The sequence below is a fragment of the Serinus canaria genome, chromosome 12 (genome assembly GCF_022539315.1).
Source record: "Serinus canaria isolate serCan28SL12 chromosome 12, serCan2020, whole genome shotgun sequence".
In the NCBI taxonomy this organism is placed as follows: Eukaryota; Metazoa; Chordata; class Aves; order Passeriformes; family Fringillidae; genus Serinus; species Serinus canaria.
The window spans coordinates 8,410,104-8,544,750 of NC_066326.1; the positions used below are offsets into that span (position 1 = coordinate 8,410,104).

General features: G+C 39.8%; 2 protein-coding genes across 2 annotated transcripts in view; both read left to right on the forward strand.

Annotated features, from left to right (window-relative positions):
- The first annotated feature begins 43,595 nt into the window (after positions 1 to 43,595).
- CFAP20DC (CFAP20 domain containing) lies at positions 43,596 to 108,083 on the forward strand. The gene is made up of 18 exons (XM_009091296.4): positions 43,596 to 43,668; positions 44,599 to 44,812; positions 45,367 to 45,454; positions 47,639 to 47,728; positions 48,196 to 48,289; positions 50,242 to 50,314; positions 59,359 to 59,473; positions 61,307 to 61,463; positions 65,042 to 65,200; positions 68,861 to 68,997; positions 70,157 to 70,331; positions 70,860 to 71,006; positions 76,064 to 76,395; positions 78,125 to 78,535; positions 83,426 to 83,632; positions 89,700 to 89,761; positions 102,611 to 102,702; positions 107,971 to 108,083. Exons 3-18 carry the CDS (start codon positions 45,419 to 45,421, stop codon positions 108,081 to 108,083), a joined length of 2,400 nt encoding a protein of 799 aa, XP_009089544.4. The 5' UTR covers positions 43,596 to 43,668; positions 44,599 to 44,812; positions 45,367 to 45,418.
- A 20,578-nt stretch (positions 108,084 to 128,661) lies between these two features.
- FAM3D (FAM3 metabolism regulating signaling molecule D) overlaps positions 128,662 to 134,647 on the forward strand; it is a 6,157-nt gene continuing 171 nt past the window's right edge. The window contains exons 1-10 of the mRNA XM_018915198.3: positions 128,662 to 128,888; positions 129,577 to 129,639; positions 130,386 to 130,493; positions 131,074 to 131,094; positions 131,569 to 131,692; positions 131,941 to 131,999; positions 132,381 to 132,431; positions 133,434 to 133,518; positions 133,661 to 133,787; positions 133,964 to 134,647. The exon at positions 133,964 to 134,647 is cut by the window's right edge and continues 171 nt beyond it. Coding sequence (XP_018770743.1) covers positions 129,627 to 129,639; positions 130,386 to 130,493; positions 131,074 to 131,094; positions 131,569 to 131,692; positions 131,941 to 131,999; positions 132,381 to 132,431; positions 133,434 to 133,518; positions 133,661 to 133,787; positions 133,964 to 134,053 — 678 coding nt within the window. The 5' untranslated portion in view covers positions 128,662 to 128,888; positions 129,577 to 129,626 and the 3' untranslated portion in view covers positions 134,054 to 134,647. The remainder of the gene's footprint in view (positions 128,889 to 129,576; positions 129,640 to 130,385; positions 130,494 to 131,073; positions 131,095 to 131,568; positions 131,693 to 131,940; positions 132,000 to 132,380; positions 132,432 to 133,433; positions 133,519 to 133,660; positions 133,788 to 133,963) is intronic.

The following is a 134,647-nucleotide window of genomic DNA, read 5'->3' on the forward strand; positions in this document are numbered from 1 at the left end:
GCACAAGGTACACCCCAGTGCTGGCTGATGCCTCTGCCTTTACCCACCAAACTCCCCCAGAACAGCCAGAGCTGGTGAGAGCAGCATCTTCAATGTTAAAAGGAGAGAGAAAAACAGATGTGTTTCCCCAACTGCAAAAATTCTCTGCCATCACCTTCTTTCCACATCTCAGTTGTTAGCAGGGAATCTGCACTGCAAGCAACTGTACAGGCTTCCCTATGATGTCAAAGACAGAATGTCTCCATGGACAGCACCTGCAGCACTAAAACACCCAGAGAGATGCTTTAGCAGAGATGACCTGAAGAAATGAAACTGCTCCCCATTCTTGTACTGAAAATTTGATCCAAGGAAATAAGAAAAACTTGCCAGGAAGCAAAACTTCTTGCCTTTGTATTTGTATATTTCGATCTACCATAAAGGAAAGCTGTGATTAAATTCCCAGTGGGTTATGAGTGCAGATGAACCAGTTCACATTGTAAGACTCAACCAGTCTTGATTGAAGTAAACTTTCAGTAGCTATAACAATGAAAAACACCTGCCAAGGACTTAGTACAAATCAGTGGTTAAAATTCTATCATTTTCAAACACTTTTCACCCTAAACTTATCCTATTCTTCTACTTTTCCATGAAAGTATGTATGAAAACAGCATGGATGCATCCAGAGGTACACATTGAAGCAGTCAAATTCAATTTTAGGCCTCTCTTTCTTACATATTAATAAGTAGTCAATCCAATGGAAGTCATTCCAAATAAACATTTATGACAATTTTATTTTTTAAAAGATCATATATATATAAAAGATACTTCTTTTTTTATCCTGAAGCACCAAAATTCACAAGTCTGGACATTTAATTATAAATATATTCCACACTACACACAGAGGGATAAATTTTGAAATATATCTGCATAGACAACATATATGTATTTTCAACACAATATTTCAAGTGCATTCTAATCAATGATTTACCATAAATAGAAGACAGACTGTTCTCCATTCATGATGTAGACAGCTGTGGTGAACATTATAAAATACTGACTCAGTGCACATTTGTTTTGTTTTGACTGCACTGAAATCTATCTAGTAGTGAATATCCCCACTGCAAAGAGAGCCTGACACTGAATTAGGAGCCATTTAAGTCTGAAAAATTAGTCTTTATCAGACCTGTGCACAGAACTAAGTTTCACATAATGAAGGCAACACGATTCAACTGCGCAAGGCTGTGTTTTAAATAAAATGGACAGAAGGCAACATGCCCAAAACCTACAGTGTTCTGCTGCTACATGAAATGAAAAGATATTTAGCCAAATAATCTGCTGGCATATGCCCATGCACTTGGAGTCAAAGCAGTCATAGTAGTACAGAATCTGCTAACAATTATCCATATTCTCACGGAGAAATGCATTGACATGAATCCACACACACACAAGCTTATTCCTCATGCAGATTTCCAGATCACTCATCTTGTGGGTACAAAAAGATACATGCTCATATTTTATACAGTACATTTGAAGTCTGAGCTACAAAAAGATTTCTGCATGTAAATGTGTGGGTACATTTCCTCCGAGTGGAGAGGGACGTCAGGAGAATCTGATCTCACAGCCAGATCTGCAGCAACCACCCCCGAGATAACCCCAGAGGCAGCTCCACAGCCAGCTGTTCTGAGTTCACTAGGAATTCAGGCAGTAAGCCAGAGCCAAGCCCAGATGCTGCTATTGGGAACTTTCCAAAGCTTTACATCTGGATCTTGCTTCTGCCAAATGCCCCATCTGCCTGCAAGGTGATAAATTCCACCTCTCGGAGGACAAGAAGCAAGAGAACACAGCAGGGAAGGAGAGCACCAACAGCATCAAACCAATACAAAGGATAGTTAACATTTGGTTGGAATTTAATAAAATAGTTTCTCAATATTCTCCTGCTCCACATTCCTACATCAGCTTTCCACAGAATGCCTGAAGTCCTGCTTTTCCATCATTTTCAGCTACTGGAACATTTCATATCCAGGAGACCTAAAGTAGCAAGGCATATGCCAAATGTGCAAGGGCAATACAAATGGTTTGTGGGGGAATTTTTTTCTTCCCCAAGATACCAAGAGATGGCTCAGATTAGTCTGAAGAGTGCAAGGATTTAAAACACTCCAAACACAGAAGCATCAATATGAGTCTGCCCAGAGGCAGGACTGTCCTTGGGAAGGGTTGTCGGTTTTAAAAAGACTGATCAGGCGACATAATTAGTACTAGGAGAGTTAAAAATGTATCCCTTTATGCTCATGAACAGCAGGGAGGAAGAGAAAACTGCACAGGAAAAAAATATACTCCTACTAGTGGGGCAACATATCTTATTTTTGCAACTAAGGACAGTATCAGAACAGTCAAAAAAAGAAGAATTCAGTCCAAGAGAAGTAACAAAGAATATTCTGTATCCAGAACTGTAAAGCAAGCAGAGATGAAGAAAAGAAAAAAAAAAAAAAAAGACAACAAACACTGTGGAAGTGGTTTCATGTGCTTTAGGGTTTCTATTGCACCCCTTTTTGATACTTTCTCTTTTAAAACCAGCAGTAGCTCAAATCCCTCTGAATATAACAGAGCTCTTCTCTCACACCAAACTGCAGAAAGCTCAGCTTGGGGTGGGACCCTCAGTGAAAAGAACTTCTCTGAAAAAAAATCCATAGCATTCTACAGCTCAAAGCCTTTGTAACATCACCATTCTTAACAGCACTGGCTTGTACACTGCCCTAGAAAAGTGCAATTTTTCAATAGGGTAAGCATTTGAGGAAAGCCTACATGGCATCCACACTAAAAACAGATTTAAGGGCCAAGCTAGAAAGCTACAGAGCTGTAGCACAGGCAAAGATCCTAAACTCAGTGATCAGGCAAAGAACAGAAGATTATTCAGGCAGGCTGCATAGCCTGGTCCAGGAAGATGTTTAAAGGGGAATTTATGTTCAGCAAAACTTTTGTGAGCACAGCAATGAAAAGCTCTTGGAACTCGAGCTAGAAATACAAGGTACTGGAAATAAAAGGTCCAGGAAAGCTTTTTAGACCATACTGTATAATGCTAGTATATAAAGATTAATAAGTACAGCAATGGTGGCACAATTCATAGACAGGAAACAAGCTCAGTGCTACACCTAAGTTCAGTGATTAGCAATAGATGGGTTCAACTTGGAAAGAGGGAGAAGTGAATTGTGTTGCAATCTGGTTTGTACAGGACCCAATTAATAAATACCTAACAGCACTGTGGAAGAAGCAACTAAGCTTACTTCTTACTCACAGCTGGGCAAAGTCTTTATCAGTCCTGGAAAAACAACAGGAAAAAACTTCTACATTTTAAAGACAAAAAGGTAATTTGCAAGCCAATACACATAGCAAAATTTCAACATTAAATATAACAGAATATATGCTTAGAGGCCTATCAAGCTGGTAACCTTGCACAAAGTATCATGTAAACACAATAAATATCATCCCCCACTTCAAAGGCCTTATAAATTAGAAAGTACATGATGCAGTGGGTTTGACATTTCAAGAAGATAAAAACCTAATAGCAAACATGCTAAAGAATCCACAAGGAAAGCAGTCCAGAGAAAAAAACAAACAAAAATTGGAAATTGAACAAGGGTCTAGCAGTGAGAAACCACAGAATCAGCCAAGACTGACAATAAGCAACCCAAAGAAACCTCCTCAGAAGGTCTTACAAAAAAGAGGTACAAAAGGTTCTAAGGACAAGAGCTAGAAGGTACAAGAAGATCCAGGCATGCATACACATACAAAGGTGTATACTGACATATATAAACAGACAAAGGGATGAGACCTTCCTGAAACTGAAGCGGAGGTGGGAGCTCTCAGAGGCTGTAGCTGAGGACAGCAAAGGGAACAGAAGAATAGAACTGGACTTTCAGCACCAAACTGTGGCTGTTTTCATTGCTTTTTATTATTTAGTACAGCTACATTCCCTCAAGTCCTTTTGTTTTGAGGAACTAATATAGGAGATTTGGGGTCCTTCTAGGTCTAGAGTGACCTGCACTATTTTCCAGTGTTGAAAACCAAAGATTTATGTACATTAGTGAAAAGTCAGAATCTTTTATGACAAGGCAAGAACACAGCATGTTGCCAAAAGAGCAGAACCTCTCACTGGCAGGAGTGGAACACATTTCTGCAAAGGACTGGGCACATTTTGATTTAACAGAAGAGCAATACTGCATTTCTGTCTATCAGCCAGTGCAAGATTAATGCCTTCTGATGTGAGACTACTGCACACCAGAGAGAGCTGACTGACAGAAGCATTAACTAATGTTTGTAACATGATGGTTTTACAATCACTGCCCTCATATCTTTTTAACTAAAGGGCTCCTATAAAGCAGGAGGTGACACCACAAGTCACTTTAATAAATCTCTGGAAGCTAAATTCAAAATCTAGCTGTTTGTGCATAGAGAAATACATATGTGTGCAAGTGCACATATATGTCCACTCCATGATATTTCTTTTAAGATTAGTACCAATAATTACTGGTACAGAATTTCACAAGCTGAGAAGAATTGTTCCTTTTTAAAGGAAAAAAATCCCAGCATTGTTGAATTAGGGGATTTCCAAATTTTAGGGAGAATATTTTTGGCCCTAAAGGTACTCCTCTGAGAACCCTATTTTATTTATGGCTTTTTCTAACAGGGCACATTAAGATGGCACAAAAATCCTATATCATTGCCAACCAAACAGTCAAGTGGATTTACAGCAAACTTCAATGTGGCTTACAAGGGGGAAACCCAAATTCCAGCTTTGACTTGACTGCAAAACTGATATTGAGCAATTTTAAAGCTAAAGATGAAAGAAAAAATGCTTGTAGACTCAGGCTTCATTCTAAGAAAAAGCAAAATGAAGACCAAAATTAGTATTCTGAAGCCTGTGGTTAACTCTGCTGAGCTGGAGTCCTCATTTGTCCATTGCTGGTTTGCGAAATTTAAGACACGTCCACAGCTTCAGTAGGACAAAAATCAAAACTGTTTCTACTTTTCCTCATCACTAATGCAGATTAATTCATTAAGAACTAAGCAAAGACCATCAATCAAGCTTCCAGGTAATCAATAATAAAGTCCTATAGGTTCAGACTGACCCATCTCCATTTTCATTGGGAAACAATTAGCAGGTTGAGTGTTATTAGAGTGTATTGGACCAGTTCCAACAGAGATGTAATGAACAGAATTAAACTGATTTCATTAACACCTGCATATTGAAATACATACAGAACAGGCTTGGTGAGAAACCAACAAGAAATATGAAATGTGGTCCCAACATGAATCTTCTCTTCAAACTGCTCTCCAGAAAAAGACAACCCAGCTCTATTGAATAAGTCTCTATGTTTCAGACAGATTATTTTTTTTTTTTAGTTAGTTTCTCATTCCCATCCAGTTGTCCTCTTATTTTGCTTGCACATGAATAATAAAGCAGGGTTAAAAAAATAAGAATACAGAAGGATCATTTGACAGCAATGCATTCATTCTTCTTTAACTCCAAACACTGACAACTCCAGCAGCTACCTCATATCTCCAAGTTCCAGCAGACTACTGGAAGGATTGATAACCAGCCTGCAAATAATTTCTATGTCTCTGAACACATTAAATACAGATTGTTTCTCTTCTGTACTAAAGAATCTTGGTATCATCATCCTGGTTCTCCTTAAGACTTTTCTACTGCTGCTTTTGTGTTTTGCTTAGGGTAGGGAGAAAAAAATCAAAAGATCTCTGTTAATCCTTTTTTGGCAGGTACAGTTTAGAAGTGGCAACAGAGCAGGTAACGAGTTTGACCTTGTGGGAGTGGTGGGGCCTCAGGGTACCCTGCTCTCGTGCTCTCTTCCTTTCTTTGGGACCCTGCAAGCAATGGGCAGAGGCTTATGAGGAGATGAAAAGATTCCTTTTCTGTTGCTGTTGAAATTAACTGATCAGACTGCCATCTGTAGGGTCCTGCTCTTCCTTTTCTTGTATTCTCCCTGCTGTGGGAATGAAACTGCAAAGAGAACAAAAGTGCCACTCAATTCAGCTAAAAGGAGTTCTCTGAAATGGCAAGCTGTTAATGTACATACTAAAGATCATCTCCCATTGTGCTTGTCAACCAGTTTGCTCATCATTTAAGCTAACACTATCTCTGTGCTTTATCTTGAAAGTCCATGAGTTGCCATGACAAGTCTGGAAAAAAAATCTTAAACGTTTCTTCAGATAATTGATGACATGTTAAGCTTGGGTTAATAAAGGCTAAGTATCAATTCCTGTCCGTTTCAGCAAGGTAGGGATATTTCAGAAAAGAGCTCTGCAGACTTCACACAAAATCCTGCTACAAAAGAGCTGAGGAAGTCTCCAGAAGTTTGCATCAGGGATATTCTCACTGTGGAGCAATGCCTGGGATTACAGTAGAAGATAAATCTAAGGACAACATTCCTAAATAACTCATTTTGGTAGTAGGATCAAAACCCAAATGATACATCCACTGCAGAACAGTTGTATGAAGAAGACAAACATAACATGTGAAGCCTGTCAATGTTCTGCATAGGGGTCATCATTTTTAGGTGCAGCTCCTGAAAGGACAGAGATCTGACCTTGTGTTAGGCTTTGCAGGCAAAACTCAGCACATTATCAGCCTTCACTGTTAACTGTTTGCATTGGGAGGCTTTTGGTTAAGTCAGTAGTGACTCAAGGATATTCTTATAATGGAGAAGTAGTTTCAGGATGGAATAAGTGTGATTTTTCTGAAGGAAAAGGGCTGGGGGCAAGAAGAAACAAGAGCTAAAAGCAGCTGATGAGCTAAATCTCCATGGGAAAAAATATTACTACCATTTTTAATTTTTTCTTTAAATCTAAAGATCACCACTAGAAATTAATGCTTGCCATGCAAAGGTGCAATGCAGCATAATTTTGGTGAAGACTATGGTTAGATCAATATTCCTTTAGCTTGTAAAAAGGTGTCATGACCTAAAAAGCTCTAAAATACCTGCTGTCAATAAAGCAAAGTACATTTGCAAACTCTCAGGTTACATTACCTAGTACCTGATGCAAAAATGTTTATAAGAGCACTCTACAATCTTTGGGAATGTCTGCTATCTTTATGTTAAATTTGGGAGCTGAGCTACAGTACTTGAACACAATGTACATTGTTTGTGCAAGCAGCTTTCAAGCTGAGGGAATTTTAGGACACTGAAAATTCTTTGTGTTTCCTATTCATTTGTGCACACACTGAATTATCTGGAAACCAGATACTTTGAAAGTGCTGGGACTCCTTTGTAACTAAGGCAGAAATTTTCTAGTAAGACTTTCTAGCTTTTTAGAGAACACCTTACTTTAAATTATCTCTTCTCTCTTTCATCAAGATCATTAATTGCATGTGTATTTGCAGTGCTATCTGAGACAGGTGTCACATATCTTTGCCCAACTCATTTGATTAATTGCCTCCAAAGCCTGCCTCTGGCTAAGGGGCATGCCACCTTTTACTACAATCCCTGCCAGTCACCAGCAATTTATTTGTCACATGTACATACACAGCCCTAGCTGAGAACAGTAAGAACTCATGTTACCATGCCCCTCTCATTCAATTAATTGCTTCAGTGGCAAGCCCCTGGCCAGGACAAATCTGGGTAACTGTAGTGTTAAATCACTCATACAAACATCTTCCACATATATATTAAATCCATTTGTTGGATTTACCACTTGCCCATTTTCTGTCACCATTTACCCCAGCCCTTGCCACTCATTTGAAGGTTAAATATCACATGCACAATCTCAGCTCCAGCTGTTGATCTTGACTCTGCCTGCCCTTTGCTCCATGTTCTGGAGTTAGAACGCACAGGTGAGATGCTGTTTCTCCCAAATCCAAATATATATTATTAGGTAGAAAGTGTCAGCATTAAGAAGGCAGGTGGTGAACAATTCACACCATGTCACATTTGTATTTTGTGGAATTTTCCTATATCCCTTGTTGTTTCACATTGCCCAGAGAGCTGAAGTTTATACCAGGTGTGCAATGACCAGGAACTTACACACCCTGAGGAGGATATAACAGTCAGAATGGGGAATTCCACAATGCCCAGCTCAATAAACAGCACATGTCATTCAGGCCAACAAAAGGATTAGTTCAGGGTACACACATCCACAGATTTGGATGGAGAGGATTCACATTTTAACTGCAGTTGGGAGCAAAGCCTGTACAGTGTGAATCAGGCACAGGCATGAGGGAAAGGAGGGAATACACTGCTGCAAGGTCCCAAACACAGAAAATACCAGATGAGATCCCTTCAGCACAGCCCAAACTTCACAAAAATCAGTGGAGGATATGCAACTGTCATTACCTACAGCAATACTCCATCTCAGTCTGGCACTCACAGCTGATTTTACAAAGTCAGAATTACAACTGGTACACATTACTTCTAATTTCATTGAAATAATGATGAATCATTAAACTCTCCCTCCCTCAAAAGTTACCCAGTAATGAAAAAGCATCATGAAAACAGGATTATAAATGTGTCTGATAAAGAATGCAGCCTGATTTCTAGTCATTTTATCATGGTTTAAAACCCCAGCCAGCAGCCAAACACCACACAGCCACTCACTCCCCCAACAGTAGAATTGGGAGAGAAATGGAAGGGTAAAAGCCAGAAAACACATGGGTTGAGAGAAAGACAGTTTAAAAGGGAGAGCCAAAACCATGCACAAAGCAAAGCAAAACAAGGAATGAATTCCCTGCTTCCCATGGGCAGGCAGGAGTTCATCCATCTCCAGGAGAGCAGGGCCCCATCACGTGTATCAGTGACTTGGAAAGACAAACACCAGCACTCCAAACATCTCCTCTTCCTCCTTCTTCCCCCCACTCTATACAGTGAGCAGGAATATCCTGCTATACATCTATATATGGGGTCTGGAATATTCCTTTGGTCAGCTGGGGTCGCGTGTCCTGGCTGTGCCTCCTCCTGACCTCTCATACTCCCCATTTCCTTGCCAGCATGGCAGTATGGAAAGGAGAAAAGGCCTCAGAGCTCTGTGTAAGCCCTGCTCAGCAGGAACAAAAGCACCTCTGTTATCATCATCGCTGTGTTCAGCACAAATCCAAAACACAGCCCCACAGTCACTGGGAAGAAAAATAACCCTACCCCAGCCATCACCAGCATAATATCATTTAACTTCAAGCTCTACAATAAAAGTGAGTCAAAACCATCTGAAGCATTAGAGAAAGTAATTTATGATGGCAGAAAGTAAAAATTCAGAAAAGAAACAATACTGGGAAAATCTTGCTGTTCTGGCATGGGTGAGCTGGTTCTGACAAACAGGCACCTGCTGCTGATAAACCCTTCATATGCAACAGTCACACTCTGCATCTGATCAGTCATGAAAGCACAAATTCTACCCTCAGACTGAATCAGAAAGAAGCTACATGACAAGCAGTTATCCTCCAGGTTCACAAAATTACACAAAAGGTCACATCTACCCTGGCCATTCTTCATTTAAGTGTCACCCACACAGCCATGTGCTCACAGGAGATTTATACACCAGTTAAGCAACTGCTGTTCATTCTGGATGCAGGACCATGCTCAGACCAGCCACTGCAGTACAGCTGTATGCATTGGGAAGGATAGTATGATTTCTCTGGATATTGTCCACGTTTATGGAGCCTCATTTATTGATCTAGCAAAGGTTTCTGATACAGCTGACCGCACATTTTTGTAACAGCAATTTAAGCGTGACACAGATTTTACTGTGGCTGGGTTTAGCAGCAATGTAATTGGTCACTGGGTATTATGGGGGAGCTGGCACTGCAACAGCTCTGCTGTGTCCCTGCAACCAAGGAAGGACATGCCATTCCCCCAGACTGTTGGCCCAGCACCTTCTCCAAGTATGGCACGTTCACTCTCCACAACCTACAGGAGTCCACTGAAAAGTCTGTCACAAACACTCAGTTTTCTTCTTCAGTGGAACCTGTCCACATCTGGCAGCCTGGACAGACCAAGAGACAGAAATTTTAAATACCCTCTCCACTCCTCAGAAGAGCAACATCAAAACTCAGAATCTCCCAACATCACCTTCCAGGCTTTCCCCAGATTCTTCAACTTAGCATCACTTTCTCTAACCCTCATGCTAGCAGATGTCTAATTCTTGGGCTTGCAGAAGGATGTGTAAAATCCCTTACAAGCTGCAGTAAGTGATTTCCCTTCAGCTGACAGCAGTTTAATATGTATGCTGTTCTCCAAAAAGTACAAATGCAAAGATAAATAGTTAATTTTGTGAAAATAAGTGCTTCCTGCTTTACTTACTGTGCTTCTCATGTACCTCAGAAAGCACAGGAGAATCTCAGCTACAGGAAGCCTGCATGGTGGGACATGAGTTAGGAGGAAACAGGGCAGTTCTGGTCTCAGAGGTCTGGCAGGATGAAGGCAGAGGGGAGAAGCCATCACAGGACCAGTACAACTCCAGCATGCAGAGAGCAATAAAGTCACCATTGCTGGCATCATAAAATACCAGAAGTCTAAAGAACAGGGTTTGAACCCACTACTCAGCCTGGAAATGGAAGGGAAAAGCAGGAGAAAATCTAGGAATGTCCCTGGGCAGACCTTTAGCCACAAGGCACAGAAAGAAACAGCAGCCCTTTATTTTCTTCAGTACTCAGCTCAAATTTCGAAAAATTATTGCTCTTTAATTTCAGGGGCAGATCATCTCGCAGAGCTAACCAAGAATTTGTTTTCCTCCCAGTTGAGCAGATGCACTTGAGCTCTCTAGGTTTCTGCACCTCCAGCCCTAAAGCATCAGAGCACCCATGTGTCCTGAGTGCTGCCGGCACAGGGGGGAGGCACATCCTTGCTTTTCTGCCTGTGACACATCTGCTTTTTCCAAAGCTAGACACTTCAGTCTGACTAAAAGCAGTGGCTAACAGTGCAGGCATCTGTGAGGGGTAATTATCTCTGTTCTACAAAATTTACTTAATATTTAAGATGATAGTGTGTCCTCATGTCACCTTTAGCCCCGTGATAACAGTATTTTAAATACACATAGCTGATTCCTCTTGATTTCTTGATGTTCAGCAGGAAATATCACATAATCTCTAAACTGAGCAATTAATTCACTTTTTCTTACAGAATATAAAATAAATTAAACTTTGAATGATATATAGCACCTAAGATTATGGATCATATTGCCTTTCTCAAAATTCCTTAGCAAGCAATGAATTGTCCAAAGAGCCAATCCTTGGAGGGAGGAAGGCAGAAAACATTCCTCCACAAAGCCAAGGAAACAGGGAGATGGTCTCCCTTATCCCAGTGAATCCTGGCATGCACAGCAAGGTCCTTGATAGAACTTCAGACACGTGCAATATTTAAGTGTTACAATATGAGCACACACAGCCAGGAGCTCTCACAGCCTCCCAGGTGCTGTTTGCCCTATGGAAATAGCTGCTTAAATCACCTCACACCCTGAAGGAAACTGTAGTGTTTCCACTCTCTAGTATCCTTTCTTTCTATTTCAGCTCATCTCAGGTGCTATTTCCATACCTTATGTGAACAGCAAAGCTGATCTCTCTTTGACATTCTGATTAAAGGTACTGGAGAGCATTCCCTGTACACTCACACACAAAATGGCTTAGGTCCCATTCCAAATTATATGCACTTACTGAAATGGGTTTCAAAAACGGATAGAACTTGAGATCACACATTTATATTAATTTTAATGTTCTCAAGATTAGTCAGAATTTTTTAAGCAAATCATTCATTTACTTGAATCTCTGTTTCACATTAGAGAGGATAGTTGTACTGAGATTTTAAATCAATTTTGGAGTCCTTTTCTACTGAGGATTAAGCTTGATGATTAAAGGGACTTCATGTTAATTTCAATAAAATTTTGCTTCCCCTTTCATTTACTATTTCATCAATTCAGTAAGAGAATTTTGCAGTCCCAGAGCTCATCTCTTGAGGTGTAACACAACAGTTTCTTGGTAGGCTGTTCTTTCTCCCTTTTCCATCTACTATGACAGAGTCTAACAATGGTCTCTCTTCCCTTTGACACTGACCTGCTGCAAGACTCCTAATGTTCTCCTCACACCCCACTGTTCTCACTAAATGTATTTTGACAAAAGATCAAAAAGGTGAATGACCAGCAGATCCCTGTGCCTGCTCTGGGTTACCCCCACAGGTTGTAGAGAGAACAAATACAAATCAGTCTGTGTGCAAAAAGCCAAGAATAAGTCACAGGCAGCACTGCTGGTGCCCTTAGAGAGCTTCCCTCCCAATTATGAAAATCCCAGAAACTGCTGAACAACATGAGACCAGCAAACCAACAGAACATTTCAGCCCCATCTATAGTCTTATGGAAGCCCTGAAAGCCCCAGCCTTAAAACCATGCAAGAAAAGGCAGAAAAAGGCTCCAGGTTCATCAGACCCATTCTCTTTCCCATGTCAGGAACATGTCTAGTTGTTCCTCTGAAGAATTTCCCTGTTCAACATCTCTGCCCCCTCTGTCCAGGTCTGCCCAGCTGAAATAGACCCACACTGGCATCACCAGGAGTTCCCCTGGGAAAGAACAGTCCTCCAGCACACATACCCCAGCACTCCACCCCAGGGTTTATGGGCTCAAATGGAACCTCTGTTTCATATTCTTGTGCAATGAATCTCAAAAAAAACCAAAACAAGCAGTGATTGCTTTTGACAGAATAGGGAACTTTTCTCTGCATTGTGGTAATAGTAATTTCCCACCAATTTTCTTAAAAATTAGATTTTTCTAATTGTAAGATAAATATTCACAACCATACAAAATTTCATTTTATTTTCCTCACTAAAAAGAAATAATCCTTTCAACAAACGCTGATGGATTTTTAAATTCCAAAGTCCTTGTCACCACAAGTTCCTTTTTTCCCAAGTACACCTACCAAGTCCATAAAATATTGTCCAATTCTAAACCTGATATCAGCTTTGCAGACAAAGTACTCAAGGTCAAAGCAGATGTCAAATAGCTCAACAAATGGTGAGGCTAGGAAACACACTCTCAGCTGCATGACCACCTCCACAGCACCCTGCTCCTGTGCCATCTTATCCCTCTCAGCTCTGTACTTGTATTAAGAAAAGCTACATAACTGACACCCACCTACATACTGTCCATGGCTATTTTTAACACTTCAAATCTGTTGCAAGTCTCTCCCTTATCCCTTTTTAAAGTAAACCTATCAAAGAAGTAAGTCCTTCTCTCTACAGAACATGGATATTTTTTCCTCTCAGGAGACAGGATAAATTTAAGACCCAACACCTAATGACTGAACAGAGATGGAAGAAGGAAATTTTCAGCAGTGAAAAGGGAAGAATTTCAACTTTTTACTTAGAGAAGAAGGAAAAGCATACAATTTCCTTCTTCCCTAAGTGTTCCCAATAAGAGTATGCCTAAAAAAGAGATTTGAAATAATTTTTAAGGGGTTTTATTCTCCACTGACCCCTGTGCATTTGGACTCATAACAGCACTACAGAAAATTGCAGTGGATTCCAGTCAGTCATTCATTCCTCACCACACACCTTTCAAATTCACCAAACAGGAGGGGTTTGCTCTTCCTGCTTCCAATGGAAATTACCAAGCAACATCTCCAATGCTTTTGCTCATAGGTTGAGGACCAGTTTTGTCATTGTAAATAGTTTCTTTAGGTCTACTACTCAGATCATGGCTCTCTTAACAAATGTTTGTGCTAACCTTTGTCCCAAAGTGTGGTTTTACTGCTATCTCAAACAAGAGCACCTGGGCCTGAGTCTTGTTATTCCTCAGGCTTTGTCCAAGACCTTCTCACCTCTCATTCCTCCTGTCAAGGGAGCAGCTCCCTCCAAGGCACTGGCACAGGCTGCCCATAGAAGCTGTGAATATCCCAGCCCTGGAGTGTTTATGGCCAGGCTGGATGGGGCTTTGAGCAAGCTTGTCTAGTGGAAGATCTGCCCTGCCCGTGGCTTGGAACTAAAAGATCTTTAAGGCATCCCTCAACTCAAACCATTCTGTGATTCCTCATCCTCACTCACAGCAAACAGGCAGAAGCTCCCAAGCATGAACAACCTCAGTGCACCCCGACAAAATTCTTCTCCTTAAAATCAAATCTGGAGTGTGCTGTGCTAATCTGCTACTTAGACCTACTCTCCAATTCCCTCTCAGGCTAAAAAAGGGTACAGAAGCTGTGCTGCCCTGTCCTTTAGATAAGCAATGATTCTTGTATTGCTTTCAGCAGCTTGATTAACACAGCTACTGCTCAGTACAGACTCCAGACCTCCTTTTGGGAGACATTTAGGCAAAAGGTTTGATTGAGAAAGTCACAAGAATCAGCCTGGGTTTAACACACCAGTGTCACTATTAAATGCACAGAAGCTTATGGCTTCCTTGCAGCTGTGAATGCAGAGCTGTTAGAGACCATCTTTGTTATATCAAATATATAGAAATCCTTTGTGTTCATCAAGGGTTTTGAGCTGAGCCCAGGCTGCAGCCAACAGTATCTATTTCATGGTACAGAGCTCTCAAGATGCCTCTGAAGCTTTTATCAGATACTTCAGCACACAGGTATTGAGCACAGGTGACAAAATACAAGAGTGCTTCCACCTCTGTCTGCACTCCAGGATGGGAGAAAACAGGTTCTCTGTTCTGTGCCACTGCTGCCATCCAGAGCCAGGATGAATGGCTGGTTTTTTGGGAGTCTGACTCCAGCAGTAGGATAGCTGCTAGAATTTCTTGCTGCAGCATTGCTACGTTTTATTTGCTGCATTTGCAATGCCATCCTTCTTCCCCTTTAAACAAATTGACTGTTAGAGCACATCACAGAGTGAAAACAGCTCTGAGAGTGCTGGCACTTTGAATGTTCTGCTGGAGTATGGGAAATTTGTATCTTTTGATGGAACAAAGTCAGTGGCTTTACTTTGCTGTCACATTTTGTTAAGCATGTGTCCAGTTTCATTTACATGGCTGTTAACATCCCTTTCTCCTTGCTTAGAAACACTGAGGCCAATAACACAGAGCTCACACTGGAAATGGAAATACAAGAATGCATCTCTCTATTTATACACTCACAGCTGTAATGTCAGAGCCAGGGGCAGCAAGAAGAAAAATACCTGTGCATCTTACCTATGACAGCCAGGTAAATCTCAGATTCCTGAATTTGATGCCAAAAATATGCATGTTTAGTTTTCTAATTAAACAAAACTGTATTTGCCATATGCTGAGAGCTTTTTTTTTTTGTGTGTGTTGTTCTTCAGACTGTTGTAGGAATGTGGAAAAGGGGAGACATACATCCTGCATCTTACTGCTAGATGCTTTTACATGAGCCTGTCCACTGCATTATGTTCTCTTCTACTTTCCCAATTAAGACAGCTTCACAGCAAGCTCTTTGGCATAACATTTTCTGCCAGCTAATGCCAGAAGTACACAGTATGTTACAGTTCTACATGTTGGATTGAGTTCCCAAAGGTGTCAGAGCTATACTTGTGACAAGAGTGGACACTGCTCTTGGCATTGGTAAAGCTGTGCATGTGGCAGAGGAGGTCACCAAACAAACCAGCCCATTCAGGCTAACCCTGCACCAGGCAGATAAGGGAGAGGCAGGGGCATGTGTAGATTTAAACACAACAGAAAGGTCTTTCTATACATGATGTGATGCATCAAACAGCCTGGTAACATGCAAGGGGTGCTGGAGTCCACATACCAGGTGTTGTCATGGAGGTCACTCAAACCCAGCAGCACCTGACATCAATCACCCAGGACACTCCTTGGGAGCAGGAGCTCATTTCAGCTACAGACTCTCAACAGCACTGTCCTGCATCAGCATGCCATTAAAAGGACCAGGAGCATTTAAAGACACATTAATTATTAATAAGGTGGGTAGAATTCAGCCTATAATGGCTTCAGCAAAGTGAAGTGGTTCTCAGCAGCATGGGAGCTGATCTATCAAACTGCTGAATGCAGTGAAGGCATTCACTCACTCCACAAAATGACTGCCTGTCTCAGTCACTTCAGACTCATTTGACTGTGTTCTTGGTAGAATCAAATATTTCTAAATTTGGAAGTTTAACAGGGAATCTCGCTTTGTCTGAAACTTGAGAACATTGCCATCTTCTAGACAAGTTACTACAAGCACTGCAATTCAAATTTTTTTTTCTTCTTATATTTCAGTACTAATAATTGCAAAAAATGCATCACGCCAATTTAACAACAGACAAACCTAGTTTTGGTATAATTTCCAAGGGCTTTGCCTCATGTCACACTTAGTGAAACAAATCTTCTGCTCTGAAGATGAATATTTAATTTGATTTTTTAAACCATGTTGTGCCCTGTGTTCTACATAAGAAAAAGGCAGGGTATGTGCCTGTGCCTTAATCAAAACCATCACCATTTCATTAAGACCCACATTCACTTTCAGAAGAAAGGTGTTAGGCTGGGATTCAGCAGGTGGCACTGTTACACATAATTTAACACTTTTACAGGCTAGACATACTTTTTGATATGGAGATGGATTATGCCTTCGTTAGGTTTTCCAGAGAAGTTCCTTTCTGGGGAGCAGGAAAAAAAAAGGACAGGTCTTCCAAAGTGTAGGAGGCTCTCTCTCCACTTTAATCTCTCTCACAGAAGTCAGCAGTTGAAACAGAAGTCAAGGTGTACACTGGAAATGCTGGGAGACATGATGCATTTAAATTTGACACCATTTTTCTTCAAGAACCAGTTGAAGATTTAAATAAATTTCACATCACTTTGAAGAGGGCCATCATCCATATGACTCTGCTCTTAAGGGAGTCAACTTACAAAAATTCCTGAGGTGCAAATGCGAATGCTCACAATATTTAGTGGCAGTTATATTAAAAAAAAAATAGTATCTAATACTTTTTCTTACACTGAATGTTACTTTATTTTACTCAAATTGGTCCTCCCCTCTGTGTGAGCACCAGCAGATCTACTGGGGTTACCAGGGGAAGAAATCTGGGTACAATACTTCAACTTCACTTTCTTTTCCTGTTGTTTTTTTCTGGGTTAAGTGCAGCCCAGGTCCTTGGCCTGGTGCCCTCTATCACAACTATTCCCACCACTAGAAGGTCCCAGATGAGAGGCACTGACTTGTAGTTCCACACCAAGGAAGAGTTAAACATAGAGAAGCCTTCTAGCAGCTAGGAAAACAAATTTGCTGCTGTTTTGGCATATCCATCACTCTCCAGTCTACTCCTTAAGATCACCAACCACCTCCCAGCAATGTGCACTGCAGTTATGAATTGGTCTTGATGGCACAAAGCTTTTCTCTAGGATCTAGACTGGTTTTCCTAGATGTCCCTCACTCACCCACTTCCACTGTCACTCATGACAGAATTAGTTACTGGCCTGCTCCCTCTCCACTTCCCACAACACAGCAGGGTCCACCTCTGACTGTCCATCAACTCTTCACAATAAGTTTTGAAATGAGATTTCAGTTTCAAAGAATTTATTCTTTATCACCTTTGGTAGTATTGCATGGAATGAGATTTTCAATTGCTGCCTTTTCCTGCACAGCCAGTGATGGTATCCAGCACCTTTGAATCAGACCTGGTGGTGTGTTATTTGTTTTGTCTGGGGTTTTTTTCTATCTACTTGCATGGAATTCACCAAACATGAAACAAAGTACTTTTTTCTTGGTGATTTGTTGAGAGGTTTTTGTTTGTTGGAGTTTTTTTAAAACATATCATTTAAACCGATTTGTGCCAACATCAAAAGCTTTGAACTTTTATCTAGGAGGTTGAGCTGAGCAAATAACAGATATTGCTGCCTGAGCTTTTGGGAAAAAGCAAGGATGTGGAAGCATCAGGAAAGATTTATGAGAGAGGAGTTCAGTCTCTTTTGAGGCAAATCTGTACTGAGATTACAACAGCTTTTAAAACAGATGTTTGAGCCAGGAAACCACAGGTGGGGAAAGTCAGATGGCATCTTCTAAGAAAGACTAAAGGACTCTGGAGAGAAGATCTATAAGAGGCAGACTAGTGTCCATTACCAACTCTGAAGCAAGCAGCCTTACTGGCAGATGACATGCAGGAAAATACATGGGGAAGACATAAAAAAAGGAAAGGAAATTATCAGATCATTCCACTCTACTTTTGAGCATGCTTATTTCTTTGTCAAGACTGTGGTCAAACACTGAGACAGGTGTCCAAGAAAGATGGTTGATGCCCCAAGGCTGTCAGTGCTTAAGGAGAATTTGGACAATAGCCTTAGGAAACACACTTTAACTTTTGGTCAGACAAGTTATCCCTTGAGTGGGAATGATTCAGATAATTTGTTCCTAGACACTGGACAAGGAGACTGTACTTGCTGCTGCTTTGAATTAGCATTTGCCTTTGAACTCATGTCCATTTGTAAAGTTAAGGCCTTGGCACCAAGAAGAGCATCAATGCTGTACAAAAGCTGCCTATTTGGGAATGAATTTTTCAGTGACCTTCACAGGACATGGCCGATTTCCATGCCTGCAAGTTATTCTGATAGGAAACTAATATATGCAATTTGAAGACAATGCATAAGCTGAGGAAACCAGCAGAGAAAAAAACTCAGAGACCAGTATCAGATAGGCTCAAAGAGACTTTTAATATGGCAGGACACGCTGGGCTATTCTCTCTGTAAAACAATACCATCTGCCTTCCCCCTTTAAAAATTAAAATTCAAACAGAAGCATAATTCTGACTGTTTCAGCCTTTATCAAACTCAACTGTTCAGCACAGCATTAAATAGTATGAAATAAGGACTCTTGGAGGACTGTGCATACTGCATGAAAGCATTCATTAAGTCTAAGTTATGGTTACTTCTGCTGTCAAGTCAACAATGCACAATCAGTGGTGGCTAAAATTTTAGGCTGGAATGTTAGACTAACAAATAGCTTTTGAGTCATATAAATTCTGTTTCCTGCTAATGAGGACAAATTATATGTCACCACAGAATTAATTTCTTTCTTCGCACTAAACAAAATAACAGGAAGAAACTTCTTGCAGATACAACTTTGTAAAAACTTGTGATTTTTGCCAGAAGCAGCACTTCTGTTTTCTGCATAAGTGCATACAAAGATGAGGCAAAGGGAAAAACATTTGGGTCAGACTTTTAAGAAAAAGAACAGAAAAGAAATTGAAAACTACACCTATACACGATTCTGCAAGTGCCCCATGCTGTCAAAAATATTTGGATTCACATGAAAATGAAGCATCTCTGAAGCTCAGGCTGTAATGAATCCCAACACAAACTTTATGACCAGGACCATCATGAGTTAGGATGGCAACCTACAGCATCACAGACCACCAACCTGAGCTACTAGATTTTATTGAACACTCTTCCTAAAGTTCACAGGCTGCTCCTTGCTGGCTTGCCAAATGCCAACTCAGACTCATTCAAATCAGCACTACAAAACAAAACAACATCCCCATCTCATTTCTCTCTGACTGTATCACCACCATTGCCTATAAACCACTTGGCATAAAGCACAAAACCTTGTCAGAGACCTATTGAATGGTTTGGATCAAAAGGGATCAAGATCATTTATCTAGAAAACATTAGGCATAGGGTATTTAGAGCAGGATTTGGGAATAACACCACTGGCCACACCATCATGGATTGCATTAAGAGCATATAACCCCTCATGGAGGACAAAGCTTATGCCTCAGGCTCAAAACAGGAATCACAGAAGCATTCTACAGTTACTGTACTTCCTCAGGATCACTAAAACAAAAAATTACATGTTTTGCAGTCCAGACCATGCAGCTGAATCAAGATAAAATGGTTCATAGCTCTATAGAGCTCTATTCATCCAGTGAGCAAAGAGCCCCAGAAAGCAAGTACTGTATAGAAGCTACAAGGTGCACAAACTGAACTGGTATCAAAGAAAAGGACTCGTTCTTCCATATAAACCTGGTAAAGCCTGCTACAGATGGTTCAGAAGAAAACACAAATAAGAGTCTAAACCTATCTTAACCTTGCGTTGGACTGGAACAGAGGGGAAAGCTTGCACAAAGCAGCCCAACAGCAATAGCTTCAAATTTCATCCCAAGACACAAAAAAACCCCATCTCCTCCTCCAGACCCCCCCAAACACCTGGAGGCATTTATTTGTTTGGTATCTGCTCCTCAGCCCAGGAGCTCCTGGGAAATGCAATTCAAGGCAGTTTAATGACAAAACCTGTGCATTTGAAGGAATTACAGACTGAGTTCACAGAATTGTGTATTTGTATGCAAGAGAAATCAGTAACCTTTTGATTATAGAAGACTAAAGCAAGTGTTTTCAGGTGAAAAGACCTAAATCTTTGGGTCAGTGCAAGAGGTTAAATTTCTTCTAGAAAGCCACACTAACAGCATTTCAGTTAAGAGAACTGGGATAGACTTATCCTAGGAAAACATTCCATGAACACTGATGTACTCATTGTTATATTTGATAGGAAGTTCTAAAGGCTTAAATATTTTGTATGAAGTCTGCTAAGATTTTTAACTAAAAGGGATCTTTTTAACCAATTTTTCCATTTCTCCAGGAGTAAGACTGACAGTCACAATTGATCCCTGTTTTCCCAGTACCTCACAAGGATGTCATCCCTTTCTTTTTAAACCAAATCCTTTCTAGCATTTCAGAAGACAGAAATAAAATCATCTGCTCTCAGTTTTAGCTATAATAGTTCTGAATAATTTATATGTAGGAAGAGAAGGAGAAGAGATGTACTGCATATGACTGATCATATTAGTGTAGAACAGCCTGATAAACTGTTTTCCAGAGGAATGTCAGTCTAGTTGCATCTTTATAAATAATACACTGAAAACTGAACAAGAAGCCACTTCCAAAGTGTAAATATTTCTCATTAAATGGTTGCATGTAAGAGTAGCTTCCCCTATCTTATTGCATACATTGTTTTGCTTATAAAGGCAGATAATTATTTGACTATCACAATTCCAGTTAGATTAGGAGAAGGTGCACTGAGGTATGGGCCTGAGAAGCAGGAATTCAGGTCTCATATATCCATTAACTGTTCTTTCAGAGGCAGTGATGGATGGAGGATCTTGCTGAAAGGCAAAAGGCAAGTTCTGTTCCCACTTCTGCCAAGTGATCCCAGACAAGACATTTGTCCTATTACAATACTATGGTCTTTGCAATATAGCAACAGACTTCAGTGACTTCTTTCTTTTAAGGTCTACAAGACATTAAAATCTGCAAAGTCTAATGAGATCAAAAATAAAAGGAACCATGGCACTTGTTCTAACGTGAAAGAATCAGTGAATTGCCCAAATAATTAGCTATAATTACACACTCCAGTTAGCAAAACACACAAACTCTCACTAACAAAACCCCCAACTCTCAGTCCAGTTGGTGTACTTCCATGTGCATTTGTAGGCTGGCATCCACATTAGAACTAGAATTTTCCAGTATATGCCAAATAAAGTCCTTACTAGGAGGTGAGTAGGTCCCTGGGTATGGGAATAGTCCTTTGCTCTTCCAGCACAGCCATACAGAATTAATGAAATGGAACATTCAGAATTTAATAGGCTCAGCAGATGATGCAAATTTCACCCTTTGTCTCTCCACAGTATTCCCTGATTGTATCATTAGCAGAACAGCTCCCACCAGGAAAGAAGAAAAAGTGGGTGTGAGTGAGGAAGACTTTATGTACTATACATACATAGAAAAGTACACAGAAAAAAAGCTGATGTGAAAAAAAAAGTTAGTCAAATGACTGAACCAAGACAAGGAGAACACAAGCAGAACCCCTTCATAGGTTGCTGTGTGCCCCGCTGCTCTGTAAAAGGATCATTATGATGGTGATTGCTGTGTAGATGGTGGGAACATATTTACATACTTTAAAATCCCTTTCTACCATTGGGTCAGGCTCCTGAGAGAGGAAATGGCACAAGAGCCACTTGACCAATTCTGTGGAAGGTTAAAGCATTGCCTTTTAAATTCAGACCAAAGTGACTGCTCTTCCTTTTCTGACTGTCTATTCTGAAGCTGCTTGCTGAGAAGTGACAGCTTCCTCACCTCATCCTGGGCCCTATTGGCAAAGTGGATCCTGGCAGGGAAAAAAGAGGTGTTCTGCTCCTGTTTGGAGAAGGCTGCTGTGTGCTGGTAACCCAGTACAACCAACAAAGCAGTTGTGTCAGTATCACAGCTTAGCCAGTCCCTCCTTACCACACTGACCATGGAAAAGAGGGCAACATTCTGCTTTCTCGTGGAATAGAGGAAAACAAGCTAAACTTTATAAATCACCGGTAAAAGTGTTTCTCAATTTGATATTCAACTTTTGGGAGACATTTTATATCCAAGGAGGTATTTTCTAATAATCTCTGATACTTCTTGTTTTCCTGGCATCCTAGACAGTGCTATGAGGAAACAGGTAATTGATTGAGGCCTCAAGATTTAATGTATTCACTGAACCTTGGTCTACTAACAGCTCATATTCATCTCAATAACAATTGAATCAGCAGGTCACACCATGCCACCAGGATAATTACGGACAGAATGTATGGTATTTTTAAAATCCACTATTTTTTGTGTAGCTTTAGTTTACATCAAGCATGAATGACAAGGAAGGTCCAAAAGGTTAAAGCAAATGCTTAGCACAAGAATCAGACAGCTGTGATATTCTGTGATATTCAGAACCAAACCTGCTATGTTTAGGGAGGTAAAACACAGCTATTTTCATTTGGAAGATTGTTTTTTCAAAGGTTTTGGGTTTGGTTTTTTTTCCCAAATAATATTTGGCCCTATTCACATCTGAATTTAAAGGCACTTCATTACAATTTATAGTGAAACCCAGAGTGCAAATATGCATTTAAAAGTATTTATAAAAGCAATCACTTCTACAGTCCACAATTTCCACACTTAAATTTGGATCTCATTTCTTCACATTTTGTTAGTTACACAGTAATTTCTGCTTATCCAAGAATGCACTGCTCAGATGTAATATCACGCTTTCAGCAAGGCCCTGCTTTTTACCCAATTTTTCACAGCTAAATTCAGTAGAGTAAAAGAAGGTCAATAAGCAACTGTCTCAAGAGTCTTAATATATAATCCAATTATTTTATGCATTTTTTTAACTTGACAACGTGAAGGGTTGATAAATTGAGAGTTAGGCAGACACACTGGGAACAGATGTTGGAAGCAAACTCTTCTGGCTCCCTGGTCTCTGGGTCCTGGCCATCAGCCAGATTATGAGACTCCTGCTCATCCATACCAAGAACACTTCATTTAGAAAGCACTTACATCCACCAACTGCTTCTCGAGGCTAATGACTCTCCAGGCTAATGTCAGAGTTGGTACCTACACAATTGTGCTGAATTGTGACCAGCACCAGCTTTGCAGCAGCTCCTGTGGAGCTGCAGGTAAGTGCTGACATTTCCATTGTGAGTGTTGGGAGCATACAGATGGGAGAGATGGTGTTACCAGGGCATTAGGAGCAGACAGAGACTTCTAATATTTCCAAGTACTCTTAGGTATCTTGGAAAAAGAATTTATCCCTGAAACAATGTTTAACAAAGCAGACTTCAGTGTAGGCAGGCAAAACAGAGCTTAGCAATGAGCAGGATGACCAGAAGTATATCCTTCAAGAATGTGAATGCTGCCAACAAAGAAGCTGGTAATTCCTCTTGGAATGACCAAGGAATGTGTTACTGGTGTAGGAAGGCAGAATAAGTGGGACAGTATGGGAGGGGTTTGGAGATAGACTCAAAGACAGAAGTCACTTGTAATTGCCTCAGATTAGATGACAGCAATGGCTGTTTCCATTTGAGAACTGTGCACATTCCCATGCCAGTGGAATAAGGGCTCTATAATAAGATGGGATCTGTGGTGCTCTGATTGCCATAAAAAGTAAATAAGCCTACTACAAATAATATCTCATAAATAATTATTATATACATAAAAATAGAGCAGCAAGGTTAATAACTGGGCAATTGGAAGTCTTTCAAATTACTGAAAGAAATTATCACATTTAATTAAAAAATACATTTAATACTGCTAAATTATTTTCAGATAGGGAAATTTCATGCCATTATGCTGCAGCTTGCTGTTTGAAGGATTCAGGATGCAAATGTGGTTAACTTGGTAGCAATAGCCTGGCCCAGTTAATCACTGCCAAAGTAACTGAAGTGTTATTGAAATTACCATCATAACACTTAGGACCCACAGTCAGGCATTACAAGTCCTGTATATTAAAAAGACAGAACAGAAAGAAGTACCTGCTGTGAGCAGCTTACAGACTGCTTTGTCATGTGAGACAACAGAAGAAAGGACACAAACAAGCAGGAGAAAACACACACTGGCAATGCATAAAGCTCACAGCACAATGCCCTGCAGAGACCCCCCAGGTTTGTTGCTACGTTCACACCAGAAAATAGCAATCTGTAAATGAGGTCCTACTGCTTGAGCACCTGCAATAGTCTGCACTCGTGCAGGCTGAGCTGTGTTTTGGTCAGTAGAAGCCAAGGCTCCAGCAGAAGGGAACAGTTCCCATTCCCTGTAGGAAGAGAGGACCTCACTCACAAAGTGAAATTCATCTGAACTGCTGCCAGCAGTTCAAATTCAGCCCCCCTTCCTTTGATACAAGTGCTGCAATTGCTAGAACATGCCCTTGGCTTCCACCAGTAAATGAGTTAAACCATCACAGTTTGTTGCCATAATTTCTTTTTCTATGATATTTTAAACAGTTTCAATCCTAAAGGTTGTCCATTCCATCCTTATATTATAATTTTGTGATGTCTGCTCTAAAATTGTCATGCGATGGATCACTGCAGTGTGTGCTGGCGATTAAAGATAAACAAACTCCCTGTGTGGTTCAAAAGTTCAGCTCCAATTTGAAGGCTCTGGAATAGAAAGCGATAAAAGAGGAGAGAAAATGAAGGAGAAAATATAGGATAAAAAATGCAGCTGAGAAGAGGGAGTAGAAAGTTGAAAATAAGCATAGAAGCAATTTAATTACTATATACAGCACACTTGTCAAATGCTACATTTCTCTGCTTTTACACCTGATCTACAGAGAAAAGCTGTTTGCTGCTCCTTCAGAGGCAGTTTGGTTTTGCTTTATTGATTCAGCAGATACCATTGAATCCTCTGCTCTTGACCTCTGCCAAATGTAGCCCAGAGAATTTCACCAGTGGATTACTGCATGAAGCTCAATAACATCTTGTTGAACTGGGGCACAGCTTTTAGGAAGACATCTGTTCCTGACTGGATCCATAGGTGAGTTGTTTCAATTATTAATTTCCCTTGCTTTAAAAAAAAAAAGACTTTATTTCCCATTTGAATTTGCCAACCTTTGTTCTAACAGTCACAGGTTTGTACCCTGATGACAGCTCATCCATCAGCTCAGCATTAGACAATTCATATGTGCCAACAATACTGTCTTTGGAAGGACTTTCCTTTAGAGGGAGCAAGAAAAACAACCTTTAATAAAAACTCCTCAGCAAGAAAAACAGCCTTTAATAAAATCTCCTCTGTAACTAAAGAGTGGATCAGAAACTCCAGGGAGAAACGATACAGGGATCAATCAGTAACGTCTCTAGAAGCGAGAGTGACAAGCTTGGATGCTACAGCCTGAAAGCCTGCTGCTGATGCAAAACTAGAACACCCTCTCAATGATTTTTTAATGACTCAGTGGTTAGCATTGAACTCTGCAAATCATCTCCAAAATGGAATGAAATTTTGGTGCCCAAAATTTGTCTATCTTTATCACCCAGGCAGAGGCACTGTAGCAAAAAGTTACCATAGTTACATCTTCACAACAGCAAAAGGAGGTTTCAAAGTTGAGCACTGCTGCTGCTTTTAACTCCTCTCCAATATTTGTTGCTACTCACAATACCCAAATATCACAACATCAACACCAGCTGCCCAAAGCAGAGAAGTGCCAGGACCAGAGAAGGGTCCTGGTAGCACTGTTCCCTGTAGCACCAGTGAATAAAACTCAGCTGGCTGAGGAAATCAGCTCTGTGCTCCTGGTATAGGGTTGACCACCAAAGGCAAAGGGCTTGGCTAAGGAACATGATAATTCCAAGGCTGGCTTTGCAGAACATTTTAGTTTTGATGGACATGCACAGTCTTCAGTGACCCAAATGACTGTTTAATGTATATGCACCTTCTGCCAAATTCCAAAGAGGGAAGAGAACAGAGAACTAGCCAGAAAATAACTAAAGTCATAATTTTTATAAGTAGTATTAAGTATTCAGGCACACAGTAATACTGGCCAGATAGAGATTTGTATTAAAGCAGCAAAATCTTGCCTATATCCTCTAGTATCTCTCCATCTAGATTTTTCCAGTTATCTGTTAGTAGGTGTTCTATGCACTTTCCTAAAACCCAAAAATCCATGCACCCATCCATTTACTCACTTGCAAGCTCCACATTATTTTTCTCTTTCTATTACTGTATATAGACACACAGATATGCAAGCATAGCTATGTCCAGTATGCATCTGTGTAGGGGCTAGTTTAATTGTAGTCAACACAGCACTTACATTTCACCACAAAAGAATTATTTCTTGCATTATGTATCTCACTCACATTCCTTTATCTTCTCTCCATTTGAGTTATTTCAAGTCCTTTTTTTCTGGCTACCATTGTTTTTTGTTATATGGGTTGATGTGTGAGGCAAACCAAAGGACTGGAATTGTATCACCACCTGACCCAATGTCAACCAACATTTCCTACATATTCCCCAATTCTGACATTCTCAATCTGAGAGATGTAAATGCACTCATGAGATGGAACAACACTCTGACCTTGCACAGAGAGCAGACATAGAAGAACTGATTTTCAGCCAAAACAGTTTGCTTTTTGCTCTGTGTATCAGGCATGAAATTAAAAATCATCACAGCCATGTCTTAGTAACTAAGTTTAAGTTTTCTTGCATGCATCTACAACTTTGCCTATGAGAGACCAGCAGGTAGATCACTGAGCACTGGATGGGTTTGAATCAATATACGCTTCTGACTGACACGTGCTCAACCACTGTGAAGGAAACTTCCCTGCCTGTCAGTCCTGGAGCCACTCTGACAGCCACATCCACACCACCTGAGCTGGGACTGAGGCCCCTTAAGAGCTACAAACCCTACAGTCACATAATCAGACAGAGTTGAGCAGAAGGTTTCCCTTTCTGCTCAACCCAAGATTTCCCATAGCAGAGCCTCAGATATATCTCAATCTTTAAAATAATTTAATCATGCTGCAACAGCAAAATAACACCTCGAGCTCAAGCTGGGTGCCTCCAAGGAGGGATCCTGAACAAAGGAAGCCATGCATTTTATACTCTTACACTCTAAGCACACAAAAGTCTGGGGTGACCAGCTCCTGTCATGTCTTTGAGTGTCCAGTCACAGTTGAAGCCTCTTGCCTGGGGTTCCTGTCACCCAGAGCTCAACCTGCAGCTGCACACTGAGCTACCTGCATGGGATGTATTCCTCAACACCACACAGTACAAAACTACTCCACAAAGAGCCTCCTGGATGCTGTACCAAAGCAGCTAAGCAGCTATCCAGGTTAGTGTGGAAAAACAAAATGGGAAAGTCTAATGTCAAAAACTGTGACTAGCCAATTATTGCTCTCTCCTGTAGAAATCCTCTCCAGAAGGTTTGGTAGACCACACAGGACATGTGCTGGATTGCAAGCAGACTGTCCCTGTGAGGGACACCAAAGCAGGATGAATGGCCATCATACAGCAATTCAGCTTTTGCTCAGAGCACTCACCCTGTTGTTCAGGCTCACAAAAGTAGTTGCATTGCTATGAATTCAATTGTCATTAGCAATCACAAAAATTATTATTATGAAAAAAGAAATGCTAGAACGGCCTGTCCTGCTGCAATGCCTCCTGATTACAGCCACCAAAAGGCATGTGAAGTTCCCTAGAAGGCCATCCCAGTAAATAAACTGGAGAAAAGGCAGCAAGATTTTGCGTCTCTGCATTGTAACCACAATTGTAATTAGAGAAAGACAGGAAAAGTTTCAGTGCAGTAAGATTTTCTTGGCTGCCTGAGAACAGTTGCCTGGTGGAATAAGCACAGAAGTCTGGGTGGCAGGAATATCTTTATGCCTTTCTGAAAGTCTTGAGCCAGAACCATTTGCCTCCCCACAGCAGCTAAGAACGTCATCTTGTGTTACTGTCCTTTAGTTCCAGCTCTACACCCCTTTATTTCAGCCCCATCTATCCCTATTTTCTATGGCTGGTACTTTAATAAGAATTAAACCTACTCATACTTTTCTGATGTTAACTTTCATTTCAGTTTCTGCAGAACAGGTGTCATGAGGAATTAGTACTATTGCATTTAGCAATTCAATTAATGAAAGTATATTAAAATTACAGTGGTAATGAGTAAAAAACCATTCAAACAGTTAGCAGTGTCAGAACTCCCAAATTTCAGTAAAAATATGCAACCCTAATGAATGTAATGTTAACTCTCAAGCCTGAGAATAAAATTTGAACTACTTGCCATCCAATCACATCTCTACTCTTGGCCTTACCAGTTATTAATAATTTCTCTGCTGGTGATGAGGGCTATTTTGCAATTTTATTTCATCAATTTCTAGTAGAGCAAAGAGGACATGTAGTTTGGTTCCATTTTTCATCTCTAAAGACATGCATAAATTTGAGTTTCTGACATTTAAATAAATCATTTTCTCCTATAGAAATGACAATAAACAAAAGTCAAACTCATTGATCTTCATTCCACATTCGCCACACTGAATCATAGAATTGGCATCCAGAACCTGAGTGTATATTAGATATTTTTTAGCATTATAATTGTAGAGGAAAGCCTGAATTTTGACAGCAAAAAAGCATATGTCACTGCTGCCTGTCAGCATATGTAGACAGCTTGAATAAAGCTCTAGAGGTGTCAGCTGCTCTCCTCTTCTTCTCCCTGACAGCCAGGTAGACCCCACCACTCTGCAGCTGTAGCATATGTCAATTAGCCAACATCCAAATGCAAGATTTTTCTTATGAGATTTGCCCTGCCCCAGCAAGAAGTGACATGACTTCCTGCCAGACCCACTTGTACTCACTTCAGCTTTCCATCTTTCAGAGAGAAAGGCTTGGAACAACTCAAGGATGAGCTGAGAGGCAATGGAGCAGGCAGGAGGACTGCTGATAAAACCATCTGCAAATGATCACATGTAAGAAAAGGGAGATTCTACACTGGATTGCTCAAAGAGCAGAATTATAGGAGAAGAATCATGAAGTTCTTCTGCAAGCCATTACAGGCAACTCAAACTGCAAAAATAATGACTGACAAAAACAATCCTTTACACATTTAATGTCACCTATTAGTCTGAAATATAGGACTGTAGATGTGCAGGCTTTGGTGACAAAAAGAGTGAGAATGACAAACATACCCTGCTAAGAGTACAATTTAAGGGAGTAAAACGTTCTGGAATTACTAATATCTAATGTAGGATTGAATGTTGAATAAAGTGATTCAATTTTGCCAGAGACCTTCACTGAATATAGCAGTCACACCTGAATGGATTACAGGAGCTGATTAATTTATGTATTCACTTTGAGATTTTAAAAAAATAGATTAAAAATACTTCGAATAAAAATGTAAAATTACATCCCATTACAAAGCCCTAGCAGTGATAAATGAAAGTGTTGGAAAGTGTATTTCTAAATATTTCTCCACACCCTCACACTCTTTGGACTACATAGGGCAAAAATATCTATTTTCTATCTATTTAACTTAGAAATCAATAGAAAAAACGTGGCCAGGATTTTAAAAAATAATTCTAATTAAAGCTCAGCATTTCTAGAGTACAGAAAATGTTTCACATACAATCAGCTATATTCATTTCAGTAGGAAATTTCCCAGTGATACTTATGTAAGCAAGACTGGATCCTGAATGGTAGAGAACATTTGCATTCTTCATTTTAGTAATTGTTCAAAGTTCTGTTTGACTAAGTGGCCACAAAGAGCCACGAGAATGTGGTGACCTAAGAGCCAGTGCCAGGGAGGCCTGGCACAGGCACAGATGACTGCCATTCCTGTCACACACTGCCAGCAAAGCTGCCAGCTGTGTCAGGCTCCCTCCTCTTCCCCTCAAAAGCTATAAAATCTTCTTAAATACTCAAGAAGTATTGGCTAGTAAGCCAAGGCAGCTGAATAAATGGGAGCTGGAACCAGATTTTTAGCTACATAAAACAGCTGTCATGAGTCAAAGTCAAGATGAGTTGAGGCAAGACTCCCCCAGAGGGACAGAGCTTTGTGAAGGGAAAGAAGAAGCACCCACAGGGATCTGCATGGGCACTGTGTGCAACATTCCTGAGCCTGGGGGCACTCATTAATGCATGTGTCATTTAGCAGTCTAAAATGTGAACAAAGCTTTGCCCACCATCAGAGGCACTGTCCTTTCACAGGGCTTATGTTCTGCAAATACTGTGGACCCTCAGTGAGATTTCCAGGACACTATTTTCCTCAAAACTGTTCATAACTTCACCTAGGTATCACCCAGCAATTAGTTTTCTTAAGCAGCTTTATAATGACAGTGCCATGACCTTACTCCAATGAAATTAATTCTATAGCCCTTTTTAACTTAATCCAACAAAAACCTACTCATCTCAACATAGACTCATGAATCATTTTAATATATACATTCATACTAGTACAATTAGTGTTATTAATATAAATGAAATGAGAACCCTAACATTATTTTACACAGAGTAGTGATAGAATTATTAATGCCAGTGAGTTTTAGGACAGTATTGAATATTAAATATGATGTAGGTCATAGGTGTTTTTAAAGTACATGATCAGAGAAAATTTGTTCACTTTAAAAAATGTAAGTTCTTTTTGTTTCATTCATATAAGTGATTTTTTATCTACACAAGTTAAACACATACATAGAGAATGATTTTCACAATATCCCAATGTTAAACCCCTCCAGTGAAAATGAAAATCCTTAAGAGCAGACATAAGTTTCATTTCCTTAACCTACTTCTGTCCCTGCATGTCTTCAGCCAGGCACTACCTTTTCTGATGGGGACTAGTGTAAATTTTTCTTACTGTGAGAGACCTCCAGCAGAACATCAGTGTCATGAGAAACATGAAATTATGAGAAGAAAGACCTGCTGTGTCCTGTATTTATTACTTACTCAATTAACAGAATGTTGAATTATTTTCCAGCTGTATCCCTCTTGTCTGAAGAAGCTTCACTCAACTTTTCCAGGGTCTCCAAACCACATGTCTACAAAGACAAACTATTTTTATCTGGGTTTTTTTTCCTTACATTTAAGGAACAACCATACCTTCTTCACCTGTCTTCCAATCACCGTTCTTCATGTAGACCCTTCCTTCTCCAGAACACCAGCTGAGAGCCACCTCCTACTTTAACAGCAACAAGAGCAGTAGATCACCAGCAATGAGGAGAGATGGACCTTGTCTATAGAAGAGGGTATTACCAAATAATAGCCTCATATTTATCTTTATATTTAAACAAGCACAAGTGCAAATAATTTTCAAAAAAAGTGGAAAATCATCATTTATTCTAAACAAAAATTGTAGAAGTATGAAATCATCAACTTCATACAGCTTGAGAAGTTCAGAATATTCTGCCTGGCAAAAAATCTGAAACTAGGCACTAAATGTTATTAAAATCTATTTTCATTTCATGTTAATTCCCAAAATAATGATGGATTTATTTTAATGGGTATCCAGATAAATTATCACACTAGAAGATTTACTGCATTTTCTGTGTAAGATAAATGCTGAAGTCTCCATTTAAACCAAGTGCAGACCCTAACTATAGAATCACCACCAGAGCTTCTGGAAATCCATATGGACATCTTTTCTGGTGTGGAAAGACACACACTATTACACTAAAATCAGCAGGGCCAAGAGTGTGTTTCTGCATTTGAAACAGCTTTCTGCACAAAGTGTGACATCTTTGTAAGAGATGTGCATAGAACAGACCCTTATCCTAAAGATTTTGCTGAGAGAACTGAAGTTTAAGGAGTATGATTTCATTAAACCAAAAAGCAAGTGCAAATATCTAATAAGTGATATACCAGAGGTGCATGAACAGAATGAAGGTTGCCTTGTCAAGTGTTGCAGAAAATTATATCTATGTTTATACTAGGGACAGACACCTCAGGAAAAAAAAAAAGAAAAAAAAAAGGAGCATTTGATTTCATGAGTAGAAAACATTCATCTGACAGATTAATTATTTTTGAAGCAACAGCAGCAATGAACTGATTAATACATGGAGCTCTCTATCTCCATGCTCGTATAACCATCACATTAAATAAATTCCATTTCCCTGAAAAGATTCTGACTTACTGAAAGGTCTTTATGCACTTATAAATGTGTCAACAAGCGACAAGGAGGTAATAGTTTCCAGGAGGTGCTACTGCAATGTATATTTGATAATGAAATTTGCTGGGTAAATTAGCCAAAGAAAAAGTATAAAGGTCTAATGGGCTTAGTCTATCATTCAATGAAGCACACACTGCTGGCTGTAGCAAAGATATGATGGATGCTCTCTGCCATGGAGTATCACAACCAGCTAGGACAGAGATTAATTTATCTGTTTGCAAGGGAAATATTTTTACAAATAAATTTGGCTATGAGAACAAAGTCTTTTCTTTGACAAACCAACCCCCATGACCATAGTTACCAGTTTACCAAAAAAAAAAAAAAAAAAAAATCTATCTTTTGTCTAGATCATTGCAACTTGCCCACTCCAGGAATCCTTTAGTGGATATCCACTGAGGGTCACTGATCACTTACATCATAAGGTATCACTGCTGTTCTGATCCCTAAACAGATTGTTCAAGTTAGAAAGTGATAAACAGCAAATAAGCAGGTCCATTCTGAACATTTGGATGCTTCCAATTTGTACTTAAATTATTATTTTTAATTTGCAATATAAGGTGAAGATTCAGAGACTTCAGGGAGCTGTTCAGAGAGCACACACTAGGAATTGTATGCCCCAAAAAATTAATATAAATCAAACTCAAAGCTTGTACCCTACCAAAATGACTTAAAATCACTCTTGTTAATAGTTGATTAGCCATACCAGCTAAACAGGGCAACGAGTGCTACTTATTACACTGGAGAGAAGAGCTGCCTGAAAGCAGAAATCAAAATCTCAAAGCTTTAAAAATGCAGAGCATTGGGGAAGCCATTTGACCAGTATTCAGTCATATACTCAGATTATATGATAAGTGACTTATAAGAAAGGATTCAAGTGTCAGAAATGTGTCATGTGCAATCATGGAATGCAATTCAATATATATATCACTTTTGTCACTTCAGTTCATTGTTTAAGAAAAGGAAAAACCTAGTGGGATGGAGTAAAATGGCAATGGTATATTTATGCAAATGTATCCTTCTCATAAAGCTTCTCATCAAACAAGATGAATTACAGTTCATCCTCAACTTGAGACAAATTATAAAATATCAGAATATTTCACAGTTATGCAAGTATTATCACCTGGAAGAACCCAATCTAAAGGGATGATGTGATGCAGCAGGGAGCTCTGGGACAGGATTTCCTTAAGTAAATACATCGCATATTTCTGCAGAGAAAAAATTTACATTGCAGAGTTCTATATTAATATAGAATCATGAAAAAAATTGTAAAACTATACTGGTATGTTAATGGACTAGGTCTTCAATATAGGAGCCAGATTTATTTTTCTTCTTATGAAATGCAACAAGTCCTTTCACATTCTTTCTGAAGTGAAAAGAATTAATGTTCATTTCTGGAAGCGTGAGAAATTATGTTTTATCTGTAAATATAATATCTTTACAGATTCTAGTGTGAAATTAATACATCACTACTACATAAAATGTGTAATTCATGTACTGATAGCCAGTCAGATGTAGCAGCCATGAAAACAGAGGCTTATGTAAATCATCAGCATACATCTGCAAAACAAGTGTTGGCAACAATCCTCTAAAAGTGGACAATGGGGGGGTTTAGGTACCAAATTTTCACTGCCTGTTACCTTTGCAATTTAAGATGCAAAAATGTAAATTAAACTTAGAAAACAAGACATGTTTCTTGGTTTGTGTTTGTGTATTTGTTTATTTAAAATAATTATGTATAAATAGGAAAAGAATTAGTTGTTTTAGACTCTAGAAGACAAACACCAATACACAATGAATATAAGTGGGGCATGAGCTCTAGGAGAATAGTAGGGGAATATATTGAAATAAGGATGTAGCTTGTAAGTGTTGCTGAGAGCAGGATTTGGGGAGCACAGTCAGCAAATCAGGAGCTAGTGACACAATGCAGGCAGACCTTCACAAACTCTCTTTTACTTTGAGTCCTTCTCTGTTGTGGACCAGAGTGTGAAGGATCCTCCCCAGAAGGCCACAGATCTCTGATAAAGTCACTGTGAGCAGATTGCAGGGGACACCAAGGAACACATAACGTGTACCACAAAAGTTAATAAAAGAAACCTGTAAAGTTGTGCATTAGCTCATCAGTAATTTAAACAATGAAAAGGTAGTATCCTGAATATAAATTTATATACCAACAAACAAAAAAATATCCCAAGGAAGCCAGAATCTGTACAACATATTTACTGAGAAAAAGAACTGACTGGATTTGAGAGTGTGCATAAAAGGTACGCAGTGTCTGATGTAGGGGATATCACAGCCACGGAGTGAAAATGAGGGAACAAAATGCCATGCATCTGCCATGGCTGCAGTGCCAGAGTACAGGGATCACAGCAGGAAACCCAGTACAAAATGCCTCATTTCTGTAGCTCTTTACAGGGACCTCTTTCACGTTTCAAGTCAGTGCCAATGCCCCCCACACAATCAAAATATGGCCTGAAAGACAGTTGACTTTGTTGCCTGAACCTCAGAGTATTGCCCCAAAGCATTCCGACTCATCCTTATGGGAAAATGCTGGCAGGATTTGCAGGACCTTGCAGAGAAGCCACAGGAGACAGAGGCCTCATTCTCCTCTCAATCACCCAAGGCTATACAAAAAGATCTCTCTCCCCACTGAGCCTGAGCCTGCCTTGCTCGCCAGCTGCCATTCATTGTTCTAATGGCTTCAAGCAGCTCTAAAGCCCATTAGCCACTCACTGGCAAGAAACTGAACATTTCCAAAGCATCCCAAGTGTGCTTCAGCCCTAAGCTGTCAGCACAGCCTCTACAGACACTGGCAGAGAAACGAGGGGAGGAGAGCTTTCACCAGAAGTGTAGCAGAAGCTGGTAGAAGATTCAGGGTACTTGTGGCAGAAAAGAGGGACATTAAGACACCTCCATATGGAGACACAAATGAGGGTCTGGCTCTATGTACAAGACTAAAACATGAAAAGAATCTTTTAAAAGGATACAAGAGCAAAGAAACATTTTGTACTGGCTAGTCCCATTCTCCCTGCTGTGATCTCCACACATTGGCATGCTGGCCTTGACAGATGCAAAGCATTTTTTTGTTCCTTCCCTCTCATTTTGCAGTGGTGGCACAACTACAAGAAGCACAGTCAATCCATTAATCAATTGCTCTCAAATATCCAACTCCTCCTCAGTCCAAACAGATGTCCCACAAACTTGTCACTGCATGTCTCAGGGTGCCTTTGTCAAAAAAGTTCTTTAGTTTGTTTTACTTATATTAAATAAAGAATTAGCAGAAGAAGCTATGTGTAAGGTTTGAGGAACCAAGCAGAACTTGGTATCATAGAATCATAGAATGGTTTGGGTTGGAAGGGACCTTAAAAATCTTCTTCCAACTCCCCTGCCATGGGGAGACACCCTTCCACCAGGTCAGGTTGCTCAGGTCTCCATCCAGCCTGGTCTTGAACACTTCCAGGGATGAGGTATCCACAACTTCTCTGGGTAACCTGATCCAGTTTCTCATCACCTTCTAAGTAAAGAACTTCTTCCTAACATATTATCTAAATCTCCCCTCTGTTAACTTAATTTTTCTTTGCCCCTACAATTCTCATGGGAATACTGTTCCAGAATTTTACTTCATCAACAACTAAAAACGTCCTTCTAGTTTCCAAATTTAATTGTATTTATGATTGCTTTATGCTCATTTGTCCTTTTGCCAACACTGCTCTTTAGCTTCAGCACTTTTGCTTCCTCAGTCATTTCCCATACACAAGCTTGCAACTTACTCATCTCCAAATGCATGACCTTGCACCACACAGCAGTGAATTTCATCTGATTTTCACTACTCCAGGCCTTAAGTTCATCCACTTCTTCCTAGCTGACAGACTGCTCCTGTTGAGAGTTCTTTCATCTGTATATTTCACATGTACACATCTTCTTTTTGGGAAAATTATGTGAACAAAAATACCAAAAAATTAGTCAGAAGACCAGTCCTTAAAAATTGTACAGTAACCTAATCCTTCAATTAAAATTTTCTAGTGTTTCCTGTAGCTCTCAAACCCTCACATGATTCTTTACTTGCTTTGCAACTTTTTTTCTGATGAGCATTATCCCTAATCTCCCTAGGAAATGCCAGATCACATATACACCTACAGTCCAGCTAGAAAAGCCCAATTGCATTTTCCTATATAGAAAATGAATTATCTTATCAACGAGGTCCCTATAGATTTATCCTCAATGTATTCCATCAAATCAGTGCTGAGCAGTGGCCAAAAGGACAAGTTACTGAAAGAACATTTGCAAAAGTGCCAGGTGCTGTATATTTTATCCAGCACAGTTCACCTTCATTTCTCATAACCCAAACCTCTATTAATGGCTAATGTGACACCAGCGCCAATGTTTGCCCCTGTGCAGCTGAACCAAATTCCATCATGCCTGGGACCTGAGTATCCCTATTTATCTCAGCAGCCATCCCAGGGCACAGAACCTCCCCAGTCTCCCCTGTCTTTAGATTCATGTTGTACCAAGGTGCAGTGTAGTCTACAGTAGCCTGAGGTAGAAAGTTACACCTCTAGCAGTAAGCTCCAAAAAGAACAGAAAGTTTGGTCAGGGAAGGGACAAGACAAAAACGTGATCTCTTCTCCCAGATTCATTACATTCATGAAAAACTGAGCCAATGAACACAGTTTCACATCATCATGATGGCACTGGTATGCAGGACTCCTGAATTATGCCAGTTTGATTTGCATCCCAAACTTCTCCAGAAGAGGAGGGTAACATGACAGAAATTTAAGAGATTGAAAAACTTTTTCTATTTTAGCAATTCCCTAAAGCCTATTATTCCACACTTACTTTGCATCTTTATTCATAAGATCTAATGATGAAAGCATTCAAACTATATTAGCAGAGTTCTGTGAAAGCTCAGATCATCAGTGCACACAAAAGCATGGTGTGCTTCCACACACATGTATTGCTTTTAGCAATACATCCTGGTAAGAAGTAAATAAATGTACCACTCCACAAACTATCCTCTGTGAGGATGGCTGCTACTCCACAGGCAACCCCAACCCCCAGAACTTGGTTCATTAATTTAAAATGAAATTCAAATGAATTCAAATTTTATCCTTTAAGAGTTAAAGTCATACAGAATTCATGCTTTGGAAGGAGCAATGTATTTATGTCACATTGCCTACTACCCAGTCTTTGCAGTAGTACCAAGCAAGAATATAAATGTATAAATGGAATATCATATTCATTTTAGTAGGTTTAAAATTGTTTGTGCTCCCCTCATGACAGAAGAATTTGTCAGCTCCCTCTAAGAAATATACAGAAACATTTGTTTTAAGTTGTTTAAAATGAACCTACCACAAAATTATCTCTCCTCCTTTTCCATCTGCTTACAATAGAAAATAAAATCTGGCTGTATCTGAAAGAGAAACACAGCTTTAACCTCCACCAGCCTTGGAGGTTTTGAGAACCAGCTACTCAGCCAAAACACAGTAAGTATTGATTTACATTTCAGATCAAAGATATGAACAAAAGACCAAAGACAGTTAACTTTTAGAACCCACTGTATTACATAGAAATGTAAGGCATTAGGTCAAGTACTCCAAATCTTCCTCTTTAAATTGGTGACATTTTTTACTCTTACTTCATATGGAATATCCTGAGACATTAAGCTCCTGAAAGGTTGATGAGAATCCACAGCAGGATGCAGAACAGATGTTATTGATGCTGCCATTAGTGAAAGGTGGGAAGAAATGAAGTCACTACTCATTTGCTTTGGCAGCAGCCAGGCTGACAGGCACTCCCTGGCTGTCCACTCAGCACAGCTCCTGTTGGACACACCACAGCACAGACTTTCTTTTCTGGCTGCTGAGCTGAAAAAACACAGAAAAGAATTTGGACATCTGGGAATTCTGCACTGCAGGAAGAGTTTTAAGAAAGCAGAAGCTGGTCACAATACAAGATAAATGGCCAGGGATGCAGAAATGTGAAAATATTATAGAAGGAAAAAGGAAAAAAAAGTGGGATTGGGTTCTTAGGGGAGTTACAAGAGACAGAGGAAGTTGAGATTTTTAGACAGGAGGAACTCAGGACACAAATCTGCATGACATCTGTCTTTGTGAAGATTTTTTTTCAGAGAACAATTTTGTAAGAGCCAAAATTAAGAATGCTGCATGGAATCCAGTGACTCAGTCCAAAGAAATTCACTGAAAACTGCAGATGCTCTTTATTTCTCAAAATTTGTATTTGTATGTTTATTTATATTCCAAATGTGCAAATAATTTTATTTGAAAGTGCTTTTATTTCTAAAAAACCCATTATTTTATAAATTAATTTAAAAGATAACACAACAGAGGCATTTATATAAAGTGCGTACTATGAGAAACCTTAAACCCTAATGATGTGAACAATAATTGTATGAAAAAGCAGTATCAAAACACTAAACAAAAATCTGACAAGTTGGATGAGCAACATCAAACTATATATTGACTTTTTTTTTTTCCTTGTCAGTAAAAATAAAATCAAAGGTGGAGAGAAAGGAAAATAAGCCCCACAGTTATCAGAACAAATAAAGGCTGTGTTTATCCCATCTCAGCACAAAAGAACACAGGAAATGTCAGAATAGAAGATTCCATTTTGACCCATTGCAACCAATATCCTTCTCTCTAATATTTTATGCTATTTCAAAGGAAATACTCCATGGCATTCTCGTTCTCTGTACAAACTATGTGATGGAGACATGAAGAAATTCCTCTGAGTCCAGACAGCCATCCATTTTAACACTGGATCCTGATGCTTCTCCTGAAATTCCAATTTGTTTTCTTGTCTAGGCAAGTTACTAAAACTTTTTAGGTACTATCTGCCTTAAGATGGTCCCAATAATAGTAAATTACAATGGTTACATTTTTTTGTATATACACACTACAATCAATGGGATAAAGACCACTGGTCCATTTCAGAGGCAAAACACTGTGCAGCACTGGACTGGTGTGGAAATGGTTTCATTCTGAGAACAGCTTGAAGATTGTTTCATTCCATACTGAGAGCACTCTCCTCCAATTCACAATAGATAATGTGCTGAGTGAATAATAGAGAAAAGTAATGTACATTGATTTCTTAAGAAATCATTGGCACCTTAATTGTGTTATAAAAATCAATAGTTTATCATGTAATGGATTTACTGGACAGAGAAGAGTGGCTATGCTATTTAAAGTTCCCACCAGTCATCCAGAGGCTGTTTTTCTTTAATCCTATTCAAAAATTCTCTGAATCAAAGAAGCATGACCGAACTACAAAAGGCATTACACAAAATATCCTTCTACACTGCAAAGCTGAAATTAAACAACCAATAGATTGGCATAGTTTGGGGTGTGTGAATACTAACTCCTGTAAAGCAGTAGCAGGTGCAAAGAGAACCTGCAAATGTTTTGTACTCCAACATAACTTGCCAAACCTAAACACAGGTTGCTTCAATACTAAGGCAAACCATGGCAGATTTTCACTTTTCCTGTGTGCTTTCCTTGTTATTACATAGTTTTAATGAACTATCCTGAGGGAAAGTAGAGGATTAGCACATATACTGCACAAAGCTCATAGATCTTGCAGTTACAGAAATTCACCACCTTTCTTCAGATGATACCACATTTTTTTAATCTGAAACAGATACCAGTTGCCTCAAAATAAACCAAACAAAACACAAAAGAGGAATAAATAAAAAATCTTTTTAACCCTATGCTAATTGTCTTTCTACATTCATGAATGCTGGCTAACTAGTTGGGCATCCTCATTAAATACATCTTCAGGATTCAAGATTTTAATTGCCTGCTCTGAACTGAGATGTGGCCAACTGGTCACAATGGGTGGATTCCTATAAAGCCAGACAAGACATAAGCAGCCAATTTCAAGTATTACTGTCTGAGGACTCAATGCTTTCTGGAGTGGCACAACACATTTATTTTACAGAAAGACTACAACTTTTTCCATCTTTTGTCAACAGAATTAGTCTGGTGATGGAGAGTTGTCTTTGCTCTTAACTCACCACTGTCCAGTGTGGTGTAAAGAACACAGAGATGCAGAGGGAATGTCTCTACAACTTTGCCATCCCTGTTGCAGCTGTGTCTATCCCTTTCAGTCCTCTTGACCATGACCCTTCTGGAGTCTCCTCCTGTGTTTGAGCATCAGGACTCCACATCAGTGAGAGGAAACCTCGTGAAAGTCTAATCTTGGAAGTAGACACCACAGAAATTGGCCCAACTGTGTTTTGTCATAACTATCTACAACCCTCAAATGAGGATTCTTACAGAATGTCCATAATTAAATATTTGTGGGGCTTTGGAAAATAGGTTGTGAACTGATTCTCAATTTTAACATGCTTACCCAAGAAGAGTCTTCTGCAAACTGCTGTTTTCTGAATCAAAGGTGTTACTCCACCTTAAGCAAGGCCTTAAGATGATGGAGAGATTATATGCATCTCCCAAAGAATTTATTTTCTTCTAGAAGATCAAACAAGGCAGTCATGCTAATTAATGAATTTAACTTCTTTATTTATTTGAACAGTAATTCTATCAAAAGACCAAGGTACAAATAAAAATGAGAAAAAATACAGAGCTCTTGTACATGGGTGAAGAAAGAGGGAGCATTCTGCTGGAAATTGTTCAGAGAGCCACAAACTGTAGTGGATACAATGGTGACTAGGCAGTTAAATTACCCAGCATGATGTAATCTTGGCAAACATACTCCTGGGAAGGTGACTGGCTGAGCAGGAATGTTCAGAGGAAATGCAGAGTGGCCTGGCACTGGGGCAAGCACACCTTGGCTCCATGGCAGCTGTCACCAAGTGAAGGCTAAGCAGGCAGCAACTCACAACATATCTCCCTTCCCTGCACATCAAGAATGGAATGAAGGAACTACAAAAAAATTTCATAGGATGCCTGGGTGTCTTCTTTTTAGCTTAAATAGCATTTATAATATATAGATCTCAAGACAAAACATAGCATTTTACAAAATACAGTATGAGCTAGAAAGATAAGAGATCTCCAGACTACATGAACTGACAGTCTTAAAAGGCACAAATCAAACCAATTCAGAAGAATACTGTACTGAACAGACTGGCAAATGGTCATTAGAGCTGAAATGGAGCTTTACACAGAGGGAAGGGAGACTGCTCCAAGTGTGAGCAATGATATGTAATAAGGCTAAGTCAGGAAAGGATGAAGGAAAATACAGAACCATTCCTATTCATATAAACCCAAGCTATCTCAGTGGGGGTCCTTTAAAAATTGCTGGGTTTAATATCACACATCAGATATCTAATGCACATTGAATACTCTCCTAAATTAAATCAATTCATTTCCCAGCATGATGCTCCCAACTTCTCAGTATTTTAATTTAAGACAGGAGACCTAACCACACCTTATGCTTGGGTTATTTACGAGAAGAAGGGATGTTCATGTGTTCCATTTTCCTAGTCCAAGACACAATAGAAATCTCTTCACTGAAATATGTTCTAACATGTAAGGGGTGAAGACAAATGTATTTGAGTTCTCACAGTTTTTCCCGAATTATTACCCAGGCACTTGCTGAACACTCTGCCTTTCCAGGGCTTTGGTAGGTGTACACTGCACGGAGGCTTCAAATATTTAGCCAAAAAAAAGTGCATAACCAAGCAGCTCAGGTACCAACTGCAGCCAACCTACAGGTGCAATCTCACAGAATTAATCACAACAAACACCTTGATTATCTCATCACTATTTTTACAATGTTTCTCACATCACCATAATTCCAAAACAGACTATGGATGGACCAAATTTAATGACACAAGATTCCTTGCCAGTCTTACATTACCTGCAATTTTTGGGTCCAAAGATATGAGGTTTTTTTCTGTAAAACTGGAAAAAAATCAGGGAAAAGAAATTTCCTTCACAGTATGCCTAAGACCAGTTTCCAGTGGCAGCTGGCAAAGGGTACTTGGGCAGCCCAGTTTTGTCCCCAGCAGGCAGGTAGCTCTTTACACCTTACATTCATGGCTTACACAGATGGCTGCTTCATACAACATTTTGAATTTAGGTTCTTCAGCCCAAATCTCAGTTTTTAATCAGAATTTCTAAACTACTCAGGCCTTAGCATAAGGCCTGTCAGAAAGGGTGCAGGGTTTTTAGATACAGTACTATGTGTGATTAATTTCAAAATGACTTCAGGTTCAACCGTATGTTATGAACTATGTAGTGTCTGTTGGCTACAGAACTCCACAATGGTTTTTTAACCTTTCTTTCCCTATAATCATTTCTCTTCTGTCCTTGTTCTATTAACTGTTTTAATTTAATAACCAGTAGCTCTGCTTTAGTATTATTGTTTTCCTTATCTCCAATACCTAAGAACTCTAATCTGTGTAATCCAGAGCATGATAAAACAACATTGGATTTCTTTGAAAATCCTAAGGTAAAATGAGAAAACTAAATACATCCTAAAAGTGATTTAATTCATTCCCTTCCTTGGCAAAATCAGGATGGCACCTTTAAGATGAAAAGTGAGGAAGGTGAGCAAAGCAATGGTGAGCTGAGCACAGCAGGTCCCATCAATGGCTCAGCCCTTCCAGTTCATGTATTTCATTATGCCCTGATGGGTTACAAGGTTCTTAATCATTGCTCTTCATAGAAACATTAAGACACACTTTGAGGAAGAAAACGGTATTCCAGTACTTTTCTGTGAAAAGGCTACAAAGTTTCATGAAGAAGTCCTGTGATCAAAAAAGCAGTCAGCTCAAGGGAAGATCTTCTTTGACTAATGTCTCATTATAAAACCCCAGATCAAATTGGTTCCCCATAACCTTGTTCCCAGAGGTTTTTGAAGCCATCGGGAGGTGTTTGCTTGTACTTGCCAGCGATGTTAAACTAATGGGGCTGTCCTTCTCCCTTCCCTCTCACAGGGAAAATGCCAGACCTCCGAGACCACTGTAATTCCTTAAAAACCAAAGACTTTGATGTGGCTGCTGTAGCTCACACGTCATCCCTATCAAAAAAACAAAACAAAACAAAACAAAACAAAAGAGAAAAAAAAAATTTAGACTGCAGCCTTAAAGGGGAAAGGGCAAATATGTTTCATGAGCTGACATGTCAACGACGTTTGCACTTGAGGCACCTGCACGGGCCCTGGGTGACACGGCGTCATCTCCCACACGCTTGGGGGCACCAGTGAGGGGCCAGCACAGGCTCTGCGACAGCCTCGGCCATTTGTGAGTGACTTGGTGCGGGGCCGGGGACCACGGCACCGCAGCCCCCACGGGCCACCAGCACCCTGCACCCCGAGCGGCCGCCACCGCCGCTGCCCCCGAGCCGGTACCGGCCCTCAGGGGCCGCCCCGCCCTCGCCGCCATCTTCAACGGCCCCGCCGTCCTCACCCAGGTGAGACCCGGCGGGCACGGACCTGCCCGATCCCCGATCCCCGTCCTGATCCCGGCCCCGAACCCCATCCTGATCCCAACCAACCCCGGCTCCGGCGGAGGGGCGGGGGAGCCGCGGCCGTGCCGCTGTCGCTGCGCAGCGAAGGGGGAGCCGCAGGTGGTCGCGGGTCTTGTGTCAAAGCGTTTTGCAGTCCCATTTTTATAAAGCGAAAGGCTCTGTTTTAAGTTGGTTTTCCTCTTAATTCTGCACAATTCTGCATAAAAGCTTGTTTTCCCCACTATTCTGCATAAAAGCTTCTCCCGTTGGAGAGCCAGCAGTCTCGCAATAGCTTATTAATGGTCTTTCTGCTCATTTATTATGGTAACTTGTATTTTGAGAAAATATATAGTGGTGTTACAAACTCAGCTTTAAATATTTAATATGTGGAATTCATTTGTCTGGGAGATACTAAAACCCTTCATCAGTGATGAACTGCTCTCCCTGGCGTGTCCCAGCCACCATAAATCAGCTCTGGCTTTGGGCCCGTGATGGTGAGTTATATGTATGAACAGTCTCGGGTCTAAGCCTGTGTGCCCTGCCAGAAATAGTGTACTCGTGTCATTTTTCAATGCAAATTACTAGTATGTGCAAATTCACTTTATTTTGCTTCACAGATATGACTTTAGAATAAAAAATCTCAAATAAACCTTGCTTTTCCAACACTGGGATATGGATCAGAAGCTTGTATCCTTATACTTATGTAAATAGTGCCTTTTAAGATAAGGGACTAACCATGACTATGGTTAGGTCTGTTTTAGGTCTGTGTGAGTCTGTCCATCCCTGTCTCTCCTGGATTTAGAGCAGTGCTTAGTACAATTTAGATTAAGAGAGCATGAAGGTCTGTTTGCATTTGCTGTTTGTGAAATGCTCTTTTTGTTTGTTACTTTCAAGGACCAATTGCTGAAATTGGGACTACATAAACACCAAATATTATTGAAATATACCTGAGAAGCTGTCACAGGATGGAGATATTTTTGCAGAGTCCTGAGAGGCTTGGTGAATGGAAGGAATAAGGGGCCCTTTGGATACTGCTACTTTATTGTTGATGTAAGAAGCATGGTGAAACCAGTGATTAAAGTCACTGCACAAACCAAGACATCACAAGGTAAATTCGGATAGGAATCTATTCAAAGATAAATATCTTTCATTGTTGCTTAACTCCATAAATTACTTTCTTGATTATTTGTCATTGAATGATATGTTAGAGATTTCTGTTGCAGCTGTTTCATGTGTCTACTTTTCTATATGGAATGTTAAGCTCCTCTTTAATGGATTCTAATGTTTTCCAGCAGGCACTTGAGAACAAAGAACAATAAAAACATATGTGTTAAAGATGATTTTTCAGCATTTTTAAAGAATGAGAAGGTCTTCATTGATTAAAAAGAAGGACTGACATAAAATTACTAGTTCTACTTGGAATATAAGAAAAGGCAGCCCTGAGTACTTGATGCAGAAAGAGAATGTTTTCCAAGATGGTGTCAATATGAATATTATTTTGGTGCTAATTCTTTTGCAGTAGCATTCTGATGCAGTTGATTCACATTTCTACTCAGAAAAGTACTTTATAATAGTAGTCACATATTTTAAAATATGGCTGGAGTGTCATTATAGGATTTTTTCATGTCAAATCCTACATAAAGTTGTTTGTTTGTTTTTCAGCATAGCTTGCAAGTGTCTTTACTGATTGAGAAGCTAAAATTATTTTCTGCCTATGAAAGCTGGAAAAATGTTCAGGAACCACTATCAGGTAAAACAGAAATAATTCTAATTTTTACCCATTTTCATTTCATCTCTGAGAGAGGTCGATTAAAATAGCTTATCCTGAGATGCAAAAAGTCCAGCTGCAGGTGTGTTTTGGAGTGTTTCATAATTCAGTATTTTTGGAGAAGTGTTATGAAGTAGTGGGTAGCTGTCAGGTTTAGAATGGGCACAACATGAGTTTGCCAATGGCTTTTGTTCTTTACCCTTGTGGCCAGGGAAGGCACATTTGCTTCCATGCAATCACGGAAGGAGTCCCAGCTCCTAAGGTGTAGTCAGAAAAGGGGGGATGGTTTATTCCCTAGGTCCAGCACAAGCATGTGACAAGAGCAATTGCATTATTTGGAGCTTCATTATCCCTTTTACTCCTTCCTGACCTCTCTTTCCACCACACTTTGCCCTCCCTTTCTCTGCACCAGTTCCATCCTAACAGAACAGCCCATCCCAACTACATTTTCCCCACTGGTCCCAGGTGTTCTACTTCTGTACCCAAAATTGATATTTCTGATGCTGTTCCCTAGGCTGTCTCAGCTGTTCATGGAATTTCTGATGCCTAGCTGCCACTGGCTTTGCAGGATGTGCTCCCAAAGATGCTCCATACTCCCCTCCAGTTGATTGTGGAGTTTGGCAATTCTTGCCTAACTTCACTGGGGCCCCTCATGAGGCCTAACAATCCTTCACAGCACCAAGGAACTTTTGTCAGCAAAAGTTGCATCACTGTTTGTTTGACATTTTCTCATGTCATGTCTGGTATTTTTCCATGTCCTGTTCAGTTTAACCTCAAATCAGGGCCAACTCAAGGGCTGTGCAATTAACAAAATGTATTTGTAAAGATGGAAGGAAAAGCCACTTGTTTAAGATTTGCTGCAAGCACATACAGCTTGGCAGTTAAAAATCTTTTAAACTTTTTTGAGAGCTTGATCCTGTAGTCCTTAAATGAATCAGATAACTTGGAAATTGATAGTATAACGTATTAAAAAAATTGATCCATTGTAATTTTAAAAAATATTTTGAGTGCAGTTTATGGACTGCCATTTTGAATTTCCTTCGAATTTACTAAATCCAGTCACTGGATCAACCATGTGGCTGGAGCTGCCAGGTGTGTGTGGGCAGAGGAAAATACCTAATTCATATACAGTGCAGAGTTGATGTTCTCTGAAAAACTAATCTGAGGAGCATTTCTTTTGCTTGCCCCTCTTGCTCATTCTGACTTGCAGGCAATTGCTTGGGCAGCTGAGCATAAAGAGAATTGGGGAGTGCAGGCAACTAGAAAAGAGAAGGGAATGGCAGAGTTGTAATGATTGATTAGGTCAACCATGCTGCTGAAAAATGCTTAGCAAACTGTAGGCTCAGTGCATCAGGTGTCACAAAAAATGTGACATCAAATGGCAAAAATCTAGAAGGAAGTAATTCCCTAAGCAGAGGTGATGAAGCTAATCTCTCCAAGAGCCTGTGTTTGGATTCCTTGATGTGCAGTAGGGCACATGCTCTGTGTCAGGAGTTTTCCACCTGACAGGGACATCTATAATAATCTTTTTCCAGTAGTAATTCTCTGTTCCCTCATGAAGGCTGTAGCCCTTACCCTTTTCATGGTGATACTGCTTGGAACAGATCCACACCCAGGCTGCTTAAGTTGGCCCAGGTTGAAATTTGGTAACTAGTAGAAAAGTTACTGCAAAATATGTAAGGAGAGCCATTTACATATGTAGACAAATGGTGTAAACTTAATTTCCTTTGGAAATCAGACAAAACATCGAATCTGCAACACCTTTTATTTTTTAGCAGCATGTTTTAAAACTAATTTCATTTGGCAAATTGAAGAAATAAATCTTATCCAAGTATAAATTAGTCATCTCTTGCATGGTTTTTGAATGTCTACAATACTTTTGCTTTTTAGAGAATGACATAATAAATAAAATAATTTCAAAATACTCCATGGTATTCCTTCAATTTTATCTTCTAATCCTCTAGTAAAGCCAAATATTGACTACATGAATTGATATGTTATAGTAGTCTAGAAGTTGCTGTTGATATTCTGCTGTCTGACTGATCAGTAATACTCACTGTGGTAACAACATGATACAGAGGGATTCCTAAGTTCTCATCTTGACCCTTGATAATTTAGTGCTGAGCATTTGACTGGCTAATGTATCCTCAAACTATTTTATCATAGGGGGGCCGGTTTGTTGAAATATTCAGTGCTCAAGGCAAGAACCCAGGAGCAAAATGGAAGATTTTTGGCAACCCATCAGCTATATCAAAAGTAAGTTTTAAAAAAATCTATAAAACCTAGAGTATAAACCAGAAAAATGTGAATGAAGCTTAAAATTAGAAGGTAATGAGGGCTTTGACCTGACAGTGAAGTTGTCACTTGCAGTTCTATCATTTTGGCAGACTAAATGACTACTTAAATTACTTCTATATGCCTGCTTGCAGACTGAGTTGGTCACAGTGTAATTTTACAGTTTAAATATTTAGAAAGTAATTTTGGCACTCTGGTAACCAGTGAATTGAGCTTTGCTCACTGAATCGTGAATCGTGTTTGTCAGCAATATTTGTTCATAAAACACACAAGTAAAGGACATATTTGTGTGGATTATATTTTTGCCATCAAATGTGAGCCAGTCATACTTGCAGTGCCATCTGCATTTTCTGATATGTTACTAGCATGGTTGGTTGACAGGAGGAGAATTCTATCAGGATGCTTATGTTTGTTGTTCCTTTCTGTAGGAATATGACAAAGAACTAAAAGGCTTTGTTTTTGTACTTGAAGGAAACAGTCTAACCAACAAAATGAAGCTACCAAGGGAAACCAAACAAACTTGTGAGTATCAAGGAATTAAATGTCTGTGATGCTGTTCTGATTATTTCATCAATCTTATATTGGAATGCTAAACATTATTCTCCCTTAGTTCAGACATAATTCAGCATGGAAAAGTTTTTTAACTTTTTAGCAAGTCAATTACAAATAAGTAAAACTTACAGAAATGCCATATTAGAGTAGGTGCTGTAGGGAAGATCTGACATGTTCTGGTGCTGCCAAGGTCACTTTGTACCTGATCCTGCTACAGACCAATGTCTGCTAAATAACCTCTGATTCCATTCAGCACTTAAAAAAGTCAGTAATTCTACTGGCATTAATGAATGTAAACTAGGTTCTTGTCCTCTTTCTTAGTTTACTTTTTAAAGAATTTTTGGTTTTGTATCAAATAAGTGCTAGCAGTACAAGAAATTTATACCCAAATTTCCTCTGTGTTTATGTAATCAGTGTTTAAGGTACTGTGGAGTGTTTTCCCAGGATGTCTGTTGCACCACAATAATCCAGAATCCAAGCAGTCTGCAGTACAGACTTCTGCAATGCAGAAGTCATCATATGTTTTAAACTCCATGACAGGGTGCTGTACCTTATAAGGCTTGTAGGAGTGAATTGAGCTGGCTTAGAATTAACTGCTTGCTTTTGAAGAAAAATTGAGATAGTGATTTTAAACAAATGGAATGGGAATCTTCCAGTGTACTTCTAATGTAGGGTATTCAGTAAGACATATTTTTTTTTCCAATAAACACAAAAAAAAAAATTTCTTTGTGCTTGTGGCTCTGTAAGGCCTTTAAGTTTAGTCTGATTTTCATAAAAGAAATTGGCTGTTATCTTTATTAAAATAAATATTAATGCAATGTATATTTTTGAGAAACCAAACTAATTTATTTTCAATGGTACAGTAAGCTAATATATCAAACAGTAAACAATTAAAATGAAAACAGTTGCTAACTGTTGCAGAATAGTAAAATGAGTATTAAGAAGTTATTGTGTAGGTAATCACTGCTAAAAATAGTTTGGTTTTAAATTTACTTTAGTTAATGCTGCAATACTGCAGTCAGGTTTCCATCTGTTACCATTCTGTTTCCTTCTGTCTTGGTCTCTTCCTCTCTTGAGGTGTATGTACCTCAAGTATTTCATTAATCAAGTATATGGTCTCCCAGTTGCACTGGAACTTTGTATTCTCTTCCAAAATAAAAGCTACTATATATGCAAATCTAATTTGAAGTTTTAAGGTGTCATTTGGCCCTCAAAAGAAGAAAGTTCTGATGTGTCGTTCTTTAGAGGAGGAGCCAGTGTTGCTGTTCAGGCTTGTGAAGTCAATGAAAAGCAGCCTGACGGGATATCTAAGAAAAGCCTGAAAGTCCCTGATGGGATATCTAAGAAAACAACATATGGTTCAATTCAAACAGCTTTGTACTGTTTTCCCTTGATAGGGAGCTACCTGATTTTTTTTTTGTTTGCTCCTTCAGTCAAACTCCTTTGTTATTATTCTAAAAATCAGAAGCCTCCACTGAGAGGCATTGTCATGATCTGAATTGCATTCTTACCCAAGAGTTTTGTTGGAGTTGCTTAGCAAGGTGTACATTGTCACCAACATGAGTGCAAGTTTAACATCACTATAAGATAGTCTTGATAGGACAGTATTAGTTCATTTTATAATTCTTATGGGATATTTATTGTCTTCATGCTCTTGGAGAACAAAAATTGTAACCTAAAAACCAGGTTTCTTTTGCTTTCATGAGAATTCCACCAAAATCACAGATGGGACTTTTAAAACAATACTTTTATTGCAGTTTGAATTGGATTTCTTGAGGTTTTTCTCGTGTTCATATGTTGTGTGAACCTTGGGAAATAGTGTTGTAGGAGCATAGCATATGGTACAAAATCGAAATGCTGGATAGTCAAACGTGCATCTGCATGCACACAGCACTTTTTTTCTTTTTTTCTCCTGTTTCTAGTGGGACTGGTGCAGCAATATCTGACACTTCAGATTTTTGTGCCATTGGGAAAAGACTTCTCCACTGAGTTACTGTAAGATGCATAAAATTTCTTTGAATACATAAAGTGAATCCTTGATTGAGGTCATTAATTGTGGTGGCAGATTTTGCATTAAAGCATGGTGACTTGTCAAGTCAATAAAAAGTAATTAAGCTAATGAGATCATTATTTCTTAGATGTTTTAAATACTGACATTCATTTGAAGGCAGAACAAACTCCAAAAAATCCTGAATGAAGATGATGAAAAATCCAAAGAAATGGACACAGATTTGTTAAATATATGAAAATACTGGTGCATGAGGACTGCCTGAAAATTCATGAGAGATTTATCCATAAGTCATAAGAGAGGGCCCTCTGGTCTAAGGCAAAAAGAAATACATATTCTAATAACTGGAGGAGAAAAACACAACCAAACAAATGCTAAAAAGCTAGAAAAACAAATGGAGTGCTCAACTGATATAATTTGTTCCACAGTGTGAAGAAAGAGAGATGCAGCAGAAACAGACATTTTATTAGTTAGGTGTGAAATGATTTAATAGAGTTTTAAACTTGGGCAGTTGTCAGGCTTTGGACAGCATTTCTCCCTCAGTGGCACCATCTGTTTATACTATATATAAACAGCACAGCTCACTCAGCTTTGTAGCCCAGAGAGTATCTGAGATTGGACAAAGAAAAAAAATATTAGGCCATTAGAAGCCCTGCAAGCAAAGATGAGTTGAATGATACCAATTAAATTAGCAATTAAATTGTGTAAAATGAAAGAAGGATTTTATTTTTGTTTGACTTTCTGTAAGTTTGCATTTAAAGGGACAAAGGGACAAAACAAATAGGATATGTCATGCAGCACACAGAGACCAAACACCAAGTATCAACTCAAAACCAGGATTTGTTTCTGATGTTCATTCTGTAGCGGGGGCAGAGATTTAATGACAGGTGCAGGAATTCAGATTTTTTTGTAATGTCATCTTCAGCTTGATTCTTTTGGGTATTTGCCACCCTCTTAACAAGAACCTCTTTTCTTCTTCTACTAATTTTATTTTTCTCGTTGCTTGCTATTTTTGATAAAAACATTTTCTATCACCTGTCCCGCCCTTATTTCCCTTTTCTCTTTCCAGCTTATATTTAAACTTTACATTTTTCTCATCTTTTCTTTCTACTTCCTGTTCCCATCTTTACTATGTCCCTCTTATAAAAGCAATTATATGTTCTTATTATATTCTTAGGTACTTTGATAGATTTAAATACATGTATTTTGTATTTGCTATATATATATTTTATGTAACATATACTATATTGCTATATAATGCATATAATATAAACTATATTAACTATATTTTCTCTGAAGATCCAGTTACTTTGAATGAAGGTGTTCATGTCTTAAAAGTACAATATCAGTTGTTCCCCACTAAGTGCAACTGTATGAAAAAGTTAATAAAAGTTCTTTAAAAATATTTTAATACTGAGTTTTGTATTTGAAATCAATTTACTTGTACCCATAAAGTCCTTCAAGACTTGCAGAACAGACAATGCAATATTTTATCCCAGAATACTTAAGATAATCCAGTAAATAATAAAGACAAGTCCTTCTTGCCATGTGACTGCTGTTCAGTTCCCTTCTTTTCAGATATTTTGAAAGAAATCTCATGCTTGTTTGCAGACAGAGTGTAGATGGTGTTGTTGCTTCCTGAAGTTTAATGTTCGAAGATGGTTTCTTACACAACCTGACTACTTAGTGCTGAATCTTTGAGCAGCTTCAAGTGAAAATTGATAGCATGCCAAGCTATGAAATTTACTTTATGTAAAAATCATTGACAAGTTTTGTAATAGCTGGGCATGAGGCTTTATGTTGCATTTCTTGCTCTCTCATTCTGCAGAGAGATGAAAATAGGAATTTAGTTTGAGCCTCATCTTCTTTTGCATTCTGTTCAGTGACTGATTCAGTCAGCAAACAAGAATTTCTTCAAGACCATCCATCACTGCTGGCATCAGCAGAGCTAAACTTTCTAACTTGCTGCTGTCAACCAATCATTCGAGATTCCTGCCAAAAATACTGAAATGTGCAAACCATATATTGGCTGGTTTATCTTTTCTTCAGAGGAAACCTTAATAGAATTTTAGATACTTTTTAATGTGGCATGATTAGATGAATACCACCACATTAACAGTCAATGTATTGATCTGTAAAAATGGGTAAAATAGATTGTGGATGAAAAATTTGATGAAGCATAATAAAATCACAACTAAAGTAGAGAGCATGTAATTTATGCAGCTTCTTTGGAGCAAATAATAGCAAAGCTATTAGTAATGCTGAACATAGCTGTCTGCTGCAAATGCAGTAGCCAGTTGTTAAATCTTCAGTGTTATGGATTTTGCTACTTTTCTCAAAAAGCAAAGGTAATTCAATGTTTGAAAAAATATTTGCATGTAAAAGAAAACAGCATCTGGCTTGTGTTGTCATTTTTGCTTTAATTCCCAGTACATGGACATGTGGGTGTTAGTATTTCTGCTTGGCATTTTGACAAGCACTCAAACATTTATTCTTAAAGAACTGTAATGCCAGTCATGGTCATACTTTGTTTCTGATATGGTTTTTCTCAGTGTTTGGTATCACATGAAATTAGCACATCCTTGTAATGGGAAGTTTTACAGCAAAGAGTAGAGCAGTTGATGTGAGGAAACAGACCTTGAATTTGTACCATAGCATTAGGAAAAAAAAAAACAAACCCAAAAAAAACAAAAACAAAACAAAAAGAGCAGACTGAGCTGGTGTAAGAACAAGGATGAGATGCTCAATTCCTGGTTATGTACTGAAACATTTTGTGGTCTTGTATGAGTCCCTGTTTATTGTTCAATCTTTTTTTCCCCAGTTCAGGCATGGTACTTACTCATCCATTGCTACAGCTCTGAAGTCACACTGCCTCTCTCACTGATGCCCAATTCATGCTGCTTCAAACTTGTTTAAATCTTAGCATGGTAAATAGCTGTAAAACACATGTGGCACAACTTGTAGCTGGGGAGGTCTGAATTCTTTTAAGAGCTCCCCTCAGCTCTGCCATGAAAACCTGCAGAGCAGCATGGCCATTGTCAGTGAGAGCTGCTGCTGCCCCCCAGCCCAGACGTGCTGCCCGGTGTTAATGTGCCGTGGGGCCCTGCTGTGCTGCCACTTCCTAGAATCACTCAGCACCTCATGGACCATCTTTCCAGCCAGAATGTGCTGAGGATTCACATGATTGCTCATTCACTCCAATGGTACCTATGTCTCTTAATTTCTTAATTCTTCCTGGTGTTCCAACCTCAGCCTTTTAACCTTTGCTCAGCTGGCAAAGCCCTTACCAACAGGTTGGCTCAGTTACTGTCCCACTGTTCATAGTCAAACTAGCTTTGCTTGCCACTAGCCTTAGCCAGCTCCAGAAGACATCAGCTATTATATTCTGAATCAATGCAGACTCTGTGAGAGTCTCAAACTCTGGAACATACCTGATAAGTTTTCTGTTGAAGCTAGTTATGTATAAATGAATCTGTAGGGGAAAATGGGTTAAAATCTCTTTATTCCTGAAGTAGTTGTGCTTGCTGATAAGAAATCTTATTGCAAACCCTCTGTACAGTGGAATATATATTTTGGTACCATATTTCCTGTTTTCAAAGAGTTGTTTCTATAAATATAAGCTTATTACTTTGAGATTTTTAATAACCACAGTATAATAGGTTTTACAAGCATAGCTAATTTATTCATAGATACCATAACAGTTTGAATTTATGTGAATTAGATGCTATCATAATCAGTCATCATTTTAGCTTTGCTGACAGAGATATCCTAAATTACTCATGTTAACCCAAACACCCAGCATGTTTTCAGATACAGAACAATATGAATCTTGGTTAGTCTTGCAAAACTTGGACCAAACTCTTAAAATTCAAAGCAGGACATAGATGCTAGTTCTATCATGTACATCTAAAATTATTGGAAGATTTTAGACAGAGAATGAAGGTAAACTTTATTCAATGGATTTGTCTGAGAGATTATTTGAAATTCTGGTATTTAGTAGCATGAGACATGTTCCTTGATTTTTTTGTGAAACAGGAGTGAAATACAGAAATATTCTTAGAAGTATTAGGGTGTGTTAAATTTCATCATTTACAAAGGAGATTTTAACTCATATATTTGAAAGTAAAAAAATTTTAATACCTCTCCCAGTCATCACATCTTCTAGAACTTTAGATGGAAGCATTAATAAGAACTAAAATGCTATTTATTTATATTTTGGTTGGGAGAGGTCAGGATTCACCATTTCTTCATAACTGCTCATATTTTGAAAGATTGTCATTCTAACAACCAGATTTGATGATTCTTTGCCACTTGTGTTACTCCCTCCTTATGGATACTGGTTAAGGGCACTTTGTGGGTTTTTTGCTCTCCAGAAAAAAAAACCACTATCAACAGGAAATTCCAGTATACAGTACAACTTGTTCTCTTGATCTGGGTGACATAGCAGTCTTCCAGATCTCTTGTTTTGTAGAGATTTGATGATTTTCAACGTAACTACTTCTGTTTTTATGAGGGCAGGATACATTGCTCTGGATTGCAGATCATCAGGCAGCCACTTCAGTAATGTAGTATCTTCTACAAGACCAACTTACAAGTAGCATATAAAATAAAATGTATGTGAAGTACAGGGTGCCTGTGAATAAGCAAATTTGAGAATCTGAAAGCAAATCAGATGACAATTGGTATTACTTTGTTTTCTGTCTTTAAAATGGAGTTGATGATGATAATGATGCCACCATGTAATGTTTAGGAAGCATGTGCCTTTTATGGAGGAAATGGCACTACAATTGTAAAGTACTGATGTACTAATAGTGAAGCATTAGCAGAGAATTCTCTCTGGATTTTGACCAGGATACAAAGAGATCTCTGTTAGTGTTAAATTGCATGGGAGCTTAGCAACATCAGTGAAATGCCTGCTTTCATGTTTGGTAAACTTCCAGGTTACATCATTTATAAAGAGAAAAACACTTTCATATGAAGACCAAGTGATTCTGACAAATGAAGCATCCCTTCAACAGTTCAGTATTGTTTTTTCCTGAGTTCATTTTTAGCCTTGAATTGAACATTAACAAATGGTTATAAATTATTATCCATACAGAAGCAAAGTGAATAGGCAATCTGAGCAGATGAGTCTAGCTGTGCTCTTGGGTAGTTGCTACCATTCACTTGCAATCTCACTAGAGTTACCATTGTGAGGCAAATAGTCAATCAAATTTGAAGATGTAAAATAAAATTGAAAATTGAATTGGAAGGTAATTTTACTTTCAAATGGCTTGCAAATGTAGATGTTAAGTGTGAAATGAATGAAGTTAATGACCATAGCTGGAAGACTTATGCACCTGCTGATCACAGGAATATTATTATAAATGAGGTTGATTTTCTTGTTGACCACCTCATTTTTCTCAACATGGTCTCATTACTTTGCTATCACATCTGACCCTTAGATATAAATACTCAAGCACAGACATAATAAAAATACATTAACTCCTGTATAGATTTTTTTAATTCATCTTTGAAAAATCAAGATGTGTGCTGCAGATGTTTCTTGCTATTGTAGGTTTAGCATAAGTTCTGCTTTTGGATAGCAGGAGAAAAAGTTGTGTGTCACCAAAAGTATGTGTGTCACCAAAAGTACTCTGGAGTAATTTTGTAACTGAGGGATCTAATGTTCTAGCTCCCATTGTCTGAATTATTTCAGAAAAGAGTTTCTCCAGATATTTCCTTATTTTTATTTTCCAATAAGCAATGTAATTGAAAAGTCTGAAAGTTCACTAACTCTTAAATAATTATCTTCCTTCTCCAGGGAAATAAATTATTTTATATAATTTTAAGGCCATCTTCTTTTTTTTTTTTTAATTTACCTGTTTGAATGTTTCACCTACTTTTGCCTGTGGAATATAAGTATTTTTATTATTTTAAATGTATTTACAGAAATATATTACACTTCTTACTTCTTTAGGAGTGATTATATGTGTGCATCTCAGGTTTGCCCCTTCCTTATGGCACATCTATTGTCATAAAAAGTCCTACTTTAGACTTAAATGACAGAGTCTGATATAAATGTGTGCCTTTTGATCTAAATAAATGTGTTCAGTGTTACATTCTGGAATGTAACTGAATTGTAAATTTACCAATGGCCCTTCTATAACCAAGGTTCTTTTTTTTTTTTTTTTCATGAGGGAGAGAGATAAACCTACTCATCAAAGAAATAAATAATAAATTTTAAACATATTGAATTGATAGTATAGAGTGAACTTAGGTTTTATTGCCAGTTGTTTGGAGATATGCATGACTTAATTCTAGGCTCCTACTGCTCTGTTATAGCTTCATTTAAAGCAACATTCTCTGTTGAGAATTATGCAGTTTGAGGTTCAGCAGGGATAGTATTTTTGTTTCTCACTACTCAGGTTATTGCAACTGCCTGATTTCTCATCACAATTGCTCAGCTCTAAATGCAACCAGGAAATCCAGGGAGCTTCAAGAGACCATTGCTCCACTGCTTTGGATTTATTTGGTGCACTGAATTTTAGCACTTCTGAACACCCAAGATTTAGAGTGAAGAGTTTCTGGAAACTAGATTCAGAGGTTTTTCACCAAAGGCTATATGGGAAGTAAAGTGATGGCTGGAACTATGCCTTAACCAAAGGATTAGCTGTGTGGCCCATTTGTTGGTGATCTTCATAGAATTATTTCACATCTTGCTGATATTTCTTCAAAAGTAAGATCAAGCCCAGGTACCAGCACCATAAGACACTTGGAGGTGTTCTGATGAAATCACTTTTCAAGGACTTGGTATAATTTGTCCATTCATAAAAATATGTGCAGCTGATTCTGGGATCTCTCATGTCAAACAATACCATACAATAAGTGAGGATATAATCATTTTTCTTGGCACAGTAGTGGAATTTCTGCTTTTCAAGTGTGTGATTTATAAAAGGAACTGCCAGTCTTTAAAAATGAAGCAGATAGTAGAGTCTTCCACTTTGTTTTCATTTGCCCACCCATGTAAGGAGGATGAATAGATTAAAGGTCAGGTTATGTGCAAGGGAGAGGAAAGAATCAGCAAGTTCTGGAAAGCTGGTGAACAGTTTGCTTTGGGTGATGGTCTTAGTGACCATGGGAGAACAAGAAGGTGCTTTGTTACATTTCTTGCTCTCCCATTCTGCAGAGAGATGGAAATCTCTCTGGCAGAACCTTTTGATCTTTACATACTTGCAGTATATTTTGTACTATCCTTGCTTAAATTCTCAAATTTGCAAAAATAACTAAAGAAATAACTAAAGTATGTAATTTGCCCCAGAGTTAATGTCCTCCTAAGTGGACCTAAGGAAACCTATGAATGTTTTATGATGTTATTCTGCAAATTTATAATTTCATTATTTAAGCTACGGGTAGTCCTTAGCTAATGAAAAAGTGTTTTCAGTAATAAATAAATGAAAAAAATCTACAGGACAGTCTTACTATTTTGAAGTAGAGCCCAGCATTTGAATGATTATGAGTAATTACTTTTAGCAACTGTAAGCAGTGACAAAAAGTTGCTTTTTATATTTGTCATCTTCTCAGAGGGGCTGCTAATTACAGAGAAATACTCATCTGTTAGAAATAGGCTTGTTCAAAATAACAGGTAAATTAATCATTGTTTCCCCATACATTAAGCATATTCTCCCAGATTGTAGCCTTTGAAGTAATATCTGTGCTCTGGAGTGTTAAGGGAGGACTGTTGGGGACTGTCAAGGTTGTGCTGCTGTTGTGGTTTCACCCCAGAAAGCAGCTGAGCCCCAGTGGCCCCTCTCCCTCCTGGGGAAGAGAATACACAAGGCTAAAAGTGCAAAACCTTGTGCACTGAGATAAAGACAGTTTAATGGGGGGAGCAAAAGCTGCACATGCAACCAAAATCTAAACAAGGCATTAGTTCCTCTCCGTGGGCCTGAAGATGTTCAGCCATCTCCAGGAGCTCAGGCCTGCATGGGAAAACAATGTAGCTCTGAGCTTCCCTCATTCCTTCTCCTTCCCCACAGTTCTTTCTGCTGAGCATGGCACTGTGTTGTCTGAAACATCCCCTGGGTCAGGAGGCATCTCCTGTCCTGACTGTGTCCCCTCCCAGCTCCTCATACATCCCCAGTCTCTTAGCTGGTGAGATGAGGTCAGGAGCAGAAAAGGCCTTGGCTCTCTGTAAGCAGTGCCCAGGAGCAATGAAAACATCCCTGAGTTACCAGCACTGCTTCCAGCACCAACCCAAAGCACAGAACTCTCCAAGCTGCCCTGAAGAACTTTAACTGGGTCCCAGCCAAAACCTGGACAGCTGCTAACAAGACTTGAAGGAAACAGAACATAAAAATTACCCTCTTTATCCATTTAAAGGAAACCTTTTTTCTTTTTTCTTTTTCCTTTTTTTTTTTTTTTTTTTTTTTTTTTTTTTTTTTTTGTGACCATGGCTGTAGTCTGCATTTATTAGAAATGTTGAAATTCAGTGTCCTGGGTATCACTGTGAGATGACCTGAATAGTGAGCAATAAGCTTCTGCATTATAATTCACCTCTGAAGATAAGCCCTCATGAAGTAAAACAGACAATGTATTGTGTTTACCTTTAAGCTGAAAAAAATCTGTATGCAGTGACAGAGGCATTTTTAGGAAAAGAAAGCAAATAATGTTTTTCTACTTAGCAGGCCCCAAGATAAGACAAGCTTAAGGGGCCAAATACTTGTGATTATTAAAGGCTACTGGTTCTTAGTTCATACAAATTGAATTCTTTCATATTCTGAAGGGCTGTGGAAATCTAGCAAAGAGTGTAGACTGTTGAAATGAAATTAGCATGTAAAGTGATTTTATATATGCAGGGATATAGCCACAAAGTTTGAATTGGAGAAAGAAATCTCATTACCCATCTTGTAAAAGAATTTTTTAATTCCATATTTGTTGTCACTGACATAAAGGTTCTGCACACGAACAGGTTTTTTGTGATTTCCCAAAGATACTGGATTATTGAATTGACAAAGATCTGTTCCATTCTCTCCTGACTTTTCTTTTATAGGATAACTGATTTTGACAATATTAAAAGAAGATTGTATTTGTCAACGGTCCACAAGGAGTTGTCTGTAACCCCTCTGCATGCCAAAATTCCTCTGTTTATGATCAAGCGCAAAATAGTAGGTACCGTGGGAATGTCCCCTGGACTGAGGTTGAAAATCTGAAATATTTTCTGTGTATTATGAACTTTTAAATTATTCCTTGCTTAGAACTCACCTTCTACTGATTGAAGATACTTGTGTATGTCCCCTTTAGCAGATGGCAGCAGAACCACTTGGTGCTGCACCTCTTCTATCCTTCTTCTTGTATTAGGAATTCTTTCCCATTTTACAAAATTTCTGCTGTTTGTGATGTTTCTTTACCTCTCCTGTTAATCCAGCCTCTATAAAATTCTCTGTGTCCCTGATACTTCTTCATGATAGTGCTGCTCACATGCCCCTTCTCCTGAAGTGACCTTTGATGACATTCCCTGGAGGTAGACTGCAGCTGATGGCTGCTTTCACATTCTTCAGGTTCTTCCAAATTCTGGCATATATAGAACAATCTATGTGTCAAACTGATGAGAACATAAAAAAAACAATTTTCTTCTCCTCGTTCCACTCTCCCAGCCACAACATATGGTAATAGCTGACAGGAGACAAAGCCTGATGGTTACTGTATGACCATGTAAGGATTGGAGTCTCAAAAACTGCTTTAGAAAATAAACTTAATATTAGATTTCAAATATTTTAAAATATATGTTTGCATGACGAGGACTAGATAACAGTATACTAAGCAGTTGTGAATTTAAGGCTAGACATGAGAGAGAATATTTTACAAAAAAAACCTCTGAATTTATAATTTTTTTGAGATAGGTTAAGTGAAAGCAACAGTGGTAACTTAAAATTGAGAAGTTTTCTGCTTTGTGGGAAGAAGCATTTGGATTTTTTTAATAAATATGTATCAGATCATACCCCTGAAGATGCTATTAATTCAAAATCCAGTGGAATTAAATTATTTTTCTTCAGTGTAATTTCAGTTAGTTGGTGTCAGACTAGTGCAGGTATTTCAGGATTAACGTGTGCATTAATGTACACCAAGTTAAATTCAAGCAGAAGATTAACTTCAGTTATGAATTTTAATTTAGATAATAAAGCAGGAATCAGATATGTCTAGATGCTCTGATCATTTATAATGACAAAATATTTTAATAACCTTAATGCTTGACCAACCTTAAAGGGTAGATCTACAGTATTAGTGTATCTGAATACATATCTGTCTCCCTTAAATGCTTATCTGCCTTTTTATCATTGCTTTTGCTTAAAGGAGGGAGCATTCTGCTTTCAGTGATTGAATAGATCTTTTACATGGCTCTGATAGTTCAACCTACTGTATACACAAGCTGATTGTTGTTATCAGCATGAGGGGTTGTGAATCAGGATGTGTAATAAGTTGTTTGTTCCATCAGCAGAACAGTTTGCATTTTCACATGCTGGCTTTCTGTATTGTATTCCTACAAATTATTCTATGTTTCAACCTCATCACTAGAAGTATCAGTTATAATTAAATACTGAATTTTTCAGTCCATTGCTTGGTGCCTTCAAAGCAAGTATTACTTTCCTTCCAAAATTTCACATTTAAGACCAGAACAGTAATGTATGCACCTGAATTTTTTTTCAAAAATATCTGCTATTTGTGGATTAGAAGCTAATATTTCTACCTTGACTTTATAACATAATGATTGTACTTTAGGCATGTACAATCATTACGTTTTTACTTTTATTTTCCCTTAAAGTTTCAATCATTGATCAGCTAAATTTTACAGATGAGTAATTGTATAAAATGTATTACTGTTCTGCAAATGAAATGAAAATTGCTGCATTTCTACTCAAGGCCATCTGGTTTATTTGTATAGAAGGTGTGTTAGCCTCAGCTTATGGGTTTTACTAAAGAATATTGTTTCTCTTTTCTAGTGGTGCAATATGTGTATTGACTTGGTAACATTTACCTATGAAATATTCAGAGGAGCTCTCTTCCAGTCCTTGGATGGAATTACTATTTCAGCCAACTGTAAGCTAAGAAAGATCTTCACTTTAAAATTCAAGCCTCAAGTTACAGCTGAGCAAGATGGTGTGTTTTAATTCCTGTCTAGTCTTAATCGTAACTGTTCATGTTATAAAATCAAAAGTTTCTTATTCATCAGATAGGCAATTTGAAGGATTACATGATTTCATAAAAATTAAAGTGGTAGTACAGCATATTAAGTCTGCTAGTGTTGGACTTAAGGCAACTAATTAAATATGTGTGTACTCCTGTGTTTAAAACACTGAATTCCTTAGAAGTATTTTACTGAAAAAATTCTGGCAAGATGTATCGAGTAGAGAGCTTGTTTTAATGAGAGTATCTTAGGCTGATAGAAATCTGATTTTTGCCAGGAACAAAGTATCTGAGAGGAAAGAGAAGTACTGAAAACAGCAACATTTGCTGTTTGCTTTCTTAATTTTGGATGTTAGCAGCTGATGAAAAATTTCTTTCTGAAATAATGCAGACAAAATTGTAAAAAACCATTATATGAAACAGAGCTATGAAACTATAACAAACACCTCATATCATGTCCAGTTGTCCTAATGTGGCCTTGTTTATTGGGAAAGTAATATTGGTGATGAGCTGAAAAAGGCCAGATTTTGTTTGTAATAGATCAGGATATTGGTCAAGTTTACCAGTCTCCAGACTCAGATCATAATCCTGAATCATCATTTTCCAAGGAGAGAACTTCATTCCTCACTGGTATTTGCAGTAATACAGGAGAAATTTCAAAAGCACAGCTGGCACTTTCTTATTTTAAAGGCACCCCTCGGAACAACTCAGTTTCTATTTCATTCAAATTTTCATTTTGTGGCTTTTAAGAAGCATACCTGAAAAATGTTTCTGGTTTCAGAAGGAGAGGTAGTTAACAGTATTGTAAGTGTAGCAAAATGTATCTTCCATTTGGAAACAACCAATAGGGCTGAGTAGGCAAACCTTGTGATCACTCCTCTGATTTTTTGTAGGTAAGACTGGAAAAAATATTAATTAAAAATGTCTACAGAGAGAATATGGTGAATTCTCAGCAGGAAACTGCAGTTCAAGCTCTCACAGGCATTCATTTAATTTAATTCCACTGATGCATTGTTTTTTCCCTTCCATTCTAAACAGCTTTTGAAATGTGCTTAAATATTCTAAATGAGTTCCAAAATTCTAAAATGCAGCTAACATAATGATTCAACAGCTTTAATAAACTATAAGCATACTAAAATATTACACTTTTAATTACTTCATTATCAATTCTATGATTATTACACAGCTGGTGGGCATTAGTACTTTATGCTTTTGAATTTCCTTATCTAGGCAAGAATATAGAAATAGAAATAGAATATAGGAATAGAATCAGAATCATGGAATTGGTTTGGTTGGAAAAGACTTTTAAGGTCTTTTGAGTCCAACTGTTAAGCCAGCACTGCCAAGGCCACCACTAAGCCATGTCCCTAAGAACCCCACCCACATGGCTTTTAAATACCACCAGGAATGGTGACTGCAGCACCCTGGGCAGACTGTTCCAGGGCTTGACAACCCTTTGATGAAGAAAGTGTTCTCATTATCCAATCTAAACATCTTCTGGCACAACTTGGGGCTCTTTCCTCTCGTGTTGCTGCTTGTTGCCTGGGAAAAGACACCAACACCTACCTCCCTACAAGGTCTCCCTTCAGCCTCCTTTTCTCCAGGCTGAACAACCCCTGTTCCCTCAGCTACTCCTCTAAACTTGTTCTCTAGACCCATTTAAATTTTCATTACAGCTGAAGGTTTGGCTGAATTAAAATGATTCTATACTTCATGCCCAATTAAAGAATAACAATAGGAAGAATATTTTTTATTATTAATTAAGTTTCAGATAACAATTACTCTTTAATAAAGCTTTTTCCCCTCTCAGAATGACTGGACCAGTTAGTTGAACCCCACTGAATGCAGTGACATTGCAACTTGTATTGAGATTTGTTGTGCTTTAACCTTGGCCAGCACCTAAGCAGCACACAGCCACCCCCCTCAATGGGATGGGGGAAAGAAGAAGGGTAAAAGTAGGAAAATGTATGGATTGAGATAAGAACAACTTAATAATGCTAAATTGTTACTACAAGGGGGAAAAAAATGATAAATAAACCCCAAGAAGGACAATTGGTTTTTATTTGCATAATTTGTTTCCCACCAGCAGCTCCCCCCAGTCAGCTTTCCCTCCAGTTGATGTGCTGAGCACACTGCCATGTGGTCTGGAATATCCCTTGGGTCAGCTGTCCTGGCTGTGTCCCCTCCCAGCTTCTTGTGCCCCCCTGCCATCTGCTCCCTGACAGGGCAGCTTGGGGAGCTGAACAACAGCTCACACACCAGTGTGTCATCAGCTCTGCTCACATGGCAGATCCAACACACAGCCCTCTACCAGCTCCTGGGATGAAAATTAAATCTTTCCCAGCAGAAACCAGGACAAGGGTTGAGTTCTTTGCTTCAAACTCCTCGGTGTGGTGGAAGAACTGATTTCAAGGTGCAATGAGTGTGTTACTCTTTTCAAGTAGCAAGTATACAGTATGTTTTGAATTTTTGAAATTGTAGTAAATGCAAAGGGGACAACCACATATACGAAGAAATTATTTCTGTATGAGATCATTGAGGTAGAAGAGGAAATGCTTCATCTTTTCTGCCTCATGACACTGAAGCACACAAGCTTAAACTGTACCTAGTTTCTTGTTTCCATAGTGATGCAGAACTTATGTATGGGATTTTATCACTAAGTATTGCCCAACAGTAATAAATAATGTACTGACTTGGCAAAAAAAAAAAAAAAATTGGAAAAATATGTCCTGCACTGAAATAGAGCATGGGACATTTGATTTTTTTAAATTTGAATCTCAATACTTGATCCCTTATTCATGTTTGGGTTTCAGGTTGTGTTTTCCTCTTCTTTTCCTAGGAAAATAGGATAATTAATTTGCTTATTATATTCAAGTCTTCTAAAATTTGCAATGAATTTGTGTTGTACCATCAGGAATGGTTCTGACATGGATTCCTTTCTTTGCAGAGAGCAGCTCTCATAAACTCAGTCTGTATTGGTTATCAAAGGGAAAGCAGAGATAATCAGCTCACATTCTGCTAGTGCCTGGTGTCACAAGAATACATAGGTTGACAGCTTTTTAGTTTATCATGAAAGCATAATGGAGTCCAAAGTTTGGAATTAAACCTTGTTAAAATCTTTATTTGCATATGTGGGACTTCTTTGCTACTTCAGTCCCACAGATATGAATACCATATTTAGCTGTTCATTTTATCTGAAAATCACTGCATCAGTGTTACAATTAAAGCTGAGTTGTAATAAAAATTAATAAAATATATTTCATGATTGTTTTGTTTGCTCTCTTGACAAATCAAAGTTGATTCTCTATGGCTACTCCAGCCATTAGTGTATATTTATTTAACTGTATTCTAAACTTTTCGACTAAAAGTATACACAATATAATTTTTAAATTTGCAATAAAAAGTGACCAATTGCAGCAAATTTAAAAATTACCATAATCTATTTAGTTTTTATAGCCATATGAACTAAAGTACATGTAATCTACCAAATAATATGAGTCCCATTGAATTCTACAGTGTCATGAAGTAAAGCCCATGTTTTCTGATTCTAGGTGCATCCATTGTTACACCTGGGCCATATGAGGCCTCAGATGATATTCCTCCGACCTGCCAGCTCAATTCTGATGTCCCACAAGTTACACAAATGCTGGATCTAAATGCAATTCACAAGCCAAAAGTAAAATGTAGGGAAAAGGCAGTGCAAGAAACAGGTATTCTGTTGTATTAAAATACTGTGAGTACAATCCATACAGTGTGTGTGCAAACAATTGATTGTTTTGTAAATGTGCCTGTTAAGAGTGCCACTGTCTGAAAATGAAACATGACACTCCTGCACACCTGTAGTGCCTCAAGCACATGGACACATGTGTGTTCTGTAGTTTGAGATCTGTGGGGAGCCTGAACAGTTCTAATTCAAGCATGAGATTTATAATAATATTTGAGATGTCATATGAATGTACATTGAAGTATTTTGCAGTGAAGTTGTTGCACTTCTTTTTACAGTGTGTTCACATCAATGAAACTTAGCTGGCAATATGAGCATGCAGTGTTTCAGCTTCTACTCTGAAGAGGGAAATCTAGTCTTATTGGTGTCTTGTCTTATTTGAATGTTTCTTTAAGCTACAAAATAATAAACCATATAATTTAGACTTTGGCAGCATTGCATTGAAGAGATTTATTAAAGAAGCTGGGCAGTGGTGTGCTACAATACAAGCTATTGACTTGGATAAAAGCTAAGAGAAAGCAAAGAAAGAATTAAATTTAAAATTATTGTTACAGCTGAAGGCTAACAGCAGGAGACCTAAAAGGTTTTTGTTCTAGTCTCTGTATTGTTTATCATAGTTATGAATAATCTCAACAGAGAAGCAAATAACAGGGGAGCAAATTCTTGTTATGATACAGATACTGGTTTAATAAAGAGTGGGACTTCAGGAAGTTTTAAGTTTGTTAGATTGGAAATCCCATATTTAATTTTTCCTGAAAAACAAAGCAGGTAACGTGCAGGAAATATCACAGTTTTCAAAACAAGGTTTATTGGTTTTATGTCGTGTGGCCACTGTGTTGAAAAATTGTGGTCTAGGCACCACTGTATGGGGTAAACATTGAACATGACATCACATAAAATCTAGCTTTGCTAAATGCAGAGGATTCTACATTGGGGAGGAATGATAACTACAGTTAAGCTTTAAAGGATCAAAATTAAATGAATCAAGGCTGGCAGGTTATCATCACCAGAGATACAGCTCTGTAGAACTTCCAGATTTTAATATGTTTTAAAAAACTAAGTAGCAGGAAATTCAAATTCATAGGAAATTAAAAAGGTATCAAACCTTTAAATCATTTTTGCACTATTATCTGAAATACTTTATACATTATCAGCTAAACCATCTCAGAAAATACTTTACAGACCAAGAAGTGATTCCGGGAGAAGCAGCATGAATGATAATCTCTCACATAAGATATGCTGAAAACATTAAAAATTTACATAAGGGCATTTAAAAAGTAACCGGGGATACAAAGAATGTTCAATAAAAGCTGTTTTTCTTATCTCATGGCAGAAAAACAAGACATCATTTGATGTGAGGATGCAGTTGAAAATTATAAACTCATAAAAGAAAATTCCATGTTACACAGAATATGATTAAAATGTGGAATCTACTGCTAAAAGAAGCTGGTAAAGAAATTGGTATGATTCCAAAATCAGTTGCCAATTTATATAGGCAACAGTAATGTTGTATTTAGCAGCAGTAAAAATGTGAAGAGAAAATTCAGTTTTGTACTTCCAAGTTTTTCCAGCCTTACACTAAGAACTTTGTTGAAGGCAGATGATTTCAAAAGTCCATACTGAATTATCTTGTGTTATTTCTGAAGTGTTGGGTTTGGCCTTTGGAACTGAATGTTAGAGGGATTATTGGCCTGTTCTAGACCAGCATTTCCTGTGTTTTTATGTTTAAGTTGGCATGTCTGCTTGAGTAAGATCTGTAAGCCAAGAGTCAGTAGAAACTGAATTGTAGATACAAATGCCAAGATGTGAAATTGCTTAAATAGACTTGGGTCGGACAATTGAGAGCTTTTTAGTAAAGCTGCAGTTTTGCTTTAAAACTGTGTATTGCCTCCTACCTGCAGTAAAGTCAACAGCAGAATTTCACCAGGGCAAATGTATTTACAGTCCTTATTGTCTTGATCAAAGTACTGATTATCTCTTTAAAACAATTTTGTAAAGAGATAGATCATCATTAAAAACAGCAGTATAGAGAAACATGGATTATTTATGTTCATTATTGGAAATCTGGAGTTGTAAAATTATTCCTAAGTGGTGGTGGTCTTCAATCCCACCTTATAAACATAGCATGTGTCCTTCCAGACATGTCTTAAATTTCAGATGTTGGTCTGCTTGAAATTGGAAGCTTTGGTATGTTTAGATACATTTTAATTGGAAAATCTTCCTTTAATCCACTAAACTTTTTGTTTATTTGATAATCAAAAGCCCACATTATTTTTAGTATCATCCACTTTGAATTACACATATTATTTCATTATGTCATCAACACACTGTTATGTGTAGATGTAGGTAATTAATTGCAGTCAATTAATGTGGTCATTAAGAGAGATTTTAATGCAAATCAGCTTTCCTAATTGGAGCTAACAACATCCCAAGGTAGCCAGTAAAAAAGAAATTGATGGTAAACCATGACAGGTCATCTGATCTTGTGAAATGGCAGCTGTTAACAGCAACCAAATGTCACATCAGGAAAAGAGTCAGGTAATGGCAGTAAGGAACTTCTTCTGTGCTTATTAGTACAGTAAATGCTGATATTGGTGGCTAATGTATGATCTGTGTTTCATTTCCTTGATGACACTGTAAATAAAGCTGATCTTGAAATAAGATTATGAAAAATGCTCAGGGGAATCAGCAGAATATTTTGTTTCTCCTTTATTGCTTTATGAAGGTGTCAAACCTCTAAAGTGAGACAGCAATTTAATACAAGTTGTAGCAAGAAAATATCTTTGGACATTGTAAATATTAAATATAAATTAATGTGAATATACCATTTTTATCAGCTCTGGAAAGGAGAATTCAGTGAAAATATTGGAGAATTATAAAAGCAAAATAGATAGTACATGCAGCTCTACAACCCCAGTGGTAAAATTAATGTGTAACCATTTTATTGTCTTTCCTTTTTTAATTTTTTGGAGAACATTCACCTGCATTCCATGTTTACTTCTTGTCTTGAAGACTGGTTGGCAATTTCCATGCTTTAAAAGACTTATAAAAAGAAATCTACAGTTTAAGCAGGAAAAAAAAGAAATTAGTAATAAATATTTTAGCAGCAATCAAGTGCATTTGCAATATTAGGGCTCAGCCCTGGTAATACAGTAGATTCAGTAATTTCAAAAAACAGGGTACATGTAAATAGTTCTCTGAGCTGTGACTGATACCTTGACAGTCTTGCCTTCGTTTTTTTGTATTATTATTTATTTATTCTGTTATTTATTAATTAGAGTTCTTTTTTCTTCCTGTCAGAAGTTAGGTTTTCATTGAAGATCTAAAGAAATCCTGCAAACCTTTTTTTTTTGTTTATAAATAACCCACTTTTAAATAAATCTTTAAAGCAAGAGGATTAGAATTATGTCTCTATAATAGACCAAAAGTTTCTTGCTGATATGTTGACACACTTTTATAAAATGTGCATTTGCTATTCCTATATTCCTAGGGAGTACACTTTAAGGGGACCTAACTCTTATATATGTTTAGTATTCGTAATTCTTTTCTTTTAGTTGATTCTAAAAAAAAAAAAAAAAAGCTACTTTTTGTTGTTTGTAAGTACTGTAATTTTTTTTTTTTTTAACTCCTAATTTTCTTAACTTAGGTATCTTGGATAATAGAGGCCAAGGCAACACATGCAATGGTAAAACTCAGGATGTGTCACATATTGCATTTGGGTCAAAGATCCTTGGGCCACCTCCATCCTTAAACAGAAGAACCAACGCAAAGGTACCTGGAAAGGTAAGAAGGGCTGAATTCCAACAACACCATTGGCCCTTTTGCAAAGGAAGATATTGATAAGCAGAAGAGTTAAACTAAAGGTTTATTTCAGAGGCTGCCTCCAGAGAACTGTGATAGGTCTCAGTGCCAGAGATCCTGTAACACCCAGAGGAGAGCAAGGAAAATGCATGGGTGGCTCCAGCACAGGGCAGGGGTTTATGGAGCCCACAGGAGAGAAGGCCAAGGGGAAATGTAGTTGCTCTTTTCAATGAATGCAGGGCTGGAGAGAGGCCAGGCCTCTTCTAAGAGGTGCCCTGAAAGGCCAAGGGCAGCAGGCCCTAATTGCAGAGAGGCTCTCACTAAATACAACAAAGTGGTTCAGAACTGCAACTGAGCCACAAGAGAGTGGAGAATTTCAAAACTTAAATTAAACAGGCTGATTCAGCATCAGATATAAAGATGCCTCTTTCTACTGAAATTACTCTTATCATTCTTTTCTGATTTTTTTTTCCTAGACTGCTGAAATTTGTGTGTGTGTGTGTGTGTGTGTGTGTGTGTGTGTGTGTATGTGTGTGTGTGTGTAAATATTTTGCCTTATGATGAGAGCTATAATGCAGAGCAGAAATTACATTTCAGGATGCTCTGATAGTCAGCCTTACAGTAGCTCATGTGATGCTGTCAATTCCAATGCCAGGGAAAACACCTGATCCCAGTCTGCCAGCAACAAATATGCAGGTTTTTGGAATCTGATCAGGACTACAGTTTCCAGTTTAACACTGAGAATAAGGGATCCAGCCAACTCTTGTGTGGGAAGTCACTTGAAAGTCAAGTTGTAAAATGATATTCCTTTCTTCAAAGAAGAAAAGACTCCTGAGGTTTAGAATAACTACAAGTTTTAGTCTTTTTATTCTCATAGTGAATTCTAATATTTTTCCCTTTTCTTTGCATTGTTCCATTCACTCAGTGGAAAAAAAACCTCTGCTTGCTGCTTGACTGTAAAGATTGAAGATACCACACTGAGTAGAGCCTACCATGAGGTTTTGTGAAAAGATAGTGTTTAAAAAAAATATTTGGAAATATGTATTTGGGAAAAATTATCATTCATAATCTGTATTTTACCTTTGAGCATTTTGAAAGCTGTTATATTTTTGTCTTTCATCAAGAAATAATGTCTTTCAAGGTAACAAAGGCCTTGGGTAGCAAAACATCATGCCAACTTCAAAATTCAGGAATGCCAACTGAAACTGTACCAGAAAATGAGAGGTTGGAGCTACCACTCTGGCCATGCAATGATCCTTTAGATCAAGGAGGCAAAAGAAGTACTCTCCAAACAACTGCAAATGAATATCAGAATGGTAAGAGCATAAAGCAAAGAATATATAGACTTCTCAAACTGCCAAATTTTTGCATGATTGTGCCTTTGAATCTAGGACTTAATTCTTTGTTTTTCTAATCCTTTATCTACCGAATTAATTAGTGAAGATATATTCATTAAATCATGAATTATTCTCCTGTATGAGGGTGAATAAATGCTCATTCTCTCTGCAGCTATTTGTATTGTGAGTGACTGAGCCAGGGATCATCACCTGCTGGCAGTACCCACAATTTATACACATGCTCCTCTTTCCTCATGCTGTGAAAACAACTGAGCTGCTGCAGTGGTTCTTGATTGTTTTGCAGACTTTTGCAAGCCTGTTTTGTATAATTACTATGGTTTGCCCTTCTTCCATACTTTGTGGTAAATTTTTCCTTCCTTGTGGCTGCCCTGTTCCTGCTGCCCTGTAAGATTCCCATGCTGTTTAGATGTTTGCATCCCAGTACAATACCCCATATGTACATCAAATGAGTCTTCACAGGTATTTCATTTCTGCATTGCTTTTCAGACCCTGAAATTGAGACTGAGAAAACATCTGTAAGTGGAGAAGCAGATTTTCAGCTCACCTCACCACAAGTACCATCACCAGACAAGGACAGTCATATAAGATTATCTCTAACAAATGCAACCAAACCCACATGGGAGATAACCAATGGTATGGTACTCATTTTATGTTATTTTACATTTCAGTTCTATGTGGTCTGAAAGACTGTTGCAAATTTCAAAGGACCCAAAAGCAGTTCATATAAAAAATAAACATCTGTGTTGTGGGGGATTATGGAAATCATGCACCCTGCAACAGAATTGCTTTAGAGCATTGATAAAGATTTGCAGGATTAAGCAGAGTACCAGAGCAGTGAATGAATACCAAAAGAAGAATTCCATGCTCTCATGATTAAAGGAAAAGAACTAAAAATAATTTATTCTTTAAATCCCTAATAAATTTAACACTGAAGATTCCAAATATGAAAAGTACATGAAATTTTACTTGTCCTAGATAAGCTTTTAGAATATTAACTACAGTACCTATGTAATACTGGGAGGGGGGAAAGGAGGGGGAAGGGGTTCTTTTGTTTATAGAGTTCAGTGGTGAACTTTTGCACCTCTCTGCCAAAAAAAGTGGATTTTTTTTGTCGTACATTGTCAATCAACTTCCTTTGCATGAGTCTGGGAATTGCATTCTTGGGGCAAAAGTATCCCTTGTCTCTATGAAACAGTAATGTTACTTTTTAATAGAAGGCATAGTCACCAATTTGAAAAGTGGTTGGACTACTCAAAAGTTCTCAAAATTGACCAATGAGATTTTCCTTCATATTGTGAGTGATTTCCTTTGTGTTTATTCTTTAGGGATATTTAGAAATTATTATATACTCTGGCAATTTCAGTAATTCATAATTGGTATTATGGGTTCCATAATTTGACTGAAAGAGATCCAAGATGTTCAGGCAAACAGAGAATTCTTTCAGAGAATTTTTTTAATTCCTTTCTATTTAAGTGAATTTTGGGAACTCTGGGGCAGAAATCACTGTCTTAAATTTTTTTTCATCTAGAACACCAAAACCTCCATCTAGTGCCAGAATTTTAAAAAAATTAATCAACACTTGTTATTTTATGAAAATATAGGTGATATGAAAAGCCTAGAGCAGTAGGCTGGCCTGTCTAAATGCCCTCTCATAAATTCAGAGGCAGAGAACTGAGGAAGAAGGATATGAGTAAACTCTGTTCTTCTGCTGTTTGAATTTCAAATAATGAAAGCTGCTTCTTTATAATCTTAGTTGTGTGTACAGACAGATAAATGCATTATGTGAGTTGGTAAGGTACAGTTCTACAAGTTTTTTTTCCCTGTATTTTCATGGCCTGTCACTGTTGTCACTCTCAATCTGCAGATTTCTGTTTCTTTTCAGTATATGAAGTTATCTCATTCCACACAGATGACTTAATGATTTCTTTATCCATTAATACTGGATTTATTTTTCCTGAAGAACTTCCTATAAGCAACTTCTTCATCAGCAAAGTCCCCTTCTAGGCTTTGTTCTGGATTTCATCCAAAGTGGGATAAACTTGACCTGAGAGAAGAAATAAAATGAGTGAACACTGTTTATGCCAATCTTATTTACTCAATGCTGAAGCCTTCATTATAATGTTAGGCTGGGATTAGAAGCTTTAGCATAAGTCTGACTGTGTAGAAGAGCTAATTAGATGTAGGTGATCATTCTTGCATTTATGTTGTTTGCTGCAATGTTGTGATTACATAGTAGTTTGCATATTTTACTCAGAATATACTCCAAATTATTCATTATAATTGACATGGAAATTATGAGTTGAAAATAAATTCTAATATAGTTTTTGTTGGAGAGGTAATGGGATTTTGTTTAGTCCAAAACTCCCTGTATCTTTCACTTGTGGACTATTGAAAGACTGCTACACTGACTACAGATCACAGAAGTTGCTGAGCTCTGTGACCAGCATAAAATGTCATCTTCAAATCATACAGACTTTTTTGTCTGTCCCCTGGATATTTCATTAAGAATAAGTACTGTGCTATGTGATGAATATTTGGGTTTGACTTATTCCTAACTCAAGTACATTTCTTCAACAACTCTAGAAATGAATGTAGTTCTTTACAGGGTGGCTTAAACTAAAAAGGCAGAATATTCGGGCTAATATTATAGATATAGTAATAATTTTAAAGAAGTTCTTTATATTTCTGAACTCTTTTTGGTCTGGGCAAGACATTATAATGGTGATTGAAGTGTAAGAAATTTTTGGATGTCTGAGGCAGAACCAGGATTAGAAATCAGGAGTTTAAGGCTCTAATTGGCTCGTGTTCTCTAAACACTTGATAAAAACTGTTCTCTAAGATTTCTTTTCCATGTTTTGATACTTCATTCCAAATTAACTTAAAATCTTAAAAAGCAAATGATTCATCACATTGTTTCCTTCAGAATTCATTACACAGTTTTATCTGTAATGCCCTCAACAAATTAAACAGCAACAACTGCCTTGGAAGTTATTCTAGAATGAGAATAGAACAGGTGAGATTGCAGTGTGGGAAGTGGATTGTTGCTAAGTCAGTAGCAACAACCTGAAATCTTAAGCTACTCCTCTCTACTCTTTCCCAGTTCTCTGTGCATAAGAATCAGTGAATTCTCCTGAAGTGGGTTGTACACTAAGTGTATAACCATACCCTAGAGGGCTCTTCACAGTGGTCTGAGCTGTTAGTGCATATTTGTAAACCACAAAGGCAGCATGAGACATGTCAAATCTAATTTTATCATGGGGAAAAGACCTTCTGAATACTGAAGGAGTGATGTTATGTATTTTGGTGTTAGTCTCAACACCGACAGGGAAACCTAATAAAATGTGTCTAGATTAAACTGGAAGGGTGGGTGCCACACTGGAAAGAGGACTGCAAAGTGCTGAGGTAAGAAAAAATACAAAGAGTTTCTTAGCAAGGTAACTTTTGAAGATTTTTTTTATTTGTTTTGATAAATGCAGCCAGTAAAAATTTAAATATTTTTGCCTTAGGAAAAAGGGTAACATCATTTTAGACTTAGCAACCAAAATAGCCGGGAAAAAGATTCTTCACATCCTGAAGAGCTGTCTAGCTGAAGTTTGGGGATAAGTAATATTTTTGTGTCATTTCTGCATAGCACTTTCTGGAGTGGTGAACAAGGCATCTCCAGGTCCTAAAACTTTCAAAACAATCTGAGTCTTGATGGGCCAGATTCCTACAGGATAAATAATTGAATAATTGAAAATACTGATTTAGTGTGACAGTTTTTCAATCATGTTAGATCAGAATCATTTGGGGGAAAAACAGTTCCTGAGTCTTTGTCCTTGAACATCCAAATTTTGTGTTCAGCCTCACTTGAAAAGCTCATGAAAATATCCCTCTTCTCATTTCATTTTTATAGGGGAAATGGTTGCTTAATAAAGGTAGCTTATATAGATAGTAAAGTATACCAAAAGCATAAAATCTGTAAAATGTTCATGACTGTGTTTTCTCTTATGCTTTCAGTTGGTTTTTTTTTGTGTACCACCCTTCATATGTAATTCCAATTGCCTTTGAAAAATATGTTAGCAGAGGAATGGGACACAATCTTGAATGATAGTAGTCTGGAGAATTCTGCTCCAGTACCCTCCTTTGAAGAACCTGTAGTTATAGATACAGAACTAAAAGTCATTTGGTTTAATCATTGAAGGGTGTTTCCTAAAAGTTTTGAGTAGTCTCACTCATTTCTTGATGCTCTTGGAAGAGCTACTCCAAAATATTTATAAAATAAATGAAATCACTTGCATGTTCAGCTTTCAAGGCTTATAATAATTAAAACCAGAATGATTTTCTAATAGAATAAGAGTTTACTTGAAAAGCCTTGGGGGTTCTTACTAAAGATGGTCTTCATGAAGAGATTGAAAAATGGTCTTTTCTGGAACAAGAAGATGCAAGCCATGGTCATACAAGATACATCAAGTCCCAACCTTCCACTGGTTCCTGGATATTAATTGGAGTTTGGTAGCCTTGCTGTCTGTCTTCAGTAAACTGGAAAAATCATAGCAACCCAGTAAGAAGACAGCTGTTTCTCCTGGCATCTCAATCTTCTTTCTTGTGCCCTCATTTATGGTGATTCAGACTTCCTCCCACCCTCTCACTCCTCCCAAGATGCTGAATGTGCCTGAAGTAGTAATTCTAACAAAACTAAAAGTAAAATACCACAGTAAAGCACAAAATACCCTTCCAAACTTAGTGTCTTCTGTGGTGGCAAGCATTTTATTAGTGCAATGCTATTTATTATTACATTTTTAGTATTTTTTCATTGAGTTTTTAAATATGGTTGATGGTAACTTTGTTTTATGGAGCTGGAAAGTTTTAATATCTAGTGAATAATCCACACCACACTACCTTTAATGAAGATAAGGGAGTATTGCATACTTGAGCAATTCTCCTTTTCTTAGATGCTATTTGAGATTGGTGGTAATCAATCAAATTGACATTTTTTTCTATACCATCATTCCAAACAGTAAAATATAAGTTAACAATAAGAACATAAAAATGGTCTTTTCATGTGTATCTGGTGCACTCAATCTTTAAATCAATTTCTGTAGTTTATTGTTTGTTTTAAAATTGTCAGATTAGTTGTGGCTGTATTCAGTGAAACCTGGTGAGACAGATATCTTTATACATTTTTCATGTCACACTTTTTTATCAGAACAGTAGTTTGAAATTGAGATTTAAACCATAGGTTCTGAATGTAAAAGTCTGGAATTTCAGCAGTAGAGAAGGAGCAGACTGTAGTATTATGAACTTTCCACCAATGTGTGATTATTTTTTAAATGTCAGACACAAAAAATGGCAATAGAAAAAGATCAATGGCCATATTAAATAAAATCACGTTTTCCTAGAATAAAATTCAGTTGTGGGTTTCAAATCTTGATGGCTAAACAGTTTCAGGTGTGCAAATGGCAGGGTTACATGTCCTATACCAAAGCCTGTGTACTTTTTGAGCTCTGTTCAGAAATTTTTTTATTACCTTTGCACTTTGAAAGCAACCTGATCTTTTTCATTGCATCCTCATCATTCTTATTCTTCTTTGATTGGAAAATTATTTCTGTATTAGAAAAACTTACTTTGCTATACAGCTTTCTGGAAAATGAGATTGATCAGAGTAGCTGACAATTTACATATTTTGGCATTGAAATTGTGTGTTTCAGACACATGGGAGTTTCCAGAGAGGTTCACTGAGAGTATTCAGTTGGATAGGAAGGAGCACTTTGAAGCTACTGGAAGTTCACCCTGCTGTAATTTACCCTCAGCCCAGGATGCCTCTGTTGAACCTCCCACCAGGGAAACAGCTGATCATCAAAGGAGTAAGAAAGAGGTTTTCACGTTTTCCTCAAAACCTCGATCAGCTCCTTACGGAAGGTCTCCCAGTGTATCCCCAGAAAGCTGCATTTCCCCACTGGAGCTGGAGCTCGACAGTAACGGAGAGCAGGAGCAAACCAAAACTGAAGATAGCTCTGAAGGAACTGACAGCAGTGAGGAGGTAGGCCACTTTGTGCATGCAACTCTTGATAAAGCAGTCCTCATCCTCAGACTCCTAGGATGAGATTCTGTCTTCAAGCCAGACAGAGAGGATAAATCATCTTTTCCCCATATACCAATGGGTAGACTTGTCTCTGTCAGGTTGCTGTGTCTAACCAGATACAGGACTCAGTGCAGGTGTACCCTGTGTAACAAGTTGACAAAAGAAACCTAACTCTGTCAGCTAACAGAGAGATGCCAGAACTGTGCATCATTACTACAAAAAAATCCCAAAAAACCTGCATCATAGATTTGAGTGAGATCCAAGTCCTATAAGTTTGCTCAGGACTTCAGTAAATCAGAATTCATTGTGTCTTTAAAAACTGCAAATGGAGACTGGTTTTTCTCATTGACATTGTTGAAAGTGAATTACAAAATTCCAGCTTTTGAATGTCACTTGATTATTGATATTTCTGCTGCACATCCTGTCTGAGCATCACCAACTTTAATTCGTTTGCAATGTGGAAATCCCCCAGCAATGAAATTAATGAAATAAGACAAACAATTTTTTAGTGTATCTGTCTGGTATCATTTGAAACTATATAGAAATTTGCAGAATTGTCAACGTATGCAATAATTTCATTATGTCATTACAATAACTGCTAAAGTTCCTACTTTTATGAACATTCTAGTATATTTCACTTTTAACGATAAAATCTGTGTCTTACCATTTGAATCTGTAGCACACAGTAGAGAAATAAAATGTAACTGAGTTGCATAATGGCAAGATGGACTGAATTTAACTGTTTAACAAAATGACTGAGGGAATGAACCTATAAATTTCCAAAATGTGCACCATTAATAAAACTGAGGGATTATCTTCTTGAACGGACATTTCATGCTGTGTAATCCTGGACTCACTGAAGTCAGTAACAATCTTGGATCACTTTCATGTGCAGCAGAATTGCACCTCAGCTGTGAGAGGCACTGCAGGTGATACTGCCTGACATCCTCTGTGGGAACATGTGGCAGAGGAGCAGATCATGAGATGAGGATGAGGCTGCTCTCATCCTTCCTTTCTTGGGAATAAGAACACTGAGGCAAACACTAGATGCACTCCTGCATTATTTCTCTTTTCATCTGTTCAGTCCTGCTGATTGCTGTTGAGATGGGGTATGAGTGAACATCATACACTTGATTCATGGGATATTTTGCAGACTTTGTTAGAAGCATGGATATAAGGTTAATAAACTAACCTCTAAAATTCTAAATTGTATTGAAATGGTAATGAATATGATATCCAGTACCATAAGATTACCAGAACAGACTAAAGTGATCTCAGCTGGAGATACTGCTTCTACATTTAAGTTGATGATGCAATGTGAAAATATGAAATATTAATAATTCAATGGAAAGACACCATCATGGACACATAGCTTAGGTTTGGTTTACAGCTGTAATAAATTCTGTTGAAATTATGAATGTTAGGTAAGACACAGGTCTTGGACATTACCAGCATTCAAAATCTGACCTGACATTTTGAAAATTGAAATCAGCTTCAGATGTAAGAAAATGTTTATGGTATAGTCAGTGTATTTGCCAGGAAAAGCAGCTGTTTTTCAGAATCTTTGTAAATTTAGAAACAGGAGGCAGAGATTAAAGAGAGATTTTGAAGTGTTAAGGTTATGTAAAACTGAACTGTGTAATGATGAGAGGGAACCAACCACTCTTGCTTTGTTTCCTAAATTTAGGATGACAGCAGTGAACTCATCCAAAGTGCTGAGAACATTGAGAACAGCCACAGTAGACAAGGAACATCTGATTCAGCAGTTTTTAAAGAGATCCCATTAAATAAGATGTCACAGGGAAATGAATACTGGAATAAGGAACACAGCAAATATAACTTCGAAGAGGCCGTCTTATCAAAACCACAGAGTTCCACCATGAGAAAAACAGAATCTATTAACTTTCAGAAAAATTTAAAGCCTATCCTTTCTCTATCTCCAATTCAAAGTAAATCCAAGTCCTTTAGAGTAATTAGAAATGTATCTGAAGAAACTGAAAGATATGAAGGAGTTTCAGATCAATTGGAAAGATCTGTCAGTAAAACATCTCTCAAGAAAGTTTCAAATGGAAATTCATGCCTGACAGCACAGACTTGTGTAAGTGATTTTTACTTTGAAATTGAATTACTAGATTGTATAGAGAAGCTATATTAGATATACCCATTTGCATGAAGTGATTAATAGTATATCTTTCATTCTGATCTATTCTGGCTTCATCATAACTGCATTTACTGTGCTCAATCCGTTGAAAGTTGATTTTGTAAGGGTTTGTGGAAAACAAAATCATACTCCAAATACAACAGAAATCACAAAGGTTTGTAGATAAAAAGATGTGTCACTGAGCAAGTCACATTTTGGAAATAAATTAATTGGAAAATAGTTTGGGGCTGAAAGGTTACAGAGGAAAATTGGCAGATTTTAAATTGCTGTGATAACGAATGACCACAGAAGGAGTGTTAATTTGGGTATTTCATGGTCTCTCTGTGTCAGCCCTGAGCAATGATAAATTATGTGCCTGAGATCCAGCAGCCAGGCAGCTTTTGTCCAGCCCTGGATGGCTGGGGAGGAAAACAGGGCAAGGACAGGGAAAGCACCCAGGGGAGCTCAGCAGCAGGGTCCTGCAAGTTTCCTTCCAGCAGGCCTTAGCTTAGCCATTTCTTCAGGAAAGGTGGTGAATAACTGGTGGTGGAGGTTTTTTCCCAGAGATTTATGTACTTTTTGCATCTACATGGCCTTTGCCTTATGACTGTGAATTTCAACCTTTAACTGCTATTTGTGGGGGAAAAAAATCTGTATTTTCATTTTTTTAAGGCATTGTCTCATTCCTGGTCCTTTCTTCTTCTTCTCTTTGTTATAAAATGCAATGAATTTTTTAAAATTAATGTTCTTACCTGTGCCATTCCTGCTTGATGGCTGTGTATCATATTCCCTTGCAGGTGTCTCTTTTACAGGTGTAGGAGTTTTATGGCACTTAGTCCCAGGATTGCTGTTTTGTGAATTTTTGTGGATATTTTAACACAGGAATGTTGAATTGAACTCATGATCATTATTGTAAGCATGATCACTGTAAGCATGGGCTTTGTTTTCTAATATCTTGGATATATCTTGAATTTCTTATAGTATCGTTGGTGCCCAGGTATTGCACACCTATGGGGATCAAAACAATAGACTCTTCTCTTTTGCAGGGGCTCTCAGCTTTTGTGTGTGTCCTTGGTGGGGAAATGTTCATCCTGCCCTGCCACAGATTCATTTTTGTGAAATGAGTCTCTTTTAGTACTGCTGCAGGGCTGGGGGTTAGGTGCCTTTCAGGTCTGTGAGGTTGTCTTTCAGACTGGGGATTCTGGAAATCTCTTCCTGTATGCTGCAGGTAGTTTATTGGATTGGTGAAGGCCCTGCCCTTTTCCTGATGAAAACAGAACATCCATGAAGGTGGTGGAGACTTTGGGAAAGAAGTAGATCAGGGGGAAGCAAGGGGAATGAAACACAGCAGTGCAAGTGAAAATTAGAAGCAGTGCTGAGACTTTATTATCATGAGAAGTATCAGTGGCTGGTGATTTTAAAGACTATGAAAAACAAAAAAAAATTAAAAAGCAAAGAAAATCCTTTCAATAGTAGCATATGTTCTATGTATTTATGATCTGGAAAAGACATTAGAGCTGCCACTAGTGATGTAGAAAATGTGGGAGAAAGCAATGCATGGGTTCATTTCTATTTGGAAAGAAGATAATGTTTCTGTAATTTTCAGTGATAGGAAAAGCCCCAGCTGATACCAATAATCTGATTCTCTTTTTCTTAGAGATGCTAATATGCAGTGAATGTGTATGATAAAATTTGTTTATATTTTTTCATTCCCTTACCCTCCTATTATAGTTTGTAGCAATTTAATCCTTCTTTTTTTCCAGTAGCTGCTTGCATCTTGGCAATTAAATGTATTCCTTGTTTCATGATACTTTCAAGTTTTAGAAAATTGTTCCAATTACAATTCAATTATGTTTATTACTTATCATAACTGTAACCTATTTGTCCATAATAAATGAAATTATACATGTATTATTTTCCTTAAAGATATTATCTGTGTTTAATGCAGTCATCAACTTTGCCCTGTAGAACACAGCTAAATGCAGACTCTCTGAGTGGATTGCAATAGTTGATTACTAATTTGGACAATAAGGTTATTACCATACTGCACTTGTAGCTGTAAATGTATTGCACATGTGATTTGTTGCTTGTAAGTATTTTTTTTCAAGACCAAATCCTATTATTAATGTAGAAACTCATTACCTACAGATTTTGTTTTATTGTTACAAAACATAAGATAAAAGTATCTGGCAGATCTAGGTCTTAGACCTGATCAAGTCTTAAAATTTTACAGAAGCCCTTCCCTGGAGTTCTTTGACATTTCTTTCTGTGCTTATACAAAGGACCAGTAAAGGAAAAAAGTGCTTCACCAAGTCTTCTGCAATTGATTTGCCTGCTGCTTAATATGCTTTAAGGACCTGGTTTCTTGCAATGTTTTATTCATGTTTTAATAGAGTTCTCTATTATTAAGTTCAAATATTTTTAATTAAGAAAGAAGTATAGCCCTCTGGGAAATAGTGCAGGCATGTAGATAGCTGGTAATTAAAGTTTTCCACACGTATAACTACATTCAAACAATTCTGAATAAATCATTTGAACCTAGAAGAATGCAAATGTCATTATATATATGAAAAAAATCCTTTAAACAACAGGTTCTATCAATCTAGTAAAAGTTTTAAATGCTTAATAAAAATACTTTATTATAAGGGAAGGATATTCAAATAGACAAGATAAGCTTTTAATTACTAAATGAAATATTAATTTTAGACAAATTTAGGAGCATTGCAAAATTACTTCTTACATCAAAAGATTCTACTAAATTACAAAGTTAACTTAATTTCAAATTCAGTTTTTAAATTCTCTATTTGAAAACCAACAAAGAAAATGTAAAATTTTTGAAGAGGCTTGTTGGTAGTAGTCATCTGAACTTGAAGAATAAATATTCCAGACTATTTCTCCTTCATTCGTTTATTTTAGGAGATATTTAACACAGAAAATGGTCATAGCATCTCTCCTCCTTCCTGAGTGTGGTTTTCAGAGTGAGACCATTAGAGGAAAAGAAAACAGAATGACAAATTGAAATAAGCCAGGGAGGGGAACAGCAGATGTTTAGAATGATGCTGTAATAATTCCACAAATCTATGCATCTTTCTTTATAGCTGTAAAGGAAAAGACAAGCAAGTTTGGACAATTTTTTTGTGCTTTTATTAAAAAGAGAATGAGAAAAAAGTTCTTTCAATAGTTAGTGCTTTTATTCTGCAGAGCACCAGTTCATTCTGTCAGCTTAATGACTGCATACCAATTATATGAAGGAAGAAAGATAAGCCAAAGCTTCTCTTATAATAATCAAATAACTGCAGAAGGTTTATATCTAGGAAAATTAACAGGAAATCAGCATGTTCAATAAGATCAATAAAAGTTACAGCAGCTGCAGATCTGGTAGCCTATTGATCCATTAGAGCAAAGCAGGCTCCCCAAGCACATCAAAGAGCTTTGGGTGAGTCACTGAGCTTTTAACAGGCATTCAGAAAGGGTCTAGAGAAAACATCTCACATTATTTTAGGATTAAAAATGGTAGCAGTCATCACAATATTCAGGAATTAAGCTTGGACCTCATTAGTGAGGTTTGTAAAAAAGGAATGGTAACTGTGCAAACTGCTTCTGTCATCTTATGCTTTGTATCTTCTGTCATCTTCTTGTAATTTGTATCTTATACAAAGAGGAAGAAAGCAAAGGAATTAAAATTTCACTATGAGTTCTGGTGTAAGGTGACTTCTGTACCCCTTGAAGATATACTAAAACATTACACACCACATTTCATAGCAAGAAAAGTTGTACTGCTGACTTGTGTGTGTTCTTGAGCTCTTCAGTCACCCAATGCCTTCTCACAGCAAAAGAGACTGAGATCCTCCCTTCTGCCATGAATGTGATACATTCCTGGTCTAAAAGCTCCATTCTCTTCACTAGAATCAAAGCTCTGTCCCTCTGTGGGACAGTGTTGTATGGGGTCTCACAGCCCACAGGCCAATACTCCAGTGATCTAAATCCATTCAAGCCCTGCTCACTGCCTGGATTCACTTCTCAAGCAGAAATGCTTTGTACTCACATTTAAAACCAAAACTAAATGTCAAGGATTAGACTTGTTCCTTTGTGAAAGAGCAATCTAGGTAGACCCTTTAAAAAGGGGAAAGCTTTTCTTAAAGGAGGTGTTCTTTAAACAAAGATAGTGCCAGCAGCAGGCTGGGTGACTTGAAACTATCTTAAGGTTTTGAGCAAGGCTTAAGAATCAACTGCAAATGATTAGTATGTGCTTGCAGCTTTTGGCCTTGGAACAAGTGAGTTATAACATTAGGGTTATATTAACAATTCCACCAGTGGATTTGAAGAAAAGTGAAAAGGCATTGAAAATTCATACACTAGCAAACTGCCAGAATAACCTTTGCAATTTCGTGTTGACATGGCTTTCCAGAGAAATTTTATGCTGTGTTTGACCAATAACTAAATGTTATATTTATGGTGTTGATAATGTGATAACTGTGGGATTTGCTTTAATTCAAGATTTTCATTTAACAGCTGATAGATTTTTGAACTTCTTAAGGCCTGTTTTTATCTTCTATTTTTAATTGCAGTGGAACAGCAACTTCACCAAACACCCTGGATCCAAACTGCAGTTCATGCAGTGCTTGTGGTGTTCTTCCTTCCTGTAATTGTTTATAAATATCCTTGATCTTCAGAGATGAATAGAAATCTGTTAACTAAGTTTTTTCTAGTAAAAATTTTGTTTCTCTTTCAGTATTGAAGCTTTTTGAAGATTCTCTGAGAGATTCTCCAAGGTCTCTCTGGGTTTCATTCATCTATTCTGTTCCATGATCCTGTCTATATTGTTGACTTTTCCATTTTATTTCACAGGACTATGACAGGAAAAAGTACCAGTCAAATAGACTGAGTTCATCTGAACTACAGATGCTGGCCAGCATGAAGAGACAACAAAATGAAGAATTATGGGATGCTGGGATCTCCCATGGGCTGAGTGCCACACAGATCAATTGCTGCAATGTCAGCCTAAGTACAAGCAGTGATGATGATACAGCAACCTGGAACTCTTGTTTCTCACCAGTAAGTCTAAACCCACAGTATTTTCTCAGGGGCCTTGAATACTAAATTTTCTATGAGTAGAGTTGAAATTTAAGGTATCATTACCAAGGGCTCTCAGAACTTATCAAGTAAAACATTTCACCAAGACACATGCACTTCCAGCACGTTCTCTAGTACCACCATGGAAAAAGAGCAAATCTATTATATATATTCCTTCCTAGAATTCTGAATAATCATGTAGGCTGTACAGTTCATCACAATAGTGGCTGACAACCTGCAGGTGTGTGATATGGTACTTAAAAATAGTTCCAAAATGAATGAAACCCAGATATACCAGTCAGCAGCTGCATTACAGTGTGAGTAATGGAAAATAATTGCTTCTTACAACGATAAAGTCTCATTACTGAAAAGCTGAATGTTTAAAGAACTGAAGCAGGAGAAAGCAGCAAAAAGCTATAGTAGTTCTGAGTACTTAGTATGTGATCATTATGTGTTTTACACCTTGGATCATTATTTGTCCTGGTACAAAGTGGTACAGAATCACACACAGCTGCACTATGCACAGTACTGCTATAAGAAGCAGAGTATTTGTTGCATTCCACCAAAAAGTATTGAATGTATGAAAGCACAGAATAACATTTCAGGAACTATAGAAAGGTATTAGCAGGAGCTGCTGTAAAACTAGATAACCTCATACTCCATATATATATCAGCAATATAGCTGTTATTTTATTACAGTTGAGGCAATAATAAACAATGAATGTGGCTTAAGTAAAGCACAGAGCACAGCTCTGAGGCAAATCCAATGTTAGGAAACTAAATCCAGCTGTGTTGCCCCAATATAAACTATTGCAGAGTAAATGCTCTAAAATGTTAGGTGCAAATTACCTTCAAGGTTCTACAGGGTTTAGATAGAGGCCTGTAGCAGCAGCTTTCCACAGTGAATGATCAACACAGTGCTGGAACTTTGGAGTACCCTGTTAAATGACGGTTTCAAATGAGAAGAAATGTGTTGATAAGTGGGTGATTGTACAAATAAGAACTTGATTTACAGAGGAATGTTTTGCAGGACATCAGAGAAACATTAGTTGGTATTAACTATTTGATATACATCTCCATTAGGCATTTTGTTAATTTAATATTTCCAGTGTATTTTCTCCCTACTCATTAAATAGGCTCAAACATGGTACAAATCTGCAATACCAGAAAATGAAACTCAATTAAATATAGAGAATAGCAGTCTCATCATGTTTTTAGTAATTTAATTATAAGGAAATTGATAAGAATATTTAGACACGTCAGGTTTGGTTGATACAAATTACATGACTAAAACAAAACGAACTTCTAAAGTAAAATGTACTGCTGCAGTATTCAGTGAAACACAATGTGATTGCAAAGACTTTTCTTTGATCTTACTGCCTTGATCAACTTCTGTAGCTTCAATCTAAAATAATGTTTAGATATAATAGGTTAGTGATATAAATTGCAATTTAATATAGTTGTAGTTTTTCATAAGAGCCCTTTATGGCTATCTTTCTCTACATAATTCAAGCATAAAAAACAAGATTTTGTCTTTGAGAGGGTTCTTCACATTTCATTCAGCTGACTGAAGAGTTTGGTGTGCCTTACACGTTCAGCCTTGTCAGGTTTCTCCTCTGCATTTTGCAAGGTGGCCATTGAGGGTTCAAGATACAATGGCAAGAACCTCATTTCCAAGGAAGGATAATTTAGGAAAGAAACCTAAACTTTCTCAGATAAAGACCACCACTTAGTCCCTCACAAAAACAAAGAAATTCAGCTTTCGAGGGCTTCCATACCCGTTTACCTCAGCCTTTGTGGAGAGCAGCACTGGACCAGTACAGTGTCCTCAGTCCCCAGAATCTCCTGCTGCACTTCATATTTTCCTTGCTGAGATATCAGCCAGAGCACCAGCTACTCATGGATATGATGGAAGCTTTTTGAGTATGGACTTGTGTGTGTAACACTACTCAATGTAATTCTGTTCCAGCATTTGGAAAAATGCAGAGTATACATGTGAGGGTGATAATTCACTTTGTAGACCTTTGGTATCTAAGAAGGCTTTAACAACATTTGTTAATGGAGGTGATTATTAAATCACCCCACATTCTTTTAACACAGAAGCTTTTAAAAGAGTAGTTGGGGGAATTGTTGGTGTGCTGATGTTAAAGGGCAGTATATTTTGATATGCTTACAACATTTCAGAAGGCTTGGGAGTAGCGATGCTGTGCCACTATTCAAATGGTTAGCTGAAATTCTTTAGTCATGCATTCTCTTTCTGTAAGACATAAACTAATGGAATTATAGAATACTTTCATTTGGAAGGGACCTTTAAAGGTCATCTAACCATCCCTCCTACCACTGGGCAAGGACACCTTCCACTAAACCCAGTTGCTCAGATCCTCATCCAACCAGGCCTTGAGCATTTGTAGGGATGGGCAGTCACAGCTTCTCTGGGTAATCTGTTCCAATGCCTCATTGCTCTCCATGTAAAAAACTTCTTCCTAACATCTGCTCTAAGTCTACACTCGTTCAGTTTAAAACTGTTGCTCACTGTCCTGCCACAACAGGCCCTACTAAAAACTGTCCCCAGAGCCTTCTTCATGCTGAAAACCCCAACTCTCTCAGCCTCTCTCCACAGGAGACATCTTCCAGTGCTCTGATAATTTTTGTAGTCCTGCTCTGAGCTCACTCCAGCAGGTCCAAGTCTCTCCTGTGCTGAGGAGCCCAGAGGTGCACACAGTACCCCAGGTGGGGTCTCACAGGGGCAGAGCAGAGGGGCAGAATTCCCTCCTGAACCTGCTGCCAATGCTTCCTTTGGATGCAGCCCAGGATACAATTGGCATTCTGGTCTGACAGGTCATGTCTGGCTCTTCAACCTCCAATACTCCCAAATCCTTCTCCACAGAGCTGCTCTCAATCCCTTCATCCCCCAGTACCAGTAAACTCATCATTTTCTCAGCTTCCAGTTTTTATAAAGAAGTGTTTCTTATATATAGATTTATTATGGAAAAAATATATGTGTAGAATAAAAGCAGATTTGTTTTTATGTCTCTGATCTTGAGTGACACTATTGTTTAAGAAAATTTTCGAATGCTCAATCCTTTCAAAATCAGATGTACAAACTGCCGAAAATTTTATAGATATATATATGTATATAGATATAGGTCTGTAGCCATCTTCCAGTTGCACAGGTAAATTATTTTAGCAGTGCAGTATATAGAAAAGAAATAGAAATAAGCCTTATATTGAAATTTAAGAAATTAAGTACAGCTTGAAAGTCTTGTAATGATTAAACTTTCATGGTTACATGTGTTTCCAGGTTGTATCTTTCTAAATCTTTAAATCAGTAGTATCAATTGCTTTCTCATATGTTTTTCAAAGATAAATAAGGAGTATTTTCTTACAAATTTTTCTTCATTTTATACATTTGTGTCCTTTAGGTGGAATCTATGGCAACAGCACCACCAGAAGGCAGTTTTTTGTGCATCTTTAATTTTGAAATACCTTTGATGTTTTGCAAGGCAGAGCAGGGTATAATCATGTTAGATAGTGAATTTATGTATCAAAGTAATATTCTATATATAAACCACATTCTAAGTGAGTTTAATATTTTTACCACTTAACCATTTTTAGCCTGATTTCCAGAGTCATTGAAAAGTGTCATGTTACTGACTTTAATGAATCTGAGAAACCCTTGTCAATGTAAAGGCACATAGATCAATCATAGTACTGAGCTGCAGTTAGAACAGATGTCCTTAACAACTACAAAACAGATTAACTGAAATTGTGTATTCATATTCTATGACAGTCTACCAAGAACTGAATATATGCTGCCAGGAGAAAATGCTGAAATGTAAGTGGTTTAGCTGCTGCAGTAAACTATGACAGCCAAAAAGGAATAAAATCACTTTGAATATTATACATTAGCTGGTGTAGCCTCAGTTATAAATATGAAAAACTTCTACTTTAAAGTGGGTTTACTTTGAGGGAGAATTGTAAATCCTTGTAAAATGTGTGTGGGGCACAGTTTCAATTCAAAAATATGTGTTTGTAGAACAAAATATTTTTAAATATTTTATTTGACCATGTCTTACCTGAATGTTTTCTTAAATCTTAAGACCTATGAAAATCCATGCTAGATTTGCAACACTATGAAAGACACAGTTCTGTGTATTGCAGAATGTCATGTGAAGTTTACACTCACTCATACATACAGTATCCAAGAAAATTTGCAAAGCTTACAAAACATTTCTGTTTAAATGCCTTGTTTTTTTCTAGAGATCTTGTAGGACTTCCTTGCCCTGTCAGAGAATTGGCCCATTCAGCTTCTTGGATAGTTCTTTCCACACTTCAGACACCAGTTCAGACACAACACAAACATTTTGGAGAAAGATCTGTTGGAGAATTCAGGATATCTTACTACATATGGTCCTTGTTTTTCATCAGAAATGCAAAAGAGAAGGATGATTCTCCTAATTGCTCACTGATAAATCCTGGAAGGTTGTAGTGGTATAATAGTGATATAATGTTGTATTAGCAGAATCCAAATTATGCCCACCACTAAAACTTGTCTTTCAAGTTAGGAGTACTCACAGAGAAGAAAGATGACTTGTTCCACAAGCAACTTCCTAAATATAAATTCAGTCACATAAGTCTTGATCTGAAAAATACTTGAAATCCTACTTCCAGGTTCATACCTAATTTCTGGAAGATCTTTTGGCCTCCTTTGTGAGTCTTCAGGAAAGAAAGTCACTTAACACAGAAATGGTCTGGCAGAACTGAAGACTGCCAGACAAGAGGAATGTGATTTAAACCCAGAATTATGCCAACTGTGAGCTCAGTTTGACAACCCCTGGAGGGATCTGTTCACATCAAGTCAAATTGCAAAACTGAGGAAGAGTATTCTTTACTATGAAATGAGACTAAAAATTATTTAGACAGATATTCTGGTTCATAGACTGACTAATTCAGTCTCTGTCTTGTCTTCATCTTCCACTAGCTATCATCTGGGAATTGCACTAGCCACCAGCAGGCAGTGAGTCATATTTGGTAGTAATTAGGATGTCATTCATCCTTAACATATATTTTACAAAATCTCTTTCCATTTTCTGAAACCAGGTGGACATACTCATTTTTATATTAGTTTTTGTTTAAAAAATCATTTCATAACACTTTTTTTTTTATTTTAGCATTTAATGCACTAAATTGAACAAGTATTGTCACTGTATGCTTACATTTTCACTGTTTTGCATTTCCTGCAATGATTTGTTTAGAACTGCTTTTGAGGTGTGTGATAATGGCAGGGAGATTCTCTTCTGGTTAAGCCACACATATTCTGGGAGAAAATGTATTTGTGGATTTTTGAATTCTTGAATTTTTACATCAGTTTAGGAATATTGACTCTTCTTGCAAATAACTCTTTTTCATGCCATAAACCAAATGTAGTTTGAAACTTTTGGGGCATGTACAATGGGCAGGTAAGATTTGACTAGGAAATTATCATGTCTTGTATGAATATTCACACAGTCCACTGTTAGCTGTTCATGAACAGCTTAATTCAGGCTTCAAAGCTGCAGTGCCATGGAGAATCATATGGGCTTCAGTAATCTTCATTTGGGGCTGCTAAAATTACTGTTACTGCTTATAAGCTGGTCTGCCAGCCCTCTTACCTCTCCCTTGGTGTTTTCTACTCTTAAAAATGGTTTGTTCTGCACAGATCCTAACAAGATTTTCTTCCTCATGCTTTGTACTTGTGTTCAATCCAGACTCTTCTGTCATACCAGACTTTACCACCCTCCATCTCTGAAGTCTCCTGACTGTCCCAACACTCTCACAGGCAGCAGAAAAATAACTGTGTGATCACCTCCTTAATTCATATGTATTTCCACCCAGACAAAAATCATCTTTAAAGTTGTACTTTTGTACAGTTAGGACCAGAATATCCATTTTTAATTTCACAGATAAGAAAAAAGACTGTAAAATTCTAATATCAGAAGCTGCAAATGTATATGCTCATACCAGATCTCTGACATACTTCTCAACAATCCATTCTTTTTGTTTTCCACAGCCTGTCAGTCAGCAGCATCACTATCAGAAAGAAATGAGCCCACTTGCCCATTCCAGCCCACGGTAAGATTCCATTTATAGCCCAGGCAGTAAGGATTCAGTTAGAGTGTTCTGAATATTAAATGTGACACTCTTTGATTTAATCTTCAATCTCTTTTCAATTGCAACCTCCTCTCAGAGGGCTCTATTGCTCATTTCAGTCATTGTCTACAGCGTGTCTGAGCTGTCTGGGAACACAGAACTGAATCCTGCATGTTTTGGATGTACCACTGTGTATTTAAAGTATCTGACACAGGCCTTGCTCCTGCATCTGCTTTGATGTGTGATTCAGCAAATCGTCCTCATCTCCCATACATACACTCTCATCTATTTCTTTCTCCCTCTCTGCTTTGAAGGCTTAGAGCCAGAATTCTGTATGTGACTGTAGGTGTCAGGGAATCAATTGGTTCCAAAAGATTTTAATGCTACTTATTAAGAAAGGATTTTTTTTCAATAGATAGCCCAGTAAGGAGAGGTGGTTACAACACTCTGGGGATAGAGCAAAAGGATCCTGTCTACAGCATATTTTGTGTGGCAGATTTTTAGCTTGATCTGTTTTGTTTGGAATCAGGAACAAAATCCCTGTGAATTCATTGTAAGGTGAGAAGACAAGGGGAGAAGGTGGCTAAGGAAAATTAATCACATTGAGACTGTTGAGACAATCAAGATTAATTGTCCAGTTTCAGACCTGCTTTGTACCTGTGAAATTCTAACATCACTTTGTCAATTTTTTAACTGCCTGAACAAGAGGTGTACTAATTTTTAAAAGCAGTCCTATTTCACTTTCACTTGGTGTCATTAATGTGGATTTTGCTTGTCCAAGTTTTAACTGGATGATATATGTGTGTTGGGGGGCAGGGGTAGGAGGAGAGGACATTTCAGTTACAACTTCTTTATATTTTATCAACATTCTGAAATGTTTTCTGAGAGCTCACTGTCAGTCAATTGTGCAGGATAATGTGTTTCCCCTCACACAGATGTTTTCAGCCACTTGTCTCACTTGCTATCCATATTTTTATAGATTCAAGATCTTCTGATTAGATTTTATGAAGTAAAAATCTGAAACTTTCTGTGCAAGTTCACCCAGTTGTATCAGTTATTGCAAGACACAGCCATATATTTCCAATATATTACTGGGGTTAAAAGAATAATCCTGGATTGCTGTTCCCCTTCACATGTAAATCAAGATACTTCTGTTTGTCTCTGCCCTGGGTGATGGCTGTCTAAGGAACCATCTCCTTATAAGTTGGATGGATGAATGGATGAAGTGGACAGAGATCACTGACTACAGTCCACAGAGTACAACAGGAGGTACCTTGAGACAGAACTTTGGGCTCTTTATTCCAAAATTGATTTTGTAGTTCTGATGACATTATAATTGCCTATATTTTAGTGCAAGCTACATTGTTTGTCTTCTTTTTGCCCATATGTTGGTTAAGTCAGGTTTTATTAAGTTATTTTTATGCGTGTGCTAAAGCAATTTGGTACTTGGTACATTTTATATACTGGAAAAACAAATAAACACCATTATCTGTAAAAAGAAAGTGTTTCATCATATCAAGTTAATATGATCAACAATGAAAACTTGTATTTCCATATAATAAAATTTAAAACAAAATAGTATAATTTATTACTTAATTCTTATGCTATTTTAATCCAGTACACACAGTAGACTTAAATTTCCCTAGAAATCATTTTTGAGAAATGCAGGTGGTATTCATAAAATACCTGACTTGCAAGTGCCTCATAAATTCAGTAACCCTTGTGAACTGCCAGAAAAGCATTATTGGGCTGTAAATACAGAAGATGACAAAATTATGAGGTCAGTTTGCACAATAACATAAAAACTGCAGAGGATGTGACTTGAATACCATTATTCACATCGTTACCTTTCATTTCTAATGGAAAACTGTAATGTTTTTCACAGAGGATGTGTACCTAAATAAGGAGGAAATAAAATTAATGGTAATTCTATAACTTAGTTTCTAAACTGCTTCTAAAGGCAATTTTAACAAATCCTTTATAAGCAACTAGAAAATGTCTAAAACTTTGTCAGCCTACTATAGCTTTGTAGGGAACACATGGAATATTTGAAATACAGCCCCTTTAGGTGTGTGGGTGTAAATGCTATGGTATAAAGACAGTTACATGGTGCATTTGCTGAGTGAACAAATAGTTTTTTTTAAAGAGGGTAAAGAACAGGTCTTGAGAGTAATTTCTAAAAGTGTAGTAGTGATATCTTCTGGGAAATGAAGAGACCAATGTGGAAGCTATTGTCCAGTAAATGTAGGTTCTGTCCATAATAAGATAAAAGGACAAGCCAGGAAAGAAAGCCTGTGCAGGTAATGGAAATTCAGTCAATAAAGAGACTCAGCTCGACTCATTGTCCATTGGTTCCACTGGGTAAAGGTCATAACTCTGCCAAGAATATTGCTCCTGCCACAGAAACCAGCCCAGCTGGGGCTGCTCTGCAGGACAGAGAACCAGCTAATGAAAGGAGACAGCTGGGGCTGCAGGGCCAGGAGAGTGAGGGGATGTGGCTGCTCCTGCCCTGGCCCTGCAATTCCCACAACTGATGTGCTGCTGGCAGAGCTCAGGAATTGCTTTCTTCTCTGCACACAGGGAGCTGTAACTGTCTGTGTTGCTTCTTCTCCAGTGCAAGGACTACATTTTGCTATATAACCAGCATCCACTCAGTAAGATTTTCTCCTCCAAACTATCTGTGTGTCATAGAAGGCTTGGAAGTTTCACTAAAGGAAATCCTGGAAGATCATAAGTGTTCTAGAATTTCAGCCATACTGAATTGTGGCATCCAGACTTGAACCTAATTTATTAAAGAATTTTATACACTTCCACAGATGCTCTCCAGAACATTTCTGATAAAAGATGATTTTTCTGCCTTAGAGTAAGGTTTCAACTTATTAGAAAAACCCTGTCTTTATAAACATTGCCTCACTAGATCCTGTCTTGGCATCCTACTCAACTCTTCCCAAACCACAAATTTGTTCCTCTTGTTCAAACAGAAACTGCACTGAAGCAGGGCACAAATATTTCAACATTTAATTGAGTATCCTTTTACAAGAAGTATATTTTACTTAAATAATCTTGTGCCAAATGTGCATGTCAATTAGGTTTTATCCAGATGTTTCTTTTTCAGTTTCTTCTATCTGAAACCAGCTGATAAGTTCTGCAGCCTCTGACAAATGATTTAGAGCCATTGACCTCCCTTCATGTGGGCTTGGTATGAGCTGACTGGAGCAGGTTCTCTTGTCATTGTAACCTACATTTGTTAGACTGATGGGGATGTCAGCATTATTCTTCCCTCTACAATCCATAAAACCCAAAAAACTAAACAATGCAATCGACCCAAAGAAAAGTAAATAACATTTTCATCCCTTTTATGGTAAATGTTATGGATTTGAGATTTGTCACCACAAAATGTTTCACTGATATGGAGAGTGGTGTGTTTGAGGTGGACAATAATTTCTTTTAAAAAAGTTGTTGGTTTTACCTTATTGGAAAAAAAAAAGTGCCCTAATCATCAGCTGCTATTTTATCCAACAATGCAATTTTCTTATTTTTGTAATGATATGCCTGCACAGCACTTCAGGTAATCAATCATGAGATGCATAAACATGTACCTTTAACTAAAAGTATCTTTTAATTATATTCAAACTTGATGACTGGTAAAATTTAGATACTTTAGTTATAAATATAAATTATGTGTAAATATAATGAACACCTCTTTCTGTGCATCCTGAACACTCTACTGGTTTTAGAGAATAAATTATTTCTTTCTCTTTCTTTGGAATTTTCTTTTAGAGAAGTCTTTTTTCAGAACCTATGGTTACCATACATATTGCCATTATCATGGTATCTGACATTTGCATAATTTGCATAATATCAGTGATTCCAGCATTAAAAACACATCAGCTGTAAACTTTCAAATATTGAAAGTATCTTCAGCTTTGAGACTACCATTCAACTACTCTCATCCATCCCAGATGAAAACTAAACATTCCAATAGCTGGTGCTTGTGTTATTATACCATTGAGAGGTTCTGTAAAATTAAACTCACCCATGAAATGGTGCAGTAAAAGAGGGGTTGCAGCTATAACATTGATTTGCACTACACCAGAACCTGTCCCTCGTGCAGGGTGTGAAATTCAGGCACAAGAGGCCTTTGTATTTCCATGCAAAGGTTTGAATAGCAGAATAACTTAGTTAAGAAGCACATTTAAAGACTGATTTTTTCAAACAAAGAAGCACATTTATTCTTATGATTCATTATAAGATCATACACCACCATTACTTCTGCAAAACAGACAATATTACATTATGAAGTAGTATAAAATTACACAGCAGTTGTCAAAATAAGTGAACAAGAACAATGTATCACAAAATGTACTTTGGTTTTAATTTTACTTGTTCAGTTACTTACCCACAAAATAGAGTAATTTGCAGTAGATCTCCCAGTCGTTAATCTGAATTAGCAAAGTTCTGCTGCATTTGTCAAGCAATAATGTGCATGAAAAAGAACATGACAAAAGAAGCAAATGGCCCAGGAACCATCTAATTGAACAGGTTACATTTTTTTAATCATGATGCTAAAAAGCTTAGCTGCAGAAAGGTTATGGAGGGCCAAGCAGCTAACATGTTAAAGCTGGTTAAAATAATCCAAAAATGGCTTTCCCTTGTATGGGAATCTAAGAACATGGACAATTGACAGCATATGCACTCAGGATTTAAATATAAAACATGGCAAATACTTTCAAGCATTTCATACAAATATTTCAAACATGTTACATCCCTGTCAATGTAAGAAAGCCTATTTTTTCTTCTTTTTTTTTTTAATTTTATTTTTTTAGCTTCAGGACTTACCAAGAATAATTTTACTGGTTGCACATTTTTCTGGCTATTCTTGGGCCATTCAAACAAAGGCCATGTTTATATAAAGATGGAGAATAGGCAGTAAAAGATTTTACCTCTCAGACATGTCAGATGGAAAGGACAAGATCCCTGTTCCCAGACTGTTACAGTCTCTCCATACTGAGCTGAGCTGTTGCTGGGGCCCTTTGCCCCTGGGGCTTTTCCCAGGGCATCTCCAGTGTTTATGGATGACAGGAGGCTTTGGTCCAGCCAGCACCTAAGGTCTGTCTTAGCCCATCTTCTGAAAACTCTCAGAGCCTTGGGAGCTGCACAGAACAGTCAGACACTGTTGGTGGCTGGTTATGGAAAAAGAAATTCCTTTGATTGCAACAAGACTTCCTAGTCACTAGATTCAGGTGCTTCCTGAACTGGTAGAAGAGTAAAATATAATTTCTTTTTAAAATTTTGTTTAATTGTTAAAAGTACACCAAAAAAAAGTACATCCTACCTAACAGACACTTCATTAAATGTGCAAATCCATTTCATTCACTGATCAATGAGTATCTAATGTAGTTACTAGAATTTACTTGCTTAGGTTAGATTATCACAAAGGAATTTTGACACACCTTTGCAAATTCATTACTTCCAATTTATACAGCTGATCTTCTGATAAATGAATCACAAGTAGCAAGGAAGAAAAACCTAGTAATTTACTTATATCAGGTGTTAAAACACTGGTTTTCTCTACTAGTGCTATTTATATTGCTAGTGAATACCAAGACTATGATCTAGCCAGCAAGCTAACATAGTGATGATCTAAAGGTTCAGTCTTTAAGTAAATGTTCCTTCTATTTAGCAGAAGTTATGATAGCAATTTCATGTATTTAACTACAAAACATAGACCAAATAGCAAAATATATTAATTACTAAGCTGTTAAACCTCCAAATTCAGATCATTTGTATTTTTAGATGTAGATGGCTGTGTATGGTTTTAATAACCTGCACAAAGTTACCATTTCAACTTTGATAATGAAAGACAAACTGGAACACATTAACAAGTCAGACTTTCAGCCAATACCAGTCAGCCTGATTTTAGTGTAGATACCTGTAGTAGCACCTAACTTAATCAAGTATCTTGTTAAGTTAGTAGAATTCACATCTTATTTGTTATCCTTGAATCCAATCTTGCACCACTAAGATAGTTCATTTAGAGATTGAAGACTTTAAGAGCAGATTCAAGTGTTCCCTGCACAGTTGCACTTATACTTTTTATGATCTCATGGACAATTAAATTATTTAGCTTTTAAGGAGGTCCCTGCCTCCATTAGAAGTGCAGTGATTGGCAAAAAGGACTTGCTGAAGTGGTTTGGAGGAAGGAAAAAGGCATTTTCTAAATATGCTTGTGATTTTCTCAATCTTAGTGCTAGGGAAAAAAAAGCAAGTTCCAGTAAGGCATACAGTAAATGAAGATATTGTGTATTAGGGATGGAATGAATCTGTCACTTTGATGGATTGTGAGGCAGGGAACAGATTAACAGATTACTCATAGTCAGAATGCAGCTCACTGTGAAAAATGTGCAGGAAATGATAAGTGTTGCTTTGTGCTGATTTAATGATATCTTGAAACTACAGTAGCACTCCAGGAAAATAACACCATTTTAGCTCATGGCTTACTTTTTTTTTAAAATCATCAATGTATTGCCAGATTGCCCTTAAATACTTTTGAAAATAGAACTAATTCCTGCAAAGTCATAGGAAGAGATGTATTTATGTTATTTTTCAAGATTTTTGATAAAATATGCATTCAAAACCCCTTGATTTTTATGTATAAGTATATTCTGTATTCTTTTGGTAGTATATATTCTGCTTCTGTGAACTCACTCAAAAACACTGGTTTCCCCACCTGAAACTGAGTAGCACTGAACAGTTATTGATGTATAAATTAATACTGAATTTGTATTAGTCTATGGAATTTTTATGGAAAAACTTACTAATTTTCAAGAACTTGAATTGTTTAAAGCATGTTATGTACAATAATGGACAACTTAAAGCTCAGGTGATTTCATAATTATTACAATCAAGTGCAGTGGCAGGACCTGAAATTAGTTTCAACATATTTTCAAATAATAATGGCATTTTTTACACACATCAAACAAATCACATCATTAATAACCTAAAAATTCATTGCTTCACTACTGAAGCTTGTATTGAAGAATTTATTTCTATGGAGGTACTCCTGTTAAAAAATAAACCCAAACCTCCCATTATGCATTCAGGACTTACATCTGACAAAGCAGAAACAAAAGAGGTGTGTGTAAGTAATTTGCTTTAAGTTAATAAACATGTGCCTGAAACTGATGAGATATGGAAATAATTGAAAATTCACATCTTTTAATCTGGAGGAGCCTAACCAGCAATTCATGCTCCAAAAAAGTTGGATCAGGGAATAGATGAGAGGTCTTTCAAAGCCAGGTGACTTTTTATTAATTTATCTAAGAACTGAGATTGTCTCTACTAAATTTTCTGAAATAGATATAACTAAAGCTTAAAACAGGAGAGGATTAGGTCTCTATCTTAGCAGAACTGGAGCATCCTTTAGATGGGAGCTGGCACTCTGCATTCAGTGCATCCTGGTGAGATATCACTATGCACTTTCAGCATTTGCAGCAGGATTTGCTCCACATGGAATTAAATACTGCTAATACAGCAGAAGTATGCACTGAGATTTAAGTTGATACCTACACAAGATGTCAGGAACTGGTGCTTTATTTGTTAAAATATTTTTACAGTTGATTCATACATTGACATTTTCTGGCCCTCCACAGTTAGTCAAATAATCCACTGTAAAAACACAGTTCAGCAAATGTGCTCCTCTTATTTCACCCAGGCACAAGTCCATTCTCCTCTCAAGTTCATAAAAATTCACTGAGTAATGCAGTTCAATCTGATCTTTTGTGGGTTTAGTGATTGTACCCTTCAGGTGTTGAACAGACTGTTAATCTGATGTGTTCATAATGATACAAAACTAATGCTGGTTTTTCATTCCCTGATTTGATACAATGGAGCCCAAGCCTTGCACTTTTGCAGTATACTGCAAGGCTGAACAAATATTCCTCTTAATTTTGGTATAGATTGTTGGACAAAACCATACTAATACTTTGAAGCATTTCATTTTTTTAATAAAATGGATTAAATGATCCCATTGATTTAAGTAATGCAAATTAAATGTGATCCAAAAGAAATGCAATAAAGTATGCTATCTCAAGACAGAGCAATAATAAAAATCTTTATACTAAGTGACTTGACATTTTCTCAGTCTCCCAGTCTGCAAAAGTATCTGTGAAAAAATCAAAGGTATTCATTAAGATTTCAGTGAAAAAGTTCTGATACTAAGGATTTCTGTTGATGGTAATAATTTTAATACATTGTCATTGATAAGTGCTGCTTAATAAAGCATCATTAATTTTCTCAACAGACTTTGCTGATGGAAGCCTTTTTTCTGCAAAATTTACCATACTGTCATGAAACTGAAAATGATGCTCATGAGTCCAAAAGATTCTTTTGCTTTCCATCAGAGTTCAGCTGTCATGTGACATTTCACTATATGACTACTCTTATCCAAAATTGTTTTAAAGAACTTTTAAATAATATTTTTAAGATAAATATGAAAATATTATATAATATTTGCTCTATATTTTGGTATGCAGAATAGCTTTCAGAATAGTGAAGAATTTTAGTGCAAGCTCTAAAGATTCATGATACTGTTGAGTGTGTGTGGTACCCTCTGAGCCTTCCTACAATGCAGCTCACAATGTTAAAAGACAATATTTGTCATTCCACACTGTTATCAGGGAGCTCTGGATGGTTTATTGCACATTGATTGTATTGATTACAGCTGGAGGCATTGATAGCATAAAGAGAGTGGGTTTAATTAGTCAGAATGTGTGATTAGCTTCTCTGTTTTAATGAGATAAACTAGCTTCTTTAATAAAAAATAAATATTCTCTATTCACTTAGAATAAAACCACAATAACCAGAACACAGAGCACAGTCTGTGTTTCTCAGAATATTGCCAGTTGCCTCCATGCTGGTCCTTGACTTTTGTCAAGGTCTAACACATTTTTCAGGATGCTTTTTTAACTGAAACCCTCTGTCCCCCCCCTACACACAAATGCTTTAGTTGCTTCCTAAAAGCAGCTGCAGGTTTTACTGTGGAAGTTTGGTGTGTCTGCTCAGCTGCAGCATCTCTCAGAATTCCTGCTGCAAACCCTCTCCTCAGAAGTTTATCCACCAACTGCCAGCACTTTACCCTCAGTGTAATTTAACCAGGAAGGTTTCAACACTTATGACTTTTTTTTTTTTAATTTCTCTTCACGTTTTTAGGAGGTCAATTGAGACATTGCTAACTAACTTACAGAAGTTGTAAACCAGTTTTTAATATATATTGGGTAAAATGTTTTAAGTCAACAATGAAACCCTAATACTGAAATGCTTTGATTACATGTCTTGGTGGCAGGGGCCTGAATAGCAAAACTATTTGTTTTCCTTGGACATTGAGAGAAAAAACATGAACTGAATCAAGACTGTCCTAATAGGAAACAATAAACTTTCCAACACATCTCTGTTCCTTCTGCCATTTATAAAAACTTTTTTGCCTCCTTCTAGAACCATCAAAATCATTAGATCTTACTCTTGCACCTCCTAGAAAAAGTATTTATTCATCTACTGAGTCAGATAAATCTGCTAAATATGAATATGAAACTGAACACCTTAATAGAGTATTTGACTCCAATAAATGAAGGACAAAATCAAAGATAAAATCACCTGGCTACTCAAGAAATCATTCCATCTCTGATTTCTCAGACTTAATATTTCATGCAAATCTTCCAGATATGAGAGTTCAGACTGAAATTCATCAATTCTCTGAGTAACAAAACCTATTAATACAGCACAAATACTGGTTCTAACAACATATTATTAAATATTAACAACCTATTATTTAATTTTAACAACATATTATTACCTTGTTCCCTCATTGTTTTTTACATGATTTGCCTCTTTCTTTTCCATTGGAGGTAATTACCTTACTAGCTTTCTTTCCTTCTTGCTGACATCCTCTCTGCTTTAAAGGTCCTATTTTCTTTAGGAATTCCCTGATACATGTTTTATATGAAAAGCACAAATCTTTAAATATTTCTGGTTTATGCCAGACTGGTAAAACTGCCTATGTACTCCAAAGCTTTTCTATTTCGTAACTGTGTTGGTCTGACTAAGATAATTCTCTTCAGAAGTGAGCGCTGTCTTTCTCTCTCCTTGCACTTTTGTTTCAGCAGTTGTCCCAGCAGAAATATTCTGGTTCTTCTCAGGCTCTCAGACATCTCTGCCTTTGCAAAAGCTGTAGTGGTTGTGGAAGGAAAAGCAGCTTGGGAAGCAGAGGTGTTATTCAGCACTCACAGTACTTCCTTACCTTTCCCAGATTTGGTGCAGTTGCTCTGAGATCACCTTTGCCTTGGCTGGCTTTGTTTCAGTGCACTTGTGGAGAGTCAGGCTGGTGCTGCTGCTTTGTGCTGCCAGCCCCTGCTGGGAGGATGGGCAGAGTGAGTCTCGTGGGTTTGGGGCAGACTTTCAGACAGATCAAACCAAACATGCAAGGGACAGCAATGGAAAATCCACTCCACCATGCTACTGGGTGTCAACCTGCATTCAACTGTTATTCCTAAAACTTCTGAGGCTTTGGTGTAGACAAAGAGGCTTTGGCTGCGTTCAGGGAGTGCAGAGAAGGTGACAATGACAGACATGGCTGTGGGCATTGCTTGTACCAGCTCCCAGTGGCCTTGGCTGAACAGCAGAAGAGAGGCATTGGCTGTGAAGCTGGCCATATATGGGAAAATGATATGATGCTAGAAGACAATTTTAAAGTATGTTTTTTACATTTTGACATGATGGAAAATTCAATATCCCTTCCTTTAAATCTGCCATGCTACTTGCTGGGTTTCTACACCAACAGTTCTGTTTTCTGAGGCGGAAAATTAGTTTTTTCCATTTTGACTGCAAACAGATAGGTGGTTGTCCCCAGATTCAACCCAGATTATGCACACATGCCAACAGGAGATGATGTAGAATCAATAACAAGTCCAGAAGTAGCAGAAAAACTAAAAAAAAACCCAAAGCAGTCAGCCTGTTTTAGCAATTGTACCAGATGACTGAGCCTTGCCAGATTTCTCTGACAGCAGCAACTTGTACATGAGATCATGAAGGCTTTTCAGAAACTAGAAGTGTATCACCTATTTCCTTGGTGTTGGACAATCAAGTTGAGACAATTACAGTCTGGAATGTAAAGAAACCTGCCAAGCTTTGGAAAAATGTATCCCTTTTAGACAAAGCCATGGATGTTGAAGTTAACTCTCCAGCTCTGGCTAATCTCCCCAGCCTGTAGCACAGGTTCACATGCACAGTGCTTTTGTGCCAGCTGTTGGAACAGCCAGACATAAGATAAATCAATCCCAGACCAAGTTTAATTTACTCTTTAGAGCTGTGCTGCTCCCATCAGCATGAAGCAAACATATGGAAATTTATCCTCTTCCATACCTCTTGCCTTGCAGTGAAATAGTTGGGTCCAAAATTTTGGATCTGGTTCTATCAAAATGAGGTGATTCATTGAGGTCCCTCAAACTGTGTTCAAGTGTTGACTTGCAGTTGTTCAGTCTAGGTAATGATGATATGGAAGCTTTAATGTGTTACAGCTCTTTGCTGCTGGAGAGGAGAAATGGGAATTTAAGGAACCATCAGCTCTGCACAGTGTGCAGAGATTAATTTCATACATGAAAAGAATTACAAGGCATGGTCACCTGAACAAAGAATGTGGCTAGGATGTGTCCTTCCAGGGCTATCTTTCTCTGACAGATAGTATAATATGAGTGACTTTGTCACTGCACTGCAGTTTGCAACAAAAATGTGACAACAATAACAATAAAAACAGCTGTTCTGTTTTCCTTTCTCTGAGCTGCACCAATCAAAGACAGTGTTTCATAAAGTGGGGTATGTGAAAGGAACATTGATCTTTGCATGAATGTATGGTAGCATAAAAATAATTCTTAGAAGTTATGACACTAGTGTCCAGAACAGACATCATCTGTCCATGAATAGAAGAAATTACTCTCTCCTCTGTGATGAAGATCCCATCAAAATATCTTTCTTTACAGAAGTAAAATAAATACAGGACACCTGTGGTAAGAGTCCTCTATATTGTCCTGCCAGTAGCCAGAATCATGTTGCATTCAATAACAATTTTTCTCTATTATGTACAAGATTTTATAATAGGAAATGGATAGAAATATTTAGAATGCTTTTCCCCCCATATCAACAACAACATTCAGACTCATTCCAATGTTTCCTCTTCATTAAACTGTTTGTGGCATCCATTTCCTGTCTAAGCTCAGCTCTAACTCAGCACCCATCCAGACAGGGAATGTCACACCACATTCTGTGGCACCCTACTGCAGGGGCACCAAGCACTGCCAAGTCCATGGTAACCAAACCAAACACCTCTTGTGATTGTCTTTGAGCCTCTTTCTTTAGAGGGGGTGGGGATTTTTAATTTTTAAATTGCCTCCCAAGGTTGTTCATTCCAAGCCTTTATTCCTCAGAAAAAGACTCTGATGGGTCCTGAAGGCTTTCAGAGGATAACTCTGTGTGATACTTGTGCACCCTGTGCTGAGAGAGCCACACCAGCTGAAATCTGAAAAGCAAACCTGACTTAAATCACAGATTTTAATGTGAACAGAAGAGGTGAAAAGGCCTGAATGGAGAAAATCTTAACATTTAATAATTATATTAACTGTAAAGTTTATTTTTATAGTAAGAAAATCCAGCCTGATTTTGTTTTAGAACACTTGACAACCTGCAGTTTTTTCTGGCTTTTTTTTTTTAATAATCAAAAGGATTAAAAAAAATAGGAACACAAACTGGGTGTTTATAGATGATATTTTGATTTGTATTTTTCAGGGATTTGTCAAATGTGTTCAGTCCCACTTTTATTCCTGGAAGCCAACAGTTAGAAGAGAACTCTAAATCTTCAACAAAACAGAGACCTCCAGGTAGGAATTTATGAAGACAGTGAAAAGAACCTGGGTAGAAAGACACATCTAAATGTTCTTTCTGTAGTGCTGGTACTGCCTTCTCACAGTTTTCTATCCCACTACTTTTTGGTTTCAAGTTCCCTTGTTTATGAATCTCAGCTCAAGGTAGCAGAATTTTCCATGTAGTATTATTTGCCTTTGCTAGAAGAATAACATGCACTTGCTGTTTCCTGGTGTTCTATACAGATTAACTCATAAAAAATGCATCTTATTTGTTAAAAATAAGGAGTTTATGCTAATGGGGATGGCAAACCTACGTAAGAACACAAGGACTAAACATTCTTTTTCAGAGGCATGATTAAACTTGCATAAGAGATACTTCTCTTATGAAGAAAAATTGCAGATTTAGCTTTAAATGAAATCTTAGAGTGATTTCCTGAGGACTTTTGTCACCAGTTACAGGCTTGTGCTTATTAATGGTGTTTGCTTAGAGAATGGCAAAGAACTGGGAAGTCAACAGCAGAATGAAGAAAATACCTTGTTTTCCTCAAATGCCCTTTTTCTTATCAGTTATTTTAGGAAGCAGGGTAGAAGGATCATCATCACAGAGTATCATAAAATGGTTTGGGCTGAAGGGGACCTTGGAGTCCAGTTCCACCCCCCTGCCATGGACAGGGACAGCTTCCCCTCAGCCAGGCTGCTCAAGGCCAGGTCCAGCCTGGCCTTGGACACTTCCAGGACAGACATTTACATTTTTCTTCAGGTCTCAGGAATTCACTGGGAGCTCTCATAAATCTGACCCTCTGTTCTGGCTGTCCAAGGGGTAAAGATGTCTCAGTGATTTACTGTCTGAAATAAATTATGCCCCTCAAAATGGGAACATTTTCATAGACATAGACTTGTAATTGTTTGTGACAGCAAAATACAATTTTTCTGTCAGGAAGGGACCTTGCTTAGAAGAATCAAGTAAGATGTTGTGTTAAGGGTCCTAAATAAGCCAAGCAGAATTGAACAGTCATCCTTGAGCTATAGGGACATAGGATAAAAATTCATGAAAGGTCCCAGAGAATGTTTTTCATTAGTATTATGAAATTCAAGGCTTGTTGCAGCACTTTAATAATTAAAAACTATAATTTTTGTAATTTTTAAAATTGTGTTACTATCTTTAAAAAGCTTTTAAAAATAATACAGTTGGGAATTTGTATTTCTCCTGTTATTCACACTAGAATTTCAAAACTGTTTTGTGAATTGCTCCTAAACTCATTTTCCTTTAAGCTGAAATATTTTACATGATGTGCCTGTGATTGCACATTTGGGGGAGACAAACTGTCTATATACCATAGCTTTTTTGTTTTTGCCTTTTATTTTTGCACCTTCATTGAGTCAAATTCTGACTCATGTATATGCAGGATGTTTGTAATTTTGATAACTTCATACAGAAACTTTTCTATCTCCAGATACTCAAAAACCCCTGCTGTACTGAAAGGATCATTCCTCCAAGAAATAGGAGAGAACAACAAAGCCGTTCCATGACCTTCCCTCCCCAAACAGGACAGTTTGGATTTTTTTCTGAGCTACTGGACACCCTCTCTATGAAAGCAGCAGAGAAGCTGCAGTGCTGTGTGATAAAGGCCAGTCAGATTAGATCATCCCCATCAAACATCAGAACCTGGGTATTATCCTGGATACCTTGGTTTGAAAAAAAATCCAATGGACCATGGTAACTAGATGGTTTGGAGTAGCATTTTTGAAAGAGGTGCTAAATAAATTGTGTCCTGTGATATATCTTGAGGACTTTGGGAAAAACTTTTTTTTCCTTTATTCATTTAACTTGAGGTCAGTAATTTGTGTGACAAAAGAGCTGGTTCATTACTGACAGGTATAGACCAGATCTGAACAACAAACTGAATGCTCAAATCCATTCCAGAAAATTCTGCCCTCCTTAGCCTCACTTTTTTTTGATTATTTAGTACCACATTAGATAATTACTTAATTCTCGTGTTGGGAGGTGTCCCAAGATTATTTACTCTGTAAATAATAAACACTACTTTGTGCAGTTTTCCAGTGTTCCAAGCCCTGAAAATCTGCAATGAGTGATAATGTATTCCAGATAGGAATTTTATCTAAAAGTATCCTGAAAGAAAAATAGTATAGCATTAGTAAATTAATAAAGATTGGTCAATTCTTACATTTTAATAAAATCTTTAAGTTGAGGCTTAACTTTGGGGAGGAAAAGTGATTCCTTTCTAAGAAAGGATTTCACTCTCTAGTTCCTTTCTTAACATTTGCACCATCCATTAGTTAAATGGTGAGATGCAATGAGAAGTAGTCTTTTATTCAACAGGTTTCCCAATACAATAGGAGGAAAAACTAGACTCATAAATATGATAAATTTCCATAGATTTTCCATTATTTGGCACTGATATTCCTGAGGTATATTCAGTTTTGTTTATATTGACCTACCAAGAAAATCTCCACATTAAGTGACAGTGACAAAGCTATAAATGTTCTGGAATTTGCTTTATGGTATCTTGGCCTTAAGACCAAGGGATAAGGTTTTAAAAACTCTAGGAACCACTCAATCTTCTTTTTTGGGCCACAACTGCTGACAGTATTCATATGGTAACCCTGCAGTACATAATTACAGGATAGATTTGAGCACTGTAGTTCAAGGATCACCTTGGAGAAAATATCAGCAGTGTTCTCTCCACCAGACCATCTGCTGACAGCTGATCCAGTGCATTTGACTTGCATCAGAGTCAGAGTATGATCCATGTATCTTAAAGTGAGATTTGCTAAAAGGTATTTTCTAAGATTAAAATCTAGAATAAAATAAAAATATATTTCTGTGAAAAGGGAAAAGATTTATTTTAGTTCTCCAGATTGTGGTGACTGTGTAAACACTGCTGTCATAATCCAAATAACAGCACAGTTATTTGTACATTCCTTTCTGAGTTCAGAAAAAGCTGCCACATGACTGCCTGTTCTTCGTTGTCTTGGTTTAGACATCTTGATCAAGTCTTTTTCCAGAAAAACAATGGTCCCCCTGATTTCAGTGGGACAATATTTCATTTCATATAACAGGTACTTACAGGTACTAGCTACCTTCAGTCTTCTTTCAGCTCAACACAAAACCACTCATCCCTCTGTAATGTATATCACAGACCTCAGTTTTCATTTAAAATCAAATTATTTTCTCACCTAAAATACCATTTAATTTTTTAGTGATTTTAAGAACAAAAGCTTTGATTCTGCTTTCACCATGAGATGCAAATTAAGCTGCAGAGAGGTTTTTTCAGGCAATTCTGAGCAGCTTCAACCCCAGAAGTGTGGGTGGTGGCAAGATGAGCAACAATGGAAATTTTCTTTGAAAGTGACCTCTTGACCAGTTAATTTGGCCACAAGCACTTCTTTCCTAAATATGGTCAGGTTGCCCAGAAGGTACCACTTGAAAGAAGAAAGACACCTTCTAGCACAGCCACTACACACTACAGGAGTCTTTTAGAAGAATATCACTCAATTTAAGTAGTACTTCTGTTCAGGAAGAAGAACAGCAATGAGGTTTTCATATGTCTGCTCAGAAGTGGATACCCCATCCTGCCACTGGAAATTTGTTGCAACACTTAGAAATGCCTTATAATGCATTTGGGGGTCTTGTGAGCTGCTAAAAGAAAGAAACCTGACTAAAACCAAGATAGGTCTAGAAAACTTAGTTCTCCTTTTGGTCACATGAAAATACTTGCAGGGAATTATTGATATAAAGGTGTAAATCCAGCTAGTCTTGGATGCAATAAAATTTTGATTTGGTATGAATTCAAGGCACAAGGCAGAGGTTGAAATACCTCTGATGGGGCTGAAGAATTTCTTATTCCTAACTCTATATTGAGTGGTCAGTTCCAAGGTAAAGAGGGAGAGACATTCAAGCTTAGGGGAGAAAAGAGAATAATTTTAAAGTGAAGCATAGGCACTGGAAAGCAAAATAATGAAAGGAAGAATGCAGTGGAAATAACAGCATGGTTTCCGGTGAAATTGTGAGGCTGAGTGAGGGAGTGAGGCATGAACACCATTTGTTTGTGTACTGTGATCTGAAATGGAGAAAAACACATTCAATTCTTCCCCTTCTTTCTGCACTGCATCACTTCTCCCAAGAGCTGTCCAAAGAAAAGACCCCAGTTGACCTAATTTAGTTTCCCAGGCCTGATGAAGCACCCCCAGCAGGGAGGGAAACAATTTGGCTTTACCTTCTTCTCTTTGCTTAGGGTGAAGGACAGTTTCTTTCTGATGGTATTTGTTAGATGCTACTGAGGAAACAAAACTGAAATCTCTTCTGAAGGGATGAGGTGATGCACACTTCTGTATGCATCAAATGCACCAAGTTACTTTCTGCTCTCCAGACAATGTTCGCCATTTATTGCTGTGTGATCCTGGCTGAAAACAGACTCAGAGTTGTGAAACCATTGCTGTTTGCTTGTCAGGCCATTACTTGTCATGGAGCTTTGGGGTGTGCAAAGCCCTCAGTATTAGCAGGCTGAGGATGGGATGAGCATTTGTGATGAAATTCAAGGTACAGATTCCATTCAGCTCTGAATTATCTCCCATCAAAAAGCTGTAGATCATATGACTTAAATTTAGCTTATATGGAAGACACACAGGTTCAGAAAAGAAGTTGTAATATATAAAGCATCTGTAAGAAAAGCCTCTAGGGCTTTATCAGTGTATTTTAGACTAAAGATTCATTTCCTGAAAGTTTTCTTGCATTTTATATATCTTTAGAAAAGTTCGATTTTTTTTTTTTTTTAATTGTCTGGAAGAATCTTTTTTCCTCTCTGATATTGAAAGATCTTTTGCACAGATTTACCTATCCTGGATATTCAGGTGACATATTGGATACCAGACATCCAAATTCTTTCATTCTTACAGGCCTTAAGTATGCACTGACTGTGTTTGTTCAAGCTAAAAAATTATTAAAAAGGTTATTGAGGAAAATACCACTTAAGAATACTTTTATCCACTATTAGTAAAGGTACTTTTGGTGAACTGCTCCACTGAACTTTGAAAAGTCCAGTTGTTAAGCAAACTCCTGCTGACCTCACTTCCCCTCAGTTAAGTACAAGTCTTCAGAAATATAATAAAAATGTGAATTGCTGTTATCTTGAAGGCAACAATTCAGAAGTCAGAAGATTATACATTTGAAAGAAAAAAATCTCACATCTGACAGAAAGATATTTCCATGTTATTGCTTGAGGGAGTAGAGTGATTTATTCTTACTTTCTCCACTTCACACAGGTGAAGATCACCCCAGTGCTGAAGAAGATGAGGAAGTTTTGACTCTTTTGTATGATCCACTTCTGAGCTGTTACTTTGACCTGAATTCTGGGAAATACTATGAATTGCCATAGTCAGAACATCAGAGGATATTATTTTGTATTCATAAGTATCTTCTAACTTCTTACAAAATCTGACTGAGCCATATAATTTATTATATAACTTGAAACTTAAATTAAACAATAGTTTTGCAACCAAATTAATATATTTGGCAAACAGTGTCTTATTTTTACAGCTATGTATTAAATTGTAATGCAGAGGAAGACCACAGAGCATAAAAGTTCCTTGTGTCTATGACAGTTATTTGCTAGTCTAATTTATTTCCAATATTCACAGCTTCCATATGAAAACAAATGAAGCTGAATCAAGAAGGTTGTTGGTGTTTTTGTGTAAATCATGGCTTTACTCAAATAAAAAAAATTGCTTGTTTACTGTGTATTTTGTGAGATGCTGAGGGCACAGATCCCATCAGCTGAACCAACACAGGGCTGAAGAGTGGGAGGGGTTGGTCCAACACTCCAGAAGTGGAGTCTTGTGTCAGGTAAGGCAGGGAGGAGTGTTTGTGATTCCTGTGGGAAGCTGTGCTCAGAGGGCAGGTCCAACATGCTTGTGTGAGGTTCTCCACTACACCTTGCAATAAAATAATGCAATTCATTTAACACATCTCTGTTGGGTTTCAGTGCAGTTTTCAGGGAGGGCCCTAAATTCCAACGTGGAGTTTTAAATTTCCTGCATCTGTGCAACTTGGTTTTATGGTATGTAAAATAGCTCTACACAAAGAATACAGATAAAGAGCACAAAGATCACAGAGAAGGAATACAGATAAAGAGCAGAACATATGTAGCATTTGAAAATGAAATCACTATTAAAATTAATCAAATACCGTGCATGTACTTTATTTGTTTTATTTATTCATGGATTTATTACTGTGCTTGGATACTTTGATCTAAAATCCAGTTAACCTGACCCTGATGTTTCTGGCTGTTGCTCAGCTCCAAGCTGTGCCCAACATCCCCAGCCCCAGAGCAAGTGCAGTGCTGCTTGCCAAGAGCATCCCCCAACCAGCAGGACACTTGTCTAAAGGTAAATAAATCACTGAAACACCAGCTGCCAGGTACAGGAGAAAAGGTGTTGCTTAGGAGTTGTCCATGGCCCAAGAAGTCCAAGGAGTTTTGTTTTAATGGAGTTGAGTCAGTGGAACAGCTCTGGAGTCCATCAGTCCAGTGCATAACCCTTTCCTGGAGACAGCTGAAGGGAATGTGAAAGTCACATGGCAAAAGTGATCTACAGGCATTGCTGGTCATTCTTGTTCTAAGTTTCTACTTGATTACATCCAGTGCTATCCCACTGTAATTATTTTCAAGCTGACTACTCAGTGAATTTTTAAGAATAATGTATTTGAATGTCATAAAGTGAGCTCAGTAAGCTCAGTGCAAGTGATTTAAAATTATATGCCTGTAAATTATTTGTAATTGTAGATCCCAGTTAATGAATATCCTAGAATCAATTGAAAATGCAGTTGTTAATAGTGGCTTGGCATAAGATCAGATTGTGTATTTGGCTCTGTGGCAGGTACAAACATATCATCACAAATTGATTCAAGGAAGAGTAGCACAGAAATCCACAGGAAGACAGATACTGCACTGAGATAATTTACTTACCCTGCCTTAGCCAGAAAGATTTGTACTGTTCTTGCTAATGCCATAATCAGTTTAAAAGTTCAATGCAATCATAATTTTGACTTTCAAAAATCAGATGCTGGCTTGTACATACTTGTGCATATCTGGCCATTCTAGCATCATTTAGTGATCAGGACCACACTCCCTCTGTGTGTGGCAAGGATATTTAAAACATGTTATTACTTTTCTTTCATAGCCACAAGTCTCACAGGAGAGGTTGGGTGTTCCAGGGCACCCCTGTGAGTCCAGACTGGGTCCCTGATGTAGCCACTCCCCTGGGGAACAGACCCCAACTAAATTCTGGCTGCAAACTGGTGTCAGGGGGATTGTCTGCCAGGGCCTGTCTGGGTGCATGTGCTTGTCCTGGCAAGTACTGACCTGTCACACACAGAAGTGCACCAGTGGGCACCCAAAGCTTGGGCAAAAGGGAGTCCTTGGAGACTCCACACTCTTACCCCTGCCTTTAATGAGCTAAGGAGCCAGGTGAGTAGTGACAGCAGGTTCAGGGTGAGTCTGTTGTTCCCAGTTCATAGTCAAGTACAAATAGGATCTGTTTTCTGGTCATTAGCTCAGCAGTATTTTACAAGTGAGCAGCTGTAACCTGCTTTTCAAAATCAGCAGTTTGGGGTCCTTGCCCTTTGTGTTCTAGTTAGCAGCTTTATGTCCCCAGCACCGTGGGGATTGATTGCCACCATGCTGTGAACAACACCTCTGCCTGCAGCAGCAGGAGAGGCTCACGAGGGCTCTGAGTTTTGCTCACAATGTTTTTCTTAATCATCATCCTGTGAACCTCAAACTGAAGCACTGCTGACACACAGCAGGGGCTTTGTTGAGCCAATTTGTCAAAGCCAGCAGTTATGGCAAGTGATGAGGAACACAGAGATTTGCTCTTAGCAGTCATGTGCAATGGTTGAGACCATGAGAATCACAGTTTTCACTAGAGCATGCTTTCCAGCAGGTAAAAATACCTGTGTCTGGGCATAGAGTTTCATAAATGAAACTGCAAGGATTTATTTCCACAAACCTGGCATCAGTTATGAATTTTGGGAACAGAAATTTTGAAATGCAGTAAATTTCAGTAAGGCTTCATTAATGTTCCTTGGACCTGCATTAAAAACAGAGGAAGTTAGCTGGGTAGAGCTGCTGGAGTCAGCAGATCACAAGTCAACCAATTGGTCTCTCAGGCCTTCCTATGTTCCTTACACATGTGAGATGTAACTGAGAGCTCTGCTTTGTTTCTGCTTGTTAGGAAAGAGTCAACCAGCTTTCAGATAGTTCAGAAGGAAGAAGAAATCTTTAAAATACATTTTATTGCTTTAAAACACAGCCCAGAGCAGTGTGTTTCTATGCTGCTGGAATGATTCTCCTTATCTCTCATTCTTTTTGTCTTAGGTCCATCTACCATGGTTTTCTCCAAAGTCCAGCCAGGTTTCAGCCTTCAGGTGTGTGTGGAGAGCGGCAGCACTGAGGTGCAGATCACTGACAGCCTGGAACCTTGTGCTGCCACCTGGACTCCTCCCAGCAGCTCTAAGACTTCATAATCTTGTACCCAAGTGTTGTCTGTACCTGAGCCTCATTATGCCAAACAAAGAACACACTCTGTCCTAAGGAGCTTACAGTAAGAAATCAATATTGATTTTTCTCCTCTGCTGCCTGGGTTACTAGGTGAGAAAATATGAAAAGTCATGCTTTATTATTCACATATTCTTCTGCCATAAAGCATTCTGTTCAGAGACTCATCCTCTAAACACTGAGTCAAGTGGCAAGGATACACAGGCTGGAAAATCCTAGAAAATAATTTTGCATAATGCATTTCATATTCAATTTTTTTCATAGGTTTTTTCTTTTTTTCAAGAAAGGGTTTAATTTTTTTAAGCAGTGGGCTACATGTAAAATGAAAAGACAATCCAGTCTTTCCTATGTGATATTGCTGATAATCACTGCTTTTCTTATGGTTACTATAGAAACTTGGCATCCTTATCTGCCACCTTTTTTGGCATCTTGAAAAAAACTATTTAAATTCACTTCCCTGATAAACTGAAAGCTTGGCTTCACGATACCCATGGGAATATGTAAGTGTAACAACAATATTTGTTATTTCTTCTTATTTGGTGTTTAACTTGCTCATTAGCAGCTGTAGAGGCTTTTCTGACTGTGATGTTCAGGGATCCTGCTGCAGGCATTGTCAGCAGCACAAATGCAGAAGGATGAAACCCAGGAGCAGCCATGAGCTCCCAAGGGCTCACATGCAGCAGCCCAGGGTGCAAAGACCTGAGCAGGATTTTGCTCCTATCACACCACTCTAAAAGCTGTTTCCAAGTTTGACAGTTTTCAAGCACACAAATAATCTGTGGCCATTAACCTGCATGGTGAGAGTGATTATGAAGGTTCCTGTGGTAAATCAGTGGTGAATCAACAGCCTTGAGATGCTTTTAATCCCCATTATGTGCCATCCAGTCTGCATGGCAGATGAGGGTGGGCTTGGGCTGGGGATGCTGAGGTGCTGAGACATTTCTGGAGGGGAGCACAAGGCCACTGCAAACACCAGGTGTCCCAGCTGAGCACAGCTCCCCAGCAGCTTCACATTTCTTTTGTTCTAAGGACACCAGAATTATGCTTGTAACCAAGGCTGTTTTTCTAGTTCTGTCAAAATGTGGCCCAGATGGGTCCCTCTGCTTACACAGCCCCTGCACTGGTGTCCTCCAAGATGTCTGCACAGAAATCCCCTCAGCACTGGAAGAGAAAGGAGATGTGGACCCCTGAGCAGCTGCTTTTGGCTCCCAGCCCTCAGCACAGTGGTCCAGCGTGGGCTGCAGGGCCAGAACATTCTGCTAAGGCCAGAGCAGGTGGGGATCCATCCCTGCAGCTGGGGCATCTTCAGCACATCTCAGGGTTCTCATTTCTTATCATGTTCTTTCACCAGGAGTTTTGAAGAACAGACAGGTTTGAAAGATTACAGAAACAGGTTATAAAACAGCAGAAGAAAACTGCTATCAAGAGCCATTAAATAAAATGCAATTTTACTTTTGCATTAGGGCTGGATTGCTCTTGGGGACTAACACTGTGTTCTCATCCCAGTCCCCACAGGTATCCTCACCTGGCCTCTGCCAGAGAAGAGTTTCAGGCTATACCAATGTTGGGTTCCCTGCACTGACCCACAGAGCAACAGTAAAACACTTTTCATAAAGAAACCCAGCTAGGCTCCCAGTACAAACTGCTAGTGTACTTCAAAAGATGTTTACATTAGACTGCTTAGGGGGTTCTTTGATGAAAAAGTTTATTATTGGATGATTGTGCATTTTATCTGCATGAGAGACCAAAAAACCTGAGGTCACAGAAATTACTGACGTTGTTTTAGAGCACTGCATATTTATTAGACCATCTGCTGCTGCAGCACTCAAGGCAGAAACCTCCATATAGGCAATCTATTCCCAGCTACTGTTTTACCACCTGATGTGCAAAGTATCAAAGCTCTGGATGCATTTATTACAGCACTGAGTAATTTTCTAATGAATACATAAAGCTCAGCAAACATCCCATGCAAGAGTTCCCTGCTTTCTCACTGGGGCTAGAGAGGGGCTCTGAGGAGGAATACCATTGTGTCAATGCTCTGAAATGTTAGTGGGGTGAAACTGAGTCATTCCAACTGTGTGCAGGCCCATCCTTGCATGGGCTGCCCATCACACTGTGGGGATTGAGCAGAGGAAAACAGGATTGACAGGGGCCATGTGGGACACTCTGGACACCCCTGAAGGGCTCCTGCCATCCTAACAAACTGCTGCTCCTCTGCAGTGCCACACACTTCCCCCAGTGCATCAAGGGTCCCAGGGTGCCCTGTCCCAGTGCTGCCTTCTCTGGGGTGACACTGAAGGGGACAGAGATAAACACTTGCTGTGAGACCCCCAGGCAGGAGCCCAGGGCACCTTGTCCTGAGCAGCAAACAAAGATATTAATTATTATGAGGGATGTGCTTCAGAGAGACCCTTCCCCTCTGCTCAGTTAGAGCCAGGCTGGGGCTCCACACTCAGCCCAGTGCAAAACATGGAGAATCCTCCCCCTCTGTCTGAAACAGCTTCACCCTGCCATGGGTGTGTGCCATGGCAGAGGAGCTGGGGGTGCTGAGGGCCTGGCAGCTCCTGGTGCCAAGGATAGCTTGCAGTGCCCCTGCTGTGCATTACACCTCATTTAACATGACCTATAAATCCTCACATGCCAATAGAAGTGCCTGTCAGTCTGTCAGTCTGTAAGGTGCTCCAAGGACTTTTACTGATATCTCCTGTTATCTTTTACTGATATCTCCTGCTAACTTCCAGCTCATAACCAAACCAACCCACAGCAGGCTCTGAGACAGCCAGGACAAGAGTGTCAGCTCACATGGATCCACCATCCCATCTCCTGCTGCCACTTCCCCTCCAGAGCCATCTAAGAGCTGCACACACACAGACAGAAGGTATTTAAGGTATTTAAGGGATTTATACCTCCCTCCAAGTGAAACAGGGGGTTTGATATCACTTTGGGCACTCATCACATTGAAGGTCATCGTGGGAACACTCTGCCACTGTTGCAGGTTAATGATGCATTGTTTAAATGGGAATGAGCTGTCTGTAGTCAAATTTACAGCTGGGCTTGCAGCACGGAGTGCCAGGCAGAGCCCTGCTGCTGAGCCAGGTGCTGCTGCTGCCACTGCCTGTGGCAGGGAGCTGCACCCAGCCCTGCTGTGGCTGCTGCCCCAGCCCCTCTCCCTGGGACCTGCCTTTCTCCTGCCTGGGCTCTGCTGGCTCAGACCCCATCCATGTGCACCCTGAGCCCAGAAAATCTGGGTGACACACACTTGTAGGGCTCTGCATAAAGAACCCAGTGAACTAAGGACGAGGGTGCTAATTGATGAATTTGCTTTCCCTTCCTGGTCCTCTGACACCTCCAGCTCTGCAGCCCTCTCAGCAATAAACTCAGTGCCAGGAGATTAAAATGTACAACTACGTGACACCTTATAAACCACATAAATATGAACTGGCAAGGCCCTGTAACAATGAAGGATTTTGCACAAAATGTTCAGGCACTAATTCAGTCTCAAGGCTCTCTTTCCACTGCAGTGGGTATGCAGTGCCATCATGAAACCTTGACTGAATTATAACCCTTTATTCTTCTAGGGCACCTTTTTTTTTCTATCTTCACAAGGTTTTGTTTTGACCCAATCATGAAAATAAAGAGCATTACAAATACAAATTCACTTAGTGAGAGATTTGTTTTCCCTGGAAAAATGTGTTATATGCTAGGAAAACACCTATTAACTTGTAGTTTACTTTAAAGCTAATGGATAATTATTATTCTGTGGAAATATTTTTCCCAGGGAAGAGTTTATTTTGCTGAATGATCCCTTTCCATTTGCAGCACTGATGTTTCTCTCCCCTTGCATTAACACGTTACCAGATGTTATCAGAACAAATGGCTGTGCTTTTGGCTTTGAATTTTTCTTTCACATTTTTGACAATTGTTTTTTATATCTTGCATAAATCACTGTAACACATGATAAAGTGAAGCAGATTCAGTGCCTGAGAATAGTTAAGACACTGTTTCTCCTTTATGCAATAGCCTATAACTACATTTTAAAGCAGTTAAAATCTTTTATCAAGCACATTGGCACATTTGTGTAGCTGGATCACTGAGCACACTCTAACAGCTCTTAAGAGCTCTCTCACAGTGTCCTGTAAATCCTTCTTAACTCATGGTTCATTGACCACAGTGGCTCTGGATGAGCATCTGATGCCAGTCCCCTCTGGGCAGGGGGACACCTGCTGCCACATCACCATGGAAATTCCCAAAGTTCCTCTGGAAAAACTAATGCAGATGTTGCAGATCATCACTGCTTCCATAGAGAAGCCAGGCTGGAGAGATGGCACCATTTGCAGTGGGCTGGAGAGTGGAACAGCCCATGGCCAAGCAGACAGGAGCCCCTTGATCCTGGTGGAAGGAGCTCCTGGGAAAGCTCCAGTCTTGTGTGGGATGGGGAGCAGGAGCACCTCGTCCCTACAAGGGTCAGTCCTGGGGGAACAGGAGGTGACACCCAGCTCTTGGGGACATTTTTGGCTGTAAGCAGCTCGATGGCACCCAAATCTGCACACCTCCTGTTAACCAAACACCCAGGACACCACTTGTGCAGTGCAATCTGCAGTCAGTGTGGGTGGAAGGGGGTTATTCTGCTCCTTTTAGGAGCTGATTTATGAGTTGTTTACTTGTATGCCTCACCCACATTGCTAATGTTGTAATTAAACCTTGTTAAACTGCTCAGGCCCCCCTCAGGCATGTGTTGTAACACATTTCCCCCTCCAAAACCATAATTATTGTGTAGGGGGGAGGGGAAAACCTGGGGGGTGAGGAAAGGAGTCTGGCCAGCTTGCTTGTAATAAATACCTATTTAGCAGGCAGAGGATGTTTAGTCCTAAATCAGATTGTGTATTAAAAGTGGAAATTGCTGAGATTGGTGTTTACCTGTGCAACCAAAATTACTTCATGGAGAAAATAATTATAGATGCAGGCTCTGTAAGAAAGCAGTTTTGAGCCTTTATTAAATAGTTAAAATCAAGGTGCTGCTGTGAAGCTCAGCATCAGCACATTGTGTGAGGGCTGGCTGGGAGGGGGCTGTGAGCTGTGTGCTCTACACACCCCACAGAGCTCCATCCCACAGTTTTCCAGTGAACTGCAATGTTTTTCTAGGAGATAACAACTCCCATGAAGTAATATTAAAGCAGGTGAAACAGGGCACAAGGGAGGTGTTTTAGTACCAGAAAAGGCTGATGAGTTCAGGGAATTATTAGGGAAAAATGAACTTTATATTACTAATGGTCATTTATTAGCTGTAACAAGGCAGCAGACACCCTAATGAGGGAGCACAGAGGCACAGGGCTCCCCACGGCTGCAGTGCCTGTTCCAAAGGAGCCCCTGAGTCTAAAGCAGCTTCAGTTCAGTGCTGGATTTACTCAGGGCCCTCTCTTGTGCAGCAGATCCGGTGGTCACTGCCAGGAGGTGTCTCCAGATGTGTCCCCACAGCTGGGGCTGGGTGGGTGCAGGTGGCAGAGCGGCGCCGTGCCCTGGGAGCGGCTCGGCCGCACGGCAGCACCAGGGAGGAGTTGGTGGCCAAGTGGCAGCTGACAGATGGCAGCAGAAAGCCCCAAAGGCTTTTGCAGGGCCAGGGAGCTGCTTACTTGTCAGAACCCAGGACATCCCTCTGGGTGCCCTGGAGGGCTGGAGGCTCAGAGACCTTGGCACAAAGCCAAAGATACCTGTGCCTTTGATTTTAACTCATGGTGAAAATTACCAATCTTATATGAGGATTCACAAGCCACGAGAATTTAAGTAGAATGATAGTTAGTCACAAGATAGAAGAATAGAATTTGAAGGTTTTTAAGAATGGGGGCTCAGAAGTTAAGATGGAGGGATTTGAGCATGCCTTGTCCTTCTTTCTTCTTCTAGCCTCCATCTTCTGGGTCATATTGGCCCTTCTGGATTGGTTTAGAGTAGAAGCTGTCTACCATAGGTGAAAGGTAATGGAAAAGTATTGTAAATAATGTACACGTAGTTTTTAGTATAAAAAGATAACACTGCCTCTGGGGCAGGCAGTGTGCTATGGACCCACTTGCTGGACAGACCTCAGCAGGCCAGAAAAAGAATGTTATGGATAACAGAGAATAAACAACCTGGAACACCACAGCTGAAGAATTCTGACTCCTTCTTCGATCTCAGGGCTGGAAAAAAGAGACTTTCTAACACCTTGGGGTCATCTTGACCTCAGAAAGCCCAAGACTTACTGTCACCCAGAGCTGCTGGGGACAGAGAGCCAGGAGCAGGGGGGCCCTTTCCTGGAACTCTCCTCCAGTGCCGCCTTACGAGATGGCTCTTCCAGGAACGCTGCCCTCACCTTGGAGCTTCACAGCTGAGGCACGCTGGAAGCTCACCAACAACTGCTTGGATCTGGACTATTTTTAGTCAGTCCTGGCCAAAAGGAAAGTCTTCCCTGAAATAGGTGTTCCTCCTGGATGAGTGGATTAGCACGGGATGTGGGAGAGTCACTGGAAGGACAAAGAGCCCTGGGTTTGGTCTGAAGCTGGAGCTGCAGTGTTGTGTGTCCATCAGCCTTGGGGCAAACAGCAGCTCCCCCCAGCACACATCACTGGTGACCACCAGCTGGAGGTCTGCAAAGTCAGGTTATTTGGGAAGGAACTGCTGAGGGATTCAGAAGAGCAGCTCACTGCAGTGCAGGCAGCGTGAGGGTTTGGGGTTTCATAGGCTGGACATGAGTGTCTTTAGTCTGGATTAACAATTTCCCCTTCCAAGGATGGCAGAGCTGTGGTGAAGGACCCTGGGCAGCCCTACAGCCTTGACTCTTGCCTTCACCCTGACTCTTCACCTCAGGAACTGCACCACTCTCCATGCAGCTCCTGGATGGATTCTCAGTGGGAGGTGGGAAAAAAGGGGGGAAATAGATGGATTCTTCTTATGGAGCTGCATGAAAAAATATTCTTTATAATGTTTTTCAGGTAATTAGCCAGTGATAGAGAATGGCACATGGAATCATTCCTAAAAATGAACTGCTGCCCTACACAGAAGTTGATGGATATTAAAGCCATGCAGTTTTCAAGGAAGTAAAACAGAAATGCAAGGAGTTTTCACCCAGCTTGGCTCAGCTATACAGTGTGTGTGTGTCTGTGTTCATTAAAGGGAGTCATTAGTTCTGTTATCAGTTCTCTTGAGTCAAACACAGGAGTCCAGCTGTAAGAATTCTCACCAATGGTGAATTTTTGGATGCTCTAGAAGTGCCATTCATTGATGTGAGAACAGCATCATGCCCTGCCTCAGTCATGAGGGAATCTCTGTGATGTGTTACACAATGCCCCTCGTGTTTGGCCAGTCTGGCTTGAAAAGCTCTGGAGGAATTTGCACTTTTGCAATTTTACCATTTCCTTTGGTAGCATCAGCCATTTGCTCTGGGGCCAAACTGGCTGTGAACTGCATCCTGGCTGGACATCCTCTGGAGTACAGAAAGGCAAACACAAGCTACTGAAATACAGCAGACAGAAGGAGGACTTTTCCCCCTCTAAAACCACAATGCTTGAGCTGTTGGTGTGTTGTCACTGTGTCAGTGTGTTGTAAGGGACACTGGCTCAGGGCTCCAGCCTGGGGTTCCACATTCTCAGGCATCTCCTTTGGCAAGTGGGGAAGGCAACTCCAGCCTCTCACTCATCAAATCCCTCAATCCCTTTACTCTTGCTTGTCTCAACCAAGAGTAAAGGCTAAATAAACACATCTAAACAACTGAAAAGCACGTCAACATCCAACTTCAAAATAAAATGCAGTGAAGTGTGAAATTATACCTTTTATTCCATAAATCTTCAGCAAGTGGCACAGTTCTATAGCTTGTATCATGCTTTAATACTGGCAGAATTTAACACACCATGCAAAGCCCCATAAGGTAATTACATTTCATCTCAACAAAGCAACAAAATCCCATCTCATTCAAGCCCCTCCATCTGAGGAAGGATTATAGACAATTCAGCACATGTTGATTTTTCCTGGTGATAAATCCAAAGCAGGTCACCAATGAAATGTGAGTATGTGTTCCCAAAGCAGCTGGTTTACAGGGGAAAATAGAGATGTTATTTGGTGTCCTTCAAGGCAGTGTCACCCTGCTTTCTGAATCTTCTTGAGGTTTATCCTCCACCTAAAAGAAGCTTAAAATGTAAAACTCAACCTTGAACAGACCACATGGGCACCTGGCAAATGCCCCTGTGCAAGGTGTTTACATGCTTTACAGCAGATTCCTATCCAGCTTTTAAAGAGTCATTTAAATTTGCAATACATGAGGTTGTATGACTGATGATGACAGAAAGCCAGAAGAAGACACTCACAGCCCCACATCCTGTAACACCAAGCATCAGTCTCCAGAGGTTTGGGCATTCCAGACTCACAGGCCAGGCTGGAAATACTTGTTATCAGAGCATGTGTTGGTTGCCCTTCTGCCAAACCAAGGGTATCTCTGTATACAACAAACCACAATTAATTTAACTAATTTATCTATTAACTGCCCTCAAATAAAGCCTCCAAACTTTAATTAGACCTTTGTGACTAAATGCAATTAAAACTCTTAAAGCAAGTCAACAAGGACTGCAGGCACTCTCATTCCCAAGGCCAGCACAAAGCTACAAACACACACAGGAATGGGTAACTGAGGGTGAGGACAAAAGCATCTTTCCCCAGGCACAAAAGTAACATGACTTTCTATAATCCCTTACTCAGCCTCTGCAACAAGACAAGACCTTGGAAAGGAGACAGGACACAGTGGCCTCCTGAGGGATGGTGTGAGAAGCTTAACAGTCCTAAAAGGGAAGAAGAATGCACTTGCCTGCCATGACAGGTGTTGTTGCATCAGCCCAAATAATGATGATGCCCCTCAGCAGCCCTGGCAGTGATGGGGTTCAGTGATGGCACAGACACAAGAGAAATTTGATGGAACACTTTTTTTTTCTTAATTCATTTCTTGTGCCTTGTTTCCTTGCATCTGAACCAAGCAGTCTGTGATCAGTGTTGCACAGTGATGGGAAACAGTGGGGGAAAGCCAGGACAGCTCCCCAGCACTTGGTGCTGTTGTATAAAACTCAAGGCAGGCAATGCAGAAACTACTTGCACAAGCCTTTCCACACTTTTTCAGCTGATACACCTCATGAATGCAGCTCAGTTCCCAGCTCCTTCCAAAAAAAGAAAAGACTTGAAGTGGTGCATGCAATTCTGTTGCCATAGTCGAGTCTTGTGCATGGAGAGGTCAGAGGGAAACCATCACAATTTCCAAGACAGAGGGAATGACACTGGCAACACAGAGGATTAAATTGTGCTAAGAATCACCTGAACACAGAGTGGTCTTGGTGGAAGATGTAAAATTTGATGGGAAATTTTTGTATCAAAAAGTTCACAACCTTTCCAGGAGATGATGAGCAGTGGAAAACCAAAATGAGAGAAAATACTGCAATGCGAGCACTAGACAGATTGCTCAGGGCAAAGACTTTGGTAATTTTATCATCAATTACGATGAAATAGGAAGACAAAACTAGAAAGGGCAATGAGAAACCAGGAAATGTCATTAAGGTGGGGAACAGCAAGGAGGTGAGCAGCAAGCAAGGAAAAAAATCAGATCTCTAAATATAAACCACATCCCAGTCCCTTGTTCCAGCTGTGGTCATTTCTCTTGCCCTTTAGACTTTTTGAAAAGCTGATACTAAGCTGTAACTTGAACAGCCCCAAATCCTCCCTGCTAATGGCAGCTGTATTCAGAATGATATTCTGTAGTGAGCTGGAGTAGAAGGAGAGTTGCAATAGGCACCCTGTGGCTCCCCAGCCACGGCGGCTCAGAGTGTGCACGGCGCCAGGAAAAACCCAGCAGGTGCAGGAGAGCTCCCTGAGTTATTTCCTATTCTCTGTCTGGCAGTAAAGACACAGCTACACCGGGTGGTAACTCTTAGCAGATGGTGACTTTTTAAAGTTGATTGCTGTATAAATGATACTTTCTGAGTTTGTTCGTTTTAATTCAGATTCTCAGTAGTGTGTTCAAATGTCAGAGAGCATCATATTTCTATCTTTTATTTCCTTTGTGAGCAGAAATCTTCTTTAAGAAGTCTAGGAATTACAGCTTGGGAGAGAAGATAGACTCCCTCGATGAAAGTGATCTACTTTACAAATGTTACAGAATACTATAAAAACAGGAGATGCAAAAAGCCCCACTGGCTTTGTTCTCAGTGGAGAGTTTGAATTTCTATTGCACTTTTAAAGAGACATTTTGTCTGCACTGTAATGTTTTATTGGATCTGTGAGGTCCATTAGCAGCACAAAAGCAGGATTTCCTCTGCTGGCAGCACAGGGAGGGTGGAGAGGGGGGGTGGAAGACATCTAATTAATTTACTTGGCAGGTAAATAACAACAGGACAACTGAATGAGAACCTTATTTACCCCCCAGATGCCCTGCAGCCCCAAGCTGGGGTGGCCATGTGCCAGACCCCCAAATCCTGCTCTGCTGTAACCAGCCAGCAGCTCTGGCTGGCCCCATGTGCAGGACTGTCATGTGCTCCTTTGCATATTTGCTTTTCAATGACACAGACATACCAGAACTGGCTACAGACAAACACCCCACTGACCCAGCACTAAGGTCCATCACCTCATGATGTCAGTACTCTGAAAAAGATGGAGGTGACAAATGGATTATGCTCCTGTGTGATTTGCACTACTGCCACCCCCTGCCACCACAAGACAGCCCCTGCCCGTGTCCCCAGCTTGGGAGAGATGCACCAGATCAGGTGCCACTGTGGCAAACTGGGGACATTCAGAGGGCTCTGGTACAGTCACTCATCTGCCCTCTGCACTTCACCTCCCCTCAGAGTCTGTGTCTCAGCCCATTTATTTATTGCACCTCATTGGCAAAAAAAGGAAAGACATCCCCTGGCCAGAGGGAAATGTCCCAATTAAAGAGCAAACGATGCAGTAAAACAGCAGAGCATTCTTGAGAGCCCTGGTAAAAGCAGCCACCTCTTGTCCTCAATTTATGCTGCTCCCATCACCCTGGGCATTATATTTGTGCTGACAAGGATCAGTTTAACCCCTGCCTGCAATCTAATAAAAAGCTGGCATGGTGCAAGCATGCATAATCTTTCTTCAGTGTCCTAGAATGGATGCAATAAAAAACTGCTGCTGCTGTTCGATGGTCACAGCCGCTGCCTGGAATAAATAACTCCCTGTCTGAAGCCAGCAGTGGGAAGGGCTTTGGACCAGAGGTTTTTCAGACCTTCATCTCTTTATAGAACTTTATAATCATGGGGTTCTTTAGGTCAGGAAAAACTCTCCTAAGATCATCAAGTCCAACTGTTCCGCCAGCACTGCCCAGTTCACCACTAAACCATGACCCATGAGCCACATCTACACATCTTTTAAATCCCTCCAGTGACTGCTCCTCCTCCCTGGTCAGCCTCTTCCAATGCTTGACAACCCTTTTGGTGAAGAAATTGTTCCTAATATCCAAACTAGAACTCCCCACACAGCTTGAGTTCACTTCCTCTTGTCCTGTCGCTCATTACTTGGGAGGAGAGACAGACCCTCATAGGGCAACAACCTCCTTTCAGGGAGCTGTAGGGAGCAGTAAGGACCTCCCTGAGTCTCCTTTCCTCTGGGCTGAGCCCCCCAGGTCCAGCTTGGCACCCCAGCCCATCTGTGAGTGCAGCATGTGCCCGTGGCAGTCAGTCACCCACCACCCCTCAGTATGTCCCAGGGGAAAAGCAAAAAGAAAAGTCCCAAAGGCCTTTTGTGTCATCAACAAACAACAGATTCTTCCCCCTCTCATCATTAATTGGCCAAGGCAGCACAGCAGAGCTGGCATTACGCTCTGCTACCCTTTGTAATGAAATCACTGCCTGGGCTCAAGGAACAAATGCAGCACTATGATACTAATGGGGTTAGAAATTTCCCATGCAAATATTAATAATTTATATCTACATGCCTTTTTTTTTTAATACTGCTCGCAGTCTGTAGCAAGGAAGTGCTGAGGTCCACCAGCCTCTTGTCTGGGAAAAGTGCAGGTGTTACCCTGGAGACAGAGGCCCCCAAATCGATTTCACCAGGGGTTCAAATTGCTTTTGGAAATCATGTCCTGGCCTATTTCAAAAAGGACACAATGCTTGCACAGGAGCACTGCTTGCATGGACCAACCAGCAGCAGGAGATGGATGTTGAACCTCGGCGTGTCCCCTTGCCACAGGAATCTTTGCAGCACCTGCGCCAAGAGCCAGGGCTGCTGATGCCCCTGCAGCAGCCCAGGGAGCAATGAGCTGTGGCCCAGCTGCCACAGAACACACCAAGCATCCACCTGAATCTTGAGGGAGCTGGCAGCAAAAGGAGCAAGCTTTGGGCTGCAAAATCAGAGGGATTTAGGGACTGAGGAGAGGGGGGAAGGGGAGGACATTTTATTTTAGAAGCAGGGAGGGATTTGTGTTGAATGTCCTTTATTTCAGCAGTAAAAAAGTCTCTGAAAGGAAGGGCAGTGACTGGGAACCTGCAGGGTTGAAAGAGAAGCTAATTCCCTCAGACAGGCGTAATTGCTTCAATTCAGAATGGTGAAAATGTGAAATTAGGAATAATCAATGGCTGTTTATGATCTGTGTCTATACTGTGAATTCAGCTAATACGGAGTAATTACACCGCGCTAATTCCTGGTATTTGTCATCGTTCTGTTGCAGAGGAGTCCTGCAAAACAATAAAAGCAGATTGTTTGTGCTGGGCCCACAGAGCAGGGGCTGAGCACGGCACGAGATAATTTCTCGTTTCATGTACCAGCGGCTGTGACTTCCCCGGTTCCCTTTCCGTGCGGCGGCGCTGCCGGGGCTGGGCATCGGGATGCGCTGCACAACAGCACCCCCGGCAGCCGGCACAGCGATTCTCCATCCCTGCCGGCCACACAGACCTGCCTTCTCCCCTGGAACTGCTGCCCCGCCTTCCTGTCCGATATTGTTAGATCAGCCCTCCTGTAAAACTTTGTCCTGGCGCAATTCCTCCCATCCGGCACAAGGGAACCGTGCCGGAGCTCGGGGATGTGTCACGGGCTCGCTGGCAAGATTCCCTCTTTGGCCAGTGGAACAGCGCCGGTTACTGAGCCCTGCAGAATGCCAGAGGAGAGGTGAGCACAGGAGCGGGATTGTTGAGGGCAGCGTGAATGATCGCCCGCAGCCCAGGTGGGAGGTGTGGCTGCAGGGACAGCCCTTCCTCACCCTCGCATGTGGCCTGCGGGAGTGCAGGTGGTGTTCAGCACAAGACAAACACAGGAGGGACAGATCGTTTCCTTTCCGAGGAGCTACACTTAACATCTGCAGGAGTTGGGCAGCAGCAGTCTGAAACCACACACCCACTGTGCTTATCAGCGGCCAAACCCTTCCTAAAAGAATTTGTCACCAGTTTGTCCCAGTGAGCCCGCTCCTGAAAAGAGCTTTTCCTGGGCATTGCAGAGCCCAGCGAGGGATCTCTGGGGGAAACCTCCTCCCAGTGCTGAACTTCCACATCCTGGGAGGGACAGTCCTGCAGCCACTTCCTTGGCACCAGTGTCCCAATGCTTCCTACCACTCACTGAGGGTCAGTGCACACATGGAGGGAGGAGGAGGAGGAGGAGGAGGAGGAGGAGGAGGAGGAGGAGGAGAGCAGCTCCTCACTCACCAGCTCGCTCCTGCTGGTCTACCAGAGTGCTGATCACAGTGCAGTGAGTTTGCACCACTGATTATTCATTCCCCAGTCTGGCAGCTGATACCACATCTACTATTTTTTTCCTAATTCCTCTTTTTTATATCATGCAGGACTCCCTGGGGGAGTCTGCGAATGAGCTTGGTGCAATTTAATTGCACTGCACCAGTAAATTATTAGCTGAGTCAAAACTAAGCTGATGCCCCACTCCCAGCACTTGACACATTCCCTAATGTTAGGTGGGATTTAAAAGCCCATTTTTGCTGTGTGCCACAGTGGATGGGCAAAATCTGGGCCACCACAGGATGCAGAGATGGGACATGAGGGCTCCCCACACCAGCATGTGCCACAAGGAAAGCCCACAGCTCCCCATCCTTTCCTGTGATTTTAGGGAAACATCTTGGATGAAATGTTCAGTTCCAGAGAGCAGAAGCATTTCACGCACGATTTTATTGTTGGAGGCTCATGGCCCTGCTGATGGTTTTTGCTGACTTCTTCTGCAAGCAGCAGAAATGGCTCCATGTCCATGGAGGTTTGGCCTCAGGTCCCTCGAACCAGGAGGGGAGCTCACCATGGAACAGGCCCCCCCCAGGGTGTTCCAGTCCCCTGCCCTGGGCCTGCTCCTGCCGGGGCAGCAAGCAGGGACACAGCAGGGATGAGAGCTGGGAGCTCCAGGGCTTGGGGCACTTTGTTATTGAGCTGAGCTGGTTATTGCCAGCAGCCAAACAAACTAATAGGAAGGATATTTCCCCTGAGAGAGAGAAGGTTTTTGATTTAGACTGTGCTGTTTAAGCTCAGACTCTCACACAGCTAGAATTTCCTTCCGAGGGCAATAATTATCCCAATGCAGAGCCCAGGCTTTTCTGTGTGTTTGCTTTCCTGCTCCCTGTCTGGAAGGGTTTGGTTTAAGGCTGTGATTTCCCCCAGTGTTTAGCACCTCCTGCAACTCTTGCCCAGCACTGAGGACCAGAACTGGGGGTAAGCAAAGAAAAGCTCCGGGCACAGCCTTATACAGACATCACATTCAGGCATTACACTAATTATCAGGAAGCAGCATTGGTCCCACAGGGGCTCTGCTCCAGCCCTGTGCAAGCTGCAGTCCCAAAGGCAGCACTGTGGCTGCCAGCCCCACGACTCCTCCTGGTTCGTGGACGAAAATTGCTTTAAAAGCTCCAAAAGAAAATGTTTGGTTCTTCTAAGTGGTAAGAATGGAAAAGAAAAATTAAAGAAGGAATGGAAACACTTTTGTTCCTGGCTGGCAGGTAAATGAAGTGCAACTTTGGAAAAAATAGAGAGCCCCTAGAGCTAACTTCAGGAGTGATTTCTTCCTTCAGAACAACAATAATAACAATGATAAATGATTAAAAATAAAACAGCCTAAATCTATACCTTGAGTTAACTCAGGACTCCTTTTGAGTTCAGGACTGTTGCTGGATAAATAAATGCTCATTTGGAAAAGGAACCTCCAGCTTCCTGTAAATGACAGGCAGAGAAGCAGAACTCAGGGCCAGCCACACGCATGCAGCACAGCTGGGGGGAAATCTCCAGCCATTTGGTGGATGCAGAAGCTGGCCAAGCATTTCTATAAGCAAGGAAATTTATAAGCTCTCTGGCAAACAGCACCCTCCTGTTGATCAACTCAGCAAAGTTTAGTCAGATTGATTCCTTTTGAGACTGACAATGGCACTGTGGCATCCTCCATTCTGCCGTGGTGATAAACCCTGAACGCAGGGTGGACGTGCTCCCACCCTGCCAGTCCCTCCTCTGCACCCTGCATTCAGCTGGGCAGGAAAGCCCTGGCTTTTGGGTGGGTGACTCAGTGGCTGTGGGCATCTGGCAGTCACCCTTTTTGGAGCTGCATCCCCACTCTGCACCAAAAAGATTTTGTTCGGGAGAGGGACACGTGGGTCTCAAAAGCAGGAAAAAAAAGGGGGGAGGGGGGAGGGAGGGAAAGGAGAAAAAAGGCAGAAGTTTGTGGGGAAGAGAAGTGAAGTTTCCAGCACTGAGGGAGAGCAGGAACACTGACCTGGTGCATCCTGAAGGGCTCCCCGGGAGGGCAGGGATCTGTCTGCTCCTCCAGCTGCAGTGACTCAGCTCCGCCAAGCGGCGCCTCGGACCAGAGCAGGCTGAGGTGGAGCTTTTCCTTCACAGCACCACGAGCTGCTTTAGCAATGTTTGCCCAAGAGCTTTCTTGTTCCTGGAATGGTTTTTTTAAGCAAACAAGTTTGAGGCTTATTAGACAAACACCTCTGTTTAACACCTATCACAATTCCTTCTTTTCTCCCTCTCCTGCCAGCAGCTCTCTGGCAGTTGCCAGAGCACAGGTGCCTTTTATTCTGGCACAACTCTAGAAAGAAAAAAAAAATACCAATGCAAATAATTAAAAAACGATATAATAGAAATCCCAGGACAGGACCAGTCTCTTGTAATGCAATCAGGTTCTAGGAATTTCAGCACCCAGGAACTCCACCCAATAAATTTTATCTAGGATTAAGGTGAAGATAAATAGCCCATAGAAATACATGAGTTCCCTAAAGCACTGGCATTTATTGGTTTATTTTTCCATTTCTCTTCCTCTGCGATGAAATCAATGTGTGGAGAGAATAAAAACACAGCCTTGGTGAGGGGGAGGGCTGTGCAGTGGGCCCCAGTGAGGCCAGTGTTCACTGCAGGACTGGGGACACAACAGGGAAGGTTTTGCAAACCCAGCAGAGTTTTGCTCCACTCACTGTGTTCAAATCACACCCCAGGTCTGAATCCTCACCAGATCCAGGCTCTGCTCAGGGCACTTGTGGGGAAGCCAACAAGCTCCCAAGGCAAACCAAAACCAATTTTGAAGTCTTCACAACTTGCCAAGGGGGATTGTGAGAAGTGGCCCCATTTTCCAACCCCATCATCAGATGGGATGGGGAGCCAGAAATGGGAAGAGGCTCCCTGTGTTTATAAACTTCATGCTGAAAGGAGCAAAAGGGGAGAGTCTCGTGCTGCTCCTCCAGATCCAGCCGCAGGCAATGTTTGTCCTCTGAAACCTTTAAACTGTCCTTTTTCAGGTCTGTGGATCTTATACCAGCTCAGTGAAATGGGCTTGCTCATGCCAGCTCTGACACAAGCCTTAAAATCCATTTCAGAGTAACTGTGCTGAGGGCTGGGATGTGAGGGCTTGTGGCATCACAGACCCCCCTGCCTCCTCCCATGGGGACAGATTCCTGCTCACTGCCAGCCTTCCTCTGAGAGGAACAGCTGCAGAGAGAGGGGAGATGCTGCTGGGAAGCCAGTGTGCCCAGCTGGTGCACCAACAAAAACACTTTGTCTCAGTACATGGGGGGACACAAATCCCTCCCAAGGCTTTCCCTAAAGTGCAGGTGGGCCAGTCTCCCATGGGAAGCTGGTGGCAGACTGTCCTTGCTGCAGTGTCACAGCAGGTGTGGGGACAGCAGAGGGGTGTCACAGGGAGAAGTGCCAGGCTCCAGAAACCTCAGCTGAAACTGATGGGGCTGCATAAAAACCCAGACAGTGATGCTGCAGCCCACCCCTGGGTGTAGGGAAGCCACAGGGAGCATCTCCTTGGGGCACTGAGTGGGGACACAGCTCCATCCAGCCCAGGGCTGTCCCAGAGCCATGGTCAATAACACAGCCAGCCCTGGGAGGGGACCCACAGCAGGGCTGGGCTGGAGGAAAAGCTCTTCTCTCCTTCCTCATGACGCAGCAGCCTCAAATCAACATTCAGCCCAGCCCTGCTACAGCCCGCTGCTCCTGTTTACCCTTCAAACAGGAAAAGCAACTCTCAGCACAGCTCCTTGACAAATTTTCTGTCAAACATTACTGAAGGGCTGCTTTAGTTGCTCATGAACTCTCAGCACCCATCTCACAAGTGACAATTCACCACAGGGCTCCAGCGTGGCTGCCAGGACAGAGGCTGAAGAGACTGCAGCCCCGAATTTCACAGGTAGGACTGGTCCCAGCCCCTGGGGGAGCCCAGCCTGTGGGGTGGCAGTGCCTTCCCCTCGGTCAGGGTGGCAGCAGGACAGAGGGCAGAGGGCAGCAGGTGGATTCTCCAGGGCAGGAAATAGTTCATGCTCCAAATGACAACCACTCCCTGTCCACGGGGTGAAGACACTCCAGGATTTGGCCAGGTGGAAATATTTCTGAGTTTAAGTCAGGTGTCCACAAAGCTGGCTGCTCTCCTCAGCACAGTGGTGCTGCCCTTCCTCCCTTCTCCTTTGGATTTTAAGGAAGACAAGCTTGTTCCCAGAGACCAGATCACAGCTTGTCCTCAGACACCATTTTGCAGTGCCTAATATTTACCTTGCATCATCCCAGAAGCTGTGACTGAAAGTGTCCTCATTGCTACCAGCAGAACAGAAAAAGCTGGTCCATTACTGAAACAGGGCATGAATGGGGAGCACAAGGGGCAGCAGACAGGGGGAGGGTTCAGAGGCTCCAGAAGGAAGCGAGGGCAGCCTGCTCCAGGACTTAATCAGGGTGGGACCTTCTGCCTGGTAAGAATTTGTGTATCTTTGGTGACGTCCTCACTATTGCAAATGTGACTGAACACAGCAATTACCTTCTCATCTAGAACCTGCCTGGCTTTGGTGGCTTACAGGCACTCTTTAAGGCATTGCCTCTTTCCTCAGGGTGACCTGTGGCTGTCAGTCCTTCCCAGCTGTGCTCTCTGCCCACCACCATGCGGGTAACAAGTAAGGAGGGACACATTTACTTTTCTCTGGTTTTCTGTGTTTCTTTATGCCTCCTTCTCATTTACATGATGCCTTCCAAGCCCAGCAGCCCTGCCCTTCCCCTGCCAGGGACATGGGAAAGGGCTTTTGTATAAGCATCAGGTTGTTACAAGATTTGTGTCGATTTCAGCCTGTTGTATTTTTCCCAGTGAAACCTTCTGTGACTGGGAAGAGATGGCTATTGAGACGTTCCTGGTTCCATAAGAGCCATTCAGCTGCAATAAAAGTACATTTTTCTGCTCTCTTTCCATGCAGGACTGGAACGTTTTGCTCTGATGAGCGCTGCTTTAAAGCCAAATGCCAATCACAGTTGTATCAGCAGCTGCCTGGCTGTAGCTAGTGACTAATTGGGGGATAGCAGCCTTCCCAGCACTGGGAACATAAGAAATATTTGGATTTACACAGCTTTCTGAGTAATTATCAGATTTACTTTAACACAGAGAGAAATACGAATAGTGCCTCCCAGCAGAGCAGAAATGCCTCTCTGACCATCACCACATCCTCTGGAGATGGTAATTAAGAGATCAGAATCCATTTGGAGGGTGAGGGGTTGTTAGCTGCCTCCCCGCACCGTGCAGGCACTGCCTGTCACCCTGTGCCTGGTGACCAGGGGACACACAGATCAAATCCAGATAAACCAGAGGGACGGTCCGTGCCTGCCCCGTGCCGCAGCCGCTGCTCTCAGCCCGCCGCTCTCGCACACCCAGGTGTGATCCGGGCCCTGGCGCTGCTCCTCACCCTGCTGGGCACCTGGTTCCTCATGCAGACCTACTTCCAGCACAGCTGGAGAGCCATCAGCCTGCGCAGCTGGCTCGGTGAGGCACCGGGGATCCAGAGGGAGGGTGGGAGAGGTTCCTGGCTGCCCTGGCACTGGGATTTGCAGTCTCTGGACGAGGCTTCAGCCACCAGCTCTGACCAGCAGGGCAGGGAGGGGACAGTGTGGTGTGTGGTGTGTGGTGTGTGGTGTGTGGTGTGTGGTGTGTGGTGTGTGGTGTGTGTGTGGTGTGTGGTGTGTGGTGTGTGTGTGTGGTGCGTGGTGTGTGTGTGGTGTGTGTGTGTGGTGTGTGGTGTGTGGTGTGTGGTGTGTGGTGTGTGTGTGTGGTGTGTGGTGTGTGTGTGGTGTGTGTGTGTGGTGTGTGGTGTGTGGTGTGTGGTGTGTGTGTGTGGTGTGTGGTGTGTGGTGCGTGGTGTGTGGTGTGTGGTGTGTGGTGTGTGTGTGTGGTGCGTGGTGTGTGAAGCTGCACACCACACACCACACCACTGGGGTTTGGGTCCAGGGATGCCTGCAACCATGGGAAGCAGTTTTAGAGAGCTGGTGCCTGAACAGCTGGTCCTGGCTTGGGGAAGAGCCAGCAGCTCTCCAGGGTGTCTAATCCTCCTGCTTGACCCCCACAGGTGCCTCGAAGAAGCCCAGCAGTGAGTATTGCTCTCGACTTCATCACACAAGTCCCCTCCAAGGTTCAGGGGGATGGTGGAAGCCTGGGATCTCCTTCAAGAGCCCCTTCCCTGAGGCAAAAATCCCCCTCTCCCAAACTCAGGGGATTTTGTTGCTGCACACAGCAGTGGGGTCTTTGGCAGGCCCCAGCCTTGGCCAAGAATGGGGAAGCTGTGGGCAGGAAAGGGCCTTGCCTTGGACCCAGCTCTGAATACTCCAGGCACACAGGGTGTGTCTCACCTGCAGCAGCACCTGGCCTTGGCACCATAAACCTCAAACAAGAAGCTGGTCCCAGCCCCAGGACAAGCATTCTCCATGGAATAAACTGGTCGAGGTGCTGCCCCCTTAGTGGGCCACTGTATCCCAGTCCAGCCCCGCTCAGCCCCCCAGGGACACGGCCAGTGCCTCCCCGTGGGGACAAAGCCATGGCCTTCAGCCCCACTGCTCCCTCACAGGTGAGAAGCTGCCCCGGCACAAGTGTGGGAACCAGAAGAGCTGCCCCCAGAATTATTTTGCCTTCAAGATCATCAGTGGTGCTGCAAATGTGGTGGGACCCTCGATCTGCTTTGAAGACGTTGTGTAAGCAGCCCATGGCAGGGACAAGGCAGCTGTGGCTGGCCTGGCCTCCAAAAGGGCAGGTTTGGCCTCTGCCAATCGCATCAGTGGCCATCACAGTGTATTTGTGGTTAAAAAAGTTTAAATAGATTTCTTTGCTACCACTTCTGGTTATTTTGCCATCTACAGCCCCTTCACCCCACCAGTTTCACTGGTGTCAGCATCTCCAGGGCATCCCTGCACTCACTGGTGCTCTCTGCTTTCCTTTCCAGCCTCATGAGCAGCGTGAAAAACAACATTGGCAGAGGCCTGAACATTGCACTGGTGAATGGTGAGTCAGAAGGCACTGACCCCCTTCTCCCCACTGCCAGGGGTCCTTCCTTCCCCAGGAAAGCACAGGCCACTGAAAACCCCATCCCAGGCACTGAGGCTGAGCCAAAAGCACATCCATCTGGTGTTGCATGGGGAGCACAGCCACAATCATGGTTGCAAGCACTGCCACAGCCACAATCATGGTTGCAAGTGAGAAGGGAACAAACCCACCTGGGTTGTGCACAGCCAGCTCCACAAACTCCTCCAAGCCCCACAGTCACCATCACAGCAGGCACAACACACTGAGGGAAGAGCAAAGCCTTTTGCTCACAGCCAGGCAAGTCCCAGAGCCACCCCAGTGCAAACTCACTGTGCTCTGTTTTCAATTTTAATCTTTCAGGAACAACTGGGAAGCTCCTGAAAACTGATGCCTTTGACATGTACTCTGGAGGTAAGCACAGCCACCCTGCTCCTTGGTGGCTCCCAGCCAGGGCTCACACCAGCACTGCTGGCTGCTTCAGCTGCTTCTCTGTCATGTATTTAATGACAAAGTCAGGTGGGCTGTGACCAGACTTGCCATTCTGGGTGGTAAAAGTCCAGCTTTCCCTGAGGCCAGCAAGCCTGGAGTCCTCACAATGCTTCCACATCCAAGCTTGGCTTCTCGCTCCTTTTACAAGCATGTAATGGCCTGGAAAACATGATTTCACTAACCTGGATCAACCAAGGCACTTGAGACTTGAGAAAGGTACTTTCTGAGATCAGGTGGTTACACTAATCCTGACACTTTGCAACCTGTAACTCAGTTTTTGCATACTGGTGGTGGTTGAGCAGCTGCTCATTCCCCTGCCTTTCACAGCAGGATAAATGAGGGAGCTCAGGGAGACAGGGCCCCCTCAATCATTCCTTGGGTTTGCAACCTACTCTTGGTAACTCTGGTTTTAGGAGAGTCACCAACATAATGAGATTTCCAGCCAAGGTTGTGAGTGAGATGCTCGGTGGGAGAGGCACGGGGAGGAAGGGAGCAGTCAGCTCATGTGCCACTAGATGGGGCCTTGGATTCAAGCATCCCACAGACGCGGGATGAGGAGAAATTCCCCCCGTACAGCCAGAGGCACGATGGCAGGGAAGGCGGCTCTGAGGCCAGGCAGGTTCGTTTCTTGGGTTGGGAGGTAAATTCACCCAACTTTGCTTGCTAACTTTGCTTTCAGAGTTAGCAAGCAAAGTTTAGGACGAATTTCCAGCCTGCAGTTGTTCCAAAAGGAGGACGTCGGTCCTGTGCACTGCAGGAGAGCCCAGGAGGGAACACAGGATGGGGAATGCGTCATTTGGGAGCCCACCATTCCCCCAAATCCTGGCTGGCACCAGCACAGCCAGGTTATTTCCCACCAGCCCAGAGAAGGCTCCCCCAGCTACCCTGCAGAAGTACCTACTAAATCTCTTTTTTCTCTCCCAGACATTACCAAGCTGCAGACCTTCCTCCAAGGGATCAAGCGTGGCACCCTTGTGCTCACAGCAAGCTACGACGATGCTGCCACAAAGTGAGTTTGCCCACGGAAGCAACACCAGGCTCCCCAAAAACACACAGCTGGGGGAGCTGGACATGCTGCTGCCACCAACAGAGAGGGGGAAAGAGGGGACACCCAGCTGGAGCCACAGTGACACCCTCTTTCCCTCTTTCAGGATGAATGCCAAAGTGCGGGCGTATTTCACGGAGCTGGGCAGCAGCCACGTGGGTACACTGGGCTTCCGGGACAACTGGGTCTTCTTGGGAGCAAAAGGGCTGATGAACAAGAGCCCCTTTGAAAAGGTACATGGCCCTCCCCTGCCATGAGCTCTGCAGGCTCCATCCTCTTCTTGGCACCCCCTGAGCTGCACCTCACCAGTGGCATTATCCCCACGCCCAGGCAAGCTGCAGCTTTTGCCACCTTGCAAACTTGCACTGCTCCAACCTCCTCATTCATCTTCTCTCTCTTTTTCCTGCAGCACATTAAAAATGATAAAGAGACAAATAAATATGAGGGCTGGCCTGAGCTGTTGGAGATGGAGGGCTGTGCCCCCAAGAAGATGGACTAGCATCAAGCTCCAGCCTGCCACGGAGGACAGTCTCACAGGGACACCAGACCCATCGTGGGGACTGCAGCCTCTCCACTGCCAGGCTACAGAGTCCAGCAGCTGCTGCCTGCTCACAGGAACTGTTTCACAGCAGGAACTGTGCTGGCCTTGGAGAAGAGCTGTACAAGTGCCTGCAGAGCTGAGCAGACACGTGGCCAGGCTGCAGCCAAGCCATCCTCATCTATGGGTCAGTTTTGGGTATTTTATTTTTCTATCTTTCAACTAAAAACTTTGTAGAAGTTTTTGTAAATTTCTTAAATGAGATTTCTAATTACAAAACACTACCTTCTCCTTTCCATTTTCAAGCATAATCAACACTTTCCCCCGCAGGCAGAGCATGCCAGGTCCTGTGCCACCAGTCTAGCATCACCCATCCCACAGCCCTGCTCACAGGAGCTCCTTCTCCCCACATGGCACAGGGTAAAGTCATCCCTGGAGATGCTCAGACATTGGTGGTTTCCCCATGGAGCTCTTGCCAATGTCCTACAGTCTCCTGCAGTCACAGCAAGGCCAGAAGTCCACAGGGATAGCATGCAGCAATGAAGGTTAATATTT

Coding starts and splice junctions, on each gene's coding strand:
- CFAP20DC (XM_009091296.4), top strand. CDS start 45,419: ATGAAAGCTGGAAAAATGTTCAGGAACCACTATCAG. Junction 59,474..61,306: donor TTATGATCAAGCGCAAAATA/GTAGGTACCGTG, acceptor TCTCTTTTCTAG/TGGTGCAATATGTGTATTGA. Junction 70,332..70,859: donor TGCAAATGAATATCAGAATG/GTAAGAGCATAA, acceptor ATTGCTTTTCAG/ACCCTGAAATTGAGACTGAG.